Source organism: Coregonus lavaretus (assembly GCF_964263955.1).
Source record: "Coregonus lavaretus genome assembly, chromosome: 10".
Taxonomy (NCBI): Eukaryota; Metazoa; Chordata; class Actinopteri; order Salmoniformes; family Salmonidae; genus Coregonus; species Coregonus lavaretus.
The window spans coordinates 28,899,594-29,036,200 of NC_139997.1; the positions used below are offsets into that span (position 1 = coordinate 28,899,594).

Consider the following 136,607-nt stretch of genomic DNA (forward strand, 5'->3'; position numbering starts at 1 on the left):
AAAATAACTTGTTTCAAAAAAAATAATAACGGAAAAGTGGTGCGTGCATATGTATTCACCCCCTTTGCTATGAAGCCCCTAAATAAGATCTGGTGCAACCAATTACCTTCAGAAGTCACATAATTAGTTAAATAAAGTCCACCTGTGTGCAATCTAAGTGTCACATGATCTGTCACATGATCTCAGTACATATACACCTGTTCTGAAAGGCCCCAGAGTCTGCAACACCACTAAGCAAGGTGCACCACCAAGCAAGCGGCACCATGAAGACCAAAGAGCTCTCCAAAAGGTCAGGGACAAAGTTGTGGAGAAGTACAGATCAGGGATAGGTTATAAAAAAAATATCAGAAACTTTGAACATCCTACGGAGCACCATTCAATCCATTATTAAAAAATTGAAATAAAAAAATAAGGCACCACAACAAACCTGCCAAGAGAGGGCCGCCCACCAAAACTCACAGACCAGGCAAGGAGGGCATTAATCAGAGAGGCAACAAAGAGACCAATGATAACCCTGAAGGAGCTGCAAAGCTCCACAGCGGAGATTGGAGTATCTGTCCATAGGACCACTTTAAGCCGTACACTCCACAGAGCTGGGCTTTACGGAAGAGTGGCCAGAAAAAAAGCCATTGCTTGAAGAAAAAAAATAAGCAAACACGTTTGGTGTTTGCCAAAATGCATGTGGGAGACTCCCCAAACATATGGAAGAAGATACTCTGGTCAGATGAGACTAAAATTGAGCTTTTTGGCCATCAAGGAAAACGCTATGTCTGGCGCAAACACAACACCTCTCATCACCCCGAGAACACCATCCCCACAGTGAAGCATGGTGGTGGCAGCATCATGCTGTGGGGATGTTTTTCTTCTGCAGGGACTGGGAAACTGGTCAGAATTGAAGGCGCTAAATACAGGGAATACAGGTTCACCTCCCAGCAGGACAATGACCCTAAGCATACTGCTAAAGCAACACTTGAGTGGTTTAAGGGGAAACATTTACATTTCTTGGAATGGCCTAGTCAAAGCCCAGAACTCAATCCAATTGAGAATCTGTGGTATGACTTAAAGATTGCTGTACACCAGTGGAACCCATCCAACTTGAAGGAGCTGGAGCAGTTTTGCCTTGAAGAATGGGCAAAAATCCCAGTGACTTGATGTGCTAAGCTTATAGAGACATTCATTTACATTACATTACATTTTAGTCATTTAGCAGACGCTCTTATCCAGAGCGACTTACAGGAGCAATTAGGGTTAAGTGCCTTGCTCAAGGGCACATTAACGTCATTTAGCAGACGCTCTTAGCCAGAGCAACTCACAAATTGGTGCGTTCACCCTATAGCCAGTGGGATAACCACTTTACAATTTGGGGGGGGGGGGTTAGAAGGAATACTTTATCCTATCCCAGGTATTCCTTAAAGAGGTGGGGTTTCAAATGTCTCCGGAAGGTGGTGAGTGACTCCGCTGTCCTGGCGTCGTGAGGGAGCTTGTTCCACCATTGGGGTGCCAGAGCAGCGAACAGTTTTGACTGGGCTGAGCGGGAGCTATGCTTCCGCAGAGGAAGGGGAGCCAGCAGGCCAGAGGTGGATGAACGCAATGCCCTCGTTTGGGTGTAGGGACTGATCAGAGCCTGAAGGTACAGAGGTGCCGTTCCCCTCACTGCTCCATAGGCAAGCACCATGGTCTTGTAGCGGATGCGAGCTTCAACTGGAAGCCAGTGGAGTGTGCGGAGGAGGGGGGTGACGTGAGAGAACTTGGGAAGGTTGAACACCAGACGGGCTGCGGCATTCTGGATGAGTTGTAGGGGTTTAATGGCACAGGCAGGGAGGCCAGCCAACAGCGAGTTGCAGTAGTCCAGACGGGAGATGACAAGTGCCTGGACTAGGACCTGCGCCGCTTCCTGTGTAAGGCAGGGTCGCACTCTCCGAATGTTGTAGAGCACATTCCCCAAGAGACTTGCAGCTGTAATTGCTGCAAAAGGTGGCTCTACAAAGTATTGACTTTGGGGGGGGGGGGGTGAATAGTTATGCATGCTCAAGTTCTGTTTTTTTGTCTTATTTCTTGTTTGTTTCACAGTAATACATATTTTGCATCTTCAAAGTGGTAGGCATGTTGTGTAAATCATATGATACAAACCCCCCAAAAATCCCTTTTTAATTCCAGGTTGTAAGGCAACAAAACAGGAAAAATGCCAAGGGGGGTGAATACTTTCGCAAGCCACTGTAAGTAGCTAAACATGTATCCTTCCTTTCTTGCAAAGGGTGACGCTTAAATAGAGCATATTATTTTTGCTATTTGAGCCTCAGATTTGGGGCCTTTTGAAGTCGACAGTGGGAAGGTTTTCTGTCATCTTAGTCCAGCTACCCCATCTGTCATCTGACTTAGTCTACATATTTGAAACCCATGCACCTGTGATATTGGTCACTTTGAGCACAGAGAGCCAAGACTGCAGAATACTTTCCTGTCCTGAAAAAGATGGTGAATCAATCAAGTGTTTTAACTATATTTTAGACTTTTCAATCCACTTTCATATCAATAGTCAATTATTGCTCCAATGATATAAACTATCATTCAAGGGTTTTTCTTTATTTTTACTCTTTTTTACATTGTAGAATAATATTGAAGACATCAAAACTATGAAATAACACATATGGAATCATGTAGTAACCAAAAAAGCATTAAACAAATCAAAAGATTATTCAAATAGCCACCCTTTGTCTTGATGACAGTTTGCACACTCTTGGCATTCTCTCAACCAGCTTCATGAGGTAGTCACTAACAGGTGTGCCTAACAGGTGTGCCTTCTTAAAAGTTCATTTGTGGAATTTCTTTCCTTCTTAATGCGTTTGAGCCAATCAGTTGTGTCCTGAGGTAGGTAGGTAGGTAGAGGGGGTATATAGAAGATAGCCCTATTTGGTAAAAGACTAAGTCCATATTATTGCAAGAACTGCTCAAATAAGCAAATTGAAACGACAGTTCATCATTACTTTAAGACATGAATGTCAGTCAATACAGAAAATGTCAAGAACTTTGAAAGTTTCTTCAAGTGCAGTTTCAAAATCCATCAAGCGCTATGATGAAACCACCACAGGAATGGAAGACCCATAGTTACCTCTGCTGCAGAGGATAAGTTCAATAGAGTTACCAGCCTCAGAAATTGCAGCCCAAATAAATGCTTCACAGAGTTCAAGTCACAGACACATCTCAACATCAACTGTTCAGAGGGGACTGTGTGAATCAGGCCTTCATGTTTGAATTGCTGCAAAGAAACCACTACTAAACGACACCATTAAGAAGAAGAGACCTGCTTGGGTCAAGAAACACGAGCAATGGACATTAGACCGGTGGAAATTTGTCCTTTGGTCTGGAGTCCAAATTTGAGATTGTTGGTTCCAACCACCATGTTTTTGTGAGACGTGGTGTGGGTGAACAGATGATCTCCGCATGTGTTATGGTGTGGGGGTGCTTTGCTGGTGACACTGTCTGTGATTTATTTAGAATTCAAGGCACACTTTACCAGTATGGCTACCACAGCATTCTGCAGCGATACACCATCCCATCTGGTTTGGGCTTAGTGGGACTATCATTTGTTTTTCAACAGGACAGTGACCGAACACACCTCCAGGCAGTGTAAGGGCTATTTTACCAAGAAGGAGAGTGATGTAGTGCTGCATCAGATGACCTGGCCTCCACAATCCCCCGACCTCAACCCAATTGAGATGGTTTGGGATGAGTCGGACGGCAGAGTGAAGGAAAAGCAGCCAACGAGTGCTAAGCATATGTGGGAACTCCTTCAAGACTGTTGGGAAAGCATTCCAGGTGAAGCTGGTTGAGAGAATGCCAAGAGCGTGCAAAGCTGTCAAGGCTAAGGGTGGCTATTTGAAGAATCTCAAATATAAAATATATTTATTTAATGCTTTTTTGGTTACTACATGATTCCGTATGTGTTATTTCATAGTTTTGATGTCTTCACTATTATTATACAATGTAGAAAATAGTAAAAATAAAGAAAAACCCAAACTTTTGACTGGTACTGTATATTTATGAAAATGTATTTAAATTGCAATGATTTTAATTTCATTGATGCAATTACATTTTATCGACTGTTTTGTTAAAGCCTCCATAATTTGCTCACATTGGAGACTCAAATGCATGATTCATGCTACAGGGCTGACCCAAACCTGCTGACTGATTTTCATTTTTTCGTTTTGTCCTTTTCAGCAGGGTTCCAGCAACTATGGTGGCTGTGTAACCAAGCCAGCCCTTGTACAGCTTGGCTTGGCTAGGCACAGTTTGCCCTATAGTGTGAATCAGCAACAGAGAGACCTTGGGACAACAGTTCACTAATGATGAATGCCTTGTCCCATCCTGATAATCAGCTGTGTGATTAATGGAATTGATTAGTCCAGCTAAATGGACCATTGCTTATTATTTACTCATTGCACTGGTAGCTGTAGACCGACCAGGTATTGATTAGACTGGACTTATGTTCTAAATTACACATGATAACAAGGGGAAGGAGAAATAACAAGAGGACTAATCGGTTTGTCTTTGTCTCGATGCCAAATATCCTGTTAGTTCCTTTGTTAGTTAAATACCATATATTTTCTGTGCATGTTCAATGAACAAGGTGCATCAGTGACTTCACACAGCTTGTGACTTAACTGGCTTTACTTAGTTGGTCCTCTTGGGTCCATTGGAGCATAGGGTGTCCACCATGGCTTTCCACTTCAGTGATTTCTGTGTGAAGACTTTTGCCCCTTGCCAGGGCTTTATTGAGTTTACCACAGCATGCGGTTGCTCACTTATTAGATCTGTGGCTTCAAATTATACTCATTAGCCTCTCAAATGAAGTTGGACTAGTCTGATTAACCCTCAAAACCAACAATGTATTCTCTGTCATCTCAACTAAGTGTTGTGTTAGCAGGTGCACTAAGTTAAAGAACAAACTAATTTAGTGACCTAAATGATAGATCTCACACTCAGAGGCAGCCAAGACTTTAACTGTAAGGCTGTGTTTGCCCATGGGAAAGTTATGCACTGTTGTAGATGGATACAGACTATTATTATGCTGTAAAGGTTGCCACGAGCAATATAATATACCTCTCTAAACTCGAGTTGAGCTCATAAACTGTGACAAGTGGAAGTGTCTGTGTATGATCCGTCACCAGAACTTATGAAATGTCCATATTTATATTAATATTTTATAATTCCACTGCATGACTTTATAGCAACTTAATACCTACTGGAACAGTGATTCCCAGTGCCTTTATTAAAAATGTATAAATCTTCCACAAAATGGGTACTTCGGTGCACATGTCCCCGGTTGAAGGACAATGTGCTAAAGGGGATTTGACACAGGCTTCAGGTGGAAAATGGTTTGCCACATTGTTTTGGCACCGAGCTTCAATAACACCTGGAACAGCAATAGGATTTACTCACAGTGGAATAGAGATCCCTCAGCAGTACTCTATGGTTTCATCTTATTCTGCCTCTGGTTCAGCCAGGCAGTGGACTGCACTGCACAAAATGAATGTGTGTTTTTCCTCAAATGTCTACTTCAATTTCCATGGACTGTAGTCACAGCCCAGTCTTTCGTGCTTTACTACTAGGCTACCTAGTGTTAGGTGGTTAGAGGAGAAGTTAGGTGTCGAGGGTCTGTGGAGTAATATTTCTGGCCTCCTCTTTGAGTCCATCTTGACCTTTGAGTTACAAAGGCAGCCCAATTCTGGTATTTCTTCCACTAATTGGTATTTTCACCAAACACATCAGATCTTTTCACAATCTGAATGTTCAAAAGACCAATTAGTGAAAAAAAGCTCAGACTTGGGCTGCCTGTGTAAACGCAACCAGAATCATCAAGTTGTCAAGAAACTTCTGGATTGCTCAACCATATGGGATGGAGTTACTTGAACCCAATCTGAAATCTTCGCCACAGGCACTAGCCCTGTTATAAGCTAAAAGTTTATCTTCTAAAAGACTGTTATAGAAATTCAACAAAATCCCCTTTTATATCCAGCCTGATGGCCTAACCATGTGAGGTATTTTTACTTCCCCTTCACATGCAGTTATTCAGCATATTCATGATCTTAGGAGAATGCCTCGGTACTAGGTGCTTAAAGGGGATTCTAGGAGATGTGATCTAGGAGAGGAATCAATAAGATATGCAAATATAATTATGCAAATATGAAACGAGTGGGTGTGTTTGACAGCGTAAATAATTTCCGAAGCATATTGTAACAGAGGGCGAGAGAGAATGTTTGTCTTTGGAAATCAACATCATCATAAGCCCTGTAAATCTTCTGTGTGATAAAAGCACTGAGTGACACATCATCTTCCTATGGCTGTTAGCTATTTCAGGGTCTTCAGAGAAAACAATCAGTGTGACTGGCTGGCTGGGTTTCAAGCAGACTATCACAACACACACACAAAGCAAGAAGACTAGAGAAATCAACATTTTAATCAGTTGTCATTTTGATTCCACACACATATTACAAAAATGGTATGCTGCAGTTTTCCTAAAGCTTGAAAACCAATATTTAAGTAAATCTATTTGAATATTTCTGAATACAAATATTTTGTTAAATAATTTTGAGGAATAATAAAAGGCACTTAATAATCAAATGTAATTAGATAAACCACACATTTATGAATATGTACATCTATAAACATAGTGTAACTGACCCTTTTAGTGAGTATACTGTGATACAAGTTTACAACATTACCAGAGAAACACTTGTGTCAAGTCAAATACACACATACAACTAAAATTAAGTAATTAGACAATGCTTTTGACAGTAAAATAATAAATACAGAGTACAATTTTGAGGACAGCAACGTGCCTCACAGAATATCCGCCACAATGGCACAAATGTACAAGAGAATCTTCCCAATTCCCAACTGCAAGACAAGGCTTTCCTGAATCCTTAACTTTGTCCCGCTTCAAAGTGTGATGCAACCGAGGCTTTTCTCTCCAAAGAGGTAGATTTGCTCTTGGTATATTTGAACTGTTACACAGGCCCTGTTTTTAACTCTTAAAACCTGTGGCGTCTGGCAGTGCTCCGCCGGAGGCCCCCCTGCCATGCATTACGCCTGAAACAGTCAGTCAAATGGGATGAGACGTTTCATCATGGTGACAGGCTCCCGCGTCATTCTTGATAATGCAAAGCTCTGCCGCCTCCGCCTGAACACTTCATCAGACGACCCCTGGTGCGAGTCCGGAGGTGCAATTGTCTCCATATTAAAAAAGGAGGTTTCTGGAATTCACATCAGGTCTTGGGTTTAAGACAACTTCTCAGCTCCCCCTCCTGCCTTCACCCCCTCCTCCAGTCCTCTCTGCTACAGCTGTATGCCTGGAGGCTTGTGTCTCTGTCTGTTTGTCTGTTTGTGTTCTCTCCTCATCTGTCCTCCTCTCGGGGTAGATGAGGCCTGGGTTCTGTCTCGGAGCTATGACTTAGATCTTGGTCTCTCTGTGGTCAGGTCTGAATGAGTCCCTGATGGACAGAAGGTTGGAGGCCAGTAGGTGTCCACTCACTCTGTTGTGCCATTCCTTGGATCGGCCCCTGGAAATCACACACAGTAACAGGAAGTTAGTACACAGGAAGTGTCACCAGGGTTCAGATGAAACACAGTCAGAGAGACACAAAGGCTGCATTTCAGGCAGACTACATTGCAGTTGCCTGCCAGACCTAACCACATCATACTATATAGCAATCGGATGCGTGACTGCAAAGTAAATGACGTGATGAACAACCATGGGTTGCTGTATCCCACTGGGCACACAGTGGTTGAATCAACTTTGTTTCCACGTCATTTCAATGACATCTGTGCCCAGTGGGATGTAGCATGATTGCAATATAGTCTGCCTGGAACGCAACCAAACCTTGGTGTATGAGATACACTGACTAAGACCATTTCACTTTCAGTTTCCTCGATATCAGTCTCATTGGCTTTCGCTATTAAGCTCAGCAGACCAAAGAACTGTGAGTTTATTATCGATGATAAGAAAATGAGCACTCAAAACCTAATGCCACTGGCACTGCAAATAAGCCCATACGTTAGGCCCGCCAAGCTCTTTTCTATGAGTATTTAAAGAGAGTAGAATGAGGCAGAAATGTTATCTCCGTTACCGCTCAGTTCTGATGTAATGAAGTGAGAAAACCCTGCAGAGATAATCATCATAATCGTGTGAATCTGTCTTGTTGGCAAACCGTCTCGTTCAAATCTCTATGCTGCCTTATTGAAACTAGTGTGATGAGTGTGGCTAAGGCCCCGATTCTGACCCGAATTAAGCACACGTAAATGGAACGTAATTTCCTTTTATGCACTTCTCTCTCTATGCGTATTCTGACCTTGAATTTAAGCATGAGAATAGTGTGCTATTCACCTGCTATTCGTTTTGGATGGAGATTGGATAAATGAAGGCGTGGTGGAGGTGTGTCTACAGATACACCGTATTCTGACCTTGACTTTATTGCCTAATAATTCCACCAATTTTACGCGAGAGGAAACCATGAATAAGGTCTAGCGAACCAACCGATTCCAAGTGGATAAAGTATCTACTTTTTCCCGATAGAAATAACACCATTCTCCATGCACTATAATTTAGAACTTAATACGAGCTATTGATAAGAGCTATAGTAGGTAAATTAGTAATCCATTTGTATAAGGGCATTGTAAATATAAATAACTCTTGTTTTAGATATATTTTACCTTATAATCGCTGGAGACAAATGTGAAACCAGTCATATGGCAGCAAACTGAAGCATATCAACTTTCCAACAGTAAAGTTTATGAAATACTGTGCCATTATGCAGAATTTAAATTGTACAGCCTTTTAACTTGCAGGGATGGGCACTCTCGAACGTCTTAATTATATGCTACCCCGACTTTCATTGTTTCCTATTTCTATCATGTTAAAAATGAGCCAATATTTTTTACATTTTTAGTAATTTAGCAGACGCTCTTATCCAGAGCAATTAGGGTTACGTGCATTGTTCAAGGGCACATCGACAGATGTTTCACCTATTAGGCTAAGGGATTAGAACCAGCGACCTTTCAGCTACTGGCACAACGCTCTTAACCACTAAGCTACCTGCCACCCTACAGTATCTACTGTCAGTAGGCCTAATAACCACACATATTCAACTGGCAATTTACTGTTAGTTCCCCTCAGTTGGTATAGCCTACATCATTTTTTTATTTTAATTTTTTACCTTGACAAGTCAGTTAAGAACGAATTCTTATTTACAATGACGGCCTACACCTGCCAAACCCGGACGATGCTGGGCCAATTGTGCGCCGCCCTACGGGACTCTCAATCACAGCCAGATGTGATACAGCCTGGAATCGAACCAGGGGTCTGTAATGACGCCTCAAGCGCTGAGATGCAGTGCCTTAGACCGCTGCGCCACTCGGGAGCCCTTATCATTCTATTTAATTACATTGTTTAGTTTACCTTCATTTGCTTCCTCTGTAAACACCATCACGGCCGTGTGGTTGTTGCTGAGTATCATTAGTACCAGTTGATAATATAAAAATTAATTAAAATCGTTATGGAGCGGAGCACAGACCAAACAGTAAGTTTGAACCTGACGCATGGCGCAATACTTGGCTCTGTCATTACACAGTTCTATGGTTAGTGCAGGCAATAGATGAGGGTATAACCCACAGTACTATTGTACATTACATTTTAGTCATTCTTATCCAGAGCGACTTACAGGAGCAATTAGGGTTAAGTGCCTTGCTCAAGGGCACATCGACAGATTTTTCACCTAGTCTGGGATTAGAACCAGCAACCTTTCGGTTACTGGCCCAACGCTCTTAACCACTAAACTACCTGCCACCCTTAATACTTAATTGTATTATAATTCTATGTACACTAATCTACTACCAACATTACCATGTGTTAAAGAGCTGAATGTGGCAATTTTCTGAATGAATCAAACCACTGTATTTTTGTTTAATCAATATATTTTGTGTGTAAAAGCTCTCCAAACCTGTTTTTTTTAATGATTCATACAGTCTTTCCTAACCCTAAAATGTGCCTCAATAATCTACAAAATCAGATTATTTTTTTATCTACCAGTTTTATTTATTTATTTTATTTTACCTTTATTTAACTAGGCAAGTCAGTTAAGAACAAATTCTTATTTACAATGACGGCCTACCAAAAGGGCTCCTGTGGGGACGGTGGCTGGGATAAAAATAAATACATTAAAATATAGGACAAAACATACATCACGACAAGAGAGACACCACAACACTACACAAAGAGAGACCTAAAACAACAACATAGCATGGCAGCAACACATGACAACAAAGCATGGTAGCAACACGATATGACAACATCATGGTAGCAACACAACATAGCAGCAGCACAACATAGCAGCAGCACAACATAGCAGCAGCACAACATGGTAGCAGCATAACATGGTAAAAACATTATTGGGCACAGACAACAGCACAAAGGGCAAGAAGGTAGAGACAACAATACATCACGCGAAGTAGCCACAACTGTCAGTAAGAGTGTCCATGATTGAGTCTTTGAATGAAGAGATGGAGATAAATCTGTCCAGTTTGAGTGTTTTTTGCAGCTCATTCCAGTCGCTAGCTGCAGCGAACTGAAAAGAGGAGTTGGTGTTGAAATGGAGACGAGTATGCATATACTGTATTTAGATGGCTTTCTTTCATTGATCCCTATTTTCTGAAACCGTTCTCTCAAATTCTAATTAAATGTACACCGTATTTAAAGGGATGGCTTAAGATAAATGTACTGAAAACCCCATTGAATGAAAACTCCACTAGAAAATCTGTTGGCTAGCAAGTGTGAGGGTTTTCAGTGGTTGAATTACATTTATTCAGCGTGCGCAAGGGAACCACACCTGCAAAGCCCGTTACGCGACTGAATAAGGTAAGTCTGAATACCAAATACTCAGAAGTGTATAGGAAACGTGTGCGTAGGAAAGGCGAAAATTCCTAAATCGGAATCGGGCCCTAAGTGAGTAGTCAACTACTTCTACTGATGATGGTCCATTGGAGCAGCACAATAGCTAACATGTATAATGCAGGGGGAGAACACTCTCTCCCTCTCTACATCCCCCTCATTCCCTTTCACACTTTTCACACTTTTCTATCTCCCTCTCCTCCCCCTTCTCTCTCTCTCTGTGTGCTTCTAGACACCTGTTTTCCATTGCATGGCTTGTTTAATTAAATCAGCCGAAACAAATGGAAACAGCGGTGGTCTACAGAACAACCCAGCAGAACCATGCAGGGAATAAATTGTTCATGTAAGAAGCAGAAAATCTATAGGGAACTTTGAAGAGAGCTAATGTGTGCACAAGGGGTGCTTTTCTTTCTATTCATTATTTTCCTTCTCTATTTAAGTGTGTCTCTTTTGAGAGGCGGTGATTGCACTTGAGATACTGCTGCAGTCAAAAGCAGAGAATACCTCATTACAGAAGGTAAAGAATAAGCGTGTCTCTGGATATATTTTTTAAAGACTGTGCATTCTCTCAAATCGTTCACATTCTCCCTCGGTCTTGCCTACCTGGTATCTGTGCGACAGAGGTGTGTGAGTCGGGACCTCTTGGCCCCTAGGGGTTCTACCAGGTAGAGACAAGAGAGGACCTGGGCTCTCACCCCCTCCATGGGGGCCTCAGGGTGCTCTGTAGACACAGCAGACACATAAACAGGACCAGCCGATGGGTCTGACTGCCAGGTCCTGCATGAGAAAATGATAGGAGATTCTTCTGGTTAATTTAAAAACAGACTTTCAGAATTGAGCTCCGTGAGAAATAGACCCTCAGATATTCAGCCAACATTTGATTAGATGTTTGAGTAAACGGTCAACAATCCTTTGACTTTGACACTTTAATGTAACATGATTAGTATAAACTAGCTCTTTCATCATTCACTGTGATGCCAACATGTAGCAATAGTACAGCAACAAGCACCATGTCAAAACAACTTTAGCCAGAGTGTTCAAGTCCAAGCTGAACTCTGTTTGTCCCTGACTCATCTGTCCCTTCTACTCAACAGAGTCAGCAGCCTGCCTAAAGACCCATGCAGCATCGTGCAGCGCTGTGCAGTATTGGCCTGGTAACGCCTCATTACCTCAGCAGGAGGTGCTCCTGTGGCGATCGGGGTCCCAGGCCCTGCAGGAGGTAGCGGTAGACCTCAGTGTCCTTGGTCAGGGTCTGGACTACTGCAGACTGTTTGAGGGTCTTCTCCCAGAGACCCTGCTCCCTCAGGACCCGCTGGAGGGCCTCTTTCTGGGGGGCATCCACCTCAATGGAGCCCTTCCACAACCGCAGCGGCCAGCCGTCATCCACCTGGTATGGAGAGGGAGGGGAAGGAGAGGGAGAGTGGGTGAGACCCATTGTGAGAACCTGATTATGAACTTCAATAACTCCTTTTACTATACACATATCTTAGCTCAAATACTCAGTGTGCTTAAAACCCTTTCCTGCAGTCAAATGACCAAATCGCCCTCTAGTGGCCTCATGGGTGTAATGTTATTCATATTTTTCATAATTTCATAATTACTAAACATTAATCTTTTTTAAACACTGAAAATCTGGTGTTTCTATGTCAAACGGTTTTGTTATATTTCAGTCTTCTGTGATGTATATCAAGTGTAATAATGGGATGCAAACTCAAAATTGAATACATTTCAACTCCATATCTGACATTGGACTTTTTTTTGTGTGCCCATAACCATGTGTGTGAGGTGTATTCTTTCGTTTCAAAGTAGATTTTTTTAAGAACACCAAGAAACACTGTGTGACCCTGATTTAGTCCACTGCAGTAAAAGGTTAATTGGTCTGACTAACTGGACAATCAATGGTGTTTCGATGTTGACTCATACATAATAACCCTTTTAATAGTCTGCAGTGTTCTTTATTGGTGTTGTTGTTTTGGTGTGCTGTCAGAAAAAACTTTTCACAACCATGTGACCATAGGGGGGTCAGTGTAACCAAGCAGTAACTTGTATCTATTATATGTTATTTGACATCTTTGACAACAATTTCATTAATTTGTTAATTCCTTAATTCATCCATTCATTTGTTGTCGTTCATTCATTCATTTATTAATTCCATCAGATTCCATCACACACCTTCTTAAATGCCAGGTCCACGTGGTCTGGTCCAGAGCAGGACTCCCAGCCTTGGCTCTTCTCCCTGGCCTCTCTCAGCAGGTGCTGGGTGGTCTGGTCCAGTCTGGCCCTCTCATCCTGCTCCTCCTCCCCACCCTTAGAGGGCGAACTCCGACCCCCATCCACCCAGAGAGCCTCCTCACTGGGGCTACGCACACTCTGGTCTGGCCAGAACTCTGGAAGCTGGAAGGATCAGAGAAAGAAAGAGGAAGAGTTATCTAGACTTTTTCACATAAGGTCACATATTACTTAATCTTGACACCCAGAACTAAACATTGCATGTTAACGTCTGTCACAAGATATACTGTATGACTTCTTGACCAATCGATATGCTATTGCATCAAGCGAAGATATGGTGACTAATAGCCTGTTGTTGGCATTCATAAATTCTTATTTTCTAATATTTTTATTCTGTATTATCAAGTAAATGCAATGAGCTGACTGAAATGAATAACATAGATGGAGTGCCTCTTCATTTAATTTCCCCTGCAAATGGTTTACGGCAGGGATGGGCAAATGGCGGCCCGTGGACCAATTTCACACAAAAATACATAAATAAATAATTACATTTTTAGGAACTCAGTCGGAGTCTCAACTTACTTTTGAGAGTTAGAATAATATAATTTACAAGGTGCAATTTAGTTCGAAATATGGTTGGGGGGGGGGTTATGGATGTGGGACCCACGAGCCACTGTGGCCCCTCCGTTTTTCTGTGGCCCCCACCCTCATCAAAGTTGCCATCCCTGGTTTACGGTTATGAACAATAGGGAAGTGCCTGCCTGCTTTTTCTAACTTACAGTAAGTACTACTGCACAGTGAGAGTACACTCATGAGAGAGTGGTGTGTGCTGTGATCAGTCTTGTAGCACCCACACGCTGGGCACACGTTATGTTAATTAGTGTGGCTAGAACAGGCTGTAGTGTAACTGTATTGTAGTGTGTACCTGAAGGAGGCGTAGGGACTCTGTCACCATGTGGGCGAGGCCCTGTGTAGCGGCCAGGTTCTCACTCAGGTCCCTTTGGTCAGGCCTACCCAGGCTGTACTTCCTGTGGCTCGACCTAGGTCAGAGAAACAGGAAATGTCATTACATCAGAGTTAAAGATTTAGGGTGTACAGTTTTGCCGTTACACTATACTCTCCTACAGTTTTTGGAGATCCTTGCAAGCAGACTGTTATTCAATGCTTATGTAAAAAGCAACGTCAGCATCGACTTCCAAACCAAGAAAAACATGTAGAAAAAACAAAGCAGTGAAATATTTTCTAACGTCACTGTATCCTAGATGCACAATATGCCACAACATAACAGTCCGTGTTTATTTGTTCTGGTCATTGTTCCCAGTGTGACATGTGTGACGTGTTTCAAGGCATAGCTCTGTTTCCAGTGAAGGGAGATACAGAGTGTGTATTGTGTTGTGTTATGACTTCCATCTGTGCTCTACTCTGACAGCCTGTGGGGAAATGGTTGAGCCCACTGGCTCCCCTGGACAGGCTGGCATGACGAGAGGAGGAGGAGGAGGTGGGGGAGGAGGACACAATCAGGCCTGTGCTATATGACATCACTTGGTCCACAATGCCACTTTTTGATGTGAAGTGGAACTTCTCGACATGCTGTCAGAATACAGGATGTCAGCAGAGTGTGTGCAGCTGAGCTGTGTGTGTGTGCGTGTGCGTGTGTGTGTGCGCGCGTGCGCGTGTGTGCGTGTGTGTGTGTGCGCGCGTGTGTGCGTGCGCGTGTGCGTGTGTGTGTGTGTGCGCGCGTCTATCTTCACAGCACTTCACTTCAGAGCCAACAACTACAGATAACCAGTCTTGTGAAGCTAATGAGAGTGCCAGAGTCAAAAAGAAAGTTCTAAGACTGATGTGTTTTAAAAAATGAGTCACCATCTCTCTCAAATATCTCTCTCTGTTTCACACTTGGACCATCTCTTTCTCTCTCCCTCCCTCTTTCTCTCTTTCCCTTTTCCTGTCGCTCTCCCTCTTTCCCTCCCTTTCTCCTCCTCCCTCTCTCTCTCCTTCTCATTCTCTTGCAGTAACCAGCTGAATAATATTACAGATATAAGATCTCTTCTATCTGAGAAACATTAAGGCCAGATGGGAGATTCGGCAGGGTTACATAAGTCTCTCTCTCTCTCTCACTCTGCCATTAAACTAAACCCAGCCGACAGCTATTCATTACCACACAGGGAAATAGGGCTTTGGTTAGATTACTACAGTTGATGTAATCTCTGGGAATTTAAACAACCCATGAATCTGATGCAGCATAAGTAGGAAAAACTAAAACAACATTTCAAAAACAGACAAATTAAAACCTGCCGTTGTGGCGATGAACACAAAGCAAAGAGCACCGGAGTAATCTTATGCAACAACGTAAGACATTTTACATTTATATTATAGTCATTTAGCAGACGCTCTTATCTAGAGTGACGTACAGTTAGTGCATTCATCTTAAGATAGCTAGGTGAGACAACCACATATCACAGTCGTAGTAAGTACATTTTTCCTAAATAAATAAGTTATTGGCAAATCAGTGTTTGTAGGAAAATACAAGTGTAAGTGCTTTTTTGAGGGGGGGGTGGGGGGGTTTGGGGGGACTGAGAAGTCTTTGAAGAGGTAGGTTTTCAGATGTTTTTCAGAAGATGGAGCAAGGACTCTGCTGTCCTAGCATCAGGGGGAAGCTGGTAAGAATTATATAACTTTAACAATGTGGGACCCAGATCTCCAGAACTCTTCTCGTCTAGAAGTTGCACCGTTCCAGGATCTCCTTACACTCCCCCAATCCTAACTTCAACCATAAGGGCCAAATCCACCAAACTGATCTTAGATCAGCATCTATAACTTGACGTCTTACTCCTTTCCAGAAGGCAGTGCACCATACCTGGCTGTGTTGCCCTCTCTCTTTAGGGTGTTGAGGTGGAAGAGAGAGGGGGCCAGGCACACAGCGATGTTGGTGGGGGTCATCTGGTTCTCATCCACGCAGCCCACCACATCTCGGAGGAAGAGGAGGAGTGTCTGCAGGGCCTCTCTGTGCTCATCTGGCAGGAGAAAGATGGCCGCCTGGGCTGCACAGAACTGCTGGTCTTTGGGGAAGTCTGTGGAGGATGAGGAAGGGGTGAGAGATGTTAGACTGGAGTGGTGGATAGGATTGATTATACTATAAAAATGTCCAAAACTGGTCTCACAATGCCTACTTAACCATCATTGACGTTATGATTAGGTAGTACAGTCAGTCAGTTACGCAGATTCTGTCCACTTACATTGGTAGATATGCAGGAAGGACTCGCAGAGTTTGCTGGAGAACACAGGTTCTGGTAGATCTCTGAAATACTGCTTCACCATATCAGCCACATCAAATGCTGATTGGCCCTGGTAAGACACACCATCTGGGTCCGCCTCCACCATGTCACGCAGGTACTGGATACGAGACTTCACCCCCGACTTACGGAACAGACCCACCTGAGGGGGGGGGGGGTTGTATTAGATAATTTTATGTATGAAAACATCTAACCAAATTAGAAATTGGGGTGAACTGTCCCTTTAAAGCCTGACCCTAACTATTTCTTGAATAATTTTTATAAATTTTTTTATTTCACCTTTATTTAACCAGGTAAACCAGTTGAGAACAAGTTCTCATTTACAACTGCAACCTGGCCAAGATAAAGCAAAGCAGTGCGATAAAAAACAACAACACAGAGTTACATATGGGGTAAAACAAAACAAAGTCAAAAATACAACAGAAATACATATATATACAGTGTGTGCAAATGTAGCAAGTTATGGAGGTAAGGCAATAAATAGGCTATAGTGCAAAATAATTACAATTAGTATTAACACTGGAATGATAGATGTGCAAGAGATGATGTGCAAATAGAGATACTGGGGTACAAATGAGCAAAATAAATAACAATATAGGGATGAGGTAGTTGGGCGGGCTAATTTCAGATGGGCTGTGTACAGGTGCAGTGAACGGTAAGGTGCTCTGACAACTGATGCTTAAAGTTAGTGAGGGAGATAAGTGTCTCCAGCTTCAGAGATTTTTGCAATTTGTTCCAGTCATTGGCAGCAGAGAACTGGAAGGAATTGCGGCCAAAGGAGGTGTTGGCTTTGGGGATGACCAGTGAGATATACCTGCTGGAGCGCAGACTACGGGTGGGTGTTGCTATGGTGACCAATGAGCTAAGATAAGGCGGGGATTTGCCTAGCAGTGATTTATAGATGGCCTGGAGCCAGTGGGTTTGGCGACGAATATGTAGTGAGGACCAGCCAACAAGAGCGTACAGGTCACAGTGGTGGGTATTATATGGGGCTTTGGAGACAAAACGGATGGCACTGTGATAGACTACATCCAATTTGCTGAGTAGAGTGTTGGAGGCTATTTTGTAAATGACATCGCCGAAGTCAAGGATCGGTAGGATAGTCAGTTTTACGAGGGCATGTTTGGCAGCATGAGTGAAGGAGGCTTTGTTGCGAAATAGGAAACCGATTCTAGATTTAACTTTGGATTGGAGATTCTTAATGTGAGTCTGGAAGGAGAGTTTACAGTCTAACCAGACACCTAGATATTTGTAGTTGTCCACATACTCTAGGTCAGACCCGTCGAGAGTAGTGATTCTAGTCGGGTGGGCGGGTGCAAGCAGCGTTCGGTTGAAGAGCATGCATTTAGTTTTACTAGTGTTTAAGAGCAGTTGGAGGCTACTGAAGGAGTGTTGTATGGCATTGAAGCTCGTTTGGAGGTTTGTTAACACAGTGTCCAATGAAGGGCCAGATGTATACAAAATGGTGTCGTCTGCGTAGAGGTGGATCTGAGAGTCACCAGCAGCAAGAGCGACGTCATTGATATACACAGAGAAAAGAGTCGGCCCAAGAATTGAACCCTGTGGCACCCCCATAGAGACTGCCATAGGTCCAGACAACAGGCCCTCCGATTTGACACATTGAACTCTATCTGAGAAGTAGTTGGTGAACCAGGCGAGGCAGTCATTTGAGAAACCAAGGCTATTTAGTCTGCCAATAAGAATGCGGTGGTTGACAGAGTCGAAAGCCTTGGCCAGGTCAATGAAAACGGCTGCACAGTACTGTCTATTATCGATCGCGGTTATAATATCGTTTAGGACCTTGAGCGTGGCTGAAGTGCACCCATGACCAGCTCGGAAACCGGATTGCATAGCGGAGAAGGTACGGTGGGATTCGAAATGGTCGGTGATCTGTTTGTTGACTTGGCTTTCAAAAACTTTTGAAAGGCAGGGCAGGATGGATATGGGTCTGTAACAGTTTGGATCTTTGAAGAGGGGGATGACCGCGGCAGCTTTCCAATCTCTGGGGATCTCAGACGTTACGAAAGAGAGGTTGAACAGGCTAGTAATAGGGGTTGCGACAATTTCGGCGGCTAGTTTTAGAAAGAAAGGGTCCAGATTGTCTAGCCCAGATGATTTGTAGGGGTCCAGATTTTGCAGCTCTTTCAGAACATCAGCTGTCTGGATTTGTGTGAAGGAGAAGTGGGGGGGGGCATGGGCAAGTTGCAGCGGAGGGTGCAGAGCTGGTGGCCAGGGTAGTGGTAGCCAGTGGTAGCCATAATGTACATCTACTGGTGGTACAGGAGGTTAAAGTGAGTCCAGTACCTGATCGAGACACTCTGTCCTCAGATAGAATATGGCCTTGAGGATGCTGGGGGGTAGAGGTTCCCCTGTCTGCTGCACACTGTGGAGGAGGGGTACACCAAACACCCTCCTGCCCTTCAGCTCTTGGGCCTTGGCCTTCCGTGGGGGCTTGGGGAACGTCCTGAGGGGAGACAAACAATACAAGACGGAGGTCAAGGCTTGCTGTTGAAGATAAACAGGTTAAAACTGAAACCTACATGCCAAGTATAGACCATATATTGTGTTCCCTACAGGTTATAGAAAAGAGCAGAAGCTCTGAACTCTCCATTCAGAACCCAGTCCTACCTACCTACAGGTTATGGAAAAAGATAATAAAACAAAAACACTAGTAAATACTACAGTAATGTCCCCAAAAACACAACAGTAAATACAAAAGTATACTACAGTCGTGGTCAAAAGTTTTGAGAATGACACAAGTATTGGTCTTCACAAAGTTAGCTGCTTCAGTGTTATGAGATATTTTTGTCAGATGTTACTATGGTATACTGAAGTATAATTACAAGCATTCCATAAGTGTCAAAGGCTTTTATTGACAATTACATTAAGTTTATGCAAAGAGTCAATATTTGCAGTGTTGACCCTTATTTTTCAAGACCTCTGCAATCCGCCCTGGCATGCTGTCAATTAACTTCTGGGCCACATCCTGACTGATGGCAGCCCATTCTTGCATAATCAATGCTTGGAGAATTTGTGGGTTTTTGTTTGTCCACCCACCTCTTGAGGATCGACCACAAGCTCTCAATGGGATTAAGGTCTGGGGAGTTTCCTGGCCATGGACCCAAAATGTTGATGTTTTGTTCCCCGAGCCACTTAGTTATCACTTTTCCCTTATGGCAAGGTGCTCCATCATGCTGGAAAAGGCATTGGTCGTCACCAAACTGTTCTTGGATGGTTGGGAGAAGTTGTACAATTCTTTATTCATGGCTGTGTTCTTAGGCAAAATTGTGAGTGAGCCCACTCCCTTGGCTGAGAAGCAACCCCACACATGAATGGTCTCAGGATGCTTTACTGTTGGCATGACAAAGGACTGATGGTAGCGCACACCTTGTCTTCTCCGGACAAGCTTTTTTCCGGATGCCCCAAACAATCAGAAAGGGGATTCCTCAGAGAAAATGACTTTACCCTAGTCCTCAGCAGTCCAATCCCTGTACCTTTTGCAGAATATCAGTCTGTCCCTGATGTTTTTTCTGGAGAGAAGTGGCTTCTTTGCTGCCCTTCTTGACACCAGGCCATCCTCCAAAAGTCTTCACCTCACTGTGCGTGCAGATGCACTCACACCTGCCTGCTGCTATTCCTGAGCAAGCTCTGCACTGGTGGTGCCCCGATCCTGCAGCTGAATCAACTTTAGGAGACAGTCCTGGTGCTTGCTGGACTTTCTTGGGCGCCCTGACGCCTTCTTCACAACAATTGAACCTCTCTCCTTGAAGTTCTTGATGATCCGATAAATGGTTGATTTAGGTGCAATCTTACTAGCAGCAATATCCTTGCCTGTGAAGCCCTTTTTGTGCAAAGCAATGATGACGGCATGTGTTTCCTTGCAGGTAACCATGGTTAACAGAGGAAGAACAATGATTTCAAGCACCACCCTCCTTTTAAAGCTTCCAGTCTGTTATTCTAACTCAATCAGCATGACAGAGTGATCTCCAGCCTTGTCCTCGTCAACACTCTCACCTGTGTTAACGAGAGAATCACTGACATGATGGCAGCTGGTCCTTTTGTGGCAGGGCTGAAATGCAGTGGAAATGTTTTTTTGGGATTAAATCAATTTACATGGCAAAGAGGGACTTTGCAATTAATTGCAATTCATCTGATCACTCTTCATGTAATTCTGGAGTATATGCAAATTGCCATCATCAAAACGGAGGCAGCAGACTGTGAAAATTAGTATTTGTGTCATTCTCAAAACTTTTGACCACGACTGTACAGTCCGCTACAGTCCGCAAAAACACTACAGTAAATACTACAGTATACTACAGTTTGCTACAGTCCGCAAAAACACTACAGTAAATACTACAGTATACTACAGTTCCCAAAAACACTACACTAATTACTATAGTATGTACCTTTTTTTTTTTACTACAGTATTTATACTATAGTAAACTGTAAATACTACAGTATACTACAGTAAATACTACAGTAAAATCTGCAAAAATATAGTATTCCTACCATAGTATACACTATAGTATTTTTTCATGTGGGCACACAGGACATTTATTTTAAAGCCCAATTGGTTTATATACTGAATAGGTTGTTTTGGTAGCGGCCTGTGTAGCCGAGGAGATAACATGAAGACAATTTAAAGCCTCCCTCTCATTATTCTTCCATAAATCAAGTTCAGGCACCTTGAGATAGCGAGCTTCAGAGCCAATCAAATGTATGATTGCAGAAATGAACCAACTACTGGAATTAAATTCACACATTTTCATACAGCATGATTCTCGTTGATAGTGTTCTCTCCCATTACAAGCAGCATTTCCATTATAGTCTTCAGCTGTTCAATTAAAAGATATCTGCTGCGTTCACCTCATTTCATTACCTTAATGGTGTTCTGCCAGTGATTTAATGTGATTGTGTGTGTGTCACAGTGTTAGCATGTGTGTTTTTCTCTGTGTGTCTCACTCTAGGGTTTAGGGTTAGGAGATAGGTTTAGCTTTAGGGTTAGGGTTAGGAGCTACGGTTAGGGTTAAGGTTAGGTTTTTGGTTTAAGGTTAGGGTTAGGGTTAGGGTAAGAGTACGGGTATGGGTTAGGGTTAGGGTTAGGTTTGGGGTTAGGGGTTAGGGAAATAGGATTTCGAATGGGACTGAATTGTATGTCCCCACAAGGTTAGCTGCGCAAGACTGTGTGTGTGTGTGAGTAAGTGCATGTGTGTGTGTACCTGTGTGTATGTAGAGACAAAGCAAAGGGGAAAGGTGTTTGGCCACAGCAAATACCAGACACCAGTTGTCTGGAATGAAGCTAGTTCCACTGCAGTGAGGGTGCAGAATACTGAAGCACAGGATCAATGGGAAAGCGAAGAGAGACTGGAGTAGGTTATTTCTTTTGTAGTTAGCTCAATGATTGTTAAAACAAATAGCCCAATTACTCTGCTCTCAAAAAGTCAATTACCCTGTCCTCTTGCCTTAAGCAATCACTTTTCCTCCAGTTGGCTACACAAAGGAATAATGTCAAACACTTTATTAGTGGGGTAACCAAGTTTTGGAGATCAGGTTTCGAAACATTGGTGAGGAAATAGCTACAAACAATGAAAAGTAATAACTAATTCTGACAAAACTGATTGGGATGTGCTGAGTTGTCATACATCATCGCATGTAATGCTATTTGAGGTCACTGCCGTCAACCGTCGAGATGAAATGTTCCTAAAAATGCAGGAAAACTTTGGGCTCTATTCAATCTGTATCGCTGAAGTGTTATAGATTGCGCGATATAAATGTTAAGATAATTTCCGATTGAGCCGACATATGCAGCGTTGACCGTGAATGCAGTCTCTGCTAATGCGGGAACATTGCCTTTAAATTTCAAATCACACTGTAACGCTGAGCTTCCGTGATACGGATTGAATAGAGCCCTTTGTTTGGGAATGTAAACAGATGTTTTGTCAGAAAGTAGAATCGGTTTGGATCCAAGCTCCCTTTAACCCTTTAAAACACATAGAGTACCACAGTTGGAGACAAAATACTCATAACACCTAGAGGTGAAATAGTGAAATGGTTCCAATCGTTTTTCCACCATTCATTTTTTGGGGGGAAACACTTCAAATAAGGGCTGTGTTTCGTGTAGGCTTACCCTGGCATGACGTTTTGATAACCATGTAAACCTCTCTAGGACAAGGTGACTTTTATCAATGATTGGAACCATTTCCCTGTTTGACCGCTAGGTTTTATTGGTATTATGACAACTCCACTGTGGGGCTCTATTGAGGCCTGGCCAATGCCAGAAATGTAACTAGACACACCCCTCCAAGAGCTAGATGGGAGTGTACCTACCCTGCTTAAAAAAACCAGCATGGACCAGCCTAAATTCCAAGCTGGTCCATGCTGGTGTATGCTGGTCCATGTTGATCTGACCTGCATGGGCTAGCTGGTTAGGCTGGCTGACCAGCTGGTCAAGCTGGTATGCTGGTGACCAGTTTATGCTGGTGATGCTGGTGTGCTGGTGACCAAGCTGGTCCATGCTGATCTATGCTGGTCCAGAATGGTCTAGCTAGCTAGTCTTGTAAAACCACGCCCATCATTACCATACTCCCCAGCATGCTCTATTGCAGTTAGATTTTTAGAACTCTATTGCAGTTAGAATGTTTATTTTTTTGTGTTTTGTGTTTTTGCATGTACATTGATTGATTCATTAATCTTATGCTACATAAAGATAAATAACATACATTTTTCTAAACTAATCCAATCTGTTATTTGGACTTATTTCACCCGTTACTGACATCGTTGTTCTAATTTAGATGGTTTAGGTAGTCTCATTTATTCATCATTCTAACCCTGGCAGTCATTCTGAATGCAGATTGTGGGTGAGTAAAAGTTCCAATTGTTGGATATCCCCACTCTGGCTGGATTACAATAGGAATTAAACATCACTTTGCAAGCCAGTATAATGTGACTTTCAGGCCTGATTTTACCACTGTATTAGGGGAAAACGATGTCCTCAAAGTAAGGCCTTATGATATATGTAATGTACTGTCTTAAATATTTAATCCCCTTGATGCTGGTTTTTCTGGAGACCAGCATATGCTGGTACGCTGGTGACCAGTTTATGCTGGTCACCACCGTCCAAAACACATGCTGGTATGCTGGTCACTAGTTTCCAAAACACAGCGAAGGCTGGTCACCAGCAAAAACACAGCCAAGGCTGGTGATCAGCATGACCAGCCTATGCTGGTCTATGCAGTTTTTTCAGCAGGGTACGCTATAGACTGTAGGGTGGCCAAGCCCCCGAAGTGACTCTTATCAACTGTATGCAATGGTTCCTTTGTGTTGTCTGCATTATCTCTCCAACCCCCATTCTGTCACACCTCTGGGTAGCAGAGGTTCTGTTGTCTTTACATCCTGTAGGTCTGATATTTGATTGGAGGTTACCTTTATAGTAAAAGTCAACAACTCAGATTTTGAATCCAAACAACTCAGATGTTATAAAAGGGTCTTAGAATCATTGTTCTTTCTCGTCTTTGTTCCTGACCTGTGCTGGTGAGATGCACTCTCTCTCTTTCTCTCTCCACCCCAGGGACTTTTTGGGGCGTAGCCTTTCAGGCTGTGACTTCTTTCTCTCTCTCCCTCTCTGATCATGCCTGGAATAATGCCTTGTAATGCTTGTTAATGCTATGTAACTTAAGCTTTATGGCTTGTATGTGAAACCATACATTTTACAATGTTAATTAAATAAACCTGCATTTAGAATTCCATTCTCAAACCTGTCTTGACCTTTCTATTACTGTAACTCAACTATGGTCTCTTGCATATTGCTAAATCATCTTTATGGAGTCAGATATTCAGTTAATAGACTTTGTTAACATACAAATTACATAGTCTTATCACAGGTCGCATGTGTGGTATATATAAATAATATACATAAAATATAATATACATATCAAATATTACCCATCTACAGACCTTATCCAAAAGAAACGAAGAGAACCTGTCTATAATTTCCCCAGGAATTGTCATGCCGGCTTTTTCAGATGCTGAACAAATTGTATATCCTTTTTTTTGGGGGGGGGGGTTATTGCTCTGAAAGCATCCTGTGTTTTGTCTTGTGAGAGGCAAGGTTGAAACTTCACATAAATAGTGAATGACCCTCTAAACATGCTGCATCCATCGCACTTCCACTTTCCCCTGATTCTTCTGGCCAACCCCTCCTTTTCTCTCCCTCACCTCTACCTTACCCATACCCTCCCATCTCTCCTCTCCCTCTCCCCCCTCCCTCTCCCCCCTCTTCACTTCTCCCTCCCATTCCTTACCAGTTCCAGCCCTGCTTGCTGGAGGGGGAGTACTTGTCCATGAGAGCGGTGAGTTTAAGCAGAGAGAGCTTCTGCAGCAGGTGGAGGTGAGAGACAGGCTGGGCCTCAACCCCTGGGCTGCTGGGGGTCACTGAGGGAAGGCTCTGCTCGCTTGACCAGTGGTGCTGGCTCCGTCTGTAGAACAGACACAACAGAACAAAAATGTGTTCAGTGATAGAGTTCATGCAATTACAATATGACTTTTTTCAAAACCTATTTTCATTTTTATACTCAATGATACAATGACATAAGTAATGGATCTGTGTGTATGAGTAATAAGCTTCCAATATGCCTTCTTAATGAGCGCTCAGGCCAGCTGTCATTCTCTCCCCAGCCTGTTCTCACCTGATATTGCGTGGTAGTGACTGGGCCTCGGTGTCATCTCCATCCACAGACTCTTTTTCTAGGCTCTCCCTGTTACCATCTACATCGCCCTCCCCCTCTACGGCTCCCGGCCCCAGCTCCTCAGCCTCCTTGATCTCCAGGTAGATGTGGTTGGAGGAGGAGGAGGGGCAGGGAGAGGGGGTGGAGCCGCGGTTAGAGTCAGAGTCCTCGTCCTCTGACAGTTTGTCCGTCCAGGTGTTGACGAGTTGCTGCAGGCCGCTGATACGCTCCATCACGCTGTCCAGCGCAGAGAACACATCATTGTTTTCGCTGATATCCCCTGTGTCCGCCACCCTGTGATGCTCCACCTCCTGGCCAATCACCTGGCCTATTGGCACGTTGTCATAGATACTGGCCCGGTGGTCCAATGAGGCTGGGGGGCTGCAGCAGGTGGAATCCTGGTCCTTGGCCGCTGCGCTCCCCCTGCTCCGTCGCCCGCGGTACCCATGGAAGCTCCCAGTCCTCCAGTTGACGGAGGTGTTGTCAATGGGCAACAGAACATTGTTGTGGGTGAGGGGTGTGGGGAACGTTCCTGGCTTGTGCCCCTGGGGAATCTGGAAGACCAGGCTCTCGTGGTTATTCCTCTCGTTCTTGTAGTCCTGGAGCTCTCTGACCGGGCCTCTTTGGAGACCCCCCTGGAGCTGTTCTCGGACCCCGCCGGTTCGTTTGCAGTTGCTGCGTACCTTGCTGATGGGGCTGGGGGTGCTGACAGTACTGCTGCTCTCCGATGGGCTTGGGCTGCTGCTGCCTGAGTGGGGGGAGGATGGTGAGGAGGAGGAGGCCTGGCTGCCCGGCCGGCCCCTATCCCTGTCCTGCAGGGTGGGGATGTCCAGGCACTGCAGCCGTCTCAGCCTGTGCTCGACATCCAGACCCTCCTGGAGCACGGGGCCAGAGATGACCAGCCTGGTCCTGCTGTGGCCACTGTGGCCTGGGGAGCAGAGGGTGGACGTGCCCCTCAGACGCAGCTTCTCTATCTTCCTCAGCAGACTGGGGCCCTTCTTCCTGGGGGGCTTGTCCGGGAAGCACTCCTCAGCACTGCTGAAGCTGGGCATCTCGCCCCCTGGGGAGGGGGGCCCGCTGAACGACGTGTCCAGGGACATGGTCTTGTTGGTGGAAGAGCAGCGAGACGAGCTCCTGCTGGTCTCTTGGTCGTCAGTGGCAGTCTTGGGGCCCTCACGGCCCTCGCTCTCGGTGCTGCTGGTGCTGTGGAGGGAGCAGACCTCGTGGCGGTCGTTGGCTTCACACGGGGACATATCATGGCTGTCCGGTGAACACAGGAAGCCCATCCCCTCTAGGCGATGCCAGCGCCTCGTCCGCCTCTCATAGGCCCATTTGGTGCTGATGGCACAGGGATCCTCATCCTCTGACTCCTCCCACTAAGAATTACAAGAAGACAATCAAGGTACTGTATGAGCCATGTTTTTTTTTTTTTTTAGGGGGTAGATCAGCTTTAATATTGCAGATAGATTTAGGCTTCTATCAATGTAATTGTCTGCATAATTTCCAATCCCCCATATATATTTTTGTAAATATATATATCATTTTAAATATTTTTTAAATATATTTTCCTTCTTTATTATCTTCCACAAAGAGAACTACATTCTGAGATAACTAGTCTCTGAGAACATTAAAGGTCCAATGTAGACGTTTTTATCTCAAAGTCAAATAATTTCAGGGTAACAATGAGTACCTAAATGTGATTGTTTTCAATTAAAATGGTCAAAAAATATACAGTGGGGAAAAAATGTATTTAGTCAGCCACCAATTGTGCAAGTTCTCCCACTTAAAAAGATGAGAGAGGCCTGTAATTTTCATCATAGGTACACGTCAACTATGACAGACAAATTGAGAAAACAAAATCCAGAAAATCACATTGTAGGATTTTTAATGAATTTATTTGCAAATTATGGTGGAAAATAAGTATTTCTGTCACCTACAAACAAGCAAGATTTCTGGCTCTCACAGACCTGTTTGAACTTGTTATCAGTATAAAAGACACCTGTCCACAACCTCAAACAGTCACACTCCAAACTCCACTATGGCCAAGACCAAAGAGCTGTCAAAGGACACCAGAAACAAAATTGTAGACCTGCACCAGGCTGGGAAGACTGAATCTGCAATAGGTAAGCAGCTTGGTTTGAAGAAATCAACTGTGGGAGCAATTATTAGGAAATGGAAGACATACAAGACCACTGATAATCTCCCTCGATCTGGGGCTCCACGCAAGATCTCACCCCGTGGGGTCAAAATGATCACAAGAACGGTGAGCAAAAATCCCAGAACCACACGGGGGGACCTAGTGAATGACCTGCAGAGAGCTGGGACCAAAGTAACAAAGCCTACCATCAGTAACACACTATGCCGCCAGGGACTCAAATCCTGCAGTGCAAGACGTGTCCCCCTGCTTAAGCCAGTACATGTCCAGGCCCGTCTGAAGTTTGCTAGAGTGCATTTGGATGATCCAGAAGAGGATTGGGAGAATGTCATATGGTCAGATGAAACCAAAATATAACTTTTTGGTAAAAACTCAACTCGTCGTGTTTGGAGGACAAAGAATGCTGAGTTGCATCCAAAGAACACCATACCTACTGTGAAGCATGGGGGTGGAAACATCATGCTTTGGGGCTGTTTTTCTGCAAAGGGACCAGGACGACTGATCCGTGTAAAGGAAAGAATGAATGGGGCCATGTATCGTGAGATTTTGAGTGAAAACCTCCTTCCATCAGCAAGGGCATTGAAGATGAAACGTGACTGGGTCTTTCAGCATGACAATGATCCCAAACACACCGCCCGGGCAATGAAGGAGTGGCTTCGTAAGAAGCATTTCAAGGTCCTGGAGTGGCCTAGCCAGTCTCCAGATCTCAACCCCATAGAAAATCTTTGGAGGGAGTTGAAAGTCCGTGTTGCCCAGCGACAGCCCCAAAACATCACTGCTCTAGAGGAGATCTGCATGGAGGAATAGGCCAAAATACCAGCAACAGTGTGTGAAAACCTTGTGAAGACTTACAGTAAACGTTTGACCTGTGTCATTGCCAACAAAGGGTATATAACAAAGTATTGAGAAACTTTTGTTATTGACCAAATACTTATTTTCCACCATAATTTGCAAATAAATTCATAAAAAATCCTACAATGTGATTTTCTGGATTTTTTTTCTCATTTTGTCTGTCATAGTTGACGTGTACCTATGATGAAAATTACAGGCCTCTCTCATCTTTTTAAGTGGGAGAACTTGCACAATTGGTGGCTGACTAAATACTTTTTTTCCCCACTGTAAAGAATAGCTTCTTAGCAAAGAGCAATTTCTCAAGCAAAAATGTTGCTTGTACTGTCTGGGAGTGGTCTGAGTGGGGAGGAGAGGTTAATGGCAGAGAGGTTAGGAACTCTCTTATTGGTCTATGAACTAATTTACCGCATGGTGATGTCAACATGGAAGGCCAAAACTCAATCCCACCAAAACAGGCTAAAATTTCAGGCAGCTCTTACACTAAGGGTATTATCATCATTTTCACAAGTTCACAGTACTATTCCAACCTCATAGTGTGGAAATGTATATAAAAGACAGGTAAATCTAGTTTTTGACTGCACTGGGCCTTTAAGTAGAACATTATTATGCAACATGATTAATTTTAGATGAGTTTTTTCACCCTAATTCTTCTCTGCACTTTCTCAAACAAAGACTATTTAAGTTTTGAGGGGTTTTGGAGGTAGGTGGAGCTATCTATCTAGCCATCGATATCAGTGGAAATCGAAGTGTTAAATGCTAACTAGGAGCTTTTCCTCTGGTTACTGCTGTGTCTCTGACAGAGCTGCCATGTTGGTGTTCCACGGCGTTCACTCTCACTCACCCGTCTCTTTGATCTGCCCAGCTCCAACCTCAGCTCCACACATTTGTTTAAAGTGCTTAATCTCCTGTAAGCAGAGGAGAAGCATGGTGGTTAAACAAACACAGCAGCATGGGACCCACTCCTAAACACACGCACGAACACACAAACGCACCCATACACACACACACACACACACACACACACACACACACACACACACACACACACTCTCTCTGTCTTTCTCTCTCCAATCTCTCTCTCTCTTTCTTTCTTTCTCCTCTCTCTCTCTTTCCCCAGCCCAATGAAGTCTTCCAGCACTGCACACACTTCATCAGTAGAACAAGGAGAGAGTGGATGTAAAGTCCAGCTACTCACCTGCAGAGTGAATCAAGTGCATCCTTATCCAGAAAACTGTGATCACTCTTTACCCAGTCTATATCAATGGGGAACCTGCAATCTGAGAGGCAAACAAGGCAAATGAAAGTGTGATATGACACTGCTTGTTATGGATGAGCAAACATGTGGATGTGGTGTGTACTGTAATAGATTGTGCTTGATGGCTTGAGAGGATTACTATTTGATATTTACCTTTGTATAATTGCACGTACTGGGGGAAGCCGGCCGCTCTCAGCCAATCGCAAGCCTCCTTCGCTTCGATCTCTGCAAACAAAAAACAATATTCAAATTCAATGACAATTATTTTCTGGTTTGCCCATTTTAATAACAGGGCAAATATTTGTGCATATTAAGCGAGCTATTTTACACTTTAATTACACTCGCAAAAATATTGCGGACAAAAATAGAAGCGTCTCTCTCATTTTTCTCCTCTCATCTCTTTTACAGTGGATGTTTGGAAGAGGCCAGCCTAATTGCTCCTAATTGGCTAACGTGGCATATGTGTGTCAGACACAGAAAAGGCAGACATCGTTTGTCAGAAGTGGCTTCAGTCCCTCCGGCCACACACAGCCTTTCATGTCCACTCTGTTGATGTTCCACCCATCTGCTAACTCCAACCATTAACATAGCACTGTCAGGGACAGATGGCGGAAAGAAGGAAAGAAGCACACTCTTTCTTCGAACTCACTGGTACTTCATGAAATAAAACCCAGAGAGAAAGAGAGAACGTTAAAGAGAGAAAACGATAAAGAAAGAACAAGAGAGAGTTCTTGCAATGAGGTGTTTTTCTCCCAGGCTGTGGGGGTCAGGGGAAGACAGCTGGAGGTTGAGTTACACAGGGGTGGCAGGTAGCCTAGCGGTTAAGAACGTTGGGCCAGTAACCGAAAAGTCGCTGGTTCTAATCCCGAAGCAGACGAGGTGAAACATCTGCCGATGTGCCCTTGAGCAGGGCACTTAAACCTAATTGCTCCTGTAAGTTGCTCTGGATAAGTGTGTCTGACAAAATGACAACAAAAAAGCAGATGGCTGACATATGTAAACAGGGGAAAAACGAGCAGCGAATATCACAAGACTCCTTTGACGCAGGTAAGATAAACTCTGCTAGATGAGACCGCTGTTCATCAAATCAAGGAGGATGACTTCTGTTCCTGTCCAATATTGACTGGCTTTCATTAGGCTACCAACTCAAGAGAAAGCTTCAAACTGTAACTAGTGCCTGCAACCTGGTTCAGGTTATCAATCAACCTACCAGGGTAGTTACAAACAGAAATGAAATCATCAACATGTATTGATCACATCATTATTAATGCTGCAGAAATGTGTTTGAAAGCAGTATACAAATCCATCGGATATAGTGATCACAATATAGGAGCCATATCTAGGAAAACAAAAGGCTGGGCCTAATATAGTGTATAAGAGGTCATACAATAACTTTTGTAATGATTCCTATGTTGTTGATGTAAAGAATATTTGTTGATCTGTGATGTGTAATGACGAGCAACCAGACGCTGCACTTGACACATTTATGAAATTGCTTATCCCAGTTACTAAAAAGCATGCACCCATTAAGAAAATGACTGTAAAAACTGCTAAATCCCCTTGGATTGATGAGGAATTGAACATTTTTATGAATGAAAAACAGCTTCTATCTCAAGGCCATCAGACTGTTAAATAGCCATCACTAGCACATTAGAGGCTGCTGCTGCCTATTGAAATCACTGGCCACTTTAAGAAATGGAAAACTAGTCACTTTAATAATGTTTACATATCTTGCACTACTCATCTCATATGTATATACTGTATTCTATAATATTCTACTGTATCTTAGTCCATGCCGCTCTGTCATTGCTTGTCCATATATGTATATATTCTTAAATTCCATTCCTTACTTAGATTTGTGTGTATTGGGTATATGTTGTGAAATTGTTAGATATTACTTGTTAGATATTACTGCACTGTCGGAGCTAGAAGCACAAGCATTTCGCTACACCTGCAATAACATCTGCTAAACACGTGTATGTGACAAAGAACATTTGATTTGATTTGAACAGCTAATAGTCAAATAGTGTAAAATCAGGTGAGCTGGTTCTACTCTTTTTTGCCATTTTCCGGTGTTTTGTGGTGGAAAACTGAGCTGGTCAAGCCTAACACGTCAACGCTGTTACCTATAGATCGACAGGCTACAAATGTTTTAACAACTCTTTTTTTTGCATTCCATTGCCACTCCCTGTTGGACACAACAAGCTTTCATTCCCCCTGTCAAAACGGGATTTATGGCTGATTTAAGATGAAATCGTCAACCCTGTTACGGTCAATCCTGTTACTTTATTTGGAACTTAATATGCATTTGCTATAGTATTTTTTTTGAGATGGGAAAACCAGTTTTTTTTAATGAAGATGAACATGTGCTCTTTATGACAGAATGTTAAAATCTGGTGAAATCAAAAGTAAAAAAACAAAAAAACAAGTTACGCTTCTCAAAAGGCACCGAATTGGTGGAACGACCATAAAGCCTATGGTGGAATAAGTTGTTATCCCCTTATAATAGCACCCTGCTCCCAGATGTAAATAAACTGTTAGCTACCCAAACCAGTGGTCAGAATGACATCACAGGGCTGGAAAAGGCATAAGACAGGTGACCCAGTTGCAGTATGAAATATGGCCCAAAAACAGTGAACAATGAACTTCGCTGTGCCTTGTTCACCACTGTATTCTCCCTGCGTATAAGCATGATTGTATCAGTGAGACCTCCAATTTTAATAAGGCCAAGAAGGGAAAGGCTCTTCCTTTTCCAAATTCCTCGGGCCGCCTTGGAGGAAGTTGTGCTTTTGGGCTCTGGGTTCTGATAAGAGATGCGTGCTCGCGATTCAACCCCTCCCTCCCTCAGCGCCAGGAAGTCAGAGGAGTGTGTTTCAGGGCCTGAGAGGGCCTGGGAAAATGGTGCTACGTGCTCTAGCCCTGACACAATCCTTACTCCCCCGAGTGGTGTCACACACTACACACCCACTCTTCGTAGCAGTCGCCTAAGTGCTACCACTATATGAGCCTCCAGGCCTAGTTGTCTTTCACCACGTCTCTTCATGAGTCGATAGACATGAGAAAAGCATCTCAGTGTGATATGGTAACATCTCTCTGCTCTGACAGCTTACATGGTTCTGATCTTCACAACATCCTCCAGAGGACCATGACTTAGACTCCACAGCCTCAGTGGAATGCAAATACAGCAGACCGCTGCTTTTTACTGGGATGGCAAGTGTCAAGTGAGGTGTAAAAGTTGTTTGAAAACCACAAATGTCTATGAAGTTATGTTAAGAACTGTAACATTAGACAAGAGGGGGGGGGGGGGGGGGGGTTGTAGTCTACTTCACTGTGGCCTAGTTAGATTACAACCATGTCAGAGAGAATGGATGTGTTCTAGTGAATGGCCAACATATCACCTCTGAATGACTGTAAACATTTTAAAGGACATTTTTAATGAGGAAAAGACAGGAAAGAACAATCAGAGAACATAGATGTTTGATGAATCACGAATAACAGTGATATCCAGCAGTTGGTACTCTATCATGTTTCTGTTCCGTTAGCTCTTTTGTGTATGACCCAAGCTGAGTTTCACTCGGTCTGCAAATCAGAGTTAATATGGAAAAAGTAACAATGGCTCTATAACAGTGACAATCAGAGAGCACCTGGTGACTGTTACACAATAACTCATCCCCCTAAACCTTTTGAGTGGAGCAAAACATCTAGTGTCATGTTAAAGTCACACAGCTTTTCATTCTCCACAGTACTGCCTATCCAATCCATCTATACCAGCCCTGGCTAGGCTTAGCTTATTCCATTACTCCCCGGCCAAAATTGGCAGGTAGAACTGCATTAGGTCATAGGTATAATTGTTCCTGCGCTCTGTTGCTCCTGGTTGCTAACAACAGTGTCTGTGTGATCCACTCATGCCAATGGGAAAGAGAGTTGGAGGGATTTTCGCTGCTATAGTTAGAGAACTCTCAGATTGCAGAAAGTATAATTGGTGAATTAAGGTCTTCTAGGAAATACTAGACACCACAATGAACCGGTCAATCTCTACTGAACCTTTTTAGAGGACCATCTGAAAATTAGCCCAACTTAGGGGTCTGCTCTCCATCACTTTGAATCATGTTGATTGGATTGAAATACTTGGCATCTAATGGTCAAGTAGAACTATGCACATGATAAGATGCCAAATCTTAAAATGGTGAAATACAGCAGTTAGTTGATTAGAGACCAAATACTCTAATCCATTGCAATGACTGAGTGACTTTGTTCAGTCTGGTTCCTCTGAAAAGCTAACACCATGGGAAAAATACTTATTGGAAAACAACAGAGTTGCTAGGCATTTTATCTCTGATTCCAAAGTAGCTGGTTTTCTATCATAACTCCTAAGTTCATCAAATTTTGCAGCCTGAACCCATTGAGGCCTGCGTGCTACGAAGATGTACAGAGCAGGCAACAAATACAGTATATATATTACACACTAATTTAAACAATTTTCCGGCACCTGCATGAAGAATCCAATAAAACACCCTCCCACATAACATTCAAACCTACAGGCCGGAATAAAATATGAATTGTGTAGGCCTACATTCTTAAGATATCGTTTGAATATTTTATGTGGGCATTCTTTATAGTATTAATTTTCTTAATTTTAGAGTAAACTAAGAAACATAACTTTTGAATCTATATGACAAAACATCTAGGCTAGTTAAATAAGTATTTTTAAAAGCCTGTCTTCAATATTTGATATAAAATAGTTAATTTTAAATTAGCAAAAGTATCCCCCCCCCCACCACCACCCTTAAGAGAGTGTGGTTGATCCCATGACATTGCCCTGTTGCTATTAGACTAGACTAGAGTGACCAGAAAGAGATTTCCAAACCTCAGACTCTGGCCTTGAGGGCATTTTTTCCCCTTTGTAGTCATTTAGCAGACAGTCTTATCCAGAGTAAGTTACAGTAGTGAGTGCATACAATTTCATACTGGACCCCCATGGGAATCAAACCCACAACCCTGATGTTGCACATACCATGCTCCACCAACTGAGCCACAGTGAACCCGTTCATGTTCCTTGAAAGTCAAACTATTCCTTTTGAATCTATATGGAAAAACATCTAGGCTGGTTAAATAAGTATTTTTAAAAGCCTGACTATAGTCTACAGTATGTATTAGACTAGAGGGCTGATGCTCATGTGGTGATGCAGCACTTCACCTTACATCATCTGAACTCCTCACCTCATTTTGAGCATCAGCATCACATGAACCTCACAGCTGACACCCTATCAGGTTAGTAGTGGCTCTCTGAATATGTTAATACATCTACGTTTATATTTGTCAGAGTCCTAGAATTTGTTATAGTAGAACTATAATTCACAGAAGAAAAGTTTTTACTTACTTGTAATCAACATGGTGCTGTAATGTTGTCAGATAAAATTTGATCAAAGTCTAATTTAATTATTGTTAAGAATGAGCAAACTTGATGTTGAATAATAAAAATACATAAAAACTATACAAATCCAATCCAAATCAAATATTGAAGACAAGTTCAGTTCTCTTGGTCATTTTGGGCGTCATAGTGAAATCAGTGCAAGCATTTCCACTTTCCAGTCGCCCTTCCTTCCCCTGGACCATACCAACTGCACTTAACGCTCACCCCAGGAGGGAGGTTTCCAAAGTTACATAATGGATGACCAAGACTGTTGACTTTGAAAGCATGCCAGGGTATTTAGAAAGTATTTCAGAATTCAGATAACTTTCTCTACTGTGACAACTAATACAATTGTAACATCTGATATAAAATAATTGATTTTAAATCCCCCCCCCCCCCCCCCCCCCCACCACCCTTAAGAGAGTGTGGTTGATCCCATGACATTGCCCTGTTGGTATTAGACTAGACTAGAGTGACCAGAAAGAGATTTCCAAACCTCAGACTCTGGCCATGAGGGAATTTCTTCCCCTTTGTAGTCAGACTTGATAGTTAAAATTAGATTAAGCAGACAATCAGCCTATGAAGGTGAACAAGGAAACTCTCAAAGACAGTTAGGCCAAGAACATGGTGAACCTCCCTCCACACAGGCTTCATAATAATCATGTATTTTTATATAATACAGTACAATATGTGTACTTTATGTAGCTATTCCTTCCAATATCCAGATGCCACATTTCTGTACTCACCTTCCTTGACAAAATGGTGAATATTGACAGTATCTTTACTGATCCTACTCATACAATCACTTATTTTTGTCACTCAAGAACATTTTCAGGGATTTTATTCACATTATAGTCATCTAGCAGACAGTCTTATCCATAGTGATGTTCAGTAGTGAGCGCATTCATTTTCATATTGGTCCCCTGTGGGAATCGAACCCACAACTGTGAAGTTGCACACACCATGCTCTACCAACTGAGCCACAGCCACATTATTCCTATGGTACAGTACCTTATCTCTAAAACCTGCAGCCCACTCTTATATGTGGTCTGACCTTCCCCTGTAGCTGCAATCAGCATCTTGTAAAAGGCAGCCATTGCTTCAAAGCAGCAATGGCACATTTAGTTCAAATCAAAAGAACAAGAGGATAATAACTCTAATGATTACCCTTAAAACACAGTGGATGATGACAAAAACCTGCAGTGCTAATAGCTCTCTCCAAGGCTTCATCAGGATTAATTCCTAGGTAAGCCATTAGTGGTAATAGGTTCCATTTACAATGTAGGTGTTTGATTAGGCTCTTTTAAATGTGAAAACCCCTGGAGAGGTCCACCGCTTTGCTGCATTAATTCACAGTTGAACGAAAGATGGAAAGAAATGAAAACAACTAATGACTTTTACACAAGAGTGAAGTACAGGACCCATGGTCCCCTTGGCAACCTTCCTGGAGCGCTTAGCTCTGGTTTATAATAAAACCTGGAGATAGGCATTCTTGGCTGTTACAGGGAATGAGATGTTTTTCTTGGATGACCCTAGTCCAAGATTCTGGTTTATGTGCATGATGTCATAGTCCATCATAATGCAGACCAAAGTTTAGTTATTTTCCCTTCAGATTTTGAAACCACTTTTACTTCATGTCTATGTAATAAAGTAATTGCATGGAAATACCATTCATAATACACTTTTGAAGACAAATGTTGACTACAGTAACTGTCACAACTGACAAAATATTGACTCTTGGCACAATTATAACGTTTTTCTGTTTGGGTTAGCTGATGAATTCATCAAAGCCACTGGCTCCTTCTGGTTCCTTGACGGTCCCACCCTTGGCGGGACGGGGGTGTGCACTACAGCCCTCCTCCCCAAGCAAATGCTTCCTCTCTGACAACCCTCTTAGACCAAAAGGTTCAACTCCAAATGATGTAAAGCACACAATCTGCTTGAATTCTATACCTATATAAAACATATTAGCTGTTGTTGAATAGAAGAGATATTATGACTTCTGGGCTTTCCTCCTCAGGACCACAACTCCTAAATGCTGAAGTGATAGTGATCAACAAGGATGAAATGATCGCTGCTGCTAATATTTAAGTTTCTCTACCTCTCCCATCAAATCAAACATAACCATGGTGACAGATGTTTTTCTACCCACTGTTGCTTTATGGGCAGTCAGCCTGCCTTACAATAAATACACAACATCACAAATAAATTGCCATACGGAGACATGGAACTAGGCTGGAACTATAGAAACCACACTGAACACAACAAGGAAGAAGATCATTCCACATCATCTCACTTCACGATATGAGCTTGGACAGGTTGGCTGAAAATGGCCAGGCTATAGCCAAATGGGTGTATATATCAAACACACCCATCCAGAGGTCCAATAGCATCTCTCTCCAGTCCATCATTCTCAGAAATGACATCATCGGTGTTAGAATCTTTGTGTTGATGAAATTATGTTACTCCAACAGCTGTGGTGGCAGACCGGCCAGCAGCCATCCAGTCTGTTCTACTGGATGGTTTTTATTTACGACTGAAGTATTTACAATGACTGTGATTAATGATAATGACCAAGCCTCTCTATTGTAAACAGTCAGATCCATCCACCAAGACTGATCCAAAGCAACACTAGCGACATTTGGACTGTGGGTACGTTTAATACAAAGCAGCATATGTCCTAGTATTGTGAGAAGGACAAAGGGACAGCCACGTGTGTGTTTACTGCGTATGAAAGTTACCCCGTCACTTTTGTTTGCTAGGCCATAAAACTGAGAGGCTTACTTAGGCCTGACCTCTGCTCTTGGCAGCCGCTGCACTGCTGGCCCCTGGTCACTGTTTTGTAAGGTTATGCAAGAACACACGTCCTTTTCCCAAGTAAGAGGAGGAGGGCGTCAGAATAGGAAGAATTCAGCTCTGTACCCCTCCCAGGGTAGAGTGTGTGTGGTGTGTGTGTGTGTGTGTGTGTGTGTGTGTGTGTGCGTGCGTTTTGGACTGTGTTTGTGCATGTGACTGTGTGTGTGTGGTTATGAGTGTGTGAGGGAGGGTATGTATTTACTCTCATGGACTTTATTTATATTTGAGTATACTGTATGCACTTGTGATTGTGAGTGTGTGTTTCTCTCTATGTGTGTATTTCTGTGTCTGTAATCTGAGTCCAGCCTCTGAGTCTTTGGGCTGGTATTTCCCTTGATGTAGGAAGCGCTCTTTCTGTCCCTAGAACTGTGTGTCCTTCCCCTTCTACTCACCGGTACTGCAGCGCCAGCTGGAACACTATCTTGCCATCTAGCCTCTGTGTACAAATCAACCTGTCCTGAACACGCTGGGCGCCTCTGTACTGGAACCAGGAAATGCTGACCACCCCCTCCCCTCCAAAATAACTTCTCACTTTAGCAGAAATATTTTATCAGAAGCTATGATGATAATGATAGAACTACAGTATTTTTGCTTCTTTGTGTACCCTTTAGGGACAGAGACAGAGAGACAGAGGTGGCAGTGGGGAATGAAAATAACCGGTGAAAATTATTAAAGCGTTTGACATGAAAACTGGAAAAAGCACACCGTTAGCTGACATCCGTGAGGTAATACCAAACCCATGAAAGGGCCTTGGCCCTGGTCTACCCTGCCGTGCCCTGCCATGGTCTGAATGTTATTGTATAATAGTGGTGTAGAGTTAGTAGAGTTTTCAGTGCCTGTTTGTCACTTGCTGCACTGAATATAATTGCCATAGAGCTCAGAGCTTAGGTTCCAGTAAGCCAGACTCTGTCACGGGTCAAGCGATAGGGCTAGCCCCCGAAATGAGCCTCTGACGAGCTACAGAATCAATTAAGTGGGGATATGATAAGCGCTGTGCTTTATTAGTTAGAAATTATTAGTTGCTTTATTACTTAGAAATTATCTGGGGTAATGGCGCATCCACATACAGTTCATTTGGAAGGCATCTTTATTGGGACACCTATGGCTGCTACGTTCTCTGGCAACATATCTGTGTTTATTTCCCTTCTCATACCTCGGCTATCGAATTGGAGTTTAGGGAACACAGTTCTATTTCATATATCTTATAATGGCACCAGAGTCGGTGGCTGCCGTTTTACAAGCTCCTAACCAACTGTGCTATTTTGAGTGTTTTTTTCGCATTGTTTGTAACTAATTTTGTACATAATGTTGCTGCTACCGTCTCTTAAAAGAGCTTCTGGATATCAGAACAGTGATTACTCACCTCAAACTAGACAAAGATCTTTTCTTTAATGAGTCCGATGCGAAGGATATACTGCTTCTCCGAGACCAGGCCCAAATCCCTGTCATTCGCGTAAAGAAAAGACGGAAATACAGGGGGAGAAGATCAGGGTGCCTTGTGAGAATTTGTTGGCGAGTGAGTAACCCGCCTCTACCATCCGTTCTATTGGCCAACGTGCAATCACTGAAGAATAGACCACACTATCTACCAACAGAGTTTTCATTAATATTTTTTGTAGCCGTCTATTTACCACCACAAACCGATGCTGGCACTAAGACCGCACTCAACGAGCTGTATAAGGCCATAAGCAAACAAGAAAATGCTCATCCAGAAGCGGCGCTTCTAGTGGCCGGGGACTTTAATGCAGGCAAACTTAAATCCGTTTTACCTCATTTCTACCAGCATGTCGCAACCAGAGGGAAAGAAAACTCTAGATCACCTTTACTCCACACACAGAGATGCATGCAAAGCTCTCCCTCGCCCTCCATTTGGCAAATCTGACCATAATTCTATCCTCCTGATTCCTGCTTACAAGCAAAAACTAAAGCAGGAAGTACCAGTGACTCGCTCAATACGGAAGTGGTCAGATGACTTGGATGCGACGCTACAGGACTGTTTTGCTAGCACAGACTGGAATATGTTCCGGGATTCATCCTATGGCATTGAGGAGTATACCACCTCAGTCACTGGCTTCATCAATAAGTGCTTCCACGACATCATCCCCACAGTGACCGTACGTACATATCCCAACCAGAAGCCATGGATTACAGGCAACATCCGCACCGAGCTAAAGGCTAGAGCTGCCACTTTCAAGGAGCGAGACACTAATCCGGACGCTTATAAGAAATCCCACTATGCCCTCAGACGAACCACAAAAAGGCAAAGCATCAATACAGGACGAAGATTGAATCCTGCTACACCGGCTCTGACGCTCGTCGGATGTGGCAGGGCTTGCAAACTATTACGGACTACAAAGGGAAACCCAGCCGCGAGCTGCCCAGTGACGCGAGCCAACCAGACGAGCTAAATGCCTTTTATGCTCACTTCGAGGCAAGCAACGCTGAAGCATGCATGAGAGCACCAGCTGTTCTGGACGACTGTATGATCATGCTCTCCATAGCCGATGTGAGCAAGACCTTTAAACAGGTCAACATTCACAAGGCTGCGGGGCCAGACGGATTACCAGGACGTGTACTCAGAGCATGCGCTTACCAACTGGCAAGTGTCTTCACTGACATTTTCAACCTCTCCCTGACCGAGTCTGTAATATCTACATGTTTCAAGCTGACCACCATAGTCCCTGTGCCCAAGAAAGTGAAGGTAACCTGCCTAAATGACTACAGCCCCGTAGCACTCACGTCGGTAGCCTTGAAGTGCTTTGAAAGGCTGGTCATGTCTCACATCAACACCATCATCCCGGAAACCCTAGACCCACTCCAACTCGCAAACCGCCCCACCAGATCCACAAATGACGCAATCTCAATCGCACTCCACACTGCTCTTTCCCACCTGGACAAGAGGAACACCTATGTGAGAATGCTGTTAATTGACTACAGCTCAGCGTTCAACACCATAGTGCCCACAAAGCTCATCATTAAGCTAAGGACAGTGGGACTAAACACCTCCCTCTGCAACTGGAACCTGGACTTCCTGATGGGCTGCCCCCAGGTGGTAAGGGTAGACATCAACACATCTGCCACACTAATCCTCACAACGGGGGCCCCTCAGGGGTGCGCACTTAGTCCCCTCCTGTACTCCCTGTTCACCCATGACTGCATGGCCAAGCACGACTCCAACACCAGCATTAAGTTTGCTGACGACACAACAGCGGTAGGCCTGATCACCTAGAACGATGAGACAGCCTATCGGGAGGTCAGAGACCTGGCAGTGTGGTGCCAAGACAACAACCTCTCCCTCAACGTGAGCAAGACAAAGGAGCTGATCATGGACTACAGGAAAAGGAGGGCCGAACACTCCCCCATTCACATCGACGGGGCTGTGGTGGAGCGGGTCGAGAGTTTCAAGTTCCTTGTCCACGTCACCAACAAACTATCATGGTCCAAACACACCAAGACAGTCGTGAAGAGGGCACGACAACACCTTTTCCCCCTCAGGAGACTGAAAAGATTTGGCATGGGTCCCCTGATCCTCAAAAAGTTATACAGCTGCACCATCGAGAGCATCCTGACCGGTTGCATCACCACCTGGTATGGCAACTGCTTGGCATCCGACCATAAGGCGCTACAGAGGGTAGTGCGTACGGCCCAGTACATCACTGAGGCCAAGCTTCCTGCCATCCAGGACCTATATAAAAAAAGAAACGTCCTCTCACTGTCAACTGCGTTTATTTTCAGCAAACTTAACATGTGTAAATATTTGTATGAACATGACAAGATTCAACAACTGAGACATAAACTGAACAAGTTCCACAGACATGTGACTAACAGAAATTGAATAATGTGTCCCTGAACAAAGGGGGGGTGGTCAAAATCAAAAGTAACAGTCAGTATCTGGTGTGGCCACCAGCTGCATTAAGTACTGCAGTGCATCTCCTCCTCATGGACTGCACCAGATTTGCCAGTTCTTGCTGTGAGATGTTACCCCACTCTTCCACCAAGGCACCTGCAAGTTCCCAGACATTTCTGGGGGGAATGGCCCTAGACCTCACCCTCCGATCCAACAGGTCCCAGACGTGCTCAATGGGATTGAGATCTGGGCTCTTTGCTGGCCATGGCAGAACACTGACATTCCTGTCTTGCAGGAAATCATGCAAAGACCAGTATGGCTGGTGGCATTGTCATGCTGGAGGGTCATGTCAGGATGAGCCTGCAGGAAGGGTACCACATGAGGAAGGAGTATGTCTTCCCTGTAACGCACAGCATTGCGATTGCCTGCAATGACAACAAGCTCAGTCCGATGATGCTGTGACACACCGCCCCAGACCATGACGGACCCTCCACCTCCAAATCAATCGCGCTCCAGAGTACAGGCCTCGGTGTAACGCTCATTTCTTCGACGATAAACGCGAATCCGACCATCACACCTGGTGAGACAAAACCGTGACTCGTCAGTAAAGAGCTCTTTTTGCCAGTCCTGTCTGTTCCAGCGACGGTGGGTTTGTGCCCATAGGCGACATTGTTGCCGGTGATGTCTGGTGAGGACCTGCCTTACAACAGGCCTACAAGCCCTCAGTCCAGCCTCTCTCAGCCTATTGCGGACAGTCTGAGCACTGATGGAGGGATTGTGCATTCCTGGTGTAACTTGGGCAGTTGTTGTTGCCATCCTGTACCTGTCCCGCAGTTGTGATGTTCCGATGTACCGATCCTGTGCAGGGGCTATTGCACGTGGTCTGCCACTACGAGGATGATCAGCTGTCTGTCCTGTCTCCCTGTAGTGCTATCTAAGGCATCTCACAGTACGGACATTGCAATTTATTGCCCTGGCCACATCTGCATTCCTCATGCCTCCTTGCAGCATGCCTAAGGCACGTTCACGCAGATGAGCAGGGACCTTGGGCATCTTTCTTTTGGTGTTTTTCAGAGTAGAAAGGCCTCTTTAGTGTCCTAAGTTTTCATAACTGTGACCTTAATTGCTTACCGTCTGTAAGCTGTTAGTGTCTTAACGACCGTTCCACAGGTGTATGTTCATTAATTGTTTATGGTTCATTGAACAAGCATGGGAAACAGTGTTTAAACCCTTTACAATGAAGATCTGTGAAGTTATTTTTACAAATTATCTTTGAAAGACAGGGTCCTGAAAAAAGGACGTTTCTTTTTTTGCTGAGTTTACTAGCCGGTGTCAGAGGAAGGCCCAAAAAATTGTCAAAGACTCCAGTCACCCAAGTCATAGACTGTTCTCTCTGCTACCGCACGGCAGGCGGTACCGGAGTCAAGTCTAGGTCCAAAAGGCTCCGTAACAGCTTCTACCCCCAAGCCATAAGACTGCTGAACAATTAATCAAATGGCCTCCAGTACTATTTACATTGACCCCCCACCCCTTTGTTTTTACACTGCTGCTACTCGCTGCTTATTATCTATGCATAGTCACTTTACCCCTACCTACATGTACAAATTACCTCGACTAACCTGTACCCCCGCACATTGACTCGTTACCGGCTATATACAATAGCCTTGTTATTTTACTGTGTTACTTTTTATTTCATTTTTTACTTGAGTTTATTTAGTAAATATTTTCTTAACTATATTTCTTAAACTGCATTGTTGGTTAAGAGATTGTAAGTAAGCATTTCACGGTAAGTCTACACCTGTTGTATTCGGCGCATGTGACAAATAAAAATTGATTTTATTTTTATTTTAATATCCGTCTATGTATATAACAATATATTTTTCCTGATCTCTATTCAGGTCCTTTTTAGAGAAAAAAGTCAAGATACTGTATCTCTAGGAGATCTGTACAGTAATATTATTATTATTATTATTATTATTATTATTATTATATTAAAAACATAGACCATGTCAGAAAGATTTTCCTTTAATAGAAAACCCAATGTTGTTTCTTCAAGTTGACAATTGCCCCGAGGGCAGGACTCCCTTCTAATCTGCTCCATCTAAAACACAGGCTGAAACAAATAGAAAAATGACAGATGCTGACTATAAACATTCTATGGTTGGGAAAAATGACAAGGGGTTACCCTAGATCAGGGATGGGCAACTGGCGGCCCACGGCCCCCCTTTTGTATGCCCGCTGACCAATTTTTTGGGGGTAGGAGGTGGGCAACTCAGTCGGGGTCTCAACTTACTGATGATAGTAAGAATAATAGAATACACAAGGTGCAATTTCCAAATTTGGTTTTGCATCAGCAGTCACTCAATTAGCCCATGTCAGCAATTTTCTTTTAGATTGGGAAGTTAGTTATCTAAACTTGTAGTAAGCATTGCCTCCACCCTATGGCAAAATGTGCAGAATTGCAGGAAAATATTTGTAAAATTTAAATGTGTTCTCTTCGCTGTAACGGGGGGTGGGGGGGGGACGACGACCCATGAGTCACTGAGGCCCTTCATGATGAGTTAAAATTTTCTGTGGCCCCCACCTCCGTCAAAGTTTCCCATCCCTGCCCTAAGTCAATAGCTAGCATTGGACACCACTTAACTGTGACAGTAGGATCTGCACAAATGTGTGAAGTGAATACTTATTTACTTACTCAATGAATTGTGTACTTGTTGATGTATTCTGAGGAGTGTGTACTTCTTGACATACACTATGCAGTGTGTACTTCTTGACATACACTATGCAGTGTGTACTGGTTGACATACTATAGAAAGTATGTACACTATAAGGTTGTGTACTTGTTGACAATGACATACCCTACGAAGTGTGTACTTGTTGACATACACTACAAAGTGTGTCCTTGTCTACATACAGTACACTTTGAAGTGTGAACATTTCTTGTTGATGCAGTGTGTTACAATGGAAAGCCTGGGCATCATGCAGGCTGAAGGTCATAATGGTCCCTAGTGGGGTTCTTAGTGATCCAGAGCCTTCCCGTCAGGATATCCCAGTCCCACGCCATCCCACATTCTGTCTCCGAGCCACCTACCCAAAATAGCACCTCTGATCCGTTCAGCTTGCTGTCCATCCAGGAAATGTCAAAGAACTGTCAATGAAAAATCATATCAATGGATGGAATCAGTGAATGAATGGCTGCAGCAACGATCTGACAAGCAAAACTGGCACTGCATAAAACAATTGGCCTAATTAGACAAAATAACAATTAAGTAAGTTGAACGAGATAGTCATTCAAACAACTTAGTATGTCAAATTAGTATGTTTTTTACTAAGTTGTTTAAATTAGATACTAAGTCGTTCAAACAAGATACTAAGTCGTTCGGAATAGATAATTCCAATCGTTTTCTTTTTTGCCTTGGGTTTCTAGGCTTCCGTACGTCTATGATGGCTAATGTCCAATAGAATTCAGCCTCAAAATTATTTCTTAATTACAGCTTATAGGAGAAGCCCATTCACTCACGCAGGTGTGGAGATTGTTGTGCCGGCCGACGTCAGTGTTCATCTGCTTAGTTTGGGTAAAGAAAGACGTCTCCAAGATGCCTGGCAAAGGCCCAGAGATTACCCATTCAGCGCAGAGACAGGAGGGAGCCACAATGCAGAAGTGGCAGGGATTTAGGCAACGCCTGGACTGAATTCTGCAGTGTGTGTGTGTGTGTGTGTGTGAGTGTGTGTGTGTGTGTGTGTGTGTGTGTGTGACTGTGAGAAGAAAACAGACAAGTGTTTGCCTCTCCTTCACGCGATGCCAACTGTTCTGCATACACAGCTAAGAGCCAGAGCATTTGAGCACAAGGTATGCAAACAGTTTAGAGTATAATCTCCACCCTAGCCCCCTACAGAATGGCTAGATGGGTAAACAGTGAGGGAAAAAAGTATTTGATCCCCTGCTGATTTTGTATGTTTGCCCACTGACAAAGAAATGATCAGTCTATAATTTTAATGGTAGGTTTATTTGAACAGTGAGAGACAGAATAACAACAAAAAAAACAGAAAAACGCATGTCAAAAATGTTATAAATTGATTTGCATTTTAATGAGGGAAATAAGTATTTGACCCCCTCTCAATCAGAAAGATTTCTGGCTCCCAGGTGTATTTTATACAGGTAACGAGCTGAGATTAGGAGCACACTCTTAAAGGGAGTGCTCCTAATCTCAGCTTGTTACCTGTATAAAAGACACCTGTCCACAGAAGCAATCAATCAATCCGATTCCAAAGTCTCCACCATGGCCAAGACCAAACAGCTCTCCAAGGATGTCAGGGACAAGATTGTAGACCTACACAAGGCTGGAATGGGCTACAAGACCATCGCCAAGCAGCTTGGTGAGAAGGTGACAACAGTTGGTGCGATTATTCGCAAATGGAAGAAACACAAAAGAACTGTCAATCTTCCTCGGCCTGGGGCTCCATGCAAGATCTCACCTCGTGGAGTTGCAATGATCATGAGAACGGTGAGGAATCAGCCCAGAACTACATGGGAGGATCTTGTCAATGATCTCAAGGCAGCTGGGACCTTAGTCACCAAGAAAACAATTGGTAACACACTACGCCGTGAAGGACTGAAATCCTGCAGCACCCGCAAGGTCCCCCTGCTCAAGAAAGCACATATACATGCCCGTCTGAAGTTTGCCAATGAACATCTGAATGATTCAGAGGAGAACTGGGTGAAAGTGTTGTGGTCAGATGAGACCAAAATCGAGCTCTTTGGCATCAACTCAACTCGCCGTTTTTGGAGGAGGAGGAATGCTGCCTATGACCCCAAGAACACCATCCCCACCGTCAAACATGGAGGTGGAAACATTATGCTTTGGGGGTGTTTTTCTGCTAAGGGGACAGGACAACTTCACCTCATCAAAGGGACGATGCACGACGCCATGTACCGTCAAATCTTGGGTGAGAACCTCCTTCCCTCAGCCAGGGCATTGCAAATGGGTCGTGGATGGGTATTCCAGCATGACAATGACCCAAAACACATGGCCAAGGCAACAAAGGAGTGGCTCAAGAAGAAGCACATTAGCCAGTCTCCAGACCTTAATCCCATAGAAAATCTGTGGAGGGAGCTGAAGGTTCGAGTTGCCAAACGTCAGCCTTGAAACCTTAATGACTTGGAGAAGATCTGCAAAGAGGAGTGGGACAAAATCCCTCCTGAGATGTGTGCAAACCTGGTGGCCAACTACAAGAAACGTCTGACCTCTGTGATTGCCAACAAGGGTTTTGCCACCAAGTACTAAGTCATGTATTGCAGAGGGGTCAAATACTTATTTCCCTCATTAAAATGCAAATCAATTTATAACATTTTTGACATGCGTTTTTCTGGATTTTGTTGTTGTTATTCTGTCTCTCACTGTTCAAATAAACCTACCATTAAAATTAAAGACTGATAATGTCTTTGTCAGTGGGCAAACGTACAAAATCAGCAGGGGATCAAATGCTTTTTTCCCTCACTGTACACACTTGCACCCACATGTGTACGCCTGCAGAAGAAATAGGACACACACACATACACACACACAGCAATGCTTAACACAGTGCCTTCGTAAAGTATTCCGACCCCTTTACTTTTTCCACATTTTGTTACGTTACAGCCTTATTCTAAAATGGATTAAAGAAATAAAAACTCCTCGGCAATCTATACACAATACCCCATAATGACAAAGCAAAAACCGTCTTTTAGAAAGTTTTGCTAATTTATAAAAAAACAAAAACAGAAATACCTTATTTAAATAAGTACTCAGACCCTTTGCTATGAGACTCGAAATTGAGCTCAGGTGCATCCTGTTTCCATTGATCATCCTTGAGATGTTTCTACAACTTGATTGGAGTCCACCTGTGGTAAATTTGATTTGGAAAGGCACACACCTGTCTATATAAGGTCCCACAGTTGACAGTGCATGTCAGAACAAAAACCAAGCCATTAGGTCAAAGGAATTGTCCGTAGATCTCCGAGACAGGATTGCGTCGAGGCACAGATCTGGGGAAGGGTACCAAAACATTTCTGCAGCATTGAAGGTCCCCAAGAACACAGTTTGGAACCACCAAGACTCTTCCTAGAGCTGGCCGCCCGGCCAAACTGAGCAATCGGAGGAGAAGGGTCTTGGTCAGGGAGGTGACCAAGAACCCAATGGTCACTCTGAGAGCACTCTAGAGTTCCTCTGTGGAGAATGGAGAACCTTCCATAAGGACAACCATCTCTGCAGCACTACACCAATCAGGCCTTTATGGTAGCGTGGCCAGACAGAAGCCAGTCCTCAGTAAAAGGCACATGACAGCCCACTTGGAGTTTGCCAAAAGGCACCTAATGATGGAGGCCACTGTGTTCTTGATGACCTTCAATGCTGCAGACATTTTTTTGTACCCTTCCCCAGATCTGTGCCTCGACACAATCCTGTCTCTGAGCTCCAGGGACAATTCCTTCGACAACATGGCTTGGTTGTTGCTCTGACATGCACTGTAAACTGTGGGACCTTATATACACTACTGGTCAAAAGTTTTAGATCACCTACTCATTCAAGGTTTTTTCTAATTTTTAAAAACTATTTTCTACATTGTAGAATAATAGTGAAGACATAAAAACTATGAAATAACACATATGGATTCATGTAGTAACCAAAAAAGTATTAAACAAATCAAAATATATTTTATATTTGAGATTCTTCAAATAGCCACCCTTTGCTTTCATGACAGCTTTGCACACTCTTGGCATTCTCTCAACCATCTTCATGAGGTAGTCACCTGGAATGCATTTCAATAACAGGTGTGCCTTGTTCAAAGTTAATTTGTGGAATTTCTTTCCTTCTTAATGCGTTTGAGTCAATCAGTTGTGTTGTGACAAGGAAGGGGGGGTATACAGAAGATAGCCCTATTTGGTAAAGGACCAAGTCCATATTATGGCAAGAACAGCTCAAACGAGCAATGGACATTAGACCGGTGGAAATGTGTCCTTTGGTCTGGAGTCCTAATTTGAGATTTTTGGTTCCAACCGCCGTGTCTTTGTGAGGTCTGGAGGTGTAGGTGAATGGATGATCTCCGCATGTGTATTTCCCACCATAAAGCATGGAGGAGGAGGTGTTATTGTGTGGGGGTGCTTTGCTGGTGACACTGTCTGTGATTTATTTAGAATTAAAAAGGCACACTTAACCAGCATGGCTACCACAGCATTCTGCAGCGATATGCCATCCCATCTGGTCTGGGCTTAGTGGGACTATCATTTGTTTTTCTACAGGACAATGACCCAACACACTCCAGACTGTGTAAGGGCTATTTTACCAAAAAGGAGAGTGATGGAGTGCTGCATCAGATGACCTGTCCTCCACAATCCCCCGACCTCAACCAAATTGAGATGGTTTGGGATGAGTCGGACCGCAGAGTGAAGGAAAAGCAGCCAACAAGTGCTCAGCATATGTGGGAACTCCTTCAAAACTGTTGGAAAAGCATTCCAGGTGAAGATGGTTGAGAGAATGCCAAGAGTGTGCAAAGCTGTCATCAATTCAAAGGGTGGCTATTTGAAGAATCTCAAATATAAAATGTATTTTGATTTGTTTAACACTTTTTGGGTTACTACATGATTCCATATGTGTTATTTCATAGTTTTGATGTCTTCACTATTATTACACAATGTAGAAAATAGTAAAATAAAGACAAACCCTTCAATGAGAAGGTGTTCTAAAACCTTTGACTGGTAGTATATATATATATATATATATATATATATATATATATATATATATATATATATATATATATATATATATATTAGGATCTCAGTAGGGGTCTCAACTGTTGAGAGTTAGAATAGTAGAATACATAAGGTGCAAGTTAGAAATCTGGTTGTGCATCAGCAGTTTTTCTCGTGTTTTGTCAGTCACTGACAATCACTCAATTAGCCATGTCAGCCAATCATTTTATGATTTTTAAGTTAGTCTAGCCAGTTATCTAAACTTGTAGTAATCACGTGCCCAGGGGCCCTGACCTTCAGGGGGCCTAAATTGATTTTGTTAGTCAATTTCAGATATAATCAACATGGCATAAGTCATGGCAAAATGTGTAGAATTGCAGGATAGTAGCTTTAAAACTGAAAAAATACATATATACTGTATATCTCCTCCCCATGGCAAAATGTGTAGAATTGCAGGAAATTAGCTTTAAAACTGTCAAAATGTTATCTCTGACCCATGGCAAAATGAGTAGAATTCCATGAAATTTGCTACATCAACTCACCCCTCAATATACAGGCACTGACACAGGACAGGCCAATGTGGTCATCAGGTCATTATGATCAGATGAAGACTTGATTGCAATTAATGAGCCAGACACTGATACTGCCAGTATGAGATGAGTGAAATAATTACAGTAATAGGGGGAGTGAAATAACAATAATGACAGAAGAAGGTGAGCAAACTGTATAATATTGTGCCTGGATGGAAGTCCCACAGTGAGTTGCTTCACAGGAATGCATGGAAACAGACAATGTCTCCAAAGTCCTGCCTACAGCTACAACATCGCCCAAAACTGAAGTGACATAAGAGGTGGTTAAATGAGCACATGCACTATGTCTCACCTCAGGGGCTTTGTTGTGTTACAGCAACATGTGCTCCAAAACTATCTGGTATCACTTACAGGCACCCTGCTTTAATGGTAACAGTCATTGGCTCATAATGGCAAAGCCAGATGACTGGATAGGTCAGGCCAGTCAATGACATGTCCTGCCAGAGGAAGTGGAGGTTACAGCCCTCTAACCCTGTGATCCAGGCTGTGATATTGCCTTTTATAGAGATACTGCACTGGAGTGTTGTGTACTGTCCTGAAGGAAATCCCTCTGTAATTAACTGACTCCTGACCGCAGGGACAGGCCCTGTCCCTTAGAGTCTGTAGTTGGGATAGAAAGAGAGAGGAAGGGAGAGAAGGAAAGAGAGAGAGAAGGAAAAGAGAGAAAGATGGCGAGAAAGAGTGTGAAAGAGTGAGGGAGGGAGAGAAACAGAGCAAGAAAGAGAGAGACATAGCAAGTGAAGTACAGAGAGAGAGAGAGAGAGAGAGAGAGAGAGAGAGAGAGAGAGAGAGAGAGAGAGAGAGAGAGAGAGAGAGAGAGAGAGAGAGAGAGAGAGAGAGAGAGAGAGAGAGAGAGAGAGAGAGAGAGAGAGAGAGAGAGAGAGAGAGAGAGAGAGAGAGAGAGAGAGAGAGAACCCACTTGTCCTTGGAGCAACCTTCACGGCGTCTGATCCCTCTTCCCTTTAATGAAGCAGGTCCCATTCTAATTAGCAACTCTCTCTCTCACTTATCGTCACGCTAACACGATGTCCATGACAAGACCAACACTGCCCCCATCCATCCCCTTATGGGCCTAATAAACCTTTTGATGGCAACCATGACTGATATTCCCTACCCAAAATTACAGTGCTTAGTTATTGGTGATTCATAATCAAGTTTTGAAGTGTTAATGGGTAGCCATATTTAAGGTGCCAGTGTTTAATATACACTTCCTCCAGTTGCATTAAATCTTCAACATCTTTTTCAGTTATTTTACAATTGGCTGGTTTCCCAGGACTGGAGAGGAGCTTTTGGGTCTTAATGTTTAGATGTGACCTGGATACCTCTCTCTCTCTCTCTCAATTCAATTCAATTCAATTCAATTTAAGGGCTTTATTGGCATGGGAAACGTATGTTAACATTGCCAAAGCAAGTGAAGTAGATAGTAAACAAAAGTGAAATAAACAATAAATATTAACAGTAAATATTACACTCAGAAGTTTCAAAAGAATAAAGACACTTCAAATGTCATATTATGTATATATACAGTGTTGTAACAATGTGCAAATAGTTAAAGTACAAATGGGAAATAAATAAACATAAATATGGGTTGTATTTACAATGGTGTTTGTTCTTCACTGGTTGCCCTTTTCTTGTGGCAACAGGTCACAAATCTTGCAGCTGTGATGGCACACTGGTTTTTCACCCAGTAGATAAGGGAGTTTATCAAAATTGGGTTTGTTTTCTAATTCTTTGTGGATCGCTGTAATCTGATGGAAATATGTGTCTCTAATATGGTCATACATTTGGCAGGAGGTTAGGAAGTGCAGCTCAGTTTCCACCTCATTTTGTGGGCAGTGTGCACATAGCCTGTCTTCTCTTAAGAGCCAGGTCTGCCTACGGCGGCCTTTCTCAATAGCAAGGCTATGCTCACTGAGTCTGTACATAGTCAAAGCTTTCCTTAAGTTTGGGTCAGTCACAGTGGTCAGGTATTCTGCCACTGTGTACTCTCTGTTTAGGGCCAAATAGCATTCTAGTTTGCTCTGTTTTTTTGTTTGTTCTTTCCAATGTGTCAAGTAATTCTCTTTTTGTTTTCTCATGATTTGGTTGGGTCTAATTTTGTTGTTGTTGTTGTTGTTGTTGTCCTGGGGCTCTGTGGGGTCTGTTTGTGTTTGTGAACAGAGCCCCAGGACCAGCTTACTTAGGGGACTCTTCTCCAAATTCATCTCTCTGTAGGTGATGGCTTTGTCATGGAAGGTTTGGGAATCGCTTCCTTTTAAGTGGTTATAGAATTTAACGGCTCTTTTCTGGATTTTGATAATTAGCGGGTATTGGCCTAATTCTGCTCTGCATGCATTATTTGGTGTTTTACGTTGTACACGGAGGATGTTTTTGCAGAATTCTGCATGCAGAGTCTCAATTTGGTGTTTGTCCCATTTTGTGAATTCTAGGTTGGTGAGCGGACCCCAGACCTCACAACCATAAAGGGCAATTGGTTCTATAACTGATTCAAGTATTTTTAGCCAGATCCTAATTGGTATGTCAAATTTTATGTTCCTTTTGATGGCATAGAAGGCCCTTCTTGCCTTGTCTCTCAGATCGTTTACAGCTTTGTGGAAGTTACCTGTGGCGCTGATGTTTAGGCCGAGGTCTATACAGTTTTTAGTGTGCTCTAGGGCAACAGTGTCTAGATGGAATTTGTATTTGTGGTCCTGGCAACTGGACCTTTTTTGGAACACCATTATTTTTGTCTTACTGAGATTTACTGTCAGGGCCCAGGTCTGACAGAATCTGTGCAGAAGATCTAGGTGCTGCTGTAGGCCCTCTTGGTTGGTGACAGAAGCACCAGATCATCAGCAAACAGTAGACATTTGACTTCAGATTCTAGTAGGGTGAGGCCAGGTGCTGCAGACTGTTCTAGTGCCCTCGCCAATTCTCTCTCTCTCTCTCTCTCTCTCTCTCTCGTCGGAGTGCATGCTGGGAGTGAGTCGTGAAGCAGGAGTGATTGTGAGAGCGACTGGAATTATTTTCACTCTATTGGGTTTTGGTGTGTATATATATATATACACTGCTCAAAAAAATAAAGGGAACACTTAAACAACACAATGTAACTCCAAGTCAATCACACTTCTGTGAAATCAAACTGTCCACTTAGGAAGCAACACTGATTGACAATAAATTTCACATGCTGTTGTGCAAATGGAATAGACAACAGGTGGAAATTATAGGCAATTAGCAAGACACCCCCAATAAAGAAGTGGTATATGTATATATTGATTAGTTTAGTTGTTTTAAGGTTATCTTGTCTAACTATCACTAAGCACGTATAGGGGTGGTGGGATCGTTGAGGTTGTTTTTCGCGAGGGCACAACCAGCGGGTGGGGCTGGTTACAATGGCCACTCGCGGAAGTTTGGAGTTTGAAAAACTTAGTCGGCGGCATGGAGTAAAGATTCCTGCAGCGGCCGGGTGTTCAGTGGAAGAATGTAGCTTGGCAGTGGATGCTATCATTGGGTATGATAGCATAAAATCAGCCTCAAGGATGAATAGCGCTGTAGTGATATTTTTAGATTCCATTGAAAAGGTGAATAAGATAGTTGAGAGTGGTGTTGTGTTGCGGGAGACACAGACACCGGTATTTTCGCTTATGAATCCGGCGAAGAAAGTTATACTTTCTAACATGCCACCATTTTTTAGAGATGAAGTGTTGGAGCGAGAGTTATCTCGTCATGGTCAAATTGTATCTACAATAAAGAAGGTTATTTTTGGATGCAAATCTCCGTTGCTGAAACATGTCGTGTCTCATAGGAGACAAGTGCATATGATTTTTAAAAAGGACATTGATGAACTGAATTTAGCATTCAGTTTTAAGATTGTTGGATTTGATTATGTCTTCTACGCTTCTACTGAATCAATGAAATGCTTTGGCTGTGGAAGAGAGGGGCATTTGGTACGTAATTGTCCTGAGAAAGAGCGTGCAGAGTCTGGTAGCAGCTCTAGTGCTGGTGCAGCTAATGCACCACCGCGAAGTGATGAACATGCTAAGGGTGCAGGGGAAGGGAGAAGGTGGGCAGATGTGGTTGGAAAAGTAGGAGAGGAATGCAATTGTGGTAGATCAGAACAAAGAAGGAGGGGAAAAAGTCGGTGAGATTGTGACTGCCGTCACTGAGGTGGTGCTGGAATATGAAATTGGAGGTCAAGAGGAGATTGAAATAATGGAAAGGAAGCAGCTGTTTTTAAAGTACCGAGGAGTAAGAGGAAGAATGTAAGGGGTGGTGAAGGGTCTAATTCCAAGAGGAAGGTAGAGATTGGTAAATCAGTTGAAGATAAACAGGTTGTAGAGATGGTGGAGTTTTCTTCTGGGGAGGATAGCGAGAGTGTCATCTGATGCGTCACAACAAAATAGTGAGATAAATGGGGTGGAAGGGAGGTATAGGATTGAGAAGGTACGTCAATTTCTGAAGTTGACAAAAGGGAAGAAATATATGCAGGATTATAATGTAACAGATTTTTTCCCTGAAAGTGAATTGTTTATTGAATCAGCAAAGTTTCTGATGTAAAAAATAACAGGAGGAGGTTTGACAAGCCCTGAAATTGCTAGACTCAAGAAAGTGGTCACGAGAGTGATAAGTGATGGAAATTCTAAAGAAAATGAAAGAGTTCAGTCGCAGCCTTAACTCTGTAAAGAGATGTGGTTTCTGTGTATTCCTCTGTATTTTTTCCCCATCCATGAGCAGTTTTAAGATTTCTTCTTTAAACGTAAATGGGGCAAGAGACGTTAAAAAAAGAGCCATAGTGTATGAGTTAATTAGGGGAAAGGGAAGTGACATACATTTTCTACAAGAAACGCATAGTAATTTGGAAAATGAAGTTATGTGGCAACAGGAGTGGTGTGTAGTCATAAAAACTCAAAAAGTGGGGGTGTGGCCATCTTTTTCTCAAAAGGGTTTTTGCCTTTGTCATATGAGGTTGAAGAGGTAGTTGAGGGGAGGTTATTAAAAGTTAGAGCATGGTATGAAAATATCACTATGTGTCTGATAAATGTATATGCCCCAGTGGTGGCAGTTGAGAGGGTATGTTTTTTAGAGACATTATCAAATACCATTGAGAAATGTAATAATTAAGATTATTTATTTATTGCTGGGGATTTTAACTGCATAGTCAATGATTTAGATAGAAATCACAAAGAACCTCATTTAGCCTCAAGGGCTTTTTTAAAACGCCTCATTGTAACACATGAACTGTGTGATATTTGGTGGAGTCAACATGGAGGCACGGGACAGTACACCTGGGCGCATGTGTGAGAGAACACCATCTCTATGGCCAGGTTAGATAGGTTTTATTGTTTTGAGCATCAATCTCAGGTCTGTAAATCAAGTGTGATAACCCCAGTGGGATTTTCTGATCATTGTTTAATAACAGAGGTGATGTTCATTAACGATGTAAAACCCAAAAGCACATACTGGTATTTTAATATAACTTTATTGAGTGATGCTCACTTCAGGAAATGTTGTAGTTTTGGGAGAGGTGGAGGTCTCAAAAGGCCAGTTTTGTATCCCTTCAACAGTAGTGGGATATAGGGAAAATCCAGATTCAACAATTCTGTAATCAATACACAAGGAATGTCACCAAGGATATCACCAGATCAATGAAAGCCCTAGAGACTGAAATAGTGGCTCATGACGTTGGTTGAGACCACAGGAGATCGAGGCCATACTCAGGCCCTCAAGAGGAAAAAAGCTGCATTGGCAGACCTGCTGGATATCAGAGCACAGGGGGCATTGGTGAGAAGTAAGTTTCAGGGAATCTCTGAAATGGATGCCTCATCCAAATTTTTCTTTGGTCTAGAGAAAAAGAATGGACAAAGAAGAATTATTAATTGTCTCAAATCAGCTGTTGGACAGGAGCTCACTAGCCCTAGTGAAATTAGAAAGAGGGCAGTAGAGTTCTATGCTGAGCTCTACAAGTGTGAGTACAAAGAGGATAAAACAGTGACACAGCAGTTCCTTGATGGGCTCCCACAGGTGGCTGCAGAAGCTCAGGTTGAGCTAGAGAAACCATTGTCTTTGCAGGAGCTATACACTGCATTAAAAGGCATGAAAAATGGAAGGGCACCAGGCATTGATGGGCTTCCCATTGATTTTTTAAAGTATTTTTGGGCTATGTTGGGAGAGGATTGGCTAGCAGTAGTTAATGATAGTTTAACCGGAGGGTTACTACCAATAAGCTGCAGAAGGGCTGTCCTCACCCTACTGCCCAAAAAGTGTGACCCTAGGGAGGTGAAGAACTGGAGGCCGGTGGCTTTATTGTGCACTGATTATAAGATCCTGTCAAAGGCTTTGTCCAACAGGCTGAGGGAGGTGATGGGGCAAATCATACATACGGACCAGTCCTACTGTGTTCCTGGCAGGCAGATATGGGATAACATTTCTCTGATTCGTGATTTTTTGGACGTCTCTAGGGCTATTGGGTTGGATGCTGGTCTAATTTCAATTGATCAGGAAAAAGCATTTGACCGAGTTGAACATCAATACTTATGGCACACTTTTGAGGCGTTTGGGTTCAGCTCTGGTTTTATTGCCATGATAAAGGTGATATATGGTGACATTGAAAGTGTATTGAAAGTTAACGGTGGTTTGAGTGCTCCTTTTAAAGTGTGTAGAGGTATTAGGCAGGGATGTTCTTTGTCGGGAATGTTATATGCCATTGCTATAGAGCCACTACTAAATAGCATTAGAAGTCGCATTGAAGGGGTGTACCTTTCAGAGGATATTCCTCCTATTCGTCTCTCAGCCTATGCTGATGATGTAGTTGTTTTAGTGAAAAATCAAGCGGAGGTGGATAGTTTGAGTCTAATGGTTGATCGTTTTAGGGGAATATCCTCTGCAAAGGTAAATTGGGAAAAAAGTTGTGCTTTACAGATTGGAGAATGGTCTGGAAGGATCATGGCTTTGCCAGGGGGGATGGAATGGTGTAAGGGAGGTTTTACGTATCTTGGAGTGTACCTAGGAGATGAGGGGACAATGGAAAAAAATTTGATTGGGGTGGTTGAAATGGTGGAAGGGAGGATGAGGAGATGGCGTTGGTTGTTATCTCGTATGTCATATAGGGGACGCACTATTATAGTTAACAATGTGATTGCCTCTGCACTGTGGCATCGGACTTGTACATCTTGCTAGTAGGGCTGCTGCTTTCCGGTTTCAGTTTATTCAAAGGTTGCTTTATGGACTGGAAAATGTGGTTCGGAGAGGGGTGGCAGGTCTTGTATTACAGCAGGTTGGGGGATTAGGTTTAAAGAAGGCTTTATTTTTGGTTGATAGTAGCCAGATTTCTAGGGAGGGAGTACCTCCGTTTTACAGAGGCCTTCTTAGGGTGTGGAGCATAATGAAGGTGTCCAGACGAACTTCAGTGGAGTCAGTGCATTGGCTGTTGGAGGAACCTCTGGTGTATGGGGCAAGACTGGATTGTACAACTGCAGCTGTTCCACATTTCTCCAAGATACTGGTGAAGGGCAAAATCATCACCTTAAAACAGTTAATGGCCATGGCTGGGCCCGCCTTAATGGATGGAAGACGGGTGGCTGAACATTTGGGGGTGAGGTCGGAAAGGATTGTCGGACAACTGTTGGGAAGCTGCAGGAAGGCTCTGTCAGCAGAAGAGTGGGGTATGCTGAATAGTCACAAGAAGAAGGTACAAGATGAAAACGTCTCATTTCCAAGACTAGGGATTACACCCAATATCCCAGAGTCAGAAAGAAAGGTGTTATTACTGGATTTGAGAGGGTTGGAAGAGGTGGGTTTGGATGAGGTGAATGCGAAAGACTTATATAGGGGGTGTGTCAAGGTGTTGAATAAAGATCAATTGAAAAATAGAAAAGACACTCCATGGAGGGTAAAATTGGGCATTGATGACAAGGTAAAGCCAGCATGGAGAGCACTGTACAAGCCACCGTTACAAAAGGGTACTGGGGATATGCAATGGAGGGTTTTGCATGGCATCATTGCAGTTAATGCTTTTGTATCTGTTATTAACTCAGATGTTGGAGATGGATGTCCTTTTTGTAATATAAGAGAAACAATTTTTCACTGTTTTATGGAGGATAAAACCTCTTTGTTTAAAGCTGTAGGGGAGATTTTCAATAACACTGTTTTTATTTTGGGGTTTCAATATAGAAAGCAACAGAAAAGAAAATGTCAACTGTTAAATTTTATTTTGGGACAAGCTAAGATTTTTCTGAGTAGGAAACACAAGATAGAAACGGGATATGGGCAGTGTCACGGCCGTCTACGGAAGGAGTGGACCAAAGCGCAGCGTTTGTAGCGAACATGACTTTATTAAAGTTAAAGTGCACGAACGAGAAAACAATAAACAATGACGGATAGTGAAGTCCTCAGTACACAGACTGAAACATGGAACAAAAACCCACAACCCTAAGGTGAACACTGACAGTTTAAATATGGCTCCCAATCAGAGATAACGAGCCGACAGCTGACACTCGTTACCTCCGATTGGGAGTCACATGACGAGACAAGACACTACAACCAAAACCAAACACAACCAAATGAACACACCCTATACCCAACACAACCAAATGAATACACCCTGGCTCAAACTACACAGTCCCGGAGCCAGAGCGTGACAGGCAGGATGTAAGATGTGTTTTTAAAGGATTAGTGAAAGCGAGAATAAAAGTGGATTTTGAGTTCTTCTCGGCTGTAAAATATCTCCTATTGTTTGAGGAGAAGTGGGCTTACGAAGGAGCGGTTTGTTTTGTGGAGGAGGGGAAACTATTTTTTGTTGATGAAATGAGTTGAATGTATATGTTTTTTTTGTATTTTTATTAAATGTATTTTTATTTTTATTTTTGTTTTCATTTTTATTTAGGAATGACATTTGTTGTTTCATTTCTGAAAAGGCAGTGTGCCATTATTTATGTTAACACTTGAGTATAAAATAAAGGTTTTATAAAAACTCAACAACAAAAAAACTCTCTCTCTCTCTCTCTCTCTTTGTTTTGCTCTCCCCCTCTCTCTCTCTCTCCCCCCCCCCCCCCCCCCCCCTTCTCTGTTGCTTTTCCCATGTCCACTCCTGTGTGTTATGGTGTATTGATCTAAGGAAGATGGGCATTTTGTGTACTATCAACCAGAAGACGCTGAGCGACACCTTTACAGCTGTGAGCAGGGACCAGCTCCTTTGTGTTTTATGATCAATAAGTCAGACATGTTTGTGCTTTGTCACTGGAGACTGTGTCACAACCTCCAGGTATGGCGAAAACAGCATTATAATCGACAACAAATATATGATTGGTGTACGATTATTTTCTGAGAGATTTTATGAGAAGTCGCTATTACATTTTTTTAGAGAATAAGTTATTATGAATTGTAATGCTAATTTATTATCTACCTAGCAACTGATCTGCTGGATTCTGATTGGACAGATGTTGTTAATCGTTTGAGCAAGAACAGGAAGTAGAGGAGTTGATGCATGGTTGTGAATGTGGTCACTCAGTTCATAATTAAATCTGCAAGAGAGTAAACAGTCTCCATCCAGTGTTTGTCTACATAAAGAATCGTCCATCCACCATCTAAAGAACCCCTCAAACTACACAGGTTTTAAAAGGCAGATAGAGGTAGTGCCTTCAGAAAGTATTCACACCCCTTGACTTTTTCCACATTTTGTTGTGTTACACCCTGAATTTAAAATGGATTAAATTTAGATTTTTGGGGTCACTGGCCTACACACAATACCCCATAATGTCAAAGTGGAAATATGTTTTTTGAAATGTACAATTCTTTAACTAATAAAAAATTAAAAGCTGAAATGCCTTGAGTCAATAAGTATTCAACCCCTTTGTTATGGCAAGCCTAAAAAAGTTCAGGAGTTAAAGTTTGCTTTACAAGTTACATAATAAGTTGCATTGACTCACTATGTGTGCAATAGTGTTTAACATGGTTTTTGAATGATTACCTCATCTCTGTACATCACACATATAATTATCTGTAAGATCCCTCAGTCGAGCAGTCAATTTCAAACACAGATTCAACCACAAAGACCAGGGAGGTTTTCCAATGCCTCACAAAGAAGGGCACTTATTGGTAGATTGGTAAAAAACAAAACAAAAAACAGACATTAAATATCCCTTTGAGCATGGTGAAGTTATTAATTACACTTTGGATGGTGTATCAATACACCCAGCCACTACAAAGATACAGGCTTCCTTCCTAACTCAGTTGCCGGAGAGGAAGGAAACCGCTCAGGGATTTCACCATGACGCCAACAGTTACAGAGTTTAATGGCTGTGATTGGAGAAAACTGAGGATGTATCAACAACATTGTAGTTACTCCACAATACTAACCTAATTGACAGAGTGAAAAGAAGGAAGCATGTACAGAATACAAATATTCCATAACATGCATCCTGTTTGCAACAAGGCACTAAAGTAATACTGCAAAAAATGTGGCAAAGCAATTAACTTTTTGTCCTGAATACAAAGTCTTATGTTTGGGGCAAATCCAATACAACACATTACTGAGTACCACTCTCCATATTTTCAAGCATAATGCCGGCTACATCTTGTTATGGGTATCTTTGTAATCGTTAAGAACTAGGTAGTTTTTCAGGACAAAAAATAAACGGAATGGAGCTAAGCACAGGCAAAATCCTAGAGGAAAACATGGTTCAGTCTGCTTCCACCAGACACTGGGAGATGAATTCACCTTTCAGCAGGACAATAACCTAAAACATAAGGCCAAATCTACACTGGAGTTGCTTACCAAAACGACAGTGAATGTTCCTGAGTGGCTGAATTACAGTTTTGACTTACAGTGCATTAGGAAAGTATTCAGACCCCTTCACTTTTTCCACATATTGTTATGTTACAGACTTATTTTAAAATTGATTAAATTGTTTTTCCCCCTCATGAATCTACACACAATACCCCATAATGACAAAGGAAAAACAGGTTTTTAGACATTTGAGCAAATGTATTAAAAATAAAACACTGAAATATCACATTTACATTAGTATTCAGACCCTTTACTCAGTACTTTGTGAAAGACCCTTTACTCAGTACTTTGGCAGCGATTACAGCCTCGAAACGTATTGGGTATGACGCTACAAGCTTGGCGAACCTGTATTTCGGGAGTTTCTCCCATTCTTCTCTGCAGATCCTCTCAAGCTCTGTCAGGTTGGATGGGGAGCGTCGCTGCACAACTATTTTCAGGTCTCTCCAGAGATGTTCGATTGGGTTCAAGTCTGGGCTCTGGCTGGGCCACTCAAGAGCATTCAGAGACTTGTCCCAAAGCCACTCCTGCGTTGTCTTGGCTGTGTGCTTAGGGTCGTTGTCCTGTTGGAAGGTGAACCTTTCATCCCAGTCTGAGGTCCTTAGCGCTCTGGCGCAGGTTTTCATCAAGGACTTTGCTCCGTTCATCTTTCCCTTGATCCTGACTAGACTCCCAGTCCATGCTGCTGAAAAACATCCCCACTGCATGATGCTGCCACCACCATACTTCACTGTAGAGAGGGTATTGGCCAGGTGATGAGTGGTGCCTGGTTTCCTCCAGACGTGACGGTTGGCATTCAGGACAAAGAGTTCAATCTTGGTTTCATCAGACTAGATAATCTTGTTTCTCATGGTCTGAGAGTCCTTTAGGTGCCTTTTGGCAAACTCCAAGCGGGCTACCACCTCTACCTTGTCAGAACACAACTGATTGGCTCAAACGCATTAAGAAGGAAAGAAATTCCACAAATTAACTTTTAAGAAGGCACACCTGTTAATTGAAATGCATTCCAGGTGACTACCTCATGAAGCTGGTTAAGAGAATGCCAAGAGTGTGCAAAGCTGTCATCAAGGCAAAGGGTGGCTACTTTGATTTGTTTAACACTTTTTTGGTTACTACATGATTCCACATGTGTTATTTCATAGTTTTGATGTCTTCAATATTATTCTACAATGTAGAAAATAGTAAAAATAAAGAAGAACCCTTGAATGAGTAGGTGTGTCCAAACTTATGACTGGTTTGTATGTTGTTTTTATCGCACTGCTTTGCTTTATCTTGGCCAGGTCGCAGTTGTTAATGAGAACTTGTTCTCAACTGGCTTACCTGGTTAGATAAAGGTGTTTCAGTTTTTTATTTTTTATACATTTTCTAAAATTTCTAAAAACTTGTTTTCACTTTGTCATTATGGGGTATTGCGTGTAGATGGGTGAGAAAAAAATCTATTTAATCCATTTTGAATTCAGGCTGTAAGTGAAAAGGTATGAATACTTTCTGAAGGCACTGTAATTAACCCCTCAACCATATCTCGTAAATCTCTTGACATTTACAAACCACTTACTTTTGTTTATTTAACCACATAAGTTGACTAAGAACACATTCTCACTTACAGCAACAACCTGGGGAAGAGTTACAGGGGAATGAAATAGCCAATTAGAAGCTGGGGATGATTAGGTGGCCATGATAGTATGAGGCCAGATTGGAAATTTAGCCAGGACACCAGGGTTAACACCCCTACGATAAGTGCCATGGGATATTTTAGTAACCACAGGTAGTCAAGACACCCATTTAACGTCCCATTTGAAAGACGGCTACACAGGGCAATGTCCCCATTTGCATTGGGATATTTTTTTACACCAGAGGAAGGGTGCCTCCTACTGGCTCTCCAACACCACTTCCAGCAGCATCTGTTCTCCCATCCAGGGACCGACCAGGACCCAGCCTGCTTAGCTTCAGAGGCAAGCCAGCATTGGGATGCAGGGTGGTATGCTGCTGGCAAATACTGAACCCTCAAATAATATTACAGGCATTTCTCACATCTAAGGCCTTACCATAAAGGCTGCTGCAGTTTTAATCAGCACAACAGAGGATATCTAAGAAAAATCTACCATCATTCACCTCAGTTAGCTTCTTTCTGACAACAGCAGGAAACTTTTGAACACCAACTATATAATTTCCCCCTTTCTGACTCATACTCCTCCGACTGTGTCATGATGTTGCTCTGATGTGAATACCAGCTTCATATTGTGTTCTACAGTGCAATGCTGTGGTGAACTGGCCACCCAAACCAAAATGCCATTTACCGTAATCACTTGGCCAGGGGGCAACATGAATGTAAAACACTGCTAGCTAATTAGCAAAGTGCAACGCTCTCCTCCATATTTCAGAGGGTTGAATAAAGCCAGGCTTTGGCCTCACACTACTGGGAGGTGATTGAGCATCAAGGCCCAGCTATGGCTGTGATGACTGAGAAGTTTTGAAGGCAGAAGCTGCCAATACTCATCACCTAATGTCCTGGGTGAAGGAGGACGGAGGCTTTGATGAAAATGTCAGGCCGTCTTTTTATTATTGAAAATCATTAGCTGTTAAAGATCACGACATTAAGGGCCAGCGGAGGAGAGCATAAACAAGAGATGTGAGCATAGGTAGGTAGAGGTAGGGCTGGGGTGATTTGGGCTGAGCGTGCTGTGTGTGGTCCAGTAGAGAGACGGATGGACAGACAGTCGTACTGACAAACAGACAGACAGACGGACAGATGGACACAGAAACAGACAGAGTTTGGGCCAGGTCAGTCAGGCAGGCAGACTGACAAACAGACAGACATGGAAGTGGAAGTGCTGTGTTGCCAAAGGCCCATTCATCATAAGCAGAGGGGACGTGCCACAGGAGCCGCCCTTTCACTGTGCTTTGTGATGCTTGTCTTTCTTTTCTCAGTCGACTGTACACACACACACAACTCTTCCGCGAAGGACTCAGGTATTATACACATGACTATCCTCGACAAAAGGTGGTTATCAAGGAGGGGAGGATGCTCTTCCGTTCGCAGACTAACGAATTGACACTCTCCTCGACCACTAGACCATTTATCGGTTTCCGGGTCACGGAGGGGAGAGCATTGTCTTTTCCCCAGATGAGAATCTCCCTTGGCATGCATTAATTGGAGGAAAGGACTACTTGAGAGTACAAGATGAGAAGATGATAATGTAATATAGTGTAACTGTTTAAAGAAGCGTTTTTAAAGCGTGATATTTTGTATCCTCTCACGGTTGAAGGATGGCTAAGTACATAGCACCGATGATCATAAGCTCATTCTAGTAAACACTGCTATGGGAAAGCATCATTATGGTCTTCACATGATATACTGAAGCTGCAAGTGTGGGATTTGCAATTCAGGCATATTACTCATATTACTTTTTAATGACTACAGTTTTACAGCGTAAAGTACAGAAGCATCTCAGTTCGTTCGGTGAGTGAAAAAAAGCCCTTGAGGAAGTTTAGAACTCCCTGACACTTACATGCCACCTAGTGGCTGAACATGGTAATGAGACATCGCTGGCCAGTTTCTCTATGGTGTATTCACTCAGAATGGCTACTATGGGCATTGCGAGGGTGGGGCAATTACCACTTATTCTTAGAATTACACAAAATGCGGTGCTGCAACGTTGCTTCCTTTTCTCTTCTGTCATAGCAGATAGGCCCATCATTGCGTGTTCATAGAAACAGATTGTTGATATGAAACAAATAGGTCATAGTCTAACTGTTATTCAGGGCGATATGATGCATGACAGCACACAACATGAGTCAGTCACATGCTTTAAAACACTAAGGGGCCAGATACATTGAGTGATATGTGTAGTTGTTACCTCCGGCCCCGTGGGGCCACAGGAGTAGGGGAAACAACCCAAGTGACGTGTCTAAGAACATGGAGAGCAATAGAGTGGTTTGACCTCCAAACTCTCCTTTTAACGGGGCTAATGTTTTCTCCATCCCAGGTGGGGGAAAGCTCAGTTGGAGGATGCTTTCCGGCCGAGCACACACAGCCCTAGTGCACAGCTCCCTCGTCTGTAGCATCACACTCCACTGGCTTTGAAATCTGATCAGAGCGCCTGGGATCCCTAAATGAGTGTGTGAGTGTGAGCCTGTGTCACTATCTGTGTGTGTGTGTGGTTGTGTGCGGGACATGAGGTATTTGAGTGTGTAGTTAATACATGTGTGTTTGTGAGAGTGTGTGAGTGGAGGTATTTTAGTATGCACAACTTGAATCAGTGTGTGTGTGTGCCTGCGTGTGTATGTGTGTGATACAGTGACGACCCGTAATTCAGTGCATATATATATAAAACAACTATTTTTGGGGGGGGTTACCTGTGTGTGTGTGGTGTGTGTGTGTGTGTGTGTGTGTGTGTGTGTGTGTGTGTGTGTGTGTATGTGTGTATACACGGCCAGCAAGACATGCCTTTGTACAGTCTGTCTAATATTTGTGTAAGAAATGTCAATGTGTGTACCTACTCTGTGTCTGTGTGTGTATGTGTGCATGCCCTGTGCGTGTGAATGCCCTTCAAACAGTCCATGGCACTGTGCCCTGCCATTGGCATTGTCTCAACACTAACAAGGCAGCTCCCTCTGCCTGACTGCCACACACACACACACACACACACACACATACACATACACATACACACACACACACTGGCCCGCTGCACAGGAACAGGAAGAGGTGTGGAGCAGCCCATCCACCTGCGGCTTTCCTCACTCTCTCGCCCAAATGTACAAATACATGCACATACACGCACACATTTTAGCACACTACGCCTGACTGCAGACACGTGCACACTGACACGTCTGTGTACACAGCAACACATTAGTTAATCACACAGAAACTAATGCGCACACACACAAATATACACATCCACTGACACACACCCCCATGGAGAGCTAGAGAGCCAATTTCAGTGGAGTGGCACTGTGGCAGACAGTTGAATTTACAGGACGTCACCTTGCAAACCCCCGTAAATCCATTAAAAGTCTCCTAAGTTTCCCCTCTCTCTTTCCTTCTCCCTTTTTCTCTCTGCTCTCTGCCTCTCTTTCTTTCTTCTCTCTCTCTCTCTCTCTCTCTCTCTCTCTCTCTCTCTCTCTCTCGCTCTCTCTCTCTCTCTCTCTCTCTCTCTCGCTCTCTCTCTCTCTCTCTCTCTGCACCTGTTATTGCAATTCCATGCTCTCTTTCAACTCGCCTGCATGCTGCTATTTATTACCAACCGCTCTCCACCACCAGCTTATCAGGCACATCTAGCTCCTGTCCCATATTGTTGCGCCTTTTTGTTATCCAATGCATCACACATCCTGGGTTCCTCTCTCTCTCTCTCTCTCTCTCTCTCTCTCCCTTCTCACTCTTTCCCCATATCTCTATCTCTATCTGTCTCCCTCCCCTCTCCCTTCTCTCTCTCTATCCCTCCTCTCCCCCACTCCATCCCCCTCTCCCTCTCTCTAGTTTATGAATGCCCAGTGTCTCTTCGTCGCGATAAGGAGGCTCGGCGGAGACATGATGGATTCCATTGGGCAGAAAACACTTTACTTTTGGGTCAGATGAGGTCCGAATCCTGCTGGATAAGCAGGTCAAAAGGAGCCGGTGTTGCAGGGAAAACAGCTGACTAAAAAGCAATAAGGAGGAGAACCAGTAGACAGGATATAAATCTACAGCTGGGGAGAACGAGGGAAGGAGCCGTGGGTAAACCAACCGAGAGGGAGGACAAGAGAAAAAATCTGATCCAATTTGTAATAGAGACAGGATGAAGACAGGCTTGTATGTAAACCTGGGGGTTTGATATGTGGAGAGGAGCATATAATCAATAGACTCGTAAATAGACACCTGGGAGAGGTGAAGGGGGAGGGGAGAGAGGGATTTAATGGTATGGCTGTAGTAACTGTTATCTCCTCTCCCCAGTACCAAATGATACATGTGGTTCTATGCAATGCGCACGGCAGTAATGTTATCTAGTATTGTCAGTGTATGAAATCAAGATAACAGGGCCATGCAACTGAATAAGTTGACCAGGGTTGAAGTGTTGTCCTGCGTTTGATCCAGTGACTCCAGCACTGTGAACCCCTGCTGACAGAGGAAGCCACAAATTCATGGCCTTGAGGCATCCGCTCGCTGTGTGTCGAGAAAGCCCTAATTTTGCCTGAGACTGAGCAGACAGTTACTCTATGAGACACTTAGAGCTCATCAACCAACATCAGGGCCTGTTGTTGACTTTCTTGTTGAGATGAGCGTGTGGACCGTGTTCATGTTGCAAGCTAAACCTGTGACCGTTGGCAGGACCATGCACAGACCTTTGGTAGGGCAGGTGCTCAAAGTGAAAAAATGGCCTTTAATTCCTTGAATTCATAGTTTTCTACTTCTCCTGTAGCCAAATTCCCCATTATATATTTTTAATAGGGCCTTCATTCTCTGTAAAAGCACACATCCCACATTGTAGGCTAAGAAAACTACAACTACTACTGGGGTGGGTTATCAGCTGATCATAGCTAATGTAGATGAATCAACTAGTCATATGCTGTCAAAACAAGCTAACTAGTCTTTACTTGATTTGAATTTGTTCTGCTGCTGACAAACAGTTTAAGTGCAATTGCCCCCTTCCCTGTCCCTGACCGTGAGACGGGACGACATGCAGGGGTTCCCTAACATTTTGGGCCCGTGACCCCATTTCGAAATCAAAATGAGCAACTCCAAAGTAACTTCTTACCGGTATTCCTTTCAAACTCACCTCTCGGCACCGGTAGGTAGCTCCTGCATGCAGAATGAGTGCAGCAGCGCACTGCAGCGCTCGCCTTGCGCAGAAGGGCAGGGGGTGGGGATTTTTTTCAAAGACATGAGTTTAATAAATTATCTAGTTTGATGGACAATTCATTACATTTCAAGTTACAAGAGAGCAAAGAGACTGAAAAAATGATAAGTATTTAGCAAAAGACATCATTTTTATAAAAAGGGCACTTTTTCCAAGGGAGGGCAAAAAGGCAAGTGCTCCAGCTCCCCTAGACCTCGATCTGTGCGCCTGCCTGACTGTCACTGACAGATCCCTAAGATGGGGGTAACACATACCTAGTGCGAGTTGTTTGTCCCTGGCCCAGTGTTTTGTCGGTCATGTGGTCAGAAACTATACATATCCATGACCTGTTATCCTCAGAGGAATGACCTGACCGACCGGGAGTATATCTGGTCCAGGTCACATCTTCCATAGTACAGAATTTGAATTCAGAGTGTGTGAAGTGTTTCTGATGTAGAGTGCACGAGAGGCCTGATACAGAATGTCCTGTACTGTACTTTAGGGAACTTTGCTGTATGTAGTGTGGCACCCCCGGTGGTGTGGCCAGGGAATACCACTGTTTGGGGTGTCAGCCACACCCCACAACCAGCAGATTGGGCGGCAGCAAGCTAGGGAGCAGTGCCATGCCCCACACCTGAAGCCACTCAGCCTCGTTAGGCTGCAACACAACTGGGGCATGTAAGGTGCTGCTTCAGTTCAGCGCAGGAGAAGCTCCTGGCTGGACGCTGGAGGCTCACGGACATTGACTTATGATTGCAAAAAAGCTGTAAAGGACAATCGGCTGGTAAGCTGGATAGCAGCCCAGCTATTTAGTCTTCTAAGTTAAAGTTCCAGCCTGAGTTAAATGTGTCCCCTGTGTGTGGAAGTGTTTTGATTGACAGTTTTTGATCATCCTTTTAGTGAACCCTTTTATTTTAATAAATATGGTGGCCTAGCCTGGTTTAAGCCTCTGTGTGTTGAACCTCTGTCATTGTTCTTCATCATTGCCATCCTACCAGCGAGTCGTTACAATAGTAAATCTAAACAGAGCGTACTGTACTGTATGCCAGCTGAGCCCTAGTGACTGACTGTCTACTGCTCCGCTGCGAGCATTGCTGTGCTTGTAGATCCCCAGAGTGAGGAATGAGTCTTCTCTTGGGCCATGTTAACTATAATGAAAACCATGAAGGGGAATGAGCTCTATAAACCCCCACTCACCTTGAAACTTCAGTCTGGTCTGCTCCGTTCCAACATCCAGCATGTGCAGACCAGCTGGTTGTTGTGTTCTCTGACATTTTCAATCTCTCTAGTTCAGGCCGCTATACCCACCTGCTTCAAGATGTCCACTATCATCCCTGTGCCCAAGAAAGGGAAAGTAACTGATCTGAATGACTACCGACCAGTAGCACTTCCGTCATCATGAAGAGCTTTGAGAGGCTAGTCAAAGACCATATCACCTCCTCTCTCCCTGACACACTCAACCCTCTCTAATTCGCCTACCGTCCTGACAGATCCACGGATGATTACCATCAACGACGAGATGGCCTACAGGGAGGAGGTAGGCACTCTGACTGAGTCGTGCCAGGTAAACAACCTCTCCTTCAATGCCAGCAAAACAAACAAGCTGATTGTGGACTTCAAGAGGAACCAGGCTGGACACGCCCCCATCCTCATCAATGGGGACGCTGTGGAGTCGGTCAGTAACTTCAAATTCCTCGGCGTACACATCTCAGAGAAGCTGAAATGGTAAAACCACACAGACACCATGGTGAAGAAGGCATGATTGCGACTCTTCAACCTCAGGATGTTAAAGAAATTCAGCCTGTCCCGAGGGCCCTCACAGTGTTCTACAGGAGCACCATCGAGGGCATACTGTCAGGCTGCATTACAGTGTGGTATTACAACTCCACCGCAGCGGACTGCAAGGCACTTCAAAGGGTGATACGCACAGCCGAACGCACCATTGGTGTCAGCGGGTGCTGTAGGTGGGTGTGGTGTGGGAATCAGGCGCAGGACGCAGAAGATAAGTCCAAAAGACTTTAGTAATACACACTCAAAACACGATCCAACAGCCCGGAGGCGAGAAAATGCGCACACAGGCGTAAACAAAAGGGCGCACTAAACATGTGCGAAAAATACTTTCCTACACAAAGGAGGCAAGCTACAATAGCGCACTGTAAATAGTAGCGCACCAACACGACAGCGAAAACAATCACACACAACACCTGACAAACACAACGAGAACTTATAGGACACTAATGACGCTAAACGACAACAGGTGTACATAATCCAGACAAAACCAAACGAACATAGAAACATACAACGGTGGCAGCTAGTATTCCGGAGACGACGAACGCCGAAGCCTGCCCGAGCAAGGAAGAGAGGCAGCCTCGGCCGAAACCGTGACAGTACCCCCCCCTTGACGCGCGGCTCCAGACGTGCGCCGACTCCGGCCTCGGGGACGACCAGGAGGACGCGGAGCAGGGCGCGTCGGGTGACTACGGTGGAATTCTGTCAGGAGAGACGGGTCCAAAATGTCTCTCCTCGGCACCCAGCACCGTTCCTCCGGGCCGTACCCCTCCCACTCCACCAGATATTGGAGACCCCCCATCCGACGTCTCGAATCCAAGATGGACCGCACGGAGTACGCTGGTGCCCCCTCGATGTCCAATGGGGGCGGAGGAGTCTCCTTGATCTCATTTTCCTGGAGTGGGCCATCTACCACCGGCCTGAGAAGAGACACATGGAACGAGGGGTTAATACTTTTATACTCAATAGGTAGTTGTAATCTGTAAAACACCTCGTTCAATCTTCTCAGGACTTTAAACGGCCCCACAAACCGCCGACCCAGTTTCCGACAGGGCAGGCGGAGGGGCAGGTTTCTGGTAGAGAGCCAGACTCGATCACCAGGTGCGTACACCGGTCCCTCACTGCGGTGGAGATCGGCGCTCGCCTTTTGACGATGGAGGGCTCGCTGCAGGTGGACGTGTGCAGCGTTCCACGTCTCCTCCGAGCGCCGCACCCACTCATCCACCGCAGGAGCCTCGATCTGGCTCTGCTGCCAAGGTGCCAGAACCGGCTGGTAACCTAACACACATTGGAAAGGGGTTAGGTTAGTGGAGGAATGGACTGCAAGGGCATACTGCTGAAACAAGCTGATTGTGGACTTCAAGAGGAACCAGGCTGGACACGCCCCCATCCTCATCAATGGGGACGCTGTGGAGTCGGTCAGTAACTTCAAATTCCTCGGCGTACACATCTCAGAGAAGCTGAAATGGTAAAACCACACAGACACCATGGTGAAGAAGGCATGATTGCGACTCTTCAACCTCAGGATGTTAAAGAAATTCAGCCTGTCCCGAGGGCCCTCACAGTGTTCTACAGGAGCACCATCGAGGGCATACTGTCAGGCTGCATTACAGTGTGGTATTACAACTCCACCGCAGCGGACTGCAAGGCACTTCAAAGGGTGATACGCACAGCCGAACGCACCATTGGTGTCAGCGGGTGCTGTAGGTGGGTGTGGTGTGGGAATCAGGCGCAGGACGCAGAAGATAAGTCCAAAAGACTTTAGTAATACACACTCAAAACACGATCCAACAGCCCGGAGGCGAGAAAATGCGCACACAGGCGTAAACAAAAGGGCGCACTAAACATGTGCGAAAAATACTTTCCTACACAAAGGAGGCAAGCTACAATAGCGCACTGTAAATAGTAGCGCACCAACACGACAGCGAAAACAATCACACACAACACCTGACAAACACAACGAGAACTTATAGGACACTAATGACGCTAAACGACAACAGGTGTACATAATCCAGACAAAACCAAACGAACATAGAAACATACAACGGTGGCAGCTAGTATTCCGGAGACGACGAACGCCGAAGCCTGCCCGAGCAAGGAAGAGAGGCAGCCTCGGCCGAAACCGTGACAGTACCCCCCCCTTGACGCGCGGCTCCAGACGTGCGCCGACTCCGGCCTCGGGGACGACCAGGAGGACGCGGAGCAGGGCGCGTCGGGTGACTACGGTGGAATTCTGTCAGGAGAGACGGGTCCAAAATGTCTCTCCTCGGCACCCAGCACCGTTCCTCCGGGCCGTACCCCTCCCACTCCACCAGATATTGGAGACCCCCCATCCGACGTCTCGAATCCAAGATGGACCGCACGGAGTACGCTGGTGCCCCCTCGATGTCCAATGGGGGCGGAGGAGTCTCCTTGATCTCATTTTCCTGGAGTGGGCCATCTACCACCGGCCTGAGAAGAGACACATGGAACGAGGGGTTAATACTTTTATACTCAATAGGTAGTTGTAATCTGTAAAACACCTCGTTCAATCTTCTCAGGACTTTAAACGGCCCCACAAACCGCCGACCCAGTTTCCGACAGGGCAGGCGGAGGGGCAGGTTTCTGGTAGAGAGCCAGACTCGATCACCAGGTGCGTACACCGGTCCCTCACTGCGGTGGAGATCGGCGCTCGCCTTTTGACGATGGAGGGCTCGCTGCAGGTGGACGTGTGCAGCGTTCCACGTCTCCTCCGAGCGCCGCACCCACTCATCCACCGCAGGAGCCTCGATCTGGCTCTGCTGCCAAGGTGCCAGAACCGGCTGGTAACCTAACACACATTGGAAAGGGGTTAGGTTAGTGGAGGAATGGCGTAGGGAATTCTGGGCCATTTCTGCCCAGGGAACGTACCGTGCCCACTCCTCCGGCCGGTCCTGGCAGTATGATCTAAGAAACCTACCCACATCCTGGTTCACACGTTCCACCTGCCCATTACTCTCCGGATGGTAACCCGAGGTGAGGCTCACCGAGACCCCCAACCGCTCCATAAAGGCTCTCCAGACTCTGGAGGTGAATTGGGGACCTCGATCAGACACAATATCCTCGGGTACCCCGTAGTGCCGGAAAACATGGGTGAATAGAGCTTCGGCGGTCTGTAGGGCAGTAGGAAGGCCCGGCATAGGGAGCAAACGACAGGCCTTAGAGAACCGGTCCACAACGACCAGTATAGTAGTATTCCCCTGTGAGGGAGGAAGGTCAGTGATGAAGTCCACCGAGAGGTGAGACCATGGTCGTTGTGGAACGGGCAGGGGTAGTAACTTACCCCTAGGCAGATGTCTAGGCGCCTTACACTGGGCGCACACCGAGCAGGAGGAGACATAAACCCTCACATCCCTCGCCAACGTGGGCCACCAGTACTTAGCACTAAGGCAGTGCACTGTCCGGCCTATACCAGGATGTCCAGAGGAGGGTGACGTGTGAGCCCAATAGATCAATCGATCCCGAACCTCGAGCGGAACGTACGTCCGACCCTCCGGGCATTGAGGAGGACTAGGGTCGGTGCGCAACGCCCGCTCGAGTTCAGCATCGACCTCCCACACTACCGGTGCCACCAGACAAGACTCCGGCAGTATGGGAGTGGGCTCCACGGACCTCTCCTCCGTGTCATACCGCCGAGACAGTGCGTCTGCCTTACCGTTCTGTGACCCAGGGATGTACGTGATCTTAAATACGAACCGGGTCAAAAACATATTCCACCGCGCCTGGCGAGGATTCAGTCTCCTAGCTGCCCGGATGTACTCCAGGTTACGGTGGTCAGTCAAAATGAGGAAAGGGTGTTGAGCCCCCTCAAGCCAGTGCCTCCACACCTTTAGGGCCTGTACCACGGCTAACAGCTCCCTGTCCCCTACGTCATAATTTCGCTCCGCCGGACTGAGCTTTTTGGAATAAAAAGCACAGGGGCGGAGTTTAGGTGGCGTGCCGGACCGTTGCGAAAGCACGGCTCCTATACCGGCCTCTGACGCGTCCACCTCTACCTGAAATGGTAAAGAGGGATCCGGATGCGCCAGCACCGGAGCCGAGGTAAACAGGTCCTTCAGCCTCCCAAAAGCCCTGTCCGCCTCGGCTGACCACTGCAAACGCACCGGACCCCCCTTCAAAAGAGACGTTATGGGAGCTGCCACCTGTCCAAAACCCCGGATAAACCTCCGGTAGTAATTCGCAAACCCCAAAAACTGCTGCACCTCCTTCACAGTGGTTGGCGTTTGCCAATTACGCACGGCTGACACCCGGTCAACCTCCATCTTCACCCCTGACGCAGACAACTGATAACCCAAAAAGGAGATCGACTCCTGGAAAAACAGACACTTATCTGCCTTGACATACAGGTCGTGCTCCAACAGCCTCCTCAACACTCGGCGCACCAGAGCCACATGCTCGACTCGGGTAGACGAGTACACGAGAATGTCATCTATGTACACGACCACCCCCTGCCCCTGCATGTCCCTGAATATCTCATCCACGAATGATTGGAAAACTGAAGGAGCGTTCATCAACCCGTATGGCATGACAAGATACTCGTAATGGCCCGAGGTGGTACTAAAGGCTGTCTTCCATTCATCGCCCTCCCTAATGCGCACCAAGTTGTACGCGCTCCTGAGATCAAATTTTGTGAAAAAACGCGCCCCGTGCAATGACTCCGTCATGGTCGCAATCAGAGGAAGTGGATAACTATACTTCACCGTGATCTGATTGAGACTACGGTAATCAATGCACGGGCGTAACCCTCCATCCTTTTTCTTCACAAAAAAGAAACTCGAGGACGCAGGGGAAGTGGATGGCCGTATGTATCCTTGTCTCAGAGATTCGTCTATGTAAGTCTCCATAGCTCTCTTCTCCTCCTGAGACAGAGGATACACATGGCTCCGTGGGAGCGCAGCTCCTGCCTGGAGGTCTATCGCACAATCTCCCTGCCTATGGGGAGGCAACTGCGTCGCCCTCGACTTACTGAACACAATAGCCAAATCCTCATACTCAGAGGGAACGTGCAATGCGGGCACCTGGTTTGGACTCTCCACCGAGGTAGCCCCTACGGAAACGCCTAAACATCGACCCACACACTGGGCAGACCACTCCATCAGAGCCCTCTCCTGCCACGAAATAGACGGGTTATGGATACTCAACCAGGGCATGCCCAGCACGCAGGCGAGTCGATCAGAAATAGCTGGATCATCTCCTTATGACCCCCCTGCGCACACATCCTAAGTGGCGCCGTGACCTCCCTGATCAAGCCCGATCCCAACGGACGGCTATCTAGGGCATGAACGGGGAATGGGACGTTAACAGGAAGAAGGGGAATCCCTAATTCTAAAAAAAAAATCCTATCAACAAAATTCCCAGCCGCGCCTGAATCTACCAGCGCCTTATGCTGGGAATGAGGTGCTACCTGTGGAAAACGCACAGGTATACAGAAGTGCGCAACAGAGAGCTCTGGGTGAGTGGGGCGCCTACTCACCTGGAAGGACTCCCCAGTGCGGGGCCTGTCGTCTTCTCCCCTAGGAGGCCATCCCCAGCACCTAGCCACGGTGTGTCCTCCACGGCCACAGTTGGTGCAGGAGACGGGCCCCCTCGTACTCCGACCCCTCCTCTCTCTAGCGCCAGCGCCCCCAAGCTCCATAGGGCTCGGCTCGGAGGCGCTGGAGGGTGAAATGGATGGACCCCCCTCGGAACGTCCGCAGGTAGCCAGCAGGGTGTCCAGCCTGATGGACATGTCGACTAACTGGTCGAAAGAGAGACTGGTGTCCCTACAGGCCAGCTCCCGACGGACGTCCTCTCGTAGACTACAGCGGTAGTGATCGATGAGGGCCCGCTCATTCCACCCTGCATCCGCCGCTAGAGTACGGAATTCTAACGCAAACTCCTGGGCGCTCCTCCTCCCCTGCCGGAGGCAGAACAGACGCTCCCCCGCCGCTTTCCCCTCCGGTGGATGGTCAAACACCGCCCTGAAGCGGCGGGAGAACTCGTCGTAGGTGATGGTGGTAGCGTCTATCCTCCTCCACTCGGCGTTGGCCCATTCCAACGCCTTGCCGGTAAGGCAGGAGATGAGGGCGGACACGCTCTCGTGTCCCGAGGGCGCCGGGTGCACGGTGGCCAGGTATAGCTCCACCTGGAGAAGGAAGCCCTGACACCCGGCAGCGGTCCCATCGTAGGCCCTCGGGAGCGAGAGTCGAATTCCCCTGGGTTCCGGAGCGGGAATGGGCTGACTGGCTGATGGTGATGGCAGGGGAGGTGGAGTTGGGGGTGTCCCTCGGGTCTCCCAGCGTTGAAGTGTGTTAATAACATCCTGCAGGGCGGTCCCGATCCGAAGGATCTGGTCATTCTGCTCCCGGACCCGATCCTCCAAAGTCTCCTGTGCTGCTGCGGCTCCTGCTGATTCCATTCTGAATGGTGTGTGATTCTGTCAGCGGGTGCTGTAGGTGGGTGTGGTGTGGGAATCAGGCGCAGGACGCAGAAGATAAGTCCAAAAGACTTTAGTAATGCACACTCAAAACACGATCCAACAGCCCGGAGGCGAGAAAATGCGCACACAGGCGTAAACAAAAGGGCGCACTAAACATGTGCGAAAAATACTCTCCTACACAAAGGAGGCAAGCTACAATAGCGCACTGTAAATAGTAGCGCACCAACACGACAGCGAAAACAATCACACACAACACCTGACAAACACAACGAGAACTTATAGGACACTAATGACGCTAAACGACAACAGGTGTACATAATCCAGACAAAACCAAACGAACATAGAAACATACAACGGTGGCAGCTAGTATTCCGGAGACGACGAACGCCGAAGCCTGCCCGAGCAAGGAAGAGAGGCAGCCTCGGCCGAAACCGTGACAATTGGGTGCACAGTGCCTGTCCTCCTGGACACCTACAACCCCAGGTGTCGCAGGAAGGCCAAGAAGATAATCAGGGACCCCAGCCACCTGAGCCATGCCCTGTTCTCCCCGCTCCCATCACTCAGACGTGGGCAGTACCGGAGCATCATGGCGAAAACTGGAAGACTGGCCAATAGTTTCTACCCCCAGACCATGAAATCAAATTTTATTTGCCACATGCGCCGAATACAACAGGTGTAGACCTTACAGTAAAATGCTTACTTACAAGCCCTTAACCAACAATGCAGTTTTAAGAAAAATAAGTGTTAAGTAAAAAATACATAAGTAAAATAAAATAACAGTAGGGAGGCTATATACAGGGGGTACCGGTACAGAGTCAATGTGCGGGGGCACCAGTTAGTCGAGGCAATATGTACATGTGAGTAGAGTTAAAGTGACTATGCATAGATAATAAACAGAGTAGCAGCAGCGTAAAAGAGGGGCTGGGGTGGGGGGGGACAATGCAAATAGTCCTGGTAGCCATGATTAGCTGTTCAGGAATCTTATGGCTTAGGGGTAGAAGCTGATAAGAAGCATTTTGGACCTAGACTTGGCGCTCTGGTACCGCTTGCCGTGCGCTAGCAGAGAGAACAGTCAATGACTAGGGTGGCTGGAGTCTTTGACAATTTTTATGGCCTTCCTCTGACACCGCCTGGTATAGAGGTCCTGGATGGCAGAAAGCTTGGCCCCAGTGATGTACTGGGCCGTACGCACTACCGTCTGTAGTGCCTTGCGGTCTGAGGCCAAGTAGTTGCCATACCAGGCGGGGATGCAACCAGTCAGGATGCTTTCGATGGTGAAGCTGTATAACTTTTTGAGGATCTGAGGACCCATGCCAAATCTTTTGAGTCTCCTGAAGTGGAATAGGCTTTGTCGTGCCCTCTTCACGACTGTCTTGGTGTGTTTGGACCATGATAGTTTATCAGGCTGCTGAATAGCCACCACTAGACAGCTACCTGCCCCCCCTCCCCCTGCTACTCCTCCTATGGACTCCCCCCCCCCCCCCCCCCCCAATCCCTCAATAGTCACTTACCTTATCTGCTGCTCCCCCTATAGTCATTCCCCCCACCCCCTCAACAGTCTTTACTCTGCCTCCACCCCAATGGTCATTTATTTATTAATCACTTATACAGTTACAGTGGGGGAAAAAAGTATTTATCATAGGTACACGTCAACTATGACCGACAAATTGAGGAAAAAATATCCAGAAAATCACATTGTAGGATTGTTAATGAATTTATTTGCAAATGATGGTGGAAAATAAGTATTTGGTCACCTACAAACAAGCAAGATTTCTGGCTCTCACAGACCTGTAACTTCTTCTTTAAGAGGCTCCTCTGTCCTCCACTCGTTACCTGTATTAATGGCACCTGTTTGAACTTGTTATCAGTATAAAAGACACCTGTCCACAACATCAAACAGTCACACTCCAAACTCCACTATGGCCAAGACCAAAGAGCTGTCAAAGGACACCAGAAACAAAATTGTAGACCTGCAGCAGGCTGGGAAGACTGAATCTGCAATAGGTAAGCAGCTTGGTTTGAAGAAATCAACTGTGGGAGCAATTATTAGGAAATGGAAGACATACAAGACCACTGATAATCTCCCTCGATCTGGGGCTCCACGCAAGATCTCACCCTGTGGGGTCAAAATGATCACAAGAACGGTGAGCAAAAATCCCAGAACCACACGGGGGGACCTAGTGAATGACCTGCAGAGAGCTGGGACCAAAGTAACAAAGCCTACCATCAGTAACACACTACGCCGCCAAGGACTCAAATCCTGCAGTGCCAGACGTGTCCCCCTGCTTAAGCCAGTACATGTCCAGGCCCGTCTGATGTTTGCTAGAGTGCATTTGGATGATCCAGAAGAGGATTGGGAGAATGTCATATGGTCAGATGAAACCAAAATATAACTTTTTGGTAAAAACTCAACTCGTCGTGTTTGGAGGACAAAGAATGCTGAGTTGCATCCAAAGAACACCATACCTACTGTGAAGCATGGGGGTGGAAACATCATGCTTTGGGGCTGTTTTTCTGCAAAGGGACCAGGACGACTGATCCGTGTAAAGGAAAGAATGAATGGGGCCATGTATCGTGAGATTTTGAGTGAAAACCTCCTTCCATCAGCAAGGGCATTGAAGATGAAACGTGGCTGGGTCTTTCAGCATGACAATGATCCCAAACACACCGCCCGGGCAACGAAGGAGTGGCTTCGTAAGAAGCATTTCAAGGTCCTGGAGTGGCCTAGCCAGTCTCCAGATCTCAACCCCATAGAAAATCTTTGGAGGGAGTTGAAAGTCTGTGTTGCCCAGCGACAGCCCCAAAACATCACTGCTCTAGAGGAGATCTGCATGGAGGAATGGGCCAAAATACCAGCAACAGTGTGTGAAAACCTTGTGAAGACTTACAGAAAACGTTTGACCTGTGTCATTGCCAACAAAGGGTATATAACAAAGTATTGAGAAACTTTTGTTATTGACCAAATACTTATTTTCCACCATAATTTGCAAATAAATTCATAAAAAATCCTACAATGTGATTTTCTGGATTTTTTTCCCTCATTTTGTCTGTCATAGTTGACGTGTACCTATGATGAAAATTACAGGCCTCTCTCATCTTTTTAAGTGGGAGAACTTGCACAATTGGTGGCTGACTAAATACTTTTTTTCCCCACTGTATGTATATAGTGCAATTTCTATTGTTTTTTTAAAAAGTTTTTTATTACGATTTTCGTTGTTTTTATTGAACTTAGTCCTGCATGTTGGAGCTCAGAGACTGAGATTTTCACTGTACCCTGCAATCACATCTGCAACCCTGTACATGAGATTAAACAGTGAGTCTGTTCTACTCTGATGTGCTGGTCTGTGTGGGCGGCTGTATTTCACTACTTCAACAATGGACTGTGACATGGTCATTGAGAAGTTGTTTGATAATGAATTTGTAACTTTTAGTGTGATGTTTTTTGTCATTTGTTTGTCCCCAGACTACACCATGGTATCATAGATATCAGTATCAAACAGCAGAATCACCAGTTTTATCATCACTCATGACTTGTGACTCAAGATATGAAACTATTGCAAAACATTATTTTGCAGCACTGCTACAGTATTCATTAGCATGACAGTGCATCATTCCATCAAAACTTCCCCTTGTGTAAAAGTTAAAGTCAAGGGCTAGACACACATTACTACCTGACTGACTGAGTCTCATCGGGCCTGAGTAATAGGAGGTCACTCATATGGGAGTGGTTATCCATCAGGCGTAATAAGTGAGGCAAAGTGACCAGACCAAATAATTTGCATAGTAATGCTTCCAACAATGTGTCTGGCAGTGGCTGGGCTTGCTATGGCTGAGAGGGCCTAGTATCGACCGTCTCTACACAGCCCGGGACAAGAGGAGTGTTCCAGGAGTCCAGAACAGCACACAGCCTTCGATCCTACACTTTTCTCAACCCTCCGTTAATCAATCAGAGAAAAAATGAGGCACCCAACCAGCTAACCAATCAATCTATTTATCTGTGATGGTGCGAGGGAGGGAAGGGTTTGGGTGTGTGGTGGGGTTGTTTTGAATAAAGAACAGGGAGTGCGGAGATGAGAAGACAAAGCTTTGGAAGAATTGTAGATATGGGTGGATAACTAAAGAAATACTGCTGGAAAAAGTTATTGAGAAGATGGATAACTTCAGTGGTACCATTGGAGAGTGAAGAGAAAATATTATTTTCTCCTAAATGAGCCGAGACTTTTGAGTGCCTTTCTGCCTCGCTTCCATGAACCCAATCACACAAGACTGAGCTGGCTCTCCCAATGAAAAATAAACACATTACCCATCATGCCATTTGTTTGGTGTCCTTCAGCAGCTAGCTAGCAGACTCTTTATTTACCTTACATGTGTTTCCTCTCTGCCCCTGCAGGTGAGACAAACAAACACAAACAGACCCACTGACTACAGTAAGTGTGTCAATCTTAGTTTTTCTCCAAACCCAGTGTTATGAGGATGGAAGAGAGAGAGAGAGAGAGAGAGAAAGAGTGTGTGTGTGTGTGTGAGTTCATCGGAGGTGAGTGAAGCACTGCCACCACGTCATGTGTTTGTGTGTGTTGGCCCACATGTGTTATTCTCCCAGCGTGTCTCCATCTCCTCCTGGCAGCCATACTGCTATGTGTGTTGGCCTGGGATGAAGAGGAGCCTCTGTTCTCCTACACCTCTCTGTCGCTGTCTCCATCTCTCCATCATCTCTCCACCTCTCCCTGCTGATCTACAGTACAGCAGGTGGGCTGGCTGTAAACAATACTTATTCAACCATCCAAACACACCAGTCAATTAACAAATCATCAGTGAATGCTTGTCTCACTCTGCACAATGCCCCCCCCCCCCCCAATGGAGTGTGAGTTTTAAAACACATTGATTAAGTAAGTAAGGAGCAACTCTGCGTGGCTGAATGAAGGGAGGAGGAGAAGAGGAAGATGAGGAAGAGAAGGAGGTGGCGCCGGGAGCCACCTTCTTTTTGTCCTAGACACTCCTCTCTTCTCCTCCTGAGCAGTGCCGTCGGAGAGTCACTGTGGCAGCTACAGTATCTACATCTCAGCTTTATCAGGGACAGCCACATTCATACGGTGTGAAGATGAATTGGTCGTGGAGTTGGCTGCACTTGAGGAAGCAGCAGGAGTCAATGTCACAGGGCTCAATAACATTGAGTGAAGATCTACTGGAGGAGGGGAGTGGGACTCCCACGTGACTCACATTCTAGAAGCTTCATCTAGTTGTGCCTGCCTCTCAGAATGGCTATACACTGTAACTTAGATGCATATCTGTATGAGAAATATGAGAAATGCATTTTTCACACAGAAGATACAGTGGGGTTAGAAACACATTCCCACTCTGAATAATCACCTATGCACCTATGGCTAAGCAAACGTACAGTATGTGCTTGAAGTGTCCAACTGAGAAAATCATTTCAAGAGTCAAATCACATTTGTAAACGCATTGACAGAAATCATCATACTCCAAAGGCCATTCTAGGGTTAAATCTTTCCAAAAGTCCATTTGAAGTATTTCCTACACTGCATTTCTGTCTCCCCTCTCAAAAGCCTCTGTTTGGTAATGCTAACAAGCCCAGGATTAAGGTCTGTTGTGATTTCACCTGTGAGGGCCAACTGTCTTCATCCAGACATAAACCTGGTCTGAGCAGTAAATCTCCAACAGAAAAGCTAACTCCTTTTAGGGCCATGAGGCTTTTGGCACTCTGCGCAGGCGGAGCCTTGACAAGATTTTTTGAACAACAGGATTGGCTTGCCAACCAGTCCATTCATGCAGTCAGACACAATGCAGAATATTGAGTGGATCTCTCTCTCTCTCTCTCTCTCTCTCTCTCTCTCTCTCTCTCTCTCTCTCTCTCTCTCTCTCTCTCTCTCTCTCTCTCTCTCTCTCTCTCTCTCTCTCTCTCTCTCTCTCTCTCTCTCTCTCTCTCTCTCTCTCTCTCTCTCTCTCTCTCTCTCTCTCTCTCTCTCTCTCTCTCTCTCTCTCTCTCTCTCTCTCTCTCTCTCTCTCTCTCTCTCTCTCTCTCTCTCTCTCTCTCTCTCTCTCTCTCTCTCTCTCTCTCTCTCTCTCTCTCTCTCTCCTTCTCTCATCATGTTTTGTGGCAAAAGGATATCCATCCCAAACAACATAACTCCAATATAAAAGTATCCCGATTGGGTTTCAAACAGTTACATGGAAAAAATGTATCGATACATACTGTAAATAAATAAATACTAAAATAATCTATTTGTTTCAACTATATTGTGCAAATATCACATTGACCATTTATTGTATCCAGAGGGTGAACAGTGTTAAAATGTATGTTTTCTTTTTGGACATTTGAGGACTTTGGAAACATTTTATGTTTTTTTTTTACAGTGTTTCATAATTTTACATCAATTCGCAAGAGGCTGAATGTATCTCAACGGAGAAAGCATCCAATCGAGCGAAACAGCGCTCCTATGTCTCAGTATGTGTAGGCCATCTATCTGATGCTGTCTGTTCAAAACTAATATGACATTGTTGCCGCCCGTAGCGTTGAATGCAAGGGAAGCCAGAGAGCATGGCTTCCCTTGATTAAAAATAAATAAAATAAACAGCCAATCAGTTGTGCTAAACTGAGTGTGCTCAACTGTGAATGGTCCTGGCGCACCAAAAAAAAGTGTCAAGGGAAGCCAGTTTGGATTTGGCTTCACCCCAATCACATCACACCAAAAGCACACGTCATTTACAGAAAAAACTTGAATTGTTGAGTCTTGTTGTGTCGACCTACGGTGGCTAGCTAGTTCGCTAAAATCGTCCCTTTCCTAAATTAGCCATGGCCTGAGAGGACGGAAGTTTAATATGTAGCTAGATGTAGTAGGCTAATGTTAACTAGCTGGCCTGGTGCATTGTTGCCCATTAAAGGAAGCCTAGCGAGGTAGCCTAGGACAACAAAAACTAAAAGCATGTACTGTATGACAGAGTCATGAAAGAGAGGAGGATGGCATTGGAATTTCTCTACAAGTAGGGTGAGTCAACATGTTTTTTCTACTTTCACGCACGCACACACACACACACACACACACACACACACACACACACACACACAAATCAGTACCATGGACAGCCACATCATATTTAGCTTACTGTATGTTGATTGCACTAAATAGTTTTTGATATCTTAGTTGTCACTGTATTAGACTAAGCATAGGTGACTTGATGGTGTTGGAATGTCGAAGATGAAATGGTGCTGGAATAGTGGAGGCAGCTCCTGTTTTCTTTGCGACTTGCGGTAACTCTCCATGGTTTTAAATCAATAGTTGTTTAGTAGTCCAAAAATGTCAGAAACATTAACTTGCTTGACCATGCTGTAGGTAATGTAACTGTTTGTTACATGCAATATGCTTTGGGGACTTCACCGGACAGATGTCGCTCTCCGGTTTTGTGATGAAAAAGAGGTGCGGTTGATATAGAAACATTAACTTGCTTGACCATGCTGTAGGTAATGTAACTGTTTGTTACATGCAATATGCTTTGGGGACTTCACCGGACAGATGTTGCTCTCCGGTTTTGTGATGAAAAAGAGGTGCGGTTGAATATATTCTGCCACTGTGTGTTCTTATTGTCTCGGCCTTGCAAAAGTATTCATCCCACGTTTTTCCTATTTTGTTGCATTACAACCTGTAATTGAAATTGATTTTATTTGGATTTCATGTAATGGACATACACAAAATTGTCCAAATTGGTGAAGTAAAATGAAAAAAATCACTTGTTTCAAAACATTTTAACAAATAAATAACGGAAAAGTGGTGCGTCCATATGTATTCACCCCCTTTGCTATGAAGCCCCTAAATAAGATCTGGTGCAACCAATTACCTTCAGAAGTCACATAAAAGTCCACCTGTGTGCAATCTAAGTGTCACATGATCTGTCACATGATCTCAGTATATATACACCTGTTCTGAAAGGCCCCAGAGTCTGCAACACCACTAAGCAAGGGGCACCACCAAGCAAGAGGCACCATGAAGACCAAGGAGCACTCCAAACAGGTCAGGGACAAAGTTGTGGAGAAGTACAGATCAGGGTTGGGTTATAAAAAATTATCCCACGGAGCACCATTAAATCCATGATTAAAAAATTTAAAGAATATGGCACCACAACAAACCTGCCAAGAGAGGGCCGCCCACCAAAACTCACGGACCAGGCAAGGAGGGCATTAATCAGAGGCAACAAAGAGACCAAAGATAACCCTGAAGGAGCTGCAAAGCTCCACAATGGAGATTGAAGTATCTGTCCATAGGACCACTTTAAGCTGTACACTCCACAGAGCTGGGCTTTATGGAAGAGCGGCCAGAAAAAAGCCATTGCTTAAAGAAAAAAAAAAGCCATGTGGGAGACTCCCCAATCATATGGAAGAAGGACTCTGGTCAGATGAGACTAATATTGAGCTTTTTGGCCATCAAGGAAATCGCTATGTCTGGTGCAAACCCAACACCTCTCATCACCCTGAGAACACCATCCCCATAGTGAAGCATGGTGGTGGCAGCATCATGCTGTGGGGATGTTTTTCATTGGCAGGGACTGGGAAACTGATCAGAGTTGAAGGAATGATGGATGGCGCTAAGTACAGGGAAATTCTTGAGGGAAACCTGTTTCAGTCTTCCAGAGATTTGAGACTGGGACGGAGGTTCACCTTCCAGCAGGACAATGACCCTAAGCATACTGCTAAAGCAACACTTGAGTAGTTTAAGGGGAAACATGTAAATGTATTGGAATAGCCTAGTCAAAGCCCAGACTTCAATCCAATTGAGAATCTGTGGTATGACTTAAAGATTGCTGTGCCCCAGGGGAACCCATTCAACTTGAAGGAGCTGGAGCAGTTTTGCCTTGAAGAATGGGCAAAAATCCCAGTGGCTAGATGTGCCAAGCTTATAGAGACATACCCCAAGACACTTCCAGCTGTATTTGCTGCAAAATGTGGCTCTACAAGGGGGGAGGGGGGGGGGGGTGAATAGTTATGCACGCTCAAGTTTTCAGTTTTTTGTCTTATTTCTTGTTTGTTTCACAATAGAAAAGATTGAGCATCTTCAAAGTGGTAGGCATGTTGTGTAAATCAAATGATACAACCCCCCAAAAAAATCAATTTTAATTCCAGGTTGTAAATGGGGGGTGAATACTTTCGCAAGCCACTGTATCATGGTGGCAAGGCATATGAACTAACAGGTTATAGATCAAACAACTAAATTATCACAACAAATTGGTTCCAATATGGCTTTTTTTTCCTGGCCTTCTCAGTGATTTCGACATCTACCCCTTGCCCAAGACATTATACATTTCTGAAATCCTCAAGATATTTTCTAATCACATGTAAACATATTCTTTAAAAATCATATTCACAGGAGCCATGACACATCCATTTGTGTACACTGAGTTAAAACAATATTTTCAGTTCGCATTTGATTGACTGGGACAGCAGGTTAGATACATTATTATAGTCTTAATTTTACCACTATGATAATTCAATTACATTTTATGTGATTAGGAAACATCTGATGATTTCAGAAATGTATCATGTGTTGGGCTATTATGTTGGATAGATGTCTGAAGAGATTACAGAAGACGGAAATTCAAAAAGTGTTCCACTTTTTCTGAATTCACTCAAATAACAGTACTAATAACAGTACTACTAAGAAAAGATTAACAGGATATAGTACTACAAGAAACAGATCCCTGCCTAACCTAGGTCCCTTATGTAAACTGGATCTCTTTCCTCTATTGGAAAAGCCTATAAGACTGTCCCACTTTAGCTATTCCATGCTGTCCTACTTTAACTAGTTATTGTAAATTATAAAACTAAACTTATGACTGAATTATAAAATTAAAACATGCAATATCATTCCACTACTGGACGGAGAGCATAGGGTTGCACAATGCAAGACAAGATGGAGGACAGCCTCTCATCAGAGATGGCATTTACTTTGGGAGATTGCAAAATTTGACCTTTTTAATTGAAGACAGGAGAAACATTGTTTCAGGTGATAATAAAACATGTTTTGTTTAGTTACTTTTTCCTCAACTTGTTTCTTTAACTTTCTAGCAAGTCAAGCTAGCTTACAGAGCAGCTAGCTAGCTAGCAAGCTAAAAGCTAGGCTAGGTTGAAGATACTGTAGCTAGCGACCTCCACCTAATAATTATCATAAAAAACAAACGCCATTATCATCAGAATAAACTAAAATGGGAGGCAACAGTCATAAAGTACTGCATAATTGTTTAACAGCCAATATGTATTATTTTACATACGGTTAAAATAGTACACACTTATAGGATTGGGTAATTGTTTACAAGTTGCTAGCTATCCCATAAACCCATAATCAAAAACCAAACACATTTTCATCTTCTTCTGTGGTTTAGTAACTTCCTGTTCTTCGACGGACTCTGGCCAGACTGAAGAAGACGCAGAGTCTGGAAAAATTCAAAGTATGTGGCATCTGTCTCGCAATGAAGCCTTCAACCGCAAGGGGGCGTTGCGATTCCATTAGTTGGGGATGGTCCCCATTTAAATGAATGACATCCGGCGGAACGTAATGCAGTGCTTATGGTTAATGTGAATGAGGCTTTATTGTCGGAGTGACACAGCTCGCTGTTTGCAGCCAGTAGCCTATACTTGTTTCCCGCCGCTTTATCTTGGCTCTCTCCTTTTCATGAGCTTGTTTAGAAAGTTTCCTCTTTTGGCCAACAGGAACAGATATCACAGGCTCCAAACTGTTGAAGGGATCCATAACCAAAAGGTCCACGACACTCAAGAGCGGAAAGCTAACATAACGCTAGGTAGCCAGCGTGCGAACAGCTGAGAGTGACAGCTGTCTATCACTGCATCTGGCTGACTAAGCCAGGGGTTGGCCTAAATAAATAGGTTCTGATTACGTTCCTAAGTGTGGGATTTTTTTTGTTGAGAAACCTAACTTATGACTGAACAAAAATTATTAGCTAAATTACTCACTTTTGCGCCAGGGGCAAAAAACATATGGAACTTTCCATCGATCTGGAGAGGGGATAGGCTTATAGCCAGAGCCATATATTTAGACAGTTGGAGCAACTTTTATAATTTTTTATATTGTTCTAATTCTCTATATTCAGTTATATAGCTTAAAAATAAAATCCAATGTCATGTTAATGGGGTGCAAATACAGCTGCCATAGAATTTTGAAGTGTCATGTAAATGTATCCTAATTCTCATTCTGTTAACGGAAGCTAACATGGCTGCCATAGAATGTTGTAGTGTCATGTAAATGCATCATAATGCAGAAAACTCAATGTCCCAATTCTCTAAACACATGGCTCTGGATATACCGAGATGAAAAAATACTATAGTATATGTAAGGGCTTAGCCCCGGGAAGTAGGAGTGCTGAGGGTGCTGCAGCAGCCCCTGAAACATCAGAATAAAAAAAATTGAAATCTTAGAATTTTATTTTTTTGTACACAAGTTGTGCACTGGGCCTGTAATAGTACTGTATTAGCGGACCAATATTGCCACCTGCAGTGCGAGTAAAAACCTTTTGTTACATTGTTATATTGAAACACCTTTATACATTTTGTGTCAAAGTACCAGATTTCTTTGGAGCATTTCAGAAAGATTTGTTCCCAGTTGAAGAGAAAAATTGTAGCACCCCCCCCCCCCCCCCCAAACTACTTTCCGCGGCTGTGAGTAAGGGATAATCAACAAGGGGCTATGCGTTCTATGGAAAATAATGAACGATGTGGAAGGTGTGTTCCACGACGCGCTAGCGGAGTGGAACTGACCTTCCACGGAGTTGCATTATTTTACCTGCTGTAAACAAGCAAAACAGAGCAGCGAATTTAACAGACGTTTTTATTCATTAGCATTCGGGATAATGTGTATCCAAGTCTGTACTGTGTTGTGGTGTCAACAAATTGCATATCTGCTTTCACTGGACATCTTCTTAGGTTTTGAGAACTATCAGAAATAAATAGCACAACACAAAAGCGTCAATTATCACTTAGTCTATGGAAGAGAAAGTGGTGCTCTCAGAACGTTCAGACAGAAACCGCAATGGCCTTGCAAAAGTATTTATACCCCTTGGATTTTTTATTTTTTTTTATGTTACAAAGTGGGATTCAAATTGATTTAATTGTCTTTTTTTGTCAACAATCTACTCAAAATACTGTCATGTCGAAGTGGAAACATATATTTTTTATTAACAAAGATTTGATAACAAAAATATAGTCGTTCCATAAGTATTCAGCCCCTTTGTTTAGGCAAGCCTAAATTAGTTCAGGAGTAAAATTTGGCTTAACAAATCACATAATAAGTTACATGGACTCTGTGTGAAATAATAGAGGTTGACATGATTTTTGAATGACTAACCCTTCCTCTGTCCCCCATACATACAACATCTGTAAGGTCCCTCAGCCAAGTACAGTCTATAATTTAAAACAGCTTTTCGAAAGCCTCAAAGAAGGGCAGTGATTGGTAAATGGGTAACAATAACAAATCAGACATTAAATATCTCTTTAAGCATGGTCAAGTTAATAATGATGCTGCTGATTATCTATTAAACCACCCAGACACATAAAAGATACAGTCGTCCTTCTGAACTGAGCCGCAGGACAGGAATGACACTGCTCAGGGATGTTACTATGAGGCCATTGGTGATTTTAAAACAGTTACAGAGTTCAGTGGCTGTGATGGGAGAAAACTGAGGATGGATCAACAACATTGTAGTGACTCCACAATAATGACTTAAATGACATAGTGAAAAGAATACAAATATACAGAATAATTGCAACAAGGCACTAAAGTGATACAAAAAATTAAAAATTAAAAATATGGCAAAGGAATATAATTTTGGGCCTAAATGCAAAGCCTTATGTTTGGGGCAAATCCAACACAACACATCACAGAGTAACTGCCTCCTTATTTAAGCATGGTGGTGGCCTCATCATGGTATGGGTATACTTGACATCGGCAAATACTGGGGATTTTTTCAGGACAAAAAGAAAAGGGATTGAGCTAAGCACAGGCAAAACCCTAGATTCCTAGTTTCAGCCTGCTTTACACCAGACACTGTGAGAGGAATTCAGCAGGACGATGACCTACAATACAAGGCCATATCTTTCTTACCAAGAAGAAAGTTATCACGGTCGTTTACGAACGAGACGGACCAAGGTGCAGCGTGATAAGCATACATGTTTATTTACGGCTAAACACACGACAAAAACAACAAACGAAACGTGAAGTCCAAGGTAGACAAATAACATACCTCACACGGAACAAGATCCCACAACCCACTAGTGTCAACAGGCTACCTAAGTATGGTCCCCAATCAGAGACAACGAGCTACAGCTGCCTCTGATTGGGAACCACCCTGGCCAACATAGATCTAAACGATCTAGAAACTAAACATAGAAAACACAACATAGAAACTACACACCCTGGCTCAACATTTAAGAGTCCCCAGAGCCAGGGCGTGACAAAAGTGAATGTTCCTGAGTGGCCAAGTTACAGTTTTGACTTAAATCTGTTTGAAAATCTATGGAAAGACTTGACATTTGCTGTCTAGCCATAATCCCCAACATCTTGACAGAGCTTGAAGAATTTTGAAAAGAATAATGGGCTAATATTGCACAATCCAGGTGTGTAAAGCTTTTAGAGACTTACCCAAGAAGACTCACAGCTGTAATCTCTGACAAAGGTGTTTCTAACATGTATTGACTCAGGGAGCTGAAATTTACCCAACGACTATATTTTAGTTATTTCATTTCCATCAAAAAAACAAAAAATCACTTTCTTCCAAATTGACATTACAGAATGTTTTGTGTAGATTGTTGACAAAAAATACAAATAAAAACGTTTTAATCCCACTTTGTAATACAATAAAATGTGAAGAAACACAGTGGCGCGGTGCCCGCTTTGTTCTTGTTTCAACTTCCGATTGCAACTTTAAGACAGAAGTGCTGATTGAGAAATGTATCTAATTGCAGGGTACGGACAGGGCTGCATTAACAAATCATAGTCCCAGAGGCTTAGATTTTTCAACTAACTGTTGTCTCAATTTACTGTTGTCTCATCCCCCCAATCCCTCCCCCTCCCCTCCCCCCCAGACCATAAAATAAAAATATATAATTATTATATATAATAATAATAATAATAATAAGCCATTTAGCAGACGCTTTTATCCAAAGCGACTTACATACAGATTATTTGTACACATTTCTTTCATTGAAGAATGATGGAGGCCACTGGGTTCTTGGGGACCTTCAATGCTGCAGAAATATGTTGGTACCCTTCCCCAGATCTGTGCCTCGACACAATCCTGTCTCGGAGCTCTACGGACAATTATTTCAATCTCATGGCTTGGTTTCTGCTCTGACATGCACTGTCAACTGTGGGACCTTATATAGACAGGTGTGTGCCTTTCCAAATCATGTCCAATCATTTACATTTACCACAGGTGGACTCCAATCAAGTTAAAGAAACATCTCAAGGATGCTTAATGGAAACAGGATGCACCTGAGCTCAATTTCGAGTCTCATAGCAAAGGGTCTGAGTACTTATGTAAATAAGGTATTTCTGTTTTTTATTTTTAATACATTTGTAAAAAAAATCTAAAAACCTGTTATTGCTTTGTCATTATGGGGTATTTTGTGTAGATTGCTGAGAAAAAAAAAAATATTGAATACGTTTTAGAATAAGGCTGTAACGTAACAAAATGTGGAAAAAGTCAAGGGGTCTGAATACTTTCCGAAGGCACTGTATTTACTGAATATTTACATTTACATTTACGTCATTTAGCAGACGCTCTTATCCAGAGCGACTTACAAATTGTTAAATTATTATTATTATTATTATTATTATTATTATTATTATTATTATTATTATTATTATTATTATGTTTTATATTTTGGGGGGGGGGGGGGGGTGTAGAAGGATTACTTTTATACTATTCCAGGTATTCCTTAAAGAGGTAGGGTTTCAAGTGTCTCCGGAAGGTGGTCAGTGACGCTGTCCTGACGTCGTGAGGGAGCTTGTTCCACCATTGGGGTGCCAGAGCAGCGAACAGTTTTGACTGGGCTGAGCGGGAACTGTGCTTCCGCAGAGGTAGGGGGACCAGCAGGCCAGAGGTGGAAGAATGCAAAATCCTCGTTTGGGTGTAGGGACTGATCAGAGCCTGAAGGTAAGGAGGTGCCGTTCCCCTCACAGCTCCGTAGGCAAGCACCATGGTCTTGTAGCAGATGCGAGCTTCAACTGGAAGCCAGTGGAGTGTGCGGAGGAGCGGGGTGACGTGAGGGAACTTGGGAAGGTTGAACACCAGACGGGCTGCAGCATTCTGGATGAGTTGTAGGGGTTTAATGGCACAGGCAGGAAGCCCAGCCAACAGCGAGTTGCAGTAATCCAGACAGGAGATGACAAGTGCCTGGATTAGGACCTGTGCCACTTCCTGTGTAAGGTAGGGTTGTACTCTGCGAATGTTGTAGAGTATGAACCCACAGGATCGGGTCACCGCTTTGATGTTAGCGGAGAACGACAGGGTGTTGTCCAGGGTCACGCCAAGGTTCTTTGCACTCTGGGAGGAGGACACAACAGAGTTGTCAACCGTGATGGCGAAATCATGGAGCGGGCAGTCCTTCCCTGGGAGGAAGAGCAGCTCCGTCTTGCCGAGGTTCAGTTTGAGGTGGTGATATGACATCCACACTGATATGTCTGCCAGACATGCAGAGATGCGATTCGCCACCTGGTTATCAGAAGGAGGAAAGGAGAAGATTATTTGTGTGTTGTCTCCGTAGCAATGATGGGAGAGACCATGTGAGGATATGACAGAGCCAAGTGACTTGGTGTATAGAGAGAATAGGAGAGGGCCTAGAACTGAGCCCTGGGGGACACCAGTGGAGAGAGAACGTGGTGCGGAGACAGATTCTCGCCACGCCACCTGGTAAGAGCGACCTGTCAGGTAGGACGCAATCCAAGATTGAGGCGCGCCGGAGATGCCCAACTCGGAGAGGGTGGAGAGGAGGATCTGATGGTTCACAGTATCAAAGGCAGCAGAAAGGTCTAGAAGGATGAGAGCAGAGGAGAGAGAGTTAGCTTTAGCAGTGCGGAGAGCCTCCGTGACACAGAGAAGAGCAGTCTCAGTTGAATGACCAGTCTTGAAACCTGACTGGTTTGGATCAAGAAGGTCATTCTGAGAGAGATACCAGGAGATTTGGCTATAGACGGCACGCTCAAGAGTTTTGGAGAGAAAAGAAAGAAGGGATACTGGTCTGTAGTTGTTGACATCGGAGGGATAGAGTGTAGGTTTTTTGAGGAGGGGTGCAACTCTCGCTTTCTTGAAGATGGAAGGGACAGGCCAGCGGACAAGGATGAGTTGATGAGCAAGGTGAGGTAAGGGAGAAGGTCTCCGGAAATGGTCTGGAGAAGAGAGGAGGGGATAGGGTCAAGCCGGCAGGTTGTTGGGCGGCCGGCCGTAACAAGTCGCAAGATTTCATCTGGAGAGAGAGGGGGGAAAGAAGTCAAAGCATAGGGTAGGGCAGTGTGAGCATATATAGTATATACTGTATAATTTCTTTTTTTTTGTAGGAGGAGGAGGGAGCATAAAGGTGAAACCACTCCAGCAGCCCAACAGGTACCTATCTTTAGGGGAACGAGGTCTGACAGGAGGGATTAGAGGGCCATTTAATGGTTTTAAGTACACACAACAGACTCCCTCTTCTCCATTCTGAGTCACTCAAGGGCCACAGAGAAGGAGAGAGGAAAACAAAGGCTCCTCAGAACAGAACTCACTCTGCTAAATGACTTCAGATGCTGCTGGCTCCCCAGCGTCTATTGTACTGCCCAAAACACTGTGCTTTGACAGCGTGTCCAGGAGAATTGAAAAGTACATATGAAGAATGCCAGCCATTTTAGAGAGCCTTTGTAGAATTTGACTCCAGTGACAGTCCCTTTGGGTTTATTGATGCATTTCACAAGTGGTCTCTCTGGAACTGCTACAGTCAACCTCCTCCAAGATAATAAATACCACAGAATATGTACCCTGCCTACCTCATATTTCTTCACGTCGCAGTGCATGGAGATCTTTCCCCCAGAAAACCGTTTTTGCAGCAAAATGTGATTTATTTTATTATGGAAAACCGGGGGGGAACAGTTATTTTTTATTGTTGAGTATAGTGTCGGCTTATGAAGATTAATTCACTGTATGAAGACTATTTGCTTCATCACAATGCTTTGCTATTGTAACCGGTGTGAAATGGCAAGCTAGTTAGCGGTGCGCGCTAATAGCATTTCAATCAGAGTCACTCGTTATGAGACCTGGAAGTAGTTGTTTCCATTGCTCTGCAAGGGCCCTGGCTTTTGTGGAGTGAAAAGGAACGATGCTTCGTGGGAGGCAGTTGTCGATGTGTTCAGAGGGTCTCTGGTTCAAGCCCAGTTTGGGGTGAGGAGAGGGAAGGAAACAATACTGTTATATTATTACTTTAATTAAATGGAAACTCGTTCTGTTCGCCATATACCAAGCTGTCCCACACACCCGTTAAACATAGTAAATACCTCATTATACTAACAGATTTACACCTGGCATTATACTAACAGATTTACACATGTCCAGAGGTTAACAGTGGCATGAAGGCAGTCACATCCTCATATATAATCGGTGTGTGTGTGTGGGTGTTCAACAGCTTCTACCCCCAAGCCATAAGACTCCTGAACAGCTAAACATGGCTACCCGGACTATTTGCACTGCCCCCCCCCCCACCCCATCCTTTTACGCTGCTGCTACTCTGTTAATTATTTATGCATAGTCACTTTAACTCTAACCACATGTACATATTACTTCAACTACCTCAACTAGCCGGTGCCCCCACACATTGACTCTGCACCGGTACCCCCCTGTATATATAGCCTCCCTACTGTTATTTTATTTTACTTCTGCTCTTTTTTTCTCAACACTTTTTTTGTTGTTGTTTTGTTTTTACTTTTTTGTTAAAAATAAATGCACTGTTGGTTAAGGGTTGTAAGTAAGCATTTCGCTGTAATGTCTGCACCTGTTGCATTCGGCGCATGTGGCCAATAAAATGTGATTTGATTTTATTTGTTGTGTGTGTGTGCGTGCGTGTGTGTTCATTCTGGGCCGAGGCCATTAACCCAACAGCATTTTTTATTTATGGCTACACTCTCACCATGGGTCAGCAAGGGCAGATCTAGAGACCTGGTTTTACATGGTTGGCCAATCATGCAAGGACTAGGTACAGTTATAATACAGTTATAATTGTTATCAAGACAAATGCATGGCATTGTACAGAGTTGGCTAATAGTACTTCATCAGGCACTGATCAGGGACAGTTATTATGGAGTCTAGAATGTGTATATGGCTAACCATGGTTAGCGCAACAACATATGACAGAGGATAGGGTTAGAATGCAAACAGATCTGGAGACCAAGTTAAAATGTGGCCAGGCAAAGACAGGAATCAGAATAGCTGTACGTTCTGAACCTAACATCTCTGCTGTAAATTCAATAACAGCTGTGTAGAAAACTTCCCTTAACCACTCAGAGCACTTCAAAGTATTGGGCAACTCTAATTCTATTGGAATAGCCCGGAGAGATGTACCCTTTTCAGACTATCTGCGAGAATACTCGTGACAGATGTTTTAACTTGAAGTGTTTTGAATAGGAGGCATTTTATCCAGATCAAATGTATTGAAATCCAACAATATCTGATTAAATGATTTGGAAGGAAGCCCTATACTCTAAAATATGAATGGCCTCCAAAAGAAGGCGGTAGAGAACCTATCTCTAAATAGGTCATAGATTTTTACATATTCTCTTTGCTGTTGTTAAAGCGAATAGAAACTTGTAATCCGACTCCCCTTCCTTTACTTTTCCCCAGCTGTTTTTTCTGCATTGCCACATCTGGTAAGTCTTTCTCACTGTAATCCTTCAGCTCAAACAGGCCTGCTCTGCATCAGAACAGGACCCCTCAGATCGCCCATACACACACTCCCACTCCTTCCTCTTTCTCCTATATATTACACACCTTACACTTCTCTCCCCATCCCCCATACACACACCTCAGTACCTTTGAGTATATCATATTTTACACACACTGATATGCAAAATCACAGACATATGCACATGCACTCACACATGCATGCACACATGCACGCACACACGCACACACGCACGCACGCACTCCCCCCCCCCCCCCACCCCCCCACCCCCACATACACTCACTACAGCACCCCCCTTTCATTTGAGCTCAGGGAGGCAGTGACAGGCGGAGCACATAGCCCTGGTGCTCAGAGTGAGGTAATACTTGTGATGAGACCCAGGCAGGCGGGCAGGCCGGAAAGGCAGCTCAGAGAGGGGGAGAAAACTGGAGATCTGGAGCCTGCCATAGATACTATACACTGCACAGCAAATTGGCCAGTGTTGATTTTTCAGTGTAACATTTCTAGTGTTGATTCAGGAGTTCAATTCACTATGTAAGAGTGAAATTAAAACTCAGTGGTGTACAGAAAAGAACCCCCCAGTGTTGGTGTTAATAACCAGAGTTATTTTTTTACACTTTGGAGAGTAAAACAGTCCCATCAAAACCATGCCCATCATTATCATATTTTCCAGCATGCTCTACTGCGGGTAGATTTTTCGGAATTGTTTTTAATATATATATTTTTTGCATGTACATTGAATGATTAATCTTATGTCACACAAAGATAAATAAAATACATTTTTCTAAACTAAAATGCTTGCACCTGTTGGATATTCTAACTCTGGCTGGATTCCAATAGGAATTACACATCACTTTGCAAGCCATCTTAATGTGACTTTTAGGCCTGATGTGGCCTGTAAACCAGGAGTTTCCTAACACCACTGTTTTATGGTAAAACTAGGCCATCAATGGAAGGCCTTCTGATATATGCATTGTATTGACATTGAGTTTAATTTTAATTATAGCATTCGTCTAGGTACTCACTTGGTGAAAATCACAGGCCTTTACAAGGAAAAAATGCAATAACCATGTCTCTGTCACTAACAAATAGAGTCATGGGTGGTAACTCTACAATTCACTCAAAAACAAAAGGCACCCTGGGAAATATGCAAATTAGGCTTTACACCATTGAGTGTTAAAACAACACCCAAAATTATTTACTGTAACACTATAAGAGTTATTTTTTACACTGAGAAAGTGTAACAGCGTTAGCACTAAGAAAAGTGAGTCCAGTTTTCTCTAAATTAAGTGTTATGTTTTACACTGTAGGTCAGGGTTCCCCAACTGGCGGCCCGTGGGCTCCCCAAGTTTTCTGAGGCCAAAAACAAAGTGAAGGATCGGCAGAAAACTGGTGTTTCGTATCATCTCTAATAGTTTTATTTCCTTTGTATTTTTGGGGGTTGGGGGGGTGGTTGCAGGTACAATATTAGTGTCAATTTACACAGTTTATACTACATGTACCCATAGGCTGCAAAATAAAAAAGGAAAAAAAGAGGTGGGCCTACACCCCCAACTCCCAATCCCATTCCCCCCAGCACAACATGTCTCCGTCCAACCCCCGCTGAGATTATGTCCATAATTCGAATGTTATAATTTCTAACAATAACTGTCTTCACTGGCAAATTGGGAGATAGTGGGGTGATTTCCATCTAAGAGCCAATATCTTGTCTGTGGCAGTGCTGCCTGCCAGTAGTAATCGTCTCTGATTGATTGAGAGATTCAAGGAGCTATCATCGTTAAGTATCATAGTAGATGCAACGAATTCAATATTTACATTCATGCACTTCTAAATGAATTTTGTAACTTTGTCCCAGAAGCATTTAACTTCATGGCACTCCCACATCATATGAAGGAATGTGCCTACCTGATTTAGGGGACACAGTGAACAGTTGGGAGTTGGGGCCAATTTCATCGTAAAACTTTTCAATGGTGTTAAATACAGTCTGTGAAGTTAATGGTTTGGATTATGGGATGCCAACATCATATTTTTCCATATTCCGTTCCAGTTAAAAGGTTGTTCAGATTCACTTAGATATGTGAACCATACTTTATTAATGACTAGCTCAGAATATGAACTTTCCAAAAGTTGTTAATATATTATGGAGATATGTCCTTTTGGGAGCCCAGATAATTTATTTCTAAATCCCATCATTGAATGGTTCGGTAGTCGGGTTTCTGAAGGGACTCCATAGCATAGCTGACCTAAGTTATAAATATAGAAAAAATAAGTTGCCTGGTAATGTATATGTGTCTTTCAAATCTTGGAATGTTCTCAAACTGTCCATGAAGGAGCAGCAAAGGTCCACAGCGGAGATTGGAGTATCTGTCCATAGGACCACTTTAAGCCATACACTCCACAGAGCTGGGCTTTACAGAAGAGTGGCCAGAAAAAAGCCATTGCTTAAAGAAAAAAATAAGCAAACACGTTTGGTGTTCGCCAAAAGCCATGTGGGAGACTCCCAAACATAATGAAGAAGATACTCTGGTCAGATGAGACTAAAATTGAGCTTTTTGGCCATCAAGGAAAACGCTATGTCTGGCGCAAACCCAACACCTCTCATCACCCCGAGAACACCATCCCCACAGTGAAGCATGGTGGTGGCAGCATCATGCTGTGGGGATGTTTTTCATCTGCAGGGACTGGGAAATTGGTCAGAATTGAAGGAATGATGGATGGCGCTAAATACAGGGAAATTCTTGAGGGAAACCTTTTCCATAGATTTGAGACTGGGACGGAGGTTCACCATCCAGCAGGACAATGACCCTAAGCATATTGCTAAAGCAACACTTGAGTCGTTTAAGGGAAAACATTTAAATGTCTTGGAATGGCCTAGTCAAATCCCAGACCTCAATCCACATGAGAATCTGTGGTATGACTTAAAGATTGCTGTACCCCAGGGGAACCCATTCAACTTGAAGGAGCTGGAGCAGTTTTGCCTTGAAGAATGGGCAAAAATCCCAGTGGCTAGATGTGCCAAGCTTATAGAGACATACCCCAAGAGACTTACAGCTGTAATTGCTGCAAAAGTTGGCTCTACAAAGTATTGACTTTGGGGGGGGTGAATAGATTTAACTCTGTCTAGATTTTGAAGAGAGTAGTCACTACCTGGTCTGAAATAAGTGTTTGTTGAGAACGCGCTAACTTCGTTAACAACTTTTCCAATTCTGATATCTTCTTAAATTGTGATTTATTCAGCCCAGATGCAAATGCAGTTGCATTGTTTGTAATAAAACCTTTAATGGTGTCCCATAAAATCAGAGGATCATCGATTGAATTTTTGTTAATCATTATGAATTAATTCAATTCAGTTTCAAATTGTTCACAGAGAGTAGAATTTTGTAGAAAGGAAACATTAAAGCACCATCTTGTGGCTCTTTTAGGAGATTCTGAAATGTGTATTTGGCAGCAATAAGCATGATGAACAGATAGGCTCATATGTCGAATTTCAATTTTTTTGATTAAAGAAAATACAGGAGTAGATAACAGTATGAAATCAATTCGGGAAAAGGTTTTGTCCCTGTTTGAATAGAGTGCACTCTTTTGCATTAGGATTATGAGCTCGCCAGGCATCAATGAGGTTGTAATCAGAGAGTATATGTTGGAGAGCCTTGGTTGCCTGTGGATTGTAGTTGGTCTTATTATATTTGTCCCGCATGTCCAGAATGGCATTCCTGTCTGTCCCAATAACCAGTTGGAATTCTATTAATTCTAACAATATGCTGTTTAGAGAATCAAAAAACGTAAGATCATACGAATTTGAGAATACGCCTTAAAAACAAGGACATTTTCTTTCCATCATGGATACATTTAAGGAAAGTGATTCTCCACCTTTACCAAGGATTGTGATTTTAAGTTTCTTATGTATCATTATGATTACACCCTTAGTTTTGTTTGGGGCTGATGAAAAACAGCCAGTTTGTACAAATGGTTCTCTATTCTATGTGCGTCCTTTTGGAGAAGGTGTGTTTCTTGGACAATTGCTGTATCAATATGGTTTCTTGCTAGAATATCAAGACAGCTGGACCATTTGATAGGAATATTAAGACCTTTCAAATTCCATTAGAGAAAAGCTAGTGTGGCCATTGTTTTTCTAAAATGTAATTGTTATCTTTAGTATTGGTAAGCTCATGGATGTAAAATAAAAAGCATGACCCACAGGGAAACCCACCCATTGGTCACTCCCCACCCAGAAAACCCACTCTACAAATTGTTCCCCCTTCCCTTCCCTGCCCCCCCTTCCCCAACCCCCTCCTCCTTAGCCTTCAGCCCTCCCTCCCCGGTTCCCCCCGCCCTGCACTATAATTACAGGGTTATAGCATAACGGCGAGTGGCATCCTTAATTATGAAATCTCTTAAGCAGCATATTTTGGGTCGTAAGGTATAAAACATTTATAATAATAATACATTACAACAAAATAAGTAACCAATTCAGACCTTTACAATTAAGTTAGCAGACTTGACGCGTAAGCGTGGGTAATGAAGAAAAAAGAACGAAAAAAGAAAAAAAAAGAAGATATGACAGATATGCAAGCCTAATGTCTAAACACTCAAAAATAGGATAGCTGTAGGATCCATATATTGTCCATTGTTCATTAATTGGCATGGCGTCATCACTGTGTAAATGTTCTGGACCATAGGCAATGTAATTATAACAAGTTCAATGCATAGCAATAATAGTAATATTGTTCCTTGTACCCAAACATGAGGGGTGTCCTCATAATTTTCTTATGCTGAGGCAGCGTCATAGCCATAGGCTAGGCTGCATGGTTGTGCATGGATAGCATACCTGAATAATGAGCCAGTCATGGGGTTCCATCTCTCGGCTTGTCCCCTTGTGTGTTGAGTTTGATGTGCTTCTTGAAGAAATCATGAGCTTCCTTGGCAGTGGAAAACGTGTGTTGTGTTCTGGAAGGTCAAGATTCGTTTTTCCCGGGTGGATGAAGCCGCATCTTAGGTTTAGCTTGTGTAGCTGGGATCTCACCTCGTTGTAGGTCTCCCTCTGTTTTAGCAGTTCGGCACCCAGGACTGGGTAGATACTGATCCTCTTCCCTGCATAGGTCAGACCCCCGGATTCCGCTGCAAGGCGTGTGGTGCACAATGTTAATCAGCGGCATGGGACCCAGCTTCTCCTGCCCGAACAGTTCATAGAAAAGATTGCTCATGAAGGAAGTTGGGTTGCCCGCTTCCACACCACTTTCGAGTACTGTGACCCGCACATTGCATTTATGAAAATGATTTTAGAGTGATTCTGTTTTCTCTTTTAAGAGTTTGATTATCCCTTCCAACTTAGCTTGCGCTGTTTCCAGGTCATGGATTTGCACCTCTGTCGCATTGGCTGTCTTCTCCAGACTTTCCACTTTGGTTGAATAGGTATCCACTTCAGCAGTGTGCACTGCCAATGATTCATTTACCGGTTTAATTATGAATTGAAGGCAAAGGTAATCTCCTCATGATCAATCTCTTGTATAGTAGCGGCCAGCTCTTTTTTGTTGTCTTGTGTTGAGAGACGCCATGTTCCCACAGTTGAATTGTGGACGGATAAATTCTAGCTGCTGGAGCGTAACAGACCTGCTAGTTATTTATTGTCACACAATGAATGTCCCACACCTTAATATTATGTTTAGTACACCTCTTAGGAAATAAGTCTGTTAATTCATAGTAATTTGCAAAAGAAAGACAAGAAAAGGGCACGGTTTCAATGCCTGCCACCGGAACCGGAAACCATCAACTTTTTTTAACATAAAAGACTGTAAAAGCATCAGCAAATCAGCTCCAGGTGATTTTAATTTTGGAAATCTGTTCCAAAGTATTCCCATGCATAACAGAGAGTTATAAACTGGGTGGTTTGAGCACTGAATGCTGATTGGCTGAAAGCCTTGGTATATGAGACTGTATACCACGAGTATGACAAAACGTTTATTTTTACTGCTCTAATTATGTTGGTAACCATTTGGTTTTAGCAAAAAGGCACCTCAAGGGTTTGTGGTATATGGCCAATATGCGGTGCAACTCAATATTAGGAAGGTGTTCCTAATGTTTGGTATTCTCAATGTATGTGATCGTATACAAATGCAAGCAAGGTTTGAAATGATTATGTTTTATTCAAATATTATATCAGTTTTATGTTCCGTCAAGAAGAAAATCGGCCTGCGGCTGAATCTAGTTGATGATCCTTGAAGAAGGTGTTGCATATACTTCTACAGTAGAGATATGCAAACACCACAATCAAGTTAATTTGAACACTTTAAGAGTTGAATGGGGAACACAATCTTGAACACTTTCAAAAGTGTTATTTTAAAACCAGTTCAGTGGGACTCATATGTTCACTGAAAAAAGTATAAATGTAACACTTTCCAAGTTATATGTACAGAATTGATTTTGTTGTGTGGCAATCTGCTCAATGCTTCCCTCAGAGGAACAAATGAGAGGAAAGAGAAAAAGAGAGAGAAGAAAGAGAAGCCTAGTTTGAGAGAAAGAGAAACAGAAAAGAGAGACAACTACAGAGAGAATAGAGCAAAATGGTATAGACAGAGAGACGAGCTTTATCTTCAGAAAAGGGATATGAAGAACAAACTAGAGAGATCCTGAAGAAAACACTCTCAATTGAGAGTGAAAAAATAGGAAGTAAGAAGACTAAAAAGAGAGAGACAGAAAAAGAGATGGACCGAGTGAAAAAAGAGGAATGTGAGAGATACAGTAACAGAAAGATAGATGTACTGTGGTGTTCTCTGAAACTTCCAACTCTGTGCTTCTCCAGCTGCCCCCCCCCCCCCCCCCCCTTCCGCCCCACATCCACGTCCCTCTGCCTCTCTGACAGAAAGCAGATAAAGCACATGGCCTCAAACATCACCATCCACCATCCACCCCTGCCTTCCCACAGCCAGATGTTTACTTCAGAGCCCTGCGAGGCCTGCTGCTATCTCTTCCACTGTTCCACGCTATTTTCATTGGCTCGGGCTTGTGAGAAGCTCTGTGGTGACTCAGTGGAATGATGCACGCCTCACTTGCAGTATCACATTTGACTGATCAACTATTTGCACCAAGCAGTTGAACTGTGTCCCTATATCTCTGATTGGGGTTACAGCTAGGCGTTGGAAAGTTATTGGGAGTTTATAGACTACATCTGGCAGAGGTGCTGTTTGAATGTGCGTTGCTGCGTTTGAATGGAACACCATATTTGGCCAGAGTTATGACTCTTTAGTGCGGGTGTAAATATTAGGACAGGTTTGTGATGTATGACGGACAGCGGCTCCTCCTTGTGAGATGTACACTGCAGTAGGGCTGAGAGAGAGAGAGAGAGAGAGAGAGAGAGAGACGAGTGCAAGAAATAAAACATCATATGCATGCATGCAGGAATTAGTGAGAAAGAGTGAGGGAGAGACAGAAAGAGAGCGAGAGTGGGAAAGAGAGAGAGAAATAGAGAAACATGGAGGGAGAGAGAGAGCTGGCGAAGCTGCTTTGCTCATAAGGTCCCTTGGGGGCCTTTTCCCGTTAGAGCTGGCAGGAAGCCGCTTCCTGGTGCCTGTGCCATTCCAAGTTCCCTAATGATACACACCGCGACAGCTAGCTAGCATTGCGTAATTACCCCTAGCCAATGGGTGAGCTCAACTAACCAACGTCACTATGTGGTGTCATTAATCCAACACATGTTGAGAGGACCGCAATATGAACACACAGCTGGTTCCAGATATGATCTCTAAGTCTGAAGAGACATCTGTCGGCATCAGATGCAATCTGATGCTTATTGAGAAGATGAAAACAGGGATGTAGCTACACACGGAGAGGCAGGATTTGAGTTCATCAATGACACCTCAGAGATGACACCACACAGCTGAAACTCCTGGAGGTTAATTTGAATGCTCATAAGACTATACTGAAGCGTTGTGTGTGCATACTTCTGTATGTGCACGTGTGAGTGAAAGCATAACGAATGAACATATGGCACACACTCGTAACGCACGGGCACTGAAATTCATAAAGCCCACAGAGGAATCCAGGTCATCTCAGCAGGTCTCTGTATGAGAACCATGAAGCTCCTACTCCGGTGACAGCTCCCCCCACTGACAGCCCACAAGAGGCCAGGGGCCACTGACCCCTCTGCAGGGCACCAGCTACACACTGGAGTTTTTTTTCATTAGTATTATTCCACATCATGTTTTGATTGACACACAAGCATGGGAAAATAGCTCAATAGTATGTAGGACTGGGGATTGAGCGTGAAACGCTGAGAGGTTTAACATGATACAGCTGTGAGGTGAGTGGAGTGTGGAGATTGTCAGTTTTGGTGAAAGCAAAAATGATTTGATAAGGGATTTATGGGTTAGACTCTGTAACTTCAGTGTGAGCAGACAACTGTCAAGTCAATGTAATTATTGATTGATACGTAAATACGACAGTGAAGCCAGAAGATCCATTACTACACAAAGGGCTGGATTCAATCTGTATCACGGAAGTATCGTGGAAGATCTTCGTTAAAATGTAAAGGTAATTTACGATTGAGCCGACATATGCAGCGTGGGACCATTGCCTTTATATATCAATCAAGCTATAACGCTGATCTTCCGCGTTACTTCTGCGATACGGATTGAATCCCGCCCAAAGTTTGTGTCAACAAGCCATTAGAGCAGTGTGTGTGGCCACACACTCAAAACACTTGGTCAATGTGTGAAAGTAGAGTCAAGTCCATCACTTACCCCAAAGCCTTTTCTCCCTCGCACTCTTCCAGAATACATCCCAAGCCTTGTTGGTGGAGACTTTCACGTGCTCACTGAAGGACCTCCGCAGTGGGGTTTTCACAGTATGAGCCATATTCCATGTGTTCTGTTCCCCCCTGAAAAACTTCTGCACCTCTGCTAGTCACTCACTCCTCTCTGGATCCATCAGGATGAAAAAGCCCCTGCAAGTCAGTCCGTCCACTAAGTCCACTAGACTGAGAGAACGCTCTGAGGGAAGAGAGAAGTTCCTCTTGCAGGGCTGACACTTGATGCAGAAAGTCTGCGTGTAATTTGTGAACACCCTCCTCCTCCTCCAGTGAGAGAGAGAGGGAGTAAAAGTGAGAGAGTGAGGGGAATAAAAAAACTTTCCCCCCCTCAGCAAGGGTCAGGCCGGCCTGAAATGGAAATAACATCCAACATGGGTTAAGACCCCCCCCCACACACACTGCCCTTCCTTGATGAACACACTCATTCCTCTCTTAGACACTAAGATTAATATTAAGTTAGGGACGGTAAATTAAACCATAGGAAATGGAAATAGAGTATTCTCCCCTCACTCCCTTCTTATTTTCATTAGCAGAGTTAAAAGAGGAAGTTATTGGTGCTTTTGAAATAACTGGCCATATAGCAGATATATAATACCATGGCAACACAAATAACATAAAGACAACAAACACATGATTGCTGCATGAAACCTTTTCAAACTCAGTGCATGATGCTCAGTGGTTTGTAACATTGTCATCTTTGACCACAGATTTTTTTTTAAATCCATATCAGCTATCACTTTTAGAATGGACCATGTACAGTAGCAGATATACTGTATCTTACCCTGGCCACACAAACAACATTAAGACAACATATCAAATTATCTTTAAATGAAGCTTTGATGTGTGTCTATCAGTGGATTGTAGCATTGTCATCTCTGACCACTGGTGTTTTTCAGCCATATGAGCTAGATGTGGACTTGTGATGTTCTCTGAATAAAGAGAGTGGCTAATTTCCTCATGACTTTTACATATTGATTAATGTGTCACTGTACTGTTTTGTCTTTGAAAAAGATTGTGGGTTAGATTGGTATTTGTATGTTCGACCATTGCTTTTGTGATACATATTTGAACATATCATCAGGAGTAATCCCTACAATTATGTTCCCTTCTCTTTGAGATGTCGGGTGGACACAAGTGTCTTGATAATTTCAGTTTCTCACCATCAATATGTTAAAACATTAGCAATGAGTGGGAGGAATAGCCTAATTCTCACATCTCTAAACATTCCCTCAGAGCACATTTGCTACAGGCATCTGTGCATTTTTCTCTCTGCTCTTAAGCCACCCTCACTTCCTGTTGCCAGAGCAAACATCTACCCTCCCTCCCCTTCCTTCCCCCTCCCTCCCTCCCTCCCCCTCCCTCCCACCCTCATACAAACAAGCTGAGCCAAGGGGCCCCTGCTGCATGGAGGAGAGAGAGAGAGAGAGAGAGAGAGAGAGAGAGAGAGAGAGAGGTGGAAACTGAGCTGCACTTCCTAACCTCCTGCCAAATGTATGACCATATTAGAGACACATATTTCCCTCAGATTACAGAGATTCACAAAGAATTCGAAAACAAACTCAATTTTGATAAACTCCCTTATCTACTGGGTGAAAAACCACAGTGTGCCATCACAGCAGCAAGATTTGTGACCTGTTGCCACAAGAAAAGGGCAACCAGTGAAGAATAAACAGCATTGTAAATACAACCCATATTTATGTTTATTTATTTTCCCATTTGTACTTTAACTATTTGCACATTGTTACAACACTGTATATATACATAATATGAGATTGTAAATTTTTTGAAACTTCTGAGTGTAATGTTTACTGTTAATATTTATTGTTTATTTCACTTTTGTTTCCTATCTACTTTACTTGCTTTGGCAATGTTAACATACGTTTCCCAGGCCAATAAAGCCCTTAAATTGAAATTGAATTGAATTGAATTGAATTGAATTGAATTGAATTGAATTGAGAGAGAGAGAGAGAGAGAGAGAGAGAGAGAGAGAGAGAGAGAGAGAGAGAGAGAGAGAGAGAGAGAGAGAGAGAGAGAGAGAGAGAGAGAGAGAGAGAGAGAGAGAGAGAGAGAGAGAGAGAGAGAGAGAGAGATTATACACAGGAGGGCCAGGATTCTCTTACCATCCCAACCCCAGAGCGATGGTTGAACAGAGATCATATCACTCTGCTGGCACGTGTGCCCTGCTGGCAGATACTAAGGTGATAAGAGCTATACAACATCAGTTAAACACATGCATCTTTTGGCACAGCTAAGGAAATGCAGAAAACAGCAAGGTCCTGATTCTGAGATTGGAACTGCAATGATGGTTAGCCAAACTAACCTGGAATCACAGGGAAAGTGAATTAATGGAGGAATAATATGGTAACCTGATGGTGAAATTGCTCATGATGCACAGCTGTACAGTAAGTTGTTTAAATTCTCGCCACATGCAGAAATGTCAAAACTTAGAGCTGAGGTTTCACCAATGATTGTATTACCAAAAGTTCTGGGTCCAGGGTGACATTTATAATGGCATTGCTGGAGCGCTAGGCTAGCCTGTAAATTACTTCAGCAAGCAGTAATTTACAGGCTACTCATTCCTTACACACACAGGCGGTAATGTTACTGACACATAACATAAGCGGTACACTTGATCTCATTTGTTGTCACTCTGTCTGTGATTCTCCTCCGTTGTCACTCTGTCTGTCTGTCTGTCTGTGATTCACCTTGTTCTCCTCTGTTGTCACTCTGTCTGTCTGTCTGTCTGTCTGTGATTCTCCTTGATCTCCTCTGTTGTCACTCTGTCTGTCTGTCCGTCTGTCTGTCTGTGATTCACCTTGTTCTCCTCTGTTGTTACTCTCTCTGTCTGTCTGTGATTCTGCTTGTACTCCTCTGTTAACCTTTCTGGGGCATTTGCCTCTCTTGCTTGCTCTCTTTCCTCAACTTGATTATGGGCCTGAGCGTCATCATTATCTGGTTCGTTATGAATTAATTTGCAGTTTTCAAGTGTGTCTATATGTAGACATAATAAGGATTATTGTGTCATATGTCATACAGTGGGGAAAAAAAGTATTTAGTCAGCCACCAATTGTGCAAGTTCTCCCACTTAAAAAGATGAGAGAGGCCTGTAATTTTCATCATAGGTACGCGTCAACTATGACAGACAAAATGAGAGAAAAAAATCCAGAAAATCACATTGTAGGATTTTTTATGAATTTATTTGCAAATTATGGTGGGAAATAAGTATTTGGTCAATAACAAAAGTTTCTCAATACTTTTATATACCCTTTGTTGGCAATGACACAGGTCAAACGTTTTCTGTAAGTCTTCACAAGGTTTTCACACACTGTTGCTGGTATTTTGGCCCATTCCTCCATGCAGATCTCCTCTAGAGCAGTGATGTTTTGGGGCTGTCGCTGGGCAACACAGACTTTCAACTCCCTCCAAAGATTTTCTATGGGGTTGAGATCTGGAGACTGGCTAGGCCACTCCAGGACCTTGAAATATTTCTTACGAAGCCACTCCTTCGTTGCCCGGGCGGTGTGTTTGGGATCATTGTCATGCTGAAAGACCCAGCCACGTTTCATCTTCAATGCCCTTGCTGATGGAAGGAGGTTTTCACTCAAAATCTCACGATACATGGCCCCATTCATTCTTTCCTTTACACGGATCAGTCGTCCTGGTCCCTTTGCAGAAAAACATCCCCAAAGCATGATGTTTCCACCCCCATGCTTCACACTAGGTATGGTGTTCTTTGGATGCAACTCAGCATTCTTTGTCCTCCAAACACGACGAGTTTAGTTTTTACCAAAAAGTTATATTTTGGTTTCATCAGACCATATGACATTCTCCCAATCCTCTTCTGGATCATCCAAATGCACTCTAGCAAACTTCAGACAGGCATGGACATGTACTGGCTTAAGCAGGGGGACACGTCTGGCACTGCAGGATTTGAGTCCCTGGCGGCGCAGTGTGTTACTGATGGTAGGCTTTGTTACTTTGGTCCCAGCTCTCTGCAGGTCATTCACTAGGTCCCCCCGTGTGGTTCTGGGATTTTTGCTCACCGTTCTTGTGATCATTTTGACCCCACGGGGTGAGATCTTGCGTGGAGCCCCAGATCGAGGGAGATTATCAGTGGTCTTGTATGTCTTCCATTTCCTAATAATTGCTCCCACAGTTGATTTCTTCAAACCAAGCTGCTTACCTATTGCAGATGCAGTCTTCCCAGCCTGGTGCAGGTCTACAATTTTGTTTCTGGTGTCCTTTGACAGCTCTTTGGTCTTGGCCATAGTGGAGTTTGGAGTGTGACTGTTTGAGGTTGTGGACAGGTGTCTTTTATACTGATAACAAGTTCAAACAGGTGCCATTAATACAGGTAACGAGTGGAGAACAGAGGAGCCTCTTAAAGAAGAAGTTACAGGTCTGTGAGAGCCAGAAATCTTGCTTGTTTGTAGGTGACCAAATGCTTATTTTCCACCATAATTTGCAAATAAATTCATTAAAAATCCTACAATGTGATTTTCTGGAAAAAAAAATCTCATTTTGTCTGTCATAGTTGACGTGTACCTATGATGAAAATTACAGGCCTCTCTCATCTTTTTAAGTGGGAGAACTTGCACAATTGATGGCTGACTAAATACTTTTTTTCCCCACTGTACTGTATCATACTAAATGCTCAAATTTACATACAGAATAATATAAAATGCTCATCAATCTACACACAATATCCCGTAATGACAAAGCAAAAACAGGTTTTTTTTTAAATAAAAAACTGAAATATCACATTTACATAAGTATACAGACCCTTTACTCAGTACTTTGTTGAAGCACCTTTGGCAGAGATTAGAGCCTTGAGTCTTCTTGGGTATGACGCTAAAACCTGCTCCAGAGTTCTCAGGACCTCAGACTGGGGCTAAAGTTCACCTTCCAACAGAACGACCCTAAGCACACAGCCAAGGCAACGCAGGAGTGGCTTTGGGACAAGTCTCTGAATGTCCTTGAGTGGCCCAGCCAGAGCCCGGACTTGAACCCGATCGAACATCTCTGGAGAGACCTGAAAATAGCTGTGCAGCGACGCTCCCCATCCAACCTGACATAGCTTGAGAGGATCTGCAGAGAAGAATGGGAGAAACTCAGGTGTGTCAAGCTTGTAGCGTCATAACCAGGAAGACTCAAGGCTGTAATCGCTGCCAAAGGTGCTTCAACAAAGTACTGAAATGTGATATTTTAGTTTTTTAATTTTTAAATAAATTTGCAGAAATGTCTAAAACCCTGTTTTTGCATTGTCATTATGGGGTATTGTGTGTACATTGATGAGGGAAAAAAAACAATTTAATCATTTTAGAATAATTTTGAAAAAGTCAAGGGATCTGAATACTTTCCGAATGCTTCACACCGCTTTACTTTTTCCACATTTCGTTGTGTTACAGCCTGAACTTAAAATGGATTAAATTGATATTTTGTGTCACTGGCCTACACACAATACCCCATATTGTCAAAGTGGAATTATGCTTTTAGACATTTTTACAAATTAATTACAAATGAAAAGCTGAAGTGTCTTGAGTCAATAAGTACTCAACCCCTTTGTTGTGGCAAGCCTAAATAACTAAAGGAGTAAATATTTGCTTAACAAGTCATATAATAAGTTGCATGGACTCACTCTGCGTGCAATAATAGTGTTTAACATGATTATTTTTATGACTATCTCATCTTTTACCCCACACATATAATTATCTGTAAGGTCCCTCAATCGAGCAGTGAATTTCAAACACAGATTCAACAACAAAGACCAGGGAGGTTATCCAATGCCTCGCAAAGAAGGGCACCTATTGGTAGATGGGTAAAAAAAAAAAGTAGACATTAAATATCCCTTTGAGCATGGTGAAGTTATTAATTACACTTTGGATGGTGTATCAGTACAAAGACACAGGCCTCCTTCCTAACTCAGCTGCCGGAGAGGATGGAAACCACTCAGGGATTTCACCAGAGTTTAATAGCTGTGATAGGAGAAAACTGAGGATGGATCAGCAACGTTGTAGTTACTCCACTTTACTAACCTAAATGACAGAGTGAAAAGAAGGAAGCCTGTACAGAATAAAAACATGCATCCTTTTTGCAATAAGGCACTAAAGTAAAACTGCAAAAAATGTGGCAAAAAAATGACCTTTATGTCCTGAATACAAAGCGTTATATTTGGGGCAAATCCAACACAACACATCACTGATTACCACTCTTCATATTGATTTTTTCAAGCATGGTGGTGGCTGCATCATGTTATGGGCATGCTTGTCGTTGGCAAGGACTAAGGAGTTGTTTAGAATAAAAATAAACGGAATAGAGCTAAGCACAGGCAAAATCCAAGAAGAACCTGGTTCAGTCGGCTTTCCAACAGACACTGGGAGACAAATTCACCTTTTAGCAGAACAATAACCTAAAAAACAAGGCCAAATATACACTGGAGACACATACCAAGAACATATTAAATGTTACTGAGTGGCCTAGTTACAGTTTTGACTTAAATCGGCTTGAAAAACTATGGTAAGACTTGAAAATGGCTGTCTAGCCATGATGAACAACCAACTTGACAGAGCTTGAATAATTTAAAAAAGATTAATGTGCAGATATTGTACAATCCAGGTGTGCAAAGCTCTTAGAGACTTACCCAGAAAGACTCACAGCTGTAATCACTGCCAAAGGTGATTCTAACATGTATTGACTCAGGGGTGCGAATGCTTATGTAAATTAGATATTTCTGTGTTTCATTTGTTATAAATTAGCAAAAATGTCTAAAAACATGTTTTCACTTTGTCATTATAGGGTATTGTGTGTAGATGGATGAGAAAAACTCAATTTAATCAGTTTTGAATTCAGGCTGCAACACAACAAAATGTAGAATAAGTCAAGGAGTATGAATACTTTCTGAAGGCACTGTATATGTGTACAAAACATTAAGAACACCTGGTCTTTCCATGACATAGACCGACCAGGTGAATCCAGGTGAACGTTACGATCCCTTATTGATGTCACTTGTTAAATCCACTTCAATCAGTGTAGATGAAGGGGAGGAGACAGGTTAACGAAAGATTTCTTAGCCTTGAGACAATTGAAACATGGATTACTTATTTGTGCCATTCAGAGGGTGAATGGGCAAGACAAAAGATTGAAGTGCCTTTGAACGGGGTATGGTAGTAGGTGCCAGGTGCACAAGTTTGTGTGAATAACTTCAACACTGCTGGGTTTTTCACGCTCAACAGTTTCCTGTGTGTATCAACAATGGTCCACCACCCAAAGGACATCCAGCCAACTTGACACAACTGTGGGAAGCATTGGATTCAACATGGGCCAGCATCCCTATGGGACGCTTTCGACACCTTGTAAAGTCCATGGCCCGACGAATTGAGGCTATCCTGAGTGCAAAAGGGTGCAACTCAATATTAGGAAGGTGTTCTTTTTTTAATACATATTTTAATTTTATTTGTATTTTCTAGTTATACCTTTGACTATTTGATCTGGTCACTAACATAGGCCTATGGCATTGCACCAAATTCTTGTCTCAACAACATCTAATCTGTGCTTCAGAACCAAAAGGTTGCGTGTCTTGACTGTTGACCAATGACCAGTCATCAGCATTGATGCCCAAAGGCAGGTGCACATATCCAGGTTAGTGACCAGAAAGCACTTGTTTCATTTTCTCCTGTTTTGCCTTGCAAAAACAGAGTAGACTTCGTTCATATTATCCATATAAAATACAGTTTAGCAATCTGCTGCGGAAACATCTTTGTCAGAACATTAGGCTACCTGGCGATTTCATTGATCATTTTCATATTTCAGATCCAATGTAGACGTTTTTATATCAACATCAAATCATTTTGGGCTAACAATTAAGTAGCTTACTGTGATTGTTGTTATCCATGATGAAATTTGGGAGGGGACTGTGGATCTGTCTCCATCCGTCCGTACGTTAGTTCGTACGTCACATGCAATATCTCATACAGCACTGGCCCGATTTTGACGAAACTGTCCACTTAGCCGTGTTTAATATTAGGCTACAGATACAGACAAAACATTAAGGAACTGGCAGTACGTCTTTGTAGTGTGAGTCTCTCTTCCTCTCTCTCTTTGTTTTCTTCTATTGAACTTGATATAAAACCATCTGTGTTTGTCATAGAACAATGGGACTAGTTTCTGTGGATGCAAACAGATTTCCAGCGCTGTTGATTTCCAGCGTATCCAGCGTATGCGTATCCTTCCGCCAAGCAGTGACGGGATCTTCAATGAGTGAATTACATTTTAGGTGGGACTTTCCATCCTCCAATGGTGGTGGATATGTAATGTAATCTGACACCAGAGTCTCTAATCACTACAGTCAAATATGATCTATTATATTGACAAGTCAAGTGACCGCTCTAACAATGGAAATACATGTCCTCAAATATGGAAGGAAGGCAGGAGGAGGCAAGATCAGGGTGGGACCATTCTAGCCAATGAGAGGGCAGATACGTGGCTCTTCCTCTCTGCTACAGTTCAAAAACCCTAGTTGCCTCGCTGGCTGAAGAGATGCAGATTTAAAAGCAGAGTGAATAGCCTAAACATTAATAAAACAATTAAAATACACTGACAGCCCCAAACTTAACTTTAACAGATTAATTGGGATAATTTAGCATTCATGCATTCATTCAATATGATGACTAGTGTTTAATAAAAATAACTGTATAAATGTCTCGTAGATGGCTATTGTCTTACCTATGGGTTATAAAAGCCAATCTAATGACTTGTTAGGCTATAGCCTATTGCAAATAGCCTAGTGTCTAAATTGTGTCTCTAAGTGTCTCTAATTATCCTACTATTTCAGACAATATACAGCAAAAATATTAGGCGTAACTGGCAGCAGTAGGCTACATGATCTGTGTCAGTGTGCGTGAGTGTGCCTTTCTCTGTTTTCTTCCTATCTCGACTTGACCACTGTCCTCTGCTGCAGCAGCAGCAGCAGCTGGTCTGTCATTTCTCACAGACACAGCACTCAGACCAGCAGAACCAGAACTTTTAGCAAATATATCTATTAATTTCAGACAGATGAACTGAAGATGGCGCCGATAGACATGGCCACCTTGTTTAAGGATCCTAAGTAACTTTGAAGTATTTCGTTTTCTTTAATGTTATTTCTCACGTTATTAGCCCAGAATATTACATACAGCTGGAAATAACTGTTGGATTTCAGAGAGGCAGTAACTAACCAGCATTTCGACCATGAATTAATTGGATCCAAGACGCCGCCGGTGGAGAAGAGGTATTCGGAGTGGACTTTTAGTCCGACCCAGGAGGTGTGCACACCATCCACCGCTTCCGAGTATATTACTCGATAATGTTCAGTCCCTGGACAATAAAGTAGATGAGCTCTCCTTTCATAGAGACATCAGGGACTGTATGGCTCTCTCCGGATATACTGTGCCGTCCATACAGCCAGCTGGGTTCTCAATACATCGTGCGGATAGGAATAAAGAACTCTCCTGGAAGAAGAAAGGTGGAGGTGTGTGTTTCATGATTAACTACTCATGGTGTGATTGTGGTAACGTACAGGAACTCAAGTCCTTTTGTTCACCCGACCTAGAATACCACACAATCAAATGCCGACCGCGTTACCTCCCTAGAGAATTTTATTCGGTTATCTTCACAGCCATGTATATTCCCCCTCAAGCCGATACCACGACGGCTCTCAAGGAACTACACTGGACCTTGTGCAAACTGGAAAACGCATATCCTGAGGCCGCATTTATTATAGCTGGGGAATTTAATAAAGCAAATCTGAGGAAAACGCTATCGAAGTTCTATCAACACATCGCCTGCAGTACTCGCAATTCAAAAACTCTTGACCATTGTTACTCTCCCTTCCAGGATTGCTAAAAGGCCCTCCTCCGCCCTCCCTTCGGCAAATCAAATCAGGACTCCATTTTGCTCCTCCCTCTCAAACAGGAAGTACTCTTACTAAGGTCTATTCAATGCTGGTCTGACCAATCAAAATCCATGCTCCAAGACTGTTTTGATCAAGCGGACTGGGACATGTTCCTGATTGCCCCTGAGAGTAACATTGACGTATACACTGACACGGTGACTGAGTTTATCAGGAAGTGTATAGCGGATGTTGCTGGTTTTTGCCAGACATAATGGGACCCATCTCATCCAAAAAATTTGGAAGCACCTGGATGATCATCAAGACTCTTGGAAGAATGTTCTATGGACAGATGGGTCCCATTATGCCTGGTGACAACCAAACACTGTATTTCACAGTAAGAACCTTTACCAACGGTCAAGCATGATGGTGGTAGTTTGATGGTTTGGGGATGCTTTGCTGCATCAGGACCTGGACGACTTGCCTTAATAGAAGGAACCATGAATTCTGCTCTGTATCAGAGAATTCTACAGGAGAATCTCAGGCCATTTGTCTGTGAGCTGAAGTGCAGCTGGTTCATGCAGCAAGACAATGATCCAAAACACACAATCAAGTCTACATGAAAATGGCTAAAAACCAACACATTTGAAGTTTTGGAATCACCTAATCAAAGTCCAGACCTAATCCCAATTCAGATGCTGTGGTAGGACTTGAAACGAGCAGTTCATGCTTGAAATCCAAAAATGTCAGGGAGTTAAAGCAGTTCTGCATGGAAGAATTCCTCCACAGCGACATTAGAGACTGATCAACAACTACAGGAGGCGTTTGGTTGGAGTTATTGCAGCTAAAGGTGGCACAACCAGTCATTAAGTTTAAGGGGGCAATTACTTTTTCACACAGGGGCATTGGGTGTTGCTTAACTTGTTTATGAAATAAATGAAACAAGTATGTAATTGTTGTGTGATTTGTTCACTCAGGTTCCCTTGATCTAATATTAGGTTTGGTTGAAGATCTGATAACATTCAGTATAAAAAATATGCAAAAACAGAGAAAATTAGAAAGGGGCAAATACTTTTTCACAGCACTGTATATTCAATACATGACCAAAAGTATGTGGACACTTGCTCGTCGAACATCTCATTCCAAAATCATGAGCATTGGTTGGTCCCCCCTTTGCTGCCACAAAGTTTGAACACATCTAGAATGTAATGTAGCATTAAGATTTCCCTTCACTGGAACTAAGGGGCCAAACCCGAACCATGAAAAACAGCCCCAGACTATCATTCCTCCTCCACCAATCTTTACAGTTGGCACTATGATCAAGTCAAATCAAATAGTCCGGGTAGCCATGATTAGCTGTTCATGAGTCTTATGGCTTGGTGGTAGAAGCTGTTAAGAAGCCTTTTGGACCTAGACTTGATGCTCCGGTACCGCTTGCCGTGCGGTAGCAGAGACAACAGTCTATGACTAGGGTGGCTGGGGTCTTTGACAATTTTTAGGGCCTGCCTCTGACACCACCTGGTATAGAGGTCCTGGATGGCAGGAAGCTTAGCCCCAGTGATGTACTGGGCTGTACACACTGCCCTCTGTAGTGCCTTGTGGTCGGAGGCTGAGCAGTTGCCATACCAGGCTGTATAACTTATTGAGGATCTGAGGACCCATGCCAAATCTTTTCAGTCTCCTGAGGGGGAATATGCTTTCTTGTGCCCTCTTCACGACTGTCTTGGTGTGTTTGGACCATGATAGTTTGTTGGTGATGTGGACACCAAGGAACTTGAAGCTCTCAACCTGTTCCACTACAGCCCCATCGATGAGAATGGGGGCGTGCTCAGGCCTCTTTTTTAACCTGTAGTCCACAATCATCTCCTTTGTCTTGATCACGTTGAGGGAGAGGTTGTTTTCCTGGCACCACACAGCCAGGTCGCTGACCTCCCTATAGGCTGTCTCATCGGTGTCGGTGATCAGGCCTACCACTGTTGTGTCATCGGCAAACTTAATGATGGTGTTGGAGTCATGCCTGGCCATGCAGTCATGGGTGAACAGGGAGTTCAGGAGGGGACTGAGCATGCACCCCTGAGGGGCCCCCGTGTTGAGGATCAGTGTGGCAGATGTGTTGTTACCTACCCTCACCACCTGGGGGAGGCCCGTCAGGAAGTCCAGGATCCAGTTGCAGAGGGAGGTGTTTAGTCCCAGGGTCCTTAGCTTAGTGATGAGCTTTGAGGGCACTATGGTGTTGAACGCTGAGCTGTTTTCAATGAATAGCATTCTCACGTAGGTGTTCCTCTTGTCCAGGTGGGAAAGGGTAGTGTGGAGTGCAATAGAGATAGCATCATCTGTGGATCTGTTGGGGTGGTATGCAAATTGGAGTGGGTCTAGGGTTTCTGGGATAATGGTGTTGATGTGAGCCATGACCAGCCTTTCAAAGCACTTCATGGCTACAGACGTGAGTGCTACGTGTCAGTAGTCATTTAGGCAGGTTATTTTAGTGTCCTTGGGCACAGGGACTATGGTGGTCTGCTTGAAACATGTTGGTATTACAGACTCAGTCAGGGACATGATGAAAATGTCAGTGAAGACACTTGCCAGTTGGTCAGCGCATGCTCGGAGTACACGTCCTGGTCATCTGTCTGGCCCTGTGGCCTTGTGAACGACCTGCTTAAAAGTCTTACTCACGTCTGCTACATCCTTCTCCCTCCGATCTCCTGATTCTGCTCCTCAACCCTCCTCTCCTCCCTTTTTGCATCTTTTGACTCTCTGTCCCCTATCCTCCCGGCCGGCTCGGTCCTCCCCTCCTGCTCCGTGGCTTTACGACTCATTGCGAGCTCACAGAACAGGGCTCCGGGCAGCCGAGTGGAAATGGAGGAAAACTAGACTCCCTGCGGACCTGTCATCTTTTGACTCCCTCCTCTCTACATTTTCTTCCTCTGTTTCTGCTGCTAAAGCCACTTTCTACCACTCTAATTTTCAAGCCTCTGCCTCTAACCCTAGGAAGCTCTTTGCCACCTTCTCCTCCCTGCTGAATCCTCCTCCCCCTCCCCCCCCTCCTCCCTCTCTGTGGATGACTTGGTCAACCATTTTGAAAAGAAGGTTGACGACATCCGATCCTCATTTATTAAGTCAAATGACACCGCTGGTCCTGCTCACACTGCCCTACCCTATGCTTTGACTTCTTTCTCCCCTCTCTCTCCAGATGACATCTTGCGACTTGTGACAGCCGGCCGCCCAACAACCTGCCAGCTTGACCCTATCCCCTCCTCTCTTCTCCAGACCATTTCCGGAGACCTTCTCCCTTACCTCACCTCACTCATCAACTCATCCTTGACCGCTGGCTATGTCCCTTCTGTCTTCAAGAGAGCGAGAGTTGCACCCCTCCTCAAAAAACCTACACTCGATCCCTCTGATGTCAACAACTACAGACCAGTATCCCTTCTTTCTTTTCTCTCCAACACTCTTGAGCGTGCCGTCTCTAGCCAACTCTCCTCCTATCTCTCTCAGAATGACCTTTTTGATCCAAACCAGTCTTGTATCAAGACTGGTCATTCAACTGAGACTGCTCTTCTCTGTGTCACGGAGGCTCTCCGCACTGCTAAAGCTAACTCTCTCTCCTCTGCTCTTGTCCTTCTAGACCTATCTGCTGCCTTTGATACTGTGAACCATCAGATCCTCCTCTCCACCCTCTCCGAGTTGGGCATCTCCGACGCTGCTCACTCTTGGATTGCATCCTACCTGACAGGTCGCTCCTACCAGGTGGCGTGGCGAGAATCTGTCTCTGCACCACGTGCTCTCACCACTGGTGTCCCCTAGGTCTCAGTTCTAGGCCCTCTCCTATTCTCTCTATACACCAAGTCACTTGGCTCTGTCATATCCTCACATGGTCTCTCCTATCATTGCTACACAGACGACACACAATTAATCTTCTCCTTTCCCCCTTCTGATAACCAGGTGGCGAATCGCATCTCTGCATGTCTGGCAGACATATCAGTGTGGATGTCGGATCACCACCTCAAGCTGAACCTCGGCAAGACGGAGCTGCTCTTCCTCCCGGGGAAGGACTGCCCGCTCCATGATTTCGCCATCACTGTTGACAACTCCATTGTGTCCTCCTCCCAGAGTGCAAATAACCTTGGCGTGACCCTGGACAACACCCTGTCGTTCTCCGCTAATATCAAAGCGGTGACCCGCAGGTTCATGCTCTACAACATTCGCAGAGTACGACCCTACCTTACACAGAAAGCGGCACAGGTCCTAATCCAGGCACTTGTCATCTCCCGTCTGGATTACTGCAACTCGCAGTTGGCTGGGCTCCCTGCCTGTGCCATTAACCCCCTACAACTTATCCAGAACGCTGCAGCCCGTCTGGTGTTCAACCTTCCCAAGTTCTCTCATGTCACCCCGCTCCTCCGCACACTCCACTGGCTTCCAGTTGAAGCTCGCATCTACTACAAAACCATGGTGCTTGCCTATGGAGCTGTGAGGGGAACGGCACCTCCTTACCTTCAGGCTCTGATCAGACCCTACACCCAAACGAGGGCACTACGTTCATCCACCTCTGGCCTGCTAGCCCCCCTACCTTTATGGAAACACAGTTCCCGCTCAGCCCAGTCAAAGCTATTCGCTGCTCTGGCACCCCAATGGTGGAACAAGCTCCCCCACGACACCAGAACAGCGGAGTCACTGATCACCTTCCGGAGACACTTGAAACCCTACCTCTTTAAGGAATACCTGGAATAGTATAACAGTAATCCTTCTACCCCCCCCCCCCCCCCACCCTTAAAAATAAATAAAAATTGGGTGGTTGTCCCACTGGCTATCCTAAGTTGAATGCACCTATTTGTAAGTCGCTCTGGATAAGAGCGTCTGCTAAATGACTTAAATGAGAGCATGATCACATAGTAATCTGGAACAGCTGATGCTCTCATGCATGCTTCAGTGTTGCTTGCCTCGAAGAGAGTATAGAAGTGATTTAGCTAATCTGGTAGGCTTGTGTCACTGTGCAGCTTGCGGCTGTGCTTCCCTTTGTAGTTTGTAATAGTTTTCAAGCCCTGCCACATCTGTCGAGCATCAGAGCCGATGTAGTATGATTCAATCTTAGTCCTGTATTGACTCTTAGCCTGTTTGATGGTGCGTCGGAGGGCATAGCATGATTCTTTATATGCGTGCGGGTTAGAGTTCCGCTCCTTGAAAGTGGCAGCTCTACCCTTTTGCTCAGTGCGGATGTTGCCTGTAATCCATGGCTTCTGGTTGGGGTACATACGTACAGTCACTGTGGGGACGACGTCATCGATGCACTTATTGATGAAGCCAGTGACTGATGTGGTGTACTCCTCAGTGCTATCGGAAGAATCCCGGAACATATTCCAGTCTGTGCTAGCAAAACAGTCCTGTAGCTTAGCATCTGCGTCATCTGACCACTTCCTTATTAACCGAGTTACTGGTGCTTCCTGCTTTAGTTTTTGCTTATAAGCAGGAATCTGGAGGATAGAGTTATGGTCAGATTTGCCAAATGGAGGGTGAGGGAGAGCTTTGTACGCATCTCTGTGTGTGGAGTAAAGGTGGTCTAGAGTTTTTTTCCCTCTGGTTTCACATTTAACATGCTGGTAAAAATGAGTTAGAACTGATTTAAGTTCCCTGCATTAAAGTCCCTGGCCACTAGGAGCGCTGCCTCTGGATGAGCATTTTCCTGTTTACTTATGGCCTTATACAGCTCATTGAGTGCAATCGTAGTGCCAGCATCGGTTTGTGGTGGTAAATAGACAGCTACGAAAATATAGATGAAAACTCTCTTGGTAAATAGTGTGGTCTACAGCTTATCATGAGATACTCTACGTCAGGCGAGCATAACCTCGAGACTTCCGTAGTTTTAGATTTTATGCACCAGCTGTTGTTTACAAATATACACAGACCGCCACCCTTTGTCTTACCGTAGTCAGCCGTTCTATCCTGCCAATGTAGTGTATATCCCACCAGCTGTTTGTTATCCATGTCGTCGTTCAGCCACGACTCGGTGAAACATAAGATATTACAGTTTTTTATGTCCCGTTGGTTGGATAACCTTAATCTTAGGTCGTCCAATTTATTTTCAAATGATTGAACATTGGCTAATAGGATTGATGGAAGAGGCAGTTTACTCGGTCACCGTCGGATCCTTACAAGGCACCCCGACCTTTGTCCACGATATCTCTGTCTCTTTCTCATGCGAATGACGGGGATTTGGGCCTTGTCGGGTGTCTGTAGAATATCCCTTGCGTCCGACTCGTTGAAATAAAATCTTCGTCCAATACGAGGTTAGTAATCGCTGTCCTGATATCCAGAAGCTCTTTTTGGTCATAAGAGACGGTGGCAGAAACATTATGTACAGAATAAATTACAAATAACGTGAAAAAACACACATAACAGTACAATTGGTTAGAGGGCTGTAAAATGGCAGACATCTTCTCCGGCGGGATTCAACCCTTGAGCATTGAGGCAGGTAGAATTCTCCTGGCATCCCCCAAACCCAGATTCGTCCATCGGACTGTCAGATGGTGAAGCGTGATTCATCACTCCAGCGAACGCGTTTCCACTGCTCCAGAGTCCAACGGCGAGCTTTACACCATGCGCAACACTTGGCATTGCGCATGGTGATTTTAGGATTGTGTGCGGCTGCTCTGCCATGGAAACCCATTTCATGAAGCTCCTGACAAATAGTTATTGTGCAGACGTACTTCCAGAGTCAGTGTGGAACTCGGTAGTGGCCCCGTGTAGCTCAGTGGGTAGAGCATGGCGCTTGCAATGCCAGGGTTGTGGGTTCGTTTCCCACGGGGGGCCAGTATGATATATATATATATTTTTATGTATGCACTCACTAACTGTAAGTCGCTCTGGATAAGAGCGTCTGCTAAATGACTAAAATGTAAATGTAAATGTTGCAACCGAGGACAGACGATTTTACGTGCTACGCGCTTCAGCACTCGGCGGTCTCATTCTGTGAGCCTGCGTGGCCTACCACTTCGCGGCTGAGCCGTTGGTGCTCCTAGATGTTTCCACTTCACAATAACAGCACTTAGTGTTGACAGAGGCATCTCTAGCATGGCAGAACATTTACGAACTGACTTGTTGGAAAATGTGGCATCCTATGACGGTGCCACGTTGAATGTCACTGATCTCTTCAGTAAGGCCATTCTACTGCCAATGTTTGTCTATGGAAGTTGCGTGGATGTGTGCTCGATTTTATACACCTGCCAGCAACGGGTGTGGCTAAAATAGATTAATCCACTAATTTGAAGGGTTTTCCAAATACTGTTGTAGATATTAATATATATATATATATATATATATATATATAAACTCAGCAAAAAAAAGAAACATCCTCTCACTGTCAACTGCGTTTATTTTCAGCAAACTTAACATGTGTAAATATTTGTATGAACATAACAAGAAACATAAACTGAACAAGTTCCACAGACATGTGACTAACAGAAATTGAATATTGTGTCCCTGAACAAAGGGGGGGTCAAAATCAAAAGTAACAGTCAGTATCTGGTGTGGCCACCAGCTGCATTAAGTACTGCAGTGCATCTCCTCCTCATGGACTGCACCAGATTTGCCAGTTCTTGCTGTGAGATGTTACCCCACTCTTCCACCAAGGCACCTGCAAGTTCCCGGACATTTCTGGGGGGAATGGCCCTAGCCCTCACCCTCCGATCCAACAGGTCCCAGACGTGCTCAATGGGATTGCGATCTGGGCTCTTCAGAACGAGCAGTATGGCTGGTGGCATTGTCATGCTGGAGGGTCATGTCAGGATGAGCCTGCTGGAAGGGTACCACATGAGGGAGGAGGATGTCTTCCCTGTTACGCACAGCGTTGAGATTGCCGCAATGACAACAAGCTCAGTCCGATGATGTTGTGACATACCGCCCCAGACCATGACGGACCCTCCACCTCCAAATCGATCCCGCTCCAGAGTACAGGCCTTGGTGTAACGCTCATTCCTTCGACAATAAACGCGAATCCGACCATCACCCCTGGTGAAACAAAATCGCGACTCGTCAGTGAAGAGCACTTTTTGCCAGTCCTGTCTGGTCCAGCGACGGTGGGTTTGTGCCCATAGGCGACGTTGTTGCCGGTGATGTCTGGTGAGGACCTGCCTTACAACAGGCCTACAAGCCCTCAGTCCAGCCTCTCTCAGCCTTTTGCGGACAGTCTGATCACTGATGGAGGGATTTTGCGTTCCTGGTGTAACTCGGGCAGTTGTTATTGCCATCCTGTACCTGTTCCGCAGGTGTGATGTTCGGATGTACCGATCCTGTGCAGGTGTTGTTACACGTGGTCTACCCATTGCGAGGACAATCAGTTGTCCGTCCTGTCTCCCTGTAGCACTGTCTTAGGCGTCTCACAGTACAGACATTGCAATTTATTGCCCTGGCCACATCTGCAGTCCTCATGCCTCCTTGCAGCATGCCTAAGGCACGTTCACGCAGATGAGCAGGGAACCTGGGCATCTTTCTTTTGGTGTTTTTCAGAGTCAGTAGAAAGGCCTCTTTAGTGTCCTAAGTTTTCATAACTGTGACCTTAATTGCCTACCGTCTGTAAGCTGTTAGTGTCTTAACGACCGTTCCACAGGTGCATATTCATGAATTGTTTATGGTTCATTGAACAAGCATGGGAAACAGTGTTTAAACCCTTTACAATGAAGATCTGTGAAGTTATTTGGAATTTTACTAATTATCTTTGAAAGACAGGGTCCTGAAAAAGGGAAATTTCTTTTTTCACTGAGTTTATATATATATATATATATATATATATATATACACTGCTCAAAAAAATGAAGGGAACACTTAAACACATCCTAGATCTGAATGAATGAAATAATCTTATTAAATACTTTTTTCTTTACATAGTTGAATGTGCTGACAACAAAATCACACAAAAATTATCAATGGAAATCAAATGTATCAACCCATGGAGGTCTGGATTTGGAGTCACCCTCAAAATTAAAGTGGAAAACCACACTACAGGCTGATCCAACTTTGATGTAATGTCCTTAAAACTAGTCAAAATGAGGCTCAGTAGTGTGTGTGGCCTCCACGTGCCTGTATGACCTCCCTACAACGCCTGGGCATGCTCCTGATGAGGTGGCGGATGGTCTCCTGAGGGATCTCCTCCCAGACCTGGACTAAAGCATCTGCCAACTCCTGGACAGTCTGTGGTGCAACGTGGCGTTGGTGGATGGAGCGAGACATGATGTCCCAGATGTGCTCAATTGGATTCAGTTCTGGGGAACGGGCGGGCCAGTCCATAGCATCAATGCCTTCCTCTTGCAGGAACTGCTGACACACTCCAGCCACATGAGGTCTAGCATTGTCTTGCATTAGGAGGAACCCAGGGCCAACCGCACCAGCATATGGTCTCACAAGGGATCTGAGGATCTCATCTCGGTACCTAATGGCAGTCAGGCTACCTCTGGCGAGCACATGGAGGCCCCCCAAATAAATGCCACCCCACACCATGACTGACCCACCGCCATACCGGTCATGCTGGAGGATGTTGCAGGCAGCAGAACGTTTTCCACAGCGTCTCCAGACTCTGTCACGTCTGTCACATGTGCTCAGTGTGAACCTGCTTTCATCTGTGAAGAGCACAGGGCGCCAGTGGCGAATTTGCCAATCTTGGTGTTCTCTGGCAAATGCCAAACGTCTTGCACGGTGTTGGGCTGTAAGCACAACTCCCACCTGTGGATGTCGGGCCCTCATACCACCCTCATGGAGTCTGTTTCTGACCGTTTGAGCAGACACATGCACATTTATGGCCTGCTGGAGGTCATTTTGCAGGGCTCTGGCAGTGCTCCTCCTGCTCCTCCTTGCACAAAGGCGGAGGTAGTGGTCCTGCTGATGGGTTGTTGCCCTCCTACGGCCTCCTCCACGTCTCCTGATGTACTGGCCTGTCTCCTGGTAGCGCCTCCATGCTCTGGACACTACGCTGACAGACACAGCAAACCTTCTTGCCACAGCTCGCATTGATGTGCCATCCTGGATGAGCTGCACTACCTGAGCCACTTGTGTGGGTTGTAGACTCCGTCTCATGCTACCACTAGAGTGAAAACACTGCCAGCATTCAAAAGTGACCAAAACATCAGCCAGGAAGCATAGGAACTGAGAAGTGGTCTGTGGTCACCACCTGCAGAACCACTTCTTTATTGGGGGTGTCTTGCTAATTGCCTATAATTTCCACCTGTTGTCTATTCCATTTGCACAACAGCATGTGAAATGTATTGTCAATCAGTGTTGCTTCCTAAGTGGACAGTTTGATTTCACAGAAGTGTGATTGACTTGGAGTTACATTGTGTTGTTTAAGTGTTCCCTTTATTTTTTGAGCAGTGTATATATATATATATATATATATATATATATATATATATATATATACACTACCAGTCAAAAGTTTGGACACACCTACTCATTCAAGGGTTTTTCTTTATTTTTACTATTTTTTACATTGTAGAATAATAGCAAAGACATCAAAACTATGAAATAACACATATGGAATCACGTAGTAAGCAACTCATCCCAAACCATCTCAATTATGTTGAGGTCAGGGGATTGTGGAGGCTAGGTCATCTGATAAAGCACTACATCACTCTCCATCTTGGTAAAATAGCCCTTACACAGCCTGGAGGTGTGTTGGGTCATTGTCCTGTTGAAAAACAAATGATAGTCCATCTAAGCCCAAACCAGATGTGATGGCGTATCGCTGCAGAATGCTGTGGTACCCATGCTGGTTAAGTGTGCCTTGAATTCTAAATAAATCACATACAGTGTCACAAGCAAAGCACCCCCACACCATCACACCTCCTCCTCCATGCTTCACGGTGGGAACCCCACATGCGGAGATCATCCGCTCACAAAGACACGGCGGTTGGAACCAAAAATCTCCAATTTGGACTCCAGACCAATGGACAAGTTTCCACCGGTCTAATGTCCATTGCTCGTGTTTCTTTCCCCAAGCAAGTCTTTTCTTCTTATTGGTGTCCTTTAGTAGTGTTTTCTTTGCAACAATTTGACCGTGAAGGCCTGATTGAAACAGTCTCCTCTGAACAGTTGATGTTGAGATGTGTCTGTTACTTGAACTCTGTGAAGCATTTATTTGGGCTGCAATTTCTGAGGCTGGTAACCCTAATGGATTTATCCTCTGCAGCAGAGGTAAGTCTGGGTCTTCCATTCTTGTGACGGTCCTCATGAGAGCCAGTTTCATCATAGCACTTGATGGTTTTTGCGACTGCACTTGAAGAAACGTTCAATGTTCTAGAAATGTTCCATATTGAATGACCTTCATGTCTTAAAGTAATGATGGTGTCACGCCCTGACTCAAGGGACTCGTTTTTGTTGAATCAGGGTGTGTATTTTCTCTGTTGTGTTTTGCTATGTTGATTTTCTATGTTTAGATCTAGTATGTGTAGATCTATGTTGGCCGGTGTGGTTTCCAATCAGAGGCAGCTGTAGCTCGTTGTCTCTGATTGGGGACCATACTTAGGCAGCCTATTGGCACTAGTGGGTTGTGGGATCTTGTTCCGTGTTAAGGTATGTTGTGTTGTGCTGCCTTGGACTTCACGTATCGTTTGTTTATTGTTTTGTCGTTGTGTTTATTCGTTAATAAACACGTATGCATATCACGCTGCGCCTTGGTCCGTCCCGTCTATAAACGATCGTGACAGATGGACTGTCGTTTCTCTTTGCTTATTTGAGCTGTTCTTGCCATAATAGGGCCATAATATGGCTATATTTGGCTTTTACCAAATAGGGCTATCTTCTACCTTGCACAACACAACTGATTGGCTCAAACGCATTAAGAAGGAAGAAAGAAAGAAAGAAATTCCACAAATTAACTTTTAAGAAGGCACACCTGTTAATTCAAATGCATTCCAGGTGACTACCTCATGAAGCTGGTTGAGAGAATGCCAAGAGTGTGCAAAGCTGTCATTAAGGCAAAAGGGTGGCTATTTGACAAATCTCAAATCTCAAATATATTTTGATTTGTTTAACACTTTTTTTGGCTACTACATGATTCCATGTGTGTTATTTCATAGTTTTGATGTCTTCACTATTATTCTACAATGTAGAAAATAGTAAAAATAAAGAAAAACCCTTGAATGAGTAGGTGTTCTAAAACTTTTCACTGGTAGTGATTAGCAGTCACTTATTAATCATTACCTCATGTAATATCTTCATTCTGAACGTCGTGTACTCCTTGCATCTGCAAAAAACCCAAGTTCTAAATTCATTAGCATTTTAATGAGGGAAATAAGTATTTGACCCCCTCTTTATCAGAAAGATTTCTGGCTCCCAGGTATCTTAAAGGGAGTGCTCCTAATCTCAGCTTGTTACCTGTACAAAAAACACCTGTCCACAGAAGCAATCAATCAATCAGATTCCAAACTCTCCATCATGGCCAAGACCAAAAAGCTCTCCAAGGATGTTAGGGACAAGATTGTAGACCTACACAAGGCTGGAATGGGCTACAAGACCATCGCCAAGCAGCTTGGTGAGAAGGTGACAACAGTTGGTGCGATTATTCGCAAATGGAAGAAACACAAAAGAACTGTCAATCTCCCTTGGCCTGGGGCTCCATGCAAGATCTCACCTCGTGGAGTTGCAATGATCATGAAAACGGTGAGGAATCAGCCCAGAACTACACGGGAGGATCTTGTCAATGATCTCAAGGCAGCAGCTGGGACCATAGTCACCAAGAAAACAGTTGGTAACACACTACGCCGTGAAGGACTGAAATCCTGCAGCACCCGCAAGGTTCCCCTGCTCAAGAAAGCACACATACAGGGCCATCTGAAGTTTGCCAATTAACATCTGAATGATTCAGAGGAGAACTGAGTGAAAGTGTTGTGGTCAGACGAGACCAACATCGAGCTCTTTGGCATCAACTCAACTCGCCGTGTTTGGAGGAGGAGGAATGCTGCCTATGACCCGAAGAACACCCCATCCCCTCCGTCAAACATGGAGGTGGAAACATTATGCTTTGGGGGTGTGTTTCTGCTAAGGGGACAGGACAACTTCACCGCATCAAGCCAGGCCATCCCTCAGCCAGGGCATTGAAAATGGGTTGTGGATGGGTATTCCAGCATGACAATGACTCAGACCACACGGCCAAGGCAACAAAGGAGTGGCTCAAGAAGAAGCACATTAAGGTCCTGGAGTGGCCTAGCCAGTTTCCAGACCTTAATCCCATAGAAAATCTGTGGAGGGAGCTGAAGGTTTGAGTTGCCGAACGTCAGCCTCGAAACCTTAATGACTTGGAGAAGATCTGCAAAGAGGAGTGGAACAAAATCCCTCCTGAGATGTGTGCAAACCTGGTGGCCAACTACAAGAAACGTCTGACCTCTGTGAATGCCAACAAGGGTTTTGCCACCAAGTACTAAGTCATGTTTTGCAGAGGGGTCAAATACTTATTTCCCTCATTAAAATTAAAATCAATTTATAACATTTTTGACATGCGTTTTTCTGGATTTTGTTGTTGTTATTCTGTCTCTCACTGTTCAAATAAGCCGACCATTAAAATTATAGACTGATCATGTCTTTGTCAGTGGGCAAACGTACAAAATCAGCAAGGGATCAAATACTTTTTTCCCGCACTGTATATATATATATAAATATATATACATATACATACACATATATATACATACTTTTTTTTTTTTATTACTTTCCAACCCCGCCACCCTTTCCCTACTTGGAGTAAACTAGTGAACAACAATGCTTAGGCCTCTACTTCCAGCTTATACTTACTATCTACATTTTATGGACACAGTCAATTTTACAATAATTATATTTTGTTAGTTCTTTCTCCTGTACTTCTTCTACTCTCAACCTCTCCGATCATTTTCATGATGTCCATCCGGTTTGCTTCTATATGCCATAACTTTCTAACTGTGCTCTTTCACAAAAGCTCCCAACCTACAACCTATATACTAATTATGGACACAGTATGCTTACATTATTAGTTATCTTGTTATTATTTGTTGTTAGTTGTTATTAGTCCCATCCTTCAATTCCATTCAACGTCTCCCATCTATCTCTTAACACCATCCATATAGGATTTCTATTTGCCATATAAATTTCAACTGTACTGTGATGTCTTTCAAAAGTTCTGAACCTTTCTATTCTCATTGTTTCTACAGATTGTGAATTAAAAATAAACATTTTTGCTAAATGTATTATTATATTATTGATCGATTGACTATGACTTTTCAGATCACCCAGTAATGCTATTTCTATATTTCTTAATTCCATTCTTTTACTTTTAGATTTGTGTGTATTGTTATGTATTGTTAGATATTACTGCACTTTTGGAGCTAAGAACACAAGCATTTCGCTACACCCGCAATAACATCTGCTAAATATGTGTATGCGACCAATACAATTTGATTTCACTTGACAGTGTCGGCCTAAAGCGCTTTTTTTGGTCTCTCTAACTTTTTCGGCACCAACTTTCAATTTTTTTATGATTCATGATCTTCTGTTCTGACTGAGTGACTGACAGGGATTCAGAGCGGGTCTCACTTTCTTTGATGCTGCGCGTTTTACTTTGAATGTAAATTGACGTCACCTCAACTCAACCAATCAGAAAACAGTTGCCCACTGATCAGCCAAATACTTAATATAGATTATTATGACAGCAGAGAAACGTACAGTGGGGAAAAAAGTACTTAATCAGCCACCAATTGTGCAAGTTCTCCCACTTAAAAAGATGAGAGAGGCCTGTAATTTTCATCATAGATACACGTCAACTATGACAGACAAATTGAGAATTTTTTTTCCAGAAAATCAGATTTGTTTTGCAAATTATGGTGGAAAATAAGTATTTGGTCACCTACAAACAAGCAAGATTTCTGGCTCTCACAGACCTGTAACTTCTTCTTTAAGAGGCTCCTCTGTCCTCCACTCGTTACCTGTATTAATGGCACCTGTTTGAACTTGTTATCAGTATAAAAGACACCTGTCCACAACCTCAAACCGTCACACTCCAAACTCCACTATGGCCAAGACCAAAGAGCTGTCAAAGGACACCAGAAACTAAATTGTAGACCTGCACCAGGCTGGGAAGACTGAATCTGCAATAGGTAAGCAGCTTGGTTTGAAGAAATCAACTGTGGGAGCAATTATTAGGAAATGGAAGACATACAAGACCACTGATAATCTCCCTCGATCTGGGGCTCCACGCAAGATCTCACCCTGTGGGGTCAAAATGATCACAAGAACGGTGAGCAAAAATCCCAGAACCACACGGGGGGACCTAGTAAATGACCTGCAGAGAGCTGGGACCAAACTGACAAAGCCTACCATCAGTAACACACTACGCCGCCAGGGACTCAAATCCTGCAGTGCCAGACGTGTCCCCCTGCTTAAGCCAGTACATGTCCAGGCCCGTCTGAAGTTTGCTAGAGTGCATTTGGATGATCCAGAAGAGGATTGGGAGAATGTCATATGGTCAGATGAAACCAAAATATAACTTTTTGGTAAAAACTCAACTCGTCGTGTTTGGAGGACAAAGAATGCTGAGTTGCATCCAAAGAACACCATACCCAGTGTGAAGCATGGGGGTGGAAACATCATGCTTTGGGGCTGTTTTTCTGCAAAGGGACCGGGACGACTGATCCGTGTAAAGGAAAGAATGAATGGGGCCATGTATCGTGAGATTTTGAGTGAAAATCTCCTTCCATCAGCAAGGGCATTGAAGATGAGGCTGGGTCTTTCAGCATGACAATGATCCCAAACACACTGCCCGGGCAACGAAGGAGTGGCTTCGTAAGAAGCATTTCAAGGTCCTGGAGTGGCCTAGCCAGTCTCCAGATCTCAACCCCATAGAAAATCTTTGGAGGGAGTTGAAAGTCCGTGTTGCCCAGCGACAGCCCCAAAACATCACTGCTCTAGAGGAGTTTTGCATGGAGGACTGGGCCAAAATACCAGCAACAGTGTGTGAAAACCTTGTGAAGACTTACAGAAAACGTTTGACCTGTGTCATTGCCAACAAAGGGTATATAACAAAGTATTGAGAAACTTTTGTTATTGACCAAATACTTATTTTCCACCATAATTTGCAAATAAATTCATAAAAAATCCTACAATGTGATTTTCTGGATTTTTTTTCTCATTTTGTCTGTCATAGTTGACGTGTACCTATGATGAAAATTACAGGCCTCTCTCATCTTTTTAAGTGGGAGAACTTGCACAATTGGTGGCTGACTAAATACTTTTTCCCCCCACTGTAAATACAAAAAATTACGTTTTGGGGTCAATTTCAACCAGCCCAACCCAATAAAAGATGGTAGGTCTTTCTGGCATTTGCCAGAATTGCCAGACGGCCAATCCACCCACGGCCTCTCTATTGACTATTGACTGTTCCTGTGAGAAAATATAAACCAAAGGACTTCTCAAATATCTCCTTCATGGATCAACTCTCCGGTGTGATTATTCAATTTCCCATACGCAGTAATAACGAAGAAGAGGAAGGAAAGGGGGACTCCAAGCTAGCCTGAATAGATGGCCTCCTCTTCCAAGTATCCTGATGGCTAATATCCAATTGCTGGAAAATAATCTTTGTGAACTCAGAGCAAGGCTTCAATTGCAGACGGACATCAGGGAATGCGGTGTCTTTGTTTTTACAGAGACATGGCTTATGGACAACTCACTCAACTCTGCTATTCAACCAGACGGCTTTTCCATTTTCCGTATGGATCGAACTACGGCTTCTGGTAAGAGTGCAACAATTCCTGATGTACCGAAGTTGAAAACATCTCGAGCTGCTGTTCACCCGACCTAGAGTTTCTGATGCTAAAATGCCGACCCCACAAAATGCTGCAGGAATTCACGTGTGTTATTATCACAGCTGTGTACATACCGCCACAAGCAAACATCATCATTAATTCAATTTAGACTTACAAATGACCAAACCTGGTCTCAGGCTTGGATAACAATGGAGACCCCTTCAGTCTGCACAAAGTCGGGTATAGCTACTTTAAAAATGTTTGCGCACTTTATGTGGAACGACTTACCGAGCGGTCTGAAATGAGATGTTCTGGTCCCCCTTGGTCAGTTCAGAGTAATGATCGGAGACATCTATGTTGATAAATGTGTCTGTTTTTCTTAATATGTTTTGTAATGTTGTATATTGTATGTGTTTGATGTATTTATGCAATGCTCATCTGTAAAAGAGCCCCTAGTCTCAGTATGATTTCCCTGTCAAAATAAAGGTTAAATATATCCATGTGTACACAAACAAATGTGATGCCAACAAAGCCATCCCCCGCCCCCACTTTGGCCAATAAGATCACGTCTCTGTGTTCCTACTCCCCGCCTACAAGCAGCAACTCAAGAGGGAGCCAACAACACAGAGAATAGTGAGGCTCTGGACAGAGGAGGCAGACTCAATGTTGCAGGACGGTTTAGAGAATACTGATTGGAATATGTTCAAAGATTAATCCACCCAGGACTCATCAATATTGAGGAATATACATCGTCAGTCACAGGCTTCATTAGAAAATGTGTTGATGATGTTGTACCCACAACAACAATCTGGACATATCCCAACCAAAACCCCTGGATGAACGGAGAAATCCGTACCATGCTGAGAGCCCGTACTGCAGCATTCAATGTCAGCAGAACGAACCCAGACGACTCGGTGGCGCGTGACTTCTACAAGGCAAGGTACGACCTCCGCAAATCCATTAGGGACGCAAAAAGACAATACAAACTCAAACTTGAATTGATGTTCAACAACTCAGACTCGCAAACATGTGGCAAGGACTACAGGCTATCACGGACTACAAAGGCAAATCCAGCTGTGTGGTGCCCACGGAAGCCTCCCTCTCAGACGAGCTTAAGAAGAACATGTTGCTTGTAATTGCCAGTCTAGCTTTTATACCAATAATATCCTAATTAGCTTGTAAACCCACACACAAGAGGAAGAAAAACAGCCTCACACTTGACCACTAACACCCTTTGAATAGTGAGTTGGCTATACAGTCTTCAAGTATACAAGACCAAGAAAGCCATCAATAGTATTGCAGCAGGTAGCCTTTCTGGTAGAGTTTTATGCCAGTAACCGAAAGGTTGCTGGTTCGAATCCCTGAGCCGACAAGATGAAAAATCTGTCTATGTGCCCATGAGCAAGGCACTTCATCCTAACTGCTCCTGTTAGTTGCTCTGGATAAGAGTGTCTGTTAAATTACTGTTTCACAACCCTGTCTGTTCCACCACCCCTCTCTTTCTTCCATTCCCTCCCAGGCACCAGTAAAAAGTTTAGACACACCTGCTCATTCAAGGGCTTTTCTTTATTTTTACTATTTTATACAATGTATAATAATAGTGAAGATCTCAAAACTATGAAATAACACATATGGAATCATGTAGTAACCAAAAAAGTGTTAAACAAATCAAAATATATTTGAGATTTGAGATTTTTCAAATAGCCACCCTTTGCCTTGATGACAGCTTTGCACACTTTTGGCATTCTCTCAATCAGCATCACCTGGAATGCTTTTCCAACAGTCTTGAAGGAGTTCCCACATATGCTGAGCACTTGTTGGCTGCTTTTCCTTCACTCTGCGGTCCGACTCATCCCAAACCCTCTCAATTTGTTTGAGGTCGGGGGATTGTGGAGGCCAGGTCATCTGACACAGCACTCCATCACTCTCCTTCTTGGTAAAATAGCCCTTACACAGCCTGGAGGTGTTGGGTCATTGTCCTGTTGAAAAACAAATAATAGTCCCACTAAACCCAAACCAGATGGGATGATGTATCACTGCAGAATGCTGTGGTAGCCATGCTGGTTAAGTGTGCCTTGAATTCTAAATAAATCAAAGACAGAGTCACCAGCAAAGCACCCCCACAACATAACACCTCCTCCTCCATGTTTTACGGTGGGAAATACAAATGCGGAGATCATTCGTTCACCCACACCGCTTCTCAGAAAGACCAAAAACCAAAGGACACAACTCCACCAGTCTAATGTCCATTGCTCGCGTTTCTTGGCCCAAGCAAGTCTCTTCTTATTATTGGTGTCCTTTAGTAGTGATTTCTTTACAGAAATTTGATCATGAAGGCCTGATTCACACAGTCTCTTCGGAACAGTTTATTTTGAGATGTGTCTGTTACTTGAACTCTGTGAAGCATTAATTTGGACTGCCATTTCTGAGGCTGGAAACTCTAATGAACTTATCCTCTGCAGCAGAGGTAACTCTGGGTCTTCCACTCCTGTGGCGGTCCTCATGAGAGCCAGTTTCATCATAGCGCTTGATGATTTTTGCGACTGCACTTGAAGAAACTTTCAAAGTTCTTGAAATATTCCGTATTGACTGACCTTCATGTCTTAAAGTAATGATGGATTGTCGTTTCTCTTTGCTTATTTGAGCTGTTCTTGCCATAATATGGACTTGGTATTTTACCAAATAGGGCTATCCTCTGTATACCCCCCCCCCCCCCCCCCCCCCTACCTTGTCACAACACAACTAATTGGCTCAAACGCATTAAGAAGGAATGAAATTCCACAAATTAACTTTTAAGAAGGCACACCTGTTAATTGAAATGCATTACAGGTGACTACCTCATGAAGCTGGTTGAGAGAATGCCAAGAGTGTGCAAAGCTGTCATCAAGGCAAAGGGTGGCTATTTGAAGAATCTCAAATATATAAAATATATTTTGATTTGTTTAACACTTTTTTGGTTACTGTATGATTCCATATGTGTTATTTCATAGTTTTGATGTCTTCACTATTATTCTACAATGTAAAAAAAATTAAAAAATAAAGAAAAACACATGAATGAGTAGGTGTGTCCAAACTTTTCACTGGTAGTGATTAGCAGTCACTTATTAATCATTACCTCATGTAATATCTTCATTCTGAACGTCGTGTACTCCTTGCATCTGCAAAAAACCCAGCCTTACTGATGATTCTGTACCACACAAATTGTAACAAACACACGGTATAGGATATTGATCAAAAACTAAATACGATGGAAAAAGTTCCCTAGCGGACTGACACAATATGACGGCTTGTTACAGAAGATGGAGAGTTAAAGAGAGAGAGAGAGAGAAAGAGAGACACAACGCTTGGATACATTTGGAAACTACTCTCACAGTAATCATAATACTTTGCACACGAACCGCCGCCCGTTTGGAGTAAGAAATAATTTATGTATTTACGTGTGAAGGCCTTCGTTCGTCGTTTATCTCTCTCGGAACCAAGCCTTCTTGGAAAGGGGTTTGGTTGGGCCTCCTCTCTGACTTTGAGTGCAAGGCTCTGATTGTCCAGAAGAGGTCACAATGTCTGTCTTCTTAGTTTTCCGTGGCTCCAATGACTTGTCATGTAGTCTTGAACAGAACTAAAGGGTGGTGTTTCCTTTCACTTGTTCTGCAAGATTGGTCCTCTGAAGATAGGCTAATCAGCCGTGTCGATGGTCCCCAGTGGGGTGATGAGAGCAGAGTAGTAGACGATGGTTTGAAGAGGGTAATAGAATGGTCCATAGAATTAACTTCACTTTTCTAGCCGTAACAGTGATTGTCAGGGAGGTGACTTTATCGTCTCCCCCTCGTGTTGATTTTCAGGGTTCAAACCACTTAGAGACATGAGCTGCAGCTCAAGTTTTCCTGGTCTGATATGTTAATTCTTAACCCATCCTTTTATATACTCTGGTTAAAAGGGGCGTTCCGTCATGCTGACACGCTCTCTAAGCTCCCTCGGGGCGTTGCTTCTTACTGTGCAAAGCTTATATGAAAAACAATTATCTCATTAGAAAACTAAAATCACATTCGTATCTTAACAAAAATGCTTTCATTAGTTTTCATATTTCATATACAACGTAAAGGATGACATTTGGACATATATAGTGTGTATACTTTTAAAATTACAGTATTTCCTTCATACCATTTTGAATGACATAACAAAATAGGAACCCAATTGACAATATTGTTCTATAGACCTCCTCTGACCATTCCCTACGTTCTTATGTTATATATATTGTTCCAGTATTCATAATTTGAACATTAGAGTTTCAGCGGGAAAAAGTATGTTAGACAATGTAACATTCATACTAGAGGACAAAGAGAGATTCCTCTCCTGCTTAAATTTACGACAGGGCGTGAGGTGTCAAAGACCCCCACATCAGTTTCCTCCACTCCGTCTGCGGGTGAGAGGGGTCTGGTAGAAGTTTATCCATTCTAAACCTGATCTGCCCATTTGCACCACAACAGGACAGTCATGACACGTGTTCATAGTCAACATACAGGATGTACAAGCAAAGCCATATGCTCAGTTGTCTGAATGATGGCCTATTTTGCTAATGACTATGCTAGATCTGTCTGTGTGTGTCCATGCGTGTGTGTGTGTGTGTGTGTGTGTGTGTGTGCGTATGTGAAAGGGGAAACAGGTTGCTGACTGTTTTCCCTGAGCAAGATAGATCTCACTGGTCTTCTCTGTGGTAGATATGGTATGCCAGTGAAACTTTCACTTCCTTTATTTTGTGTCTGAATTGAACAATTGATGCAAAGTGTGATATATATGTTAGTTAACAACTCAGTGCTGACCAGAACTTTTTCAGAGGAGCAGGTGATATGCTGAAATCCTATTTTTCCGAGTCTCAATTAGTCTTGCTTGAACAAATGTTCTTTCATTTCCTCTCTTGTTTACATTTGATAAAATAAGCAAATAAAACACAGTCTTTGCATTTTGTGGTGATAAAAACACACTGAAAATAAAACTGTAAAATTACAGAAGTTGTTAGTTACGCTTAGCTGCGGGGCAGGAAAGTCTGCAACCAGAACACATTTACGTAATTTAGCAGACGCTCTTATACACAGTGACTTACAGTTAGTGAGTGCATACATATTTCAACCTGGACCCCCGTGGGAATCGAACCCACAACCCTGGCGTTGCAAGCGCCATGCTCTACCAACTGAGCTACAGGAGACCTGCTCTTGGCCAGGGTGCCCACATTCCATTATTTCCTTACTTTCCTTAATGGCTGGGTGATGTTGTTGGATGATGCAATATCATTTTGTATTTGACAATATGATGACACCATGATTTCACAGACTTAACAATTATTCAAAGTGGATATGGACTAAACATGGACCCAAGGCCTGTTCAGTGCAAATCATTTTTCTGCACATTTAGATTAACTACAACTCTGCAAACAGCCAATACTACACAGAAATAATGTGAACACAGGGAGATAAAGATTCAGCAGTGAATGTGATTTGGAGCTCACTCCCTATTTCATTGAACATACACCTTTTAACACAAAAGCAGGGCCTGAGATTATCGTACCGTAGTAAATGCCAGCACAGCTTTGATTAGAAATCCATCACAGTGTCAGTCAGGGCAGCGGGTGATGTCATCATGTCGGCCTTAATTTATGTTAGAGAGAGAAGTCAACCAGACTTAAACACAAAAAAGCCTTACACTCCATTCATTTAATTGTTGAGATTATGTCTGACAATAGGTAACGCCAGAGCAGCCCCCGAGATGAGGATGAATTGAGCGTAGCTCGCAGATGGACCTCTGTGGCTGCGTGGAGCACAGGATCCAGGTTGGAATCGATACCGTGTGAGATACACACTGAAGTCAGTGACAGCTTGAGTCAACTCAGCTGGAGTGTTTTTTTTTCTCTTCCAAACTCTCTCTCCCAAAGAATGCCTCTACGTCTCCTCCTCTTTCTCTCTCATTCTCTCTCATTCTCTCTTCTCCGTCCGCCCCTCCCTCCCTCCCTCCTTCCCTGCCTCTCTCTCTCTCTCTCTCTCTCTCTCTCTCTTCTCTCTCTCTCTCTCTCTCTCTCTCTCTCTCTCTCTCTCTCTCTCTCTCTCTCTCTCTCTCTCTCTCTCTCTCTCTCTCTCTCTCTCTCTCTCTCTGTCCTGTGACTGAGGGGATTCTCTCAGGCACAGTGACAGGGAAACAGAACATTTCAACAAGGGGAGCACTCATTCCAAGCACAGGGGTAGCACCACATTGCAGACATGTCAATCCCCATTGGTCTCCACGTAGAGTACCAGCTGCAGATATGTATGCTACGGAGATCGAGAATGCCCAAAACACCTCAAGTAAGCAGGAGTCAAGACCTGTCAACTGGCCGGTGTCTTTGTGATGCTACGCAAGCTGACCGCTAACACATTGTAAGATATCTAACACTGTATCTATCTTTCTTTTTCGCTATCTCTCTCCCTCTCAGTTATTTCCCCTGTCTTTCCTATTTCCTATTTCTTTCTTCTCCAGTGTTTGCTGTTATTCTATGCATGCTTGCATGTATGCCCCATGGGACAAAATTAGCGAGGGAAAAGTAATCT

The 136,607-nt window shown here is 43.8% G+C and overlaps 1 protein-coding gene across 2 annotated transcripts; it reads right to left on the reverse strand.

Annotated features, from left to right (window-relative positions):
• Positions 1–6,436: 6,436 nt before the first annotated feature.
• LOC311135938 (rho GTPase-activating protein 7-like) lies at positions 6,437–103,466 on the reverse strand (the record flags this gene model as incomplete). Of its 2 annotated transcripts, none has more annotated exons than XM_084169976.1 (14): positions 6,437–7,556; positions 11,543–11,716; positions 12,109–12,326; positions 13,112–13,333; positions 14,094–14,208; positions 16,026–16,239; positions 16,405–16,603; positions 18,766–18,925; positions 24,762–24,935; positions 25,146–26,560; positions 29,033–29,096; positions 29,387–29,468; positions 29,600–29,671; positions 103,352–103,466. In XM_084169976.1, the coding sequence occupies 14 exons, from the start codon at positions 103,464–103,466 to the stop codon at positions 7,448–7,450; spliced, it is 3,333 nt and encodes a 1,110-aa protein (XP_084026102.1). In that variant the 3' UTR covers positions 6,437–7,447. The 2 variants fall into 2 exon arrangements, with proteins under 2 accessions (XP_084026102.1, XP_084026103.1); XM_084169977.1 differs by lacking the exon at positions 103,352–103,466 and adding an exon at positions 34,827–34,998.
• Positions 103,467–136,607: the final 33,141 nt, after the last annotated feature.